Source organism: Macrosteles quadrilineatus, unplaced genomic scaffold (genome assembly GCF_028750875.1).
Source record: "Macrosteles quadrilineatus isolate MER2022 unplaced genomic scaffold, UCM_ALF_1.0 Scaffold_20__1_contigs__length_2534061, whole genome shotgun sequence".
In the NCBI taxonomy this organism is placed as follows: domain Eukaryota; kingdom Metazoa; phylum Arthropoda; class Insecta; order Hemiptera; family Cicadellidae; genus Macrosteles; species Macrosteles quadrilineatus.
The window spans coordinates 1,678,075-1,822,253 of record NW_026542613.1 but is presented as its reverse complement, the minus strand read 5'-3'; the positions used below and the strand labels follow the sequence as shown (position 1 = coordinate 1,822,253).

The following is a 144,179-nucleotide window of genomic DNA, read 5'->3' as shown; positions in this document are numbered from 1 at the left end:
TGTAAATGTTGAAGAGAGGAGGCAGGATAGGAAATCAGTTATTCCCAAGCCCATATGTCAAGCGGCTGCTCAGAATACTAAGCTGTAACTGTAATCCCAACATCAACTTTCTACACTGGACGACCTCAACGACTTCAACTAAACTAATGTCACAATGTCATTAAACTACGGTTAGTCCTTGAGGTGTTGAGGTGTTTTATGTCCACCTTCACATCCCAGGACGCTATAGTCCTCGCCACCCAAAGTTGAGGCAGCCAAAGGCCGCACTAGATATACGCCGTGCGGCCTTTGGCTGCCTCAACTTTGGATGGCGAGGACTATAGCCTCTACCTCGGAACCGATGTACACGTTACTTCAGACTAGTCATAGAGGATTTCGGTAGACTTATCTGTAGGCACAAACAACCGAATGAAAATATCGATTATTCTATTGTTTCATTCGATATATCGATCGATATTTTCATTCGGTTGTTTGTGCCAACAGATACGGAAGTCTACCCGAGGATTTTGGTATTTTCATGTAGCACCATTGGCAGCACAACAACACATTGGTTTCTAGGTTTCTAGGTATACCCTAGGATTGAACTAATAGCCTTTAATTTGATCATTAGCGTTAACCAATCGGCTAACAAATTGAGTAAATATTTCACTCAGTACCAACGTTGATACAACGCAACACTTCTCTACTACAAAGCTTAATAACAATATTTATTTCCTCAGATTGAATACAATTATTCACTACTCAAAGCCACTCTCACACTCACCACACGAAAGCAGTGTAATGCCTAATGTAATGTAATTCTCTTGATTGTTCGAATGTAGTCAGGACCGTTGGGAAATCAACGTTCTCAAGGTTAATTCTTGAGCTTGTTTATAACTTTTATTGAATTAGGTTTATTCAGTACTTCAAATTGTTTTTTTCCTGAAATAGCATTTAAGTTTGCTGTTAGCCGTACGGCGAAAGAACCTGCCTTCAACAGCCTGTTAACCTTCTTCGTCTTTTAAACTAACGTGAAATATGTACATTATGTTTTGTGTGCAAATTATACAGCAAAATTAATACATAATTTTTATTTAAGAATGTAAAGAAAAATTGAAAGCTAATGCTTGATGTGATAAATCATTCTTCAATATATGCCCACACCCCACTGAATTGATAAAGGACAAAGAATGATGAATAAAGGATTCAAAAGAGTAAAGGGCTTTTTAAAACATAATACCTCGGTTTGTAATCTATGCTAAAAATAATTTACGTTTCTAGAGCAATTAGTAAGCCATAAAAGCCAAATTAACCAAAAGAGGTTGATTTTCAGTCCGAGTGGTGTTGGTTGGAATAATATTGTTGTGGCTCATTAAAGCAACCGACTGGTCTTCAAAAACTGAGTCGATTTTGCAACGGATTTGAATGGTGCTCAAACCACTAAATCGGGAAATTATTTTCAATCTGTTATTTTAAAACAATAATAGATATATTCAACTTGTTTATAGCCATTGTCCGATTTGGTAAACTGATTTGAAAGCTTTACATTTATATTTATGAAACAATTTTAAATTACATTTTACATCCAAGTGTTGTAATAATTAATTAGTGTAAAATGTAAAGAAACAATAAAACTGTTAAAGTTCATTTAGGCCAAGTACAAAAGAAGTGGTCATAGTTGTCCCGGATGTACCAATAATATAGATCTTCTCCTCACAAAAAACTAGTGATAACATATAACGAAAGCTTCTTAAACGGGAAATTGGGAAATCAACGTTTGATTGTTTTGAATAGGAAGTTAAAAAATATATAATACGTCTATAACAAAATTAGTTATCAAGTATTTTTGAAAATATTTAAGTGAAGAGATAAATGTTTAATACATAAAACCCCCTTCTAATAGTGGAAAATACTACTCCATAAATGGTAGGAGCATGGGGCACTTAAATTCTATAAAATGTTATATAACAAAATACGAAAACCTTCGTTCAACTACTGCAAAAGAAACATATGACGATAAAATTACACAAAAATATTAGTAAATATACTGCATTTATGAATATAAAAGTGTTGAATGTTTTCTAACAGTATAAATGAGAAATTAAATTAATCGTTGATGTGGAATTGGATGTTTAAAGAAATTTTCAAAAGCTTTTGAATTTTTTTTAAGAATTGTAAAGTAAAACGAGGGGTTATGTATTAACGGTATAAACATTACGCAAAAAACTTAAAAAATAATAATCCCCAACCGTCACTGTAATGCGAAAAGCTCTTTTGGGCGAATTAATTATGGCGAACCTAAATGAATATACCTGTTCAATTGAGCTTAATGGGAATTTCCGAATGGACAGATCCTAACAGCACGCGGTGTGCGAGTCGAAATCATCGTTTTGTTAAACAATTTATTTTCAACTCGACCAATCATGTGAATGTTTACCAAACCGTGTTAGTTGAAATTGTATGTTTATACTTCGATTCATTCTGTACTTAGCTAAATTCATTTATAAAAAAATGGAGTGGTGTACCTGTTTTAGATTTTCGAAATTAAATTTAAGTCGATTTCTAACTACTTGATGCTAGGTTATTTTTTGGTAGAGTTTACCACGCTATTTACCATACTGTACCATAAGAGCGTTTAATAACGAGTTGATAACTCCACTTTAAAGTGCATTTATTGGATTTTAAACCTTGGTGATGGGCTCATATCCATTTATTATACAGAATATACACTCATAACCATACTCATCTGTACTTATATTTATTTAGTAGGATTAAAAATCAATTTGTGCAAAGTATCTTTGAAGTATTTCTCCATATAACGCATAAATTAGCTTAAAACTAATGTTGGCTCTTTTTCATCTTATACCTCTGTTATACCTACTGATTTTGTATGTACAGTATGTCAATGAATTTTCTGTCTAAATTGGTTTTGGAGCGTTCAAAAATACTAAAGTTCTATTTAATATTAAGACAGCCCCTTGCGTTTCAACCCTTTGCCACATCTACTGATTTCGAAACCCAATCAGAGTCAAATCTCTAGAGAGAATACCGGGTAGACTTCCGTATCTGTTGGCACAAACAACCGAATGAAAATATCGATCGATATATCGATTATTCGATATATCGTTTGGTTAGTTAGGTAAGGTTAACCTAACCTAACTAATCCAACGATATATGGATTGAAACAATCGAATAATCGATATTTTCATTCGGTAGTTTGTTCCAACAGATATGGAAGTCTACCCAGACCCTTACTGCACCTCACACGTGTAATTTGATCTTGATTTGATCGTGTTCGTAAGAGATTTTGTAGTAACTAACGTTATTAATCTTTTATACACTGGATTAATAATTTTATATTTTTTTACAATACCTAATGTTGAGTCCGTTGGTAAGTAGCACAACGCATTGTAATACTGAGACAGCGATGTCGTGGGTTCGCTCCCCAGCAATGCCGATAGTATTTATCAATACAGTTCACTCTTGTACTGTACTGAGTTACCCCTTGCTTTGCTACATACGATCTATGTACAGGCCCAAGCAAACGTACAAATTTATTGTATTTTAACGTCTTAAAAGTCCAGCAACCCCTCTACACAATAAAAACTAAAACAAGAATAAATTATGTCACTATCTCCAGTTTAAATGATTGTATATGATAGTAAGTAACAAATATTTATTTTCTTCATCGAATACTTATACTGTCACAACAATTTACCATTAAAAGATTTAAATTGTGACGTAATATAGTACACTTTTGTTTATTCTTTAAGTAAGTCTTTTTTAACTAGACTACCGGACCCCATACTTATTGTACAACATGAGGTTACAGTCGATATTTTTTTAAAAAGCTATCAACACTGAAAAGCCAAAGTACGTTTTATAAGTTCTTGTGATTTTATGTTTTTACATTTTATATAATATACAAATATAGTCTAGTCATTAAAGAAAATAGTTGAGTGTTAGAACAGTAGAGACAAAGCACGATGCAGACAGCAACATAAGTTGACCCTCGAGACTAACTTTGTTCAAGACCTCTTTCTTTCGCTGGAAGAAAGATATATACAGTTCATTTACACGAAAATAATTAAGTGATCTTATAAATATATTTTTCATATTTTTTTTAGTTTATTATTACCACTTAAAACATATTAACTACTAATAAGACTGATATTTTAAATTTGTGTATTCTAAATTTATTATTTAAAGCTAGAACCATTTTAATTTTTAAACAGATTTTTGCGAATAGCGTGGTTGGAAAAATACTCCTAGATGAGAAATAATTTATTGCGCTTATAAATTGACTATACAAAAATTGAAAATGTTTATAATACAACGAATTTCTGGGAACCTTTTATTTATTTGCGTACTATGAAACGGATATTTTTAATGGATATGGATAAAGATAAACAGTAAAACTTCTGTAATATCACCGTACACGATGTTTACAAGTACTCTTAACCTAAAATAGAATATTTGTTCCAGCATTTATTTGCTCTTTTCAAGAGGTGCTTTTAAGCAGGAGAAAACATGTTTATTAAGTTTGGTGAAGTTGATGGGATTATTAGCTTTGCTTTCCCCAATAAAATATTTATAACCATAAATGAATTATTTTTCTAGAAAATTGTGAAGTAAGTTTATTAATATTTCCTATGTAACAATTAACGATTTAGTCTTAATTTATTATTTTTATTATGATTACTTAATGAAATCATAATCGTAATAGTATTATATTTTAATTAAGTAATAAAATCGATATTCTTAAAAAAAAATTTTTTCTAAATTTATTACCTACCTTATGTCAAAATACGTACGTTAAGTATAATACGTAAGTATTAAGCATATTGAATGGCGCGCTTAAACCCTTGTTGTGAGATTGGATATGGAAATAGAACTAAAGAATAATATATTTTTAACCTTTTCAAAGAGTTCCAAATATAACAGGGTCTCGAGCAAAGGTGTTGTGAATAAAAAGAAACGGTGTTTGATTTGTCAAATGTAGGAATAATAATGAAATAACAAGAGAGAACAAAGTAAAACCGCCTTTCACTGCAAACTGTCACTTGAAATAACAAGTCTGGATTTGCCTGAGAGTTTGAGAATCTGCTTCTTTGTAAGTTAGGCTTTGTAATATAACGACCCTGTGGAAGTCCTTTGAACTCATTCTATATCTTGAGATAATTATTGATTGATCACCAAAAGTATTTGATGGCATCAAATGTGGTACAAAGTTATATCTTAAACATATTTTTGTAATTGCAATAGAGATCTAAATTCGTATTCACTAAATTGTACATTGCATAAGGACCAGATGTATAATACATAACAAAATTAAATAGTTTGAAAAAGATTTTAAAATTTGTAAAGAGATAGAGTATAATGATTATTTCTCCAAAAATCAGCCAAATATGTAAAAATAACAACTAAGACAACACTAAACTGGGTACTTTCCTGTTAAAGGGAACATTCATTATTATCGATGATTTTTTTCGATATATCGATATTTTTGTTTCCGATCAGATCTATTACAAATTCACAACAACAACTAACTGATCTTGTTTAGGTTAAAATAGTCTATATGGATTAAGAAATGAAACTGTTCTAAGCTAACCTAACATAACCAACTAAACTTGCTGTACCATTTAAAGCTTCCGTTTGGGTTTGATAATAGAAAAGGCAAGCTAAACACGGAATTTTTAAATGTTACAGCAAGTTTGGTTAGTTATGTTAGGTTATTTTTTTTAGAACAGTTTCATATACTGAACAATATTTATCGTAGTTGTCAGCTGATATGTTTCAATTTGTTAATATCGATATATCGAAAAAAATCATCGATAATAATGAATGTTCCCTTTAACAGGAAAGTACCCTAAACGGTATATGATTTAGAGTGAAAAAGCAAAACTAATTACCATTTTACTTAATTTATTGAATTTACTCTATGCGTCAACACTTTTCCAAAATGTAATTGTATTTTACTTACAGTCTACTATTCAGATTAAACATCCTCGTAATCCGACCATGTAATTGTCCATTAATTCCCATTGCATCCATGTAATTGACCATTGATTGTCAATAAGTCTAAAATCACAGAAATATAGAGTAAAGAATATATATTTCTTGTATGTTTTTACTACTAAAACCAGTGAACGGAGAAGCTATATTTCAGTTCTCCATGACGATTTATTCTGAATCAGTTTCGGGTTTCTTCATAATCGAAAACATTCTTCGCTCGCCAACCTCAAATTCAATATTTTTCCAATTCGAATTTGAGTACTTCCCCATATTTCACTAGAAAAAACTGTCGAAGGGTACATCTGGCATGCCTTAAAATATGCATTTGCCAAATTTTACCACATTAGATTAACAAAGGATGTGCAATGGTTTTCATTATATGTTTTAGTAAAATAAAGAATGCAAAAAAAGAATGGTCCAAGTCTAAGCCATTCTCGTGGCATTTGGTTTTCTTGGTATTTAGATGGAGAAACTTCCTCTCATGGAATCGATCCAGCGACTAATCTCGCTTAAATTTGAAGTCGGACATCATAATTTATTACAAATGAACTAGTATTCGCAAAAAATAAATTAAAAATATTTTTTATATACTTTTTTGTCACATAATAATAGCACAGCATAAACAAGTTTACTTTTATTTTTTTCAACTTATTTTATATTTTCTAGCATGCTTTCTAATAAAATGTATTAAATGGCATATAGTCTCAACTGTAAATTTAAAATAACACAAACTTTACACTCTTTATCTGCAGAAGATAATCAAATATATATATGTCATATTTGATAGTATGGTGTTGAAAACCATGTCAAGTGAATGAGATAATATTATGATTATAATGGTGATATCACTAGCTCTTCAAAGTATCTAACAATGCTATTATTGACGTGTAACAGATGTAAGATATGTATATGAAAACAAACAGTAATTATAAATAATTTCAACAACCAACATTTGGACACTGATAATGACTTTATCACACAAAATGTTAGCTAAAAGATATATTTGCACACATCAAAATGTTAGTTGTATTAAAAATTATACTTGCTATGTAATTTACCTTGGTGTTGAAACCATTTTGAAATGGGTAGTAAAATATTTTGAAACTCTATATGACCTTTTTATATATTTGACTTCTGTAGATTATATTAAGAACATATATTAAATACCAACAAAGGTTGATCTCAGCAACAGCTGATACAAACAGTTTCTCGTGTCATAATGAACAAGGCATGTTTCGTAGTTCACTACCTAGATACAACTTAAACCCGTTTTATATATCTCTCTGCCAAAAACTTGCTCAAAACCTTTGTTTCACCATAAAATATAGTGTTCAGTTTCATTTTAAATTTAATGTAAATACAGTCAAAATCAAGTTAAAAACATGTTAAAACAGGAATTGTGAAATAAATTGTTTCAGTTACTATTTCTACGTTATTTATTAACATGTGATTATCGTAGGATCTAACACATGCAATACATGCACACATACTACGATCAGCTGATAGATTCTTGTTGTTTAACAACATAACTAGCGTCTCAGTTTCCTGGTCAGGAACCGATGAGAACCTCTTCTGCGAAGGAGTGGTGGATTGTGGTAGAACACCTCACGTCGATTTTAGAAAAATCATGAAATTAACTTTATATTTTTTAAATTATAAAATTAACTTTTTAGTCATAAAACTAATTTTATAATTTTTAATTATAAAATTTAACTGGCATAACCTAACCTAACCAACCAAACTTTTTGATAATATAACAAAGATGCAAGTTAAAAATCGAATGAAGGTTTACTAATACAAAAAATATTTCTGTTCATAAAATAAAATTATAAATGATTCAAATTCTAACAAAAGATGTACAGTTAAGAAGTAATCGCATTCTAAGCAAAATCTTTGACAAAATTTTTATGTCACCGGTGGAATTCGTCATTCGATCTGGATACCTCTTGGACATCAATCGGACGCTAACCACTACGCCAAGATCACCGATGGTTTCACCCCGTATTGTTGCGGTAATGGTGTTCCCTCAAGAGAATAGTGACGTCACGCCCCCCACTCCTTCGCTAAAGAGGTTCTCATCGGTTCCTGACTAGGAAAACGAGACGCTATAAACAACGTAGGTATTTAGGTAGTAAGAAGAGCTTATTCTTTTATCTGGTCAAGCTTCTCTTTGATGAAGCTCTTGAGCAGGTCGGCTCCTAGTTTGTTTGTGGTTTCAAAGTCTTTCATGGACGACTCGCAACGTTCAAACCAAGCTTTTGTCAAAGCATGTTCTTCAGAAGGGTTGTATACCTAAACAAGATCAAGTTTCAAGTTTCGTTTTCTGTAACTTTAAAAATTTCTAGTCATAAGTATCGGTTTAGGATACCACTAACTTGAACGTTATTGGATCACAGACAGAAAATAATTTTAAGTAGTGTATATTAATTAACAATTTTTGTGCAATGAAAACAGATAACCAAGCCGGAAAATTGTATACTTTAGACTTTGCTCTGAAGTGGTTTAGGAATTATAAACATGTAAACTATTTCTACTTAATAATTTCTTTTCGTGTATTTTTGGTGGTAAAATATTTTTTGTATTTTGCAAGCCCCTAGATCTTTACAGCTAACTTTTATCTATGGTTAGAAAACGCCTTCGATTGATAGTCAAATTTTATTAGCATCCTTTGGAATTGAACTGGCAGGCTTCAAATTTGGTAAGCTTCAAATTTAAGGGCATCCCATCTAACTCAGCCATCTTGACAGTAAATATACTTAAAATGTTTTGAGGATATTGCATATACTTGTAATAAACAATTTATGTAGGAAACGTGTACTTGTTTAGCTATATTTGTTAATTTAAAAGATTCAGGCAAGACTTAAAGCATGTTTATACAAAACACAGACATGAAAACTTTCATTAACTCTGTTTTACATAATGCTTATTTCAGTTGTATTCTTACCTCTAAAACATCGACCAGTGTGACGTAGCTATAGTCAGCCAATGTAAGATGGTCTCCTGCCATGAAACTTTGACCCACCAGTAGTTTTTCGATATTGTCTTGAGCGTCTTTTACTTTCTGCATCTGTTCCTCGGTTATTTCAGACGCGTTGAAATAAATTAAGGATCTCTGAAAAGGAGTAATTTTATTTGTCACGTGCATATAACAAATAATACTTTCATTCAATATTTGGGAGTAGTTATTGTTACCTTTATCTAGGATTATTACAGAGTTTTAGGGGCCTTTTAAAACAACATAAGTAGATATATTTTATTGATGCTAGTATAGTAAATAGACTATGCGTCTGTTCTTTGAAGAAAATCTTGATAACACGAATCTTTCTCAAATTAACAAAAAATTAGGTTTTTTCTGTAGTATTGGCCGTGTAAATAAAAATAAATAAACTTTAGACCCTTACATAGTGTTAATTACTACTACTATAATAATATAAAACCCTGTCTTTCACAATCTATTTAGCAAAATGTTAAACTAGATATTGGCTTAAGGCAATGGATATTTAAAACATTTATTTCTTGAAGTTGCCTAAAGTTTACATCAAATACCTCTTGTATTTTTTATAATTTTTTAAGCATCATTCATATTAATCAATTGTGTAGACTATGGGGTCATTAGTATCCTAGTACCACAAAATAGTGTCATGTCCAAAGTAAAATAGAAAATAATCAGCCATCCATCCAAAAGTATAAAAACATTGTATTAAAAAAACGCATATTGATCTTTGATGTTTGCCCAAAGACTATTCACGTTTTTCGTGCATGGATTGTTTGGCACCTTTTGTATTAGACAATATTAATCATGTTTAACCATCTTAATATTTTAATAAGAAACTTTTTTAAACTCTTCTTACATTTAGGAAAAATCAAAGAATAGCACTGGATAGGCAATTACCATCGCCAATACCAACATATTATACTGTAGTAAGCCCACAGTTAATTTCAGGGGATTAGATTATGTTAGCTTTAAAATTTTTACTCATCAATATTTCTATATGTATCATTTAAGTCAAGAAACCTATTAACTTTACTCACTGCTATTTCCCTAATAAGATAGAACACATCATTGCTGTAGTGCAGCCTTTGATCAACAATTGCTCTCTTCTGCAGGTCTTTAGGATACAAAGAGTCATCTTCGGCATATTTGGACACTAGGTAGGCCATGATGGCTCGACTGCAAAAATCGCAAATAAGTAAATAGTATATATACTTTTTAATTGTAAACTCCTAGTACTATCAAATGATTATTTTGTATACGTTGGACGACCATTGCTTTTGGACCTTGAGATTCGTTTATAGTAAAATTCTAGGATGTAAATTTTGAACACGCGGATTGCAAAGAGTTCTGCGGTTTTTAGTACAGAAATATTTCTTAGAAATATTTTGAAGCTATTTTAAATCACGTTATGTCAAAACTGAATATTGATATAATGTATAAATATTCCTAATAAAATTGCTTCTAAACTACACCAGCTAAAAGTATTATAATTTAGACCATAAGGAAAAATACACTTGGAAATGTCAAATTAAAATCAATCTAAAATCGACAAAATAATTGAAACGATTTTATCTTTCATATTTGATTTTCCATAGAGAATGAGCAAAACGTTTTAACAAGGTAATCAGCCATGTAATGAGTGTTTGAAATAGAGTAAAAATGTTTATTGTTTTCTACCAGTATTTGTCAGTTTTATTTTGAGTTTGTTTATTTATGGATGATTTGTTTATTATATGGGATTAAACACATGAACAGGTATAGTATTTAAGTGCAGTTTTAGTGAGTGGTTTTGGTTCTGTTTTTATTATTATTTTTTTATATAAATGGGTTAAAATTGGTTCTAATACTGTAGAGAAATTGACTGCATTGCATGTTCCTTGTTCAAGAAAGGTTTTCTGAAACTTTAATTAATAATAACTAATAATATCTGAAGACTATTTGAACTTGTTTTAAGATCTTGTCAAGAATTCTTTTACTTTTACATCAAGAGACCAACTAGCCTTTGTTATCATATATTCACTTTGAAAATGTTTGGATTCGATAACAGATGGTTAAACAGAATATTTAATAAACAATTCTGTAAAGTCTTGTTATTTAAACGTTTTCTTTGTACACTTTGCTCTCTTTATAGATGTTACTACAATTACCTTTACTCGTATCAAATGTGTTCATAAACTTAACATCAGTCAAAAAAAGTTTAAATAATAAATTACCAATTAATGCATTCGACGGAAATGAGTGAAAGTTGATTACTGTTTTAAATACTTATCGCGTGGATTAAAAACCTAAATAACTAAATAACCCTTCCAAACTTGATTAAAACCTTAACTAGGCTAAAGAAGTCTTGATGAGAAATTAATATTTAATCCACCCTTTGAGATATTCTGGTTAATTATTTTATAATCAAAACTTTTACACTACTGTTTATTTACTCCCATCGCTTTTTAAATTTTGAAAATGTAATCTCAATTCGACAATGAATTGTGAAACAGTTGGAAGTAAATTTGATTGTGTTTAATATAAATTTATGATTAGACTATTCTTTGGAACATGTGTTTAAGTAGTCTAGTTAGTTAATTTATTAAAACTACAATAATTACCTTTCCCACAGAATGAAACCATCATCGTCAATGACTGGGACAGTATGTAGTGGATTCAACTGAAACATAAAATAAATATGTTTTTTTTTAGTTGAGCAGATTGAATTAAATACTAGGACGAGTGAACTGCAGCTTTTTAAAAGATGACTACGTACTCGAGCTGTTTTATTAGTTACCCCTTTAATTACTTTACTTAACCATTACATCCTATAGCTCATGTTATTCCTTTATACTTTTTAAACAATAATTGTTTAGATTGCCTCTCACAGTTAGTTAAGCAATTTGTAATAGATTGTCTTTATACACAGTTAGTAGTAGGTATTTGAAAGCGGTTGTCTATCTAGGAGAAAAAGAAGAAGAATAGAGGGGTTTACCTAAAGGAAAATAAGAAAATGTAGGTTTCTTCCACATCTGGAAGTAGCACTGGCACGGCAACTTTACTAGAAAATCGAGACGCTGTAATATGTTGTTATGTTGGTACCAACTAGGAGAATGAGCTCATTGACTCGTGGCTTTATGTTTGTACAATCCCACTATCTCCTATCACCGTACCGGTAGTTCAAATATTCACAGTACAAAGTGCAATGTACTTAATCCCTTAGGACAAAAAAAAATCCCTTAGTACAAATGGCAACCGACATCTCGTAATTCTCTCATTCGTTGCTACCTCCAGCTCAGTGATTTGCTGTTCAAAGAGAAGACAACGAGTTATTTTATCTCTATGTTTACTTAGTTACCTTTAAGAACTCGGGAGTGAACTGTTCCTTTTCCCTCAAGTCGACGTTCTTATACTCAGCAGTCAGCCCTAAAGCGTGTATCACGAGGTCCACGGAGCGAGCTGGTGGACTGGGCGGGATGAAATATAGAGTCAGTGGCATCTTGGAAGGTACTGAAAACTTACAAAATACAAACTAAATATTTGTGCATGTCCCATCATTACATCTTAGGACGTTTGGCTCTAGTACGGAAACCAATTTACTAAGTTAGGCTAGACCTAGAGGGTTGTGATATCACATAGATAAAATCGATTGGTAATTTTTGAGATTTGATTATGGGACTGGAGACTGAAGCTCCGTACTCTACCTCTAGACTAATCTGTGCTGATAAGATCTCCCAAACTGTATTTGAAAGTCAAGTGTGTAGCTAAGAAAGTCTACGATTTATTGAAGCAAATCCATAGCATTGTTTGAATCTATTTTAAATCAACAACAGATTTTGGTTCAACCATATAATAATAATTCAATCTATTTCAAGCCGGACTATTTTACATTGACCACGTGCATTGACTTAAAAACGAAATTACATTTAACGAGATGTAAACTAATACTTCTACCATTGCAACTACATCTACATACAATGCGTTAAAATGTCTTTACTAAGCGTACATTCAAGTATTACCTTAAATATTATTTTGATTTTTGTAATTAATACGCATTATAACTAAGCTGTCAAAACCGACGGTTTCAGATTAAGACGAATTACTTTGAATTAGTTTCCCTCGTTGTGGCTCAGACCTTCTCCTCAAATATTTCTACACATTTTATTATTTGTTTCCATTTCAAAAACCCTTTGAACCTCGATATTCATTGCGATATAGTTTATTATTTTACTACACAACATAGTAGGTTTACACTTTAATTTAATTCTTTTAAGTGCTCTTCTTTGGGGCGCATTTTAAGCTGAACTTCGTTCCATGAAACCTGGCTAAACATAACATTATGAATAAATCATGGATTATTCGGAGAAAATTTTTTTCGAAATTTAACTATACAATAAATTAAATAATTAATAATCAGAATTCCGGTTGAATAACAAAAATCGATAGTAAAATAATAGTAATGCATTATTAATCATGAATACATTTAATTAACCAGACTCTTGTAGCCAAACAAAAAGCAATACTACATAAACTTCCCTTACCAGAACTCCGTTAACAATTGGACCGTTCTCGTTCACTAGTGCAGACTACTCCAGTCAGCTGTTCGTGTGGTGGGAGGGTATCACTTACAGATAGTGTTACAACAATGTAATATTGAGAAGGCCAAGGCTACAGCGACGACTAGCCAGTTGTAACCTGCAATTACACACACGCCATCTTTAAAAATTCATCAGAGGAGTGTGGAAATAATTTACAAGATTCACCACTCGTCAACAAAATTAGCCAATAGAATTGAGGGAATTTGTTATGTGAACTGTTACAGTGTGCAGTAAGACACGCCTACTTGACGTGCGTGAGGGAGATATTAATTTCATATGGGAGAGCAGTAACAGATGTTTATGAATTAAAATTTCACGTTTCTTAACTCGTGGAAGTAAATTAGTTAACCACGTTGTATGAAAAGTAATTGTTTGAATGATAAGTGTAAACTGAAGAATATGTAAAGTGTTGTAGTTTGCTTGTTTATGAACATATTTTGATCAAATTTTGAAAATGCATTTATTTATTACTAAACTATTAACATAAAAAAACACTTTTTTAACCTTGTTGTTGCAGCAAACCTAGGTTCTCCTCAAACTAATTCTATTTAAATAGGGGATAAATGTGATATCTTTAAGGAGACATTTTAGTGTAAATCCAATCAGGCAAATGGAAATTCGCTTAGTCTGCAGGTTTTCTGCAGCGGGGTTATTTAACTATAAAATAATCAATGCATTAATAATTATTGTATTACGATTCCTCGAATAATCCAGAATGGAATATTTTACAAACACATCTTCCTCTTGCAGATGCGTTCTAAGAAATGATTTTGAATAATTCAGTTATGGCTCCATCCCACACGCCTTCCACAGTTTTTCACGCTTATAACATGAAATTCTATTATCAAGTGGTACGATATTCTTCGTATATTTTGATTCGAGTTTTAACATGAATTGATCATACTCAATATATATTCATCCTCGTTATGGGTTCAGCTGATGCCAATTTAGTTTTAGTTCGGTCCGTGATTAATCAGAATCAAATGAGACTGTGGGGTTTATTTACAATGCATGGTTTCGAGAATGTAGCGTGTTCAATGCGTTTGGAATATAAATTAAAAACGACCGCCTCTTCGTAGGACTAAGTTCAGAGGATACCGAGGCCGTTATCGCGTTGGGCAGTGGGCAGACCTGACCGTTGACCCTACACTTCACTACACAATCACTGACACCACACTCCACCTCTCCTCGTCGATCTTCACTTTTTTATATAAATTAGGCCTACAATTACCTCACTTTGCACAACGATTTTTTTTTTTATTTCATTCCAGAACACTGAAAATTCAGTTCCAGGCAAGACAAAATTCTAAAATTTTAGAACGTAGACGAATATTTTTTTCCCCAATAAATTTATTTTTGTCTCCCATTAAAATTAACTTATTGCACCTCGAGTCTACGCACAGGCCCTGTCTATGTAGACTTTTTCCTTTGTTATAGAAGGTATTTTTTTACATTTTTGTTCACTTTATTTCCACAGTATATATTTGTTTATCTAGATATTAATATTTGGTGTATTATTTGAATCATTCGAATCTTTTGAATTATGTATAAGTAAAAAAATACAGTGTACTGATGTATATGATTAATAGGAAATCAAATATTATTTTATTTCATTTCGTTGGATACCCGTTGTTGCTGTTTCGTCAAAACGTTTGCTCTTGGGATTTTAAAATTAAATATTTTAGTTCCGGTTCTTACCAAGATGACAACAGTAACAACTTGTCTCTCAAGCGTGGTAATGAATTATCCAAAAAAAATTCAAATACTTTACAATGCACTTGAACTATTCGATGAAACGTTCATAAACCTAAATCACATTTCCACTCACATCGACAGTAACAATTTCCATTACTTAAGTACCAAGTGTTTAATGTAATCGTGTACCGCTTGTATTACGTTCAATAGAATCGCTGGTAATTAAGTGCACAGTAAATATCAAATAAGCTTGGTGACACAAATGCGACCGAGCGTAAAGGGTTAATATGATTGGATATGAGGCAATAGTGATAATTAGTGTACTCGGGGTGTTTACTGGACAATGTACATATACTTGATTATAATCCTCGGGCATCGGTGTTGGTATACAATTTGTGGCTATTTAACCAAAGCTTTTGTCAGGACTCAAACATTCGGCCGGGTCATAATTGTAGTTACCAAGACATTACTGCAAACATTTTCCAGTCATGACGTTTCGGCAGTGGAGAAATACTTTTTTAGGCCTTACATTCAACATTTTTTTTCCAGGGGGGTCCTCCGAACCCCCCTTTTCTGGGGGTATTTCCATACCCCGGTGGTCAACCCCCCCCCAAAAAAAAACTCTGGGACCGCCAGTCTGCAATCCAAACCCGTCTTCAGGTGAAAGTTTATGTTAAACATCTAACTGCATTAAGTGTGCAATAAAATTAGTGTGGTTTTTATAAAAGTGTAAGTGAAGTATTCTTACTTGCTTACTTACTTGCTTGTAAGAATACTTCACTTACACTTTTATAAAAACATATGAATCATATGATCATATGAATTTATTGAAAATTATTGTGGTTTTTATAAAAGTGTAAGTGAAGTATTCAAAAGCCCTCTGTTTTGTATCAGCCTACTAGGGAGTATAAAGGAGGTATACAGGGTTATATGATAGGGTAGGTTGGATATTTTGACCTGCCCCCCTTAGCCCTTTTTATCTTTCTTTAGCTCTATCCCCCACTCTCTCTCTCTCTTTCTCTCCCTCCTTCCCCCCTCCACCACTCATTAAATCACCCTATTACCAACAAACTCCAAGGTCATCATCACTTCAAGTACTTCAACTATCGACGCGACGAGTCAAGGTTTGTTGTGTTTTAGTCGTCATGACATTCCAGTCCTCTTCAGCCTGGAACTGATTGTGTTGCTACCTGGATTTTGGGTTCAGTGAGTTGAGTTCCCCCTCTACTTTGGTCTAATCCTAATCACTTCATTCCAGTCCGCAACTTCGTACTGTATGTTTGGTCTGCGTTTCACCTGTTGAAACATTCTATTTGAAGGTAAGTCAATGTTCATGTTCACAATACTATTTCCATTAGAACCGTTCACGTATTCATTCTCTCTTACACTTTCATAATATAAATAATTAAATTAACTAAAACATTAAGTGATTGTACTATCAATAGTAATAGTTATTTATTTTTATATTGTAACTTTTTAGCTCCAAAACTATTATTTGGCTACAATCCAGCAGAGTCAAAGACTCTCATTTAAAATTATAAAATAAGACTTGTTATCAAAGTTGACTTCTTATAGAGGTTTGCAATAATAAATAACTTGTGATTAGGGGTAAAATAAATTCATGGAAATTTGAAAATGACACTTGTATTCAAGTGTGACTTACTATCGAGTGTCTTGTTAGGATCTTGTTATCGTGGTTCTTGTTATTGAGGTTTCACTGTATAACCATTCCATTGGTGACTAGACAGATTAGAACCCAGACCCAGCCCACCACCCCTATTGCAGCAGATGAAAAACAGTGTACAAACACCTAATTTATAGTTTATGTATCAAATTTACATAAACTTAACTACAAAAACTCTAAACTCTGGTTGTTTAGAGATTACCAGCATCTCTCAAAATAAAAATAAATAATTTTAAAAAGATAACTAAACATGTTTGATTTGGTGGTGTAAACATGAAGTCATTTAGATACAGAGTTACATTACACCTATCTGCACATAAAAATAGTTATGATCGATGACTTATTTTTGTGTCACTAGTTCACACACAGATAATTAATAAAAATATACATTAAACATCAATTTCACAGGTTTAGTCCAGTGATAATTTATTATGTAAGAAGTCTGCATGATATATTGTATTTGAACGTCAATTTTGTGTTGTTTTTCTTGTGTTCTTTTGGCTTAAAACTATTTAAGCATTAAAACTCAAAACGATGAAAACCATGTAGGCCACATTTCCAATTTATTTTATTACATAAATATACATTTTTGTTCATAGACAATTATTAACATAAAGTACACAATGAACAGAACATAATCTAAATCAATCAGTATGGATACTGAACTTCATCCTAAGACTTTAAATAATCTGACACTTCTAAAATTAAATTAATAATATGGACCCAGCAACCCTAATTATTTAGTTATCCCCTCTACTCTGCCCTGCTAAGCACAGTTGTGGTAACTGACATCTGGGTAAAATTGAGAAAAAGAGGGTAGTATATTTATAACTATGCACTACAGTCAAAAATTGACTTTAAAACATTTTTTTGGTCTCATCTTATGTATTTTTTAACGCTAAATATTTTTCCAAAATTATTTTCAACATTAAAACATTCTAAATACTTAAGAAATTAGATAATGCTTTAGTTCTTATCAATTACAATCAAAAATACTTGGCCATATAGTGGCAACTTAATTTCCCTAAGCCAATATGTTGTATCTCTGCAGATACCACGAACTGGTCTAGCAAAATCATGGTTATTGTTTCAAATGCAACAAAATATAAGGTTCCCAAAATAAACAAAATTTCTGGATTGAAATATTTGATTCTGTTTTGGCAACAAGTTGTTGAATTGTTTTTCTGGAAGTTGGAGAGGATACTGGTATTTAAATATATGAATTATACCATTAGCGATGGTATTATAAATGTTATATGATTAATTAATCTTCCCCCTTAAATTGTTCAACTACCTACTAAAAGTTTTATCAAATAAGTTAGAAAATTAAAATATAAAAAAGTATTTGTATTTATTATTAATTATTATATGTTAAGCAGGTTCTATCATTGTATCTAGTATCGCAACTATCACAACGTTATCGGTAACTTATCACAAAACTCGATAACTTATGCATTATGAACTTACCTATTCAAGTAATTCAATACTGTATTTATAATACAAGCACACGACACTACGTATATGTATGTTAATTCATGTAGGTTCGTACATAACTGGTATTAAACTATAAACAATTGTATTAAATATAAAAAAAAAGCTTTATAAGAAGAATTAATTAACTACCACGCTTTAACTGTACAATAATGATAAACATATTTTTTTATTTTAATACTTTTCCAATTACTTCATTTCATTTCCAAACTAAAGATTTAAAGCATTAAGCTGTTATATAAAGATGAATGATAAAACGTATTTAGCTCGTATATATAATCTAAATTAAATGCAGGCGACTTAAAATATTTCCAAAACAGGGATAAAACCCATTAATGATGTTTAAGATTAAACATCTCATATGTAATCAAACAAATTAAACATTAATTTCAAAATTGTTGAAACTTGTTTTTTAAGAATTACACAAACTATTGACTAATAGTTTTGTAAACAATTTTAAAATTGTAAAATAATGTATTTTTAAATTGTTGAAACTTGTTTTTTAAGAACTAGGCCTACACAAACAACTGTTAAATACCGGTACTTTTGTAAACAATTTAAATATTGTTTGGAAAATTGTTTTAAAATTATTTATGACAAAACTAAGAATAAAACAATTTTAAATTGTTTTAAAATAGTTACAACTCGGTATTAAAACTTATTTTGTATACTGCATAATACTGATTGTTAAACAATTTAAAGATAGTTCCAATCTTATATTAAAATTGTTGTGTAATATGAAGTTTAAATCAAAATGCTTTTTAATGGTTGTAAAACAATTATTGTAATACAGCTTTTGACCATTTTTATGGTCATTGGGGATCAACAATCGATGTTCCGTCAATCTTGTTTTGGAGAACTCATCCTTTCCTCCCGATCAGGTTTTGGTGAGACACCATTTTCCTTAGACATATCTTAAATAATCCTATCATTGGTTTTGTTGTAGCCCAAGGTTGTAAAAAAATATGTTACCAACTTTTTGCGACGTTTTTGTATGAGTAATTTCCATAAGTAGGTACATCTTCATTAAGATCATCAGATTGACCTGTTAAAATCTCAATTTCAATCCTACATTATCTGAATTTAGAAACCCCTTCTCTCAAGTCATAATTTATTTCATCAGATTGGCCTGTAAAAACTTTAACTTACAGCTTCATTTATTAGGCTTACATTATTGGCAGAATAAATTACCTCTTCTAAAGAAAGGCTCATCATTTAATAGGCCTTCAAGAAACTCTGTTAAAATGTTGATGTCAAAAATATACTACAGTATTATCAATATCACCAAGTGGAATGTCAATATAAAGGAAATTAAATTCATTATTTGATAATAATAGGTCACCTCAATTCAAAGAGACAAAAGCTTTGTTTCCAACAACACGGTACTTATAGGAATACTGGGCCAATAATGGGGATGATGCTAAACTAAATTGCCGTAACTGATGGATTGCTAAAGCATTTTGTGGTAACATATCATTCCTAAGAGAAATCGTTGTATCTGTCGTTAGATACAACTTAAATACCCTAGTAAATGTAAGTTACAACAACTGCGCTTAGTAAAACACTCCTAAACTGCAGATACGGCAAAGAAAATAAGCATTTTGTAAATTAATAAAACAACATATAAGGCATTTAAGGCTATTTATATGATCCTAAGTATGTGTAGAATCACATGGTAACCATATCTCATTTTCCCCAAAAATGTCAGTTACCACAACTGTGCTTAGCAGGGCAGTACTGATCCATTGTTTTAGATCTACAACCATGCCACTCATACTCTATGGGTTCGAGTACAGTCCTGCTGTCCGCTCAGTGAACCTGGTCATCCACCAACTCGGTCTGGAGGCTGAGTTCAAGGTCATTGACTTGAGTAAAAGAGAACATCTCTCCCCTGAGTTTTCCAAGGTGAGAACACAAGTATTTATAAGTGCGTTCAAACAGCCGTGGCACCTGAGGTATTGGGAGGCCCCAAGGGTTTCCATGGGGTCTCCTAATCCGTCAGATGCCACGGCTGTTTGAACGGAGTATAGTTGTGTTAGTCTCGATACTCCTTTTATCTATGGTCTCGGTCAGTAAGCTATAGATAAGCCCCACACCAATTTATCATTCATTTTGCTTGAAATGTTCAAGATCATTGTGTACTATCTCCAATTGAAAGAGCATATGAAACCCAAAGTTTCAAAGCTTTTTACAAAATACTATTAATCAAGACGCTGATAATTAAGTACTGTAGTCTGGTACGTATGTTGAATATTAATTTGGTTATTTTCAGTTAAGTGAAGGAGTGAGAGAATGTGTTCTATCATAAATGCATAAGTGTCATCATTGTCAACAGTGCTTTACACGGTTCCTCCATTCATCCCAGAGCCATTTATATCAGAGGTGATATTTAGCCGCACCAACAAATCTGTGCCATATTCCTACCCTCCTCAAGAACACATGGGGAGTCCTCTGCATATTCCTCCACTGCTCCAATTATTTACATGTCCTCCTTCACTTGCCTCCACCATCTCTGCTTAGGTAATCCTGGGAGTCGCCTTCCATCAGTTTGTCCTTTAATATTTTTTTTCCGACATTCCTCGTCCCTTCTCAGTACATGTCCTGCAAATCTGATATTTTGACACTTAATTTCTCCACTTACATCTGTGAAATCATCTTATCTCTTTATTGTGTCTTCTTCCATAAACTCCTTGTTCGCTTTGATTTATTTTTCGATACACATTTAGTGTAAAAATATTAATTATATAAGCATTCATAAATTAACTGTAATTTTTATTTGACGTTTTTACATTTGTTTTACATTATTGTTGTTTGTTACAGCTTAACCCTTTTCACACAGTTCCAGTTATTGATGACGATGGATTCATTCTATGGGAAAGGTGAGACCTAAATAAGACCAACAATGTAGATACTGTATTGTATTTAGATGGATTTGTTAAATTGTTCATTCTTAGATTGATGGTTTTATTTCAGGGATGTGCGGTTGATATTATACATATTAGTCTTGAGTTGTAATTCTACATAATTTTATCACTATTTTTATCTTGGGGCAATCATGTCCAAAGTATTCTGCAAAACTACTTCCTAATATAATAAAGTAAAGTTTTTAGTTCATAGCCACATTTAGTATGCGAAAATAGCGAAAAATATTTATTTTTACCATGAAAATGTTTTTATAATGTATTTATTTGTTGCTTGATATGCCCTTCTAAAACCGTTGTTTGTTTCAGCAAAGCCATAATGACCTACTTAGCCTCCAAGTATGCCAAAGATGACTCTTTGTATCCCAAAGACCTGCAGAAGAGAGCAATTGTAGATCAGAGGCTTCACTACAGCAATGATGTGTACTACGTAGGCAGAGAAATCTCGGTGAGTTTTGACTGGATTTTAAAGCTAATTCCTTTGCAGTTTTGGTGTTTAAACAAATTTAATTTCTTCTTTTTCTATGGATAGACCTAGATATTCCTTTCCCATGCAGACCCTTTAGTAAATGAGCCTGGTGGGCCCGTCTCAGAACGCAAGAGGTTTTAGGGTTTTTAAGGAAGAGAAAAATCCCTACACAAGGAAGGGGGAGGGCAAGGCCACACTAAAAAAACAGGCCGTAATGCTCATCAAGCATGACGTCACAATAGAAGACGGCTATGACGTATAAGTATTTATTTATTTATTTTCCACTGAAATATTAAAACAAGCAGCTGATCACAAACGGCAAAATTACGTCATTGCCGTCTTCTATCTTGAGGTCATGCTTGACGAGCATTACGGTCTGTTTTTTTAGTGTGGCCTTGGGGAGGGGCACACAATTGTCACTTGGGCCCATAGCGCAACACATGCAAGCCGCAGGTCTGTTACCATAGTTGATGTTAAAGCCAGTTTTAGTTTAGAACTTGGCGAGTCGGGGGCTCCGGTAGTGCCACAGATCCAGGCCCAAGACAGTGATGTCGTACGTTCGGATCCTGGTTCCTGCCTACTTTTTATTCATACAAGACACCCTTGCTTTGCTGGATAGGTGCTACGCACACTCGCACAGATCTGTAGTCTATGTGGACGGGAATATGTAAGATTAAAAGCAGAGGTTGCCAACCACTTAAAAAAAAAAAGTAAATACAATGAACGCAGTTGAATTGGGTCAACAAGAAAGTATACTAATGTAAATTACTGATTTCCGTAAAATTTGCCAAGTTTTTAATTCAACGGAGCAAAACTGAAACGGCAACTATATAGCATCTTTCATTATGTACAAACTATCACAAGTAACAATAAACGAAGGGAGAAATTTGACCGTAACACTTTGTGTAGCATGCTCATTCAACTTCACATGCGTTGTGTTCTTTTTCAATAAAACTTTGTCATCAGCTAGTCTACAATGCCAATAACATTAAATCCCGGAATGTATGGAATATAAAGTGACCATGCGGATGTGGTGGCATAATTTACTGGTAGATGGGTGTATACTTTTGTATTTAAAAGTCAATGTTCTACTCTCTGAAAATTTGAATTTTATTCCAAGCCCAAACAATTTATTAAAGTAAAATAACAGAGGGAGAGTAAAATGACAAATATATAGTGGTGTACATAGCATACAATTTAGCTTGTATCAGTAAATATTTACTAAGCCCAGATAATACAGCAAAAGGAAGAGAACCATATTAAAACCTAGCATTAACGACTTCTTGTAAATTTTTTTGAAGCCATACTTTTTTCTTTTTTATTTGACTATATATTGATTCAAAGAGATGTTTGTCACGGGATTAGAAACCTAGTTACATTTAACTAAGAATTTTTAATTTTATTTTAGAGATCCCTTGTGTTTGGAAATAAATCCGGGATCACAGAGGATGAGCTGAAAAAAGTGCAGCAGACTCAAGACAACATTGAAAAACTATTGGAAGGTCAAAAGTTTATGGCAGGGGACCATCTTACATTGGCTGACTTTGCCTACGTAACAATGGTTGATGTGTCGGAGGTAAGATGTTTGTTTTGCTATCGCAGGTGGTTTTGGGGTTTGCTTATTGTGGCCGTCTTTATTTTATTTGATTTTACGCATTGTTTTCCGTTCTCACAAACAAGATCGCCGAGTATGGCTGTAGCCTTAGTCTTGTCTTTCCGACCAGGAGGTAGTACCGTATTAATCAATCAATTATTGAGAGGGGGAAGCCACCTTGGTGCGTTTTTCAACTCAAATATGAGTGAAGGACTGAGAGAGGGTTCTAAAACTGCCTCTGACATGTCTAGTGTTCATTTTTAGCCACCTTCAATAGAAGACCATGGTGTTGTTGCACTGGCCAGCCTGTTACCATGAGAATAGTAATAACAAATTTGTTACTACAATACTTGGGCAGATGCTCCATAGTGTAACAGCTGCTAGACATTCATAGATTTAGGAGTAAAACCACACCTATGCTGCTATTGCTTAATTTTATCGTTCAGTTCAGTTGACACCAACTTATATGATTTAAAATATTAATTCTGATTTCAGGTAATGAATCCCTCAAAAAATCATCCTTTGACCAAAGCATGGTTCGAGCGTTGCAAGTCAACGATGAAGGATTTTGAAAAAGTGAATAAAGCGGGAGCCGATCAAATAAAAATGGCTGTCAAGCAGAAACTAGGACAGTCATCATAGAGCACAAAACTTTCTTGTGAAAGGCATAAGATAATGGGTATTTTGTAATGAAAAGTAGTCTTTAGTTTGTCACAATGTCTACTACTACATTGACATAAGAAAATATGTCTAACCTAGATAAATCTAAACACTACAAAACTGTTGTCTTTATCAATTTTCCACTCGAATTAAACATAACATTCAAATGAGTTAAGTCTTGGTGAAAAAGTTCTTTCAAATCCTCCTTCATCTTCCTTTTTTTATGAAATGAACCTTAAATACAAAAAGATGCTACAGACACTGCGTATTGTAAATTAGTAAATTTATCTTTCCAAAACGTTGACAAATCTCTTGAATATTTTCTTCTTTTTAAGTGAATCTTTTCTATAAAAAAGTTATATACTGAAGGCGCACATTAAAACTTAGACCCCGGGTCTATTTACTTTTTCATTTTGATGTACCCAGACATCTTCACTATTACTGTAGTTAAAATTTGTACTTAAATAGGGGATAATCCTGAAATGTTTAATAAATAAAATTAACCATGCAGATGCTGTTGGCATTATTTTTCTAAAACCTTGTAAAACTTTTTTAGTACTTAATTTTTACTATTTTTAAGTTTACTATAAAATCCTAAGCTTCAGACAGGAATTGTTTTCTATGAAAATACTGGCGAAGCAATTAAGAGAAAGTTTGGTGGTGAAGTAGCTCTCAACAACTCAAGTGAAGAACTTCAGAATAGAACATTCAGTAACAGTTACAGTAGCAGATATAACAGACAGTTTAATTTGATGTACAGGATTAATATGTTAAATTTGTCTACCGTCAATGTCGCCTTCCAATGGTCCTTTTGACCATTTTGGTTATAGATTTTGAAATAAATTGTTCCTTTTTTTTATGTTAGGACACTGGTGCACACTTAAGTGTTCGTTTTAAGCTTAATAAATAAAGGAAAGATGAGTCTGTGGAGTGAGATGATCTGTGTACTGACCAAAAACAGCCGCTGTTTCTTAACCCGGGGGGGGGGGGGGGGGTATTAAATACAAAAATGATCAGGAACCAGGATCAAGTGTTAAACAATCAAAACGCTATGACTTTTGTCAGGATCGAACCGGAAACCTTGATCCTAGGTGAGAACAATAACAATCCAGCTATTTCAACTTCCCATGAACAAAACCTGCTCAACATATTAACAGTGAAACTTTCATAACAATTAATTAATAGGCATAGAATAACAAGTAGATAATACTTTTAGCCATTATAAATATTTTTCAAATTTAAATAACAAAGGTTGTCCTGAGGTCTTGAGGAAACACAAATTTTGTTTGTATCTCAAGAAATAGACTGAGAAGTTTGCTTAGCCTTGCTTTAAACCAACATCCATGTGTAATCAATGATGTGTACTGTGTACATACATTTTATCTCACTCCTCCCGCCTCCCACTTTCTGTCCCCTGAGAGCAAACTGGCAGCCAAGGTCACACTTCAACTGTGGCCAGTCATGTTTGTGTAATTTGTGTTCATCTTGTTCTTGAGGGCCACAGTCCCCCTCTTTGGTCTCATCATTCCAGTCTTCAACTCGTTGTGTGTTGGTTGTCTCCTTCCAACAAGTATCACTTCAGTTTTTGTAAGGTATGTTATTTAATATTTATCATGCCTTTTCTATAATAACAGTGCACAATCAATGAGAAAGTTTTGTGGCATGAAAGAAATTTTATATTTTGGTTATTAATTTGGTATAAATTAATGTTGACTCAAAAACTAGCTTGTGATTAGAAATATTATAGCCCAAGACACCATCACCTTGGTTAAAAATAGTGAATTACAAACATATCTGGTTTATCTATTTTTATCTCTCAAAAACGTTTTAAAAATTGTAATTATATGGCACAGTAGGACTACATACTTGTTAGGTTTGGTGTTGGTGTGAACATGGAAAGAAAGTAAGTGAATAATTGGTGTGTAAAACACCATACATTTCACCAAACCTTATCCAAAATAAAATTATGAATGAGTTTTATGTCATTATCACTTGGCTGTCTATTTTAAGCCAAATACGTGTAAGGTGAGTCTAGATTGGAGTGATATGATCTATGTATCTTTGTTACTAACTAAGATCAGCTGTTTCTCAGCTTGGGCCATTTAAAAAAACCCAACAATACAAGGACAGCTGGGTTTAGTTAGTTATTTACCTTACTCATTTCCTAATGCTATACTCTGTTTATAAAATTTAGGCGGTTTGAGAGGAAGTTAGCTCGCCCACCACTTTTTTACTTTTTATGTATAGCAGCTGATTGGCATTTTGGCAAGCCTCACCGGTTAAGCTATTATTTTAATCGTAGGATGAGGATAACCAATCGGAGGGGATAGATTTCTTCCTCTAAAACCGCCTAAATTTTAAACAGAGCTATTTACTGATCCTTTGTTTTTAATCACCAGCAACCATGCCTCTGATACACTATGGATATGAGTACAGCCCTGCTGTTAGGACTGTGAACTTGATTATCCACGAACTTGACCTTCAGGCAGAGTTCAAGGTCATTGACCTAACTAAAAGGGAACACCTTTCCCCAGAATTTATAAAGGTAAACAAGTGTTTTTTAGTCTTTAATAATTTTAAACTTATCTAGTACAACAATTTATAACGCCAAGCGTTTACCACAAAGTCAAATCTTGGCTAAAAATAAAATTTGTTTAAATCTTTAACAAGTACCTTTAGCAATCAAGAAGCTAGTGTAAAGCCAGGACTGCCTAAATAAATGGGTCCAGTGGGCCTGGGCGCAGGGGCACAAGAGGTTTTAGGTTTGTTGTGGTAAGGGAGAGAAAAATTTTCCTTCAAGGAAGGAGGAAGGGGGGGGGGGCGCAAATAATTATCTCTCGCGCCCATAGCACGGCACATGTATACTGCAAACTGCCGCGGTCTGATTAAACCCTACTAAAGTGTGGAAAATTATATTTTTAATTTAATTACTTTTAGTTAAATGTGAATATATAGTTAGATTGGCATAAAATTTCAACAATGTCATGTACACTTTTTATCCCATAACAAAATTGTACTAAGGACTATAAACAATTGTGTTTAAACTGTAAACAAAATTATTTAATGAGATGTACAACATCGCCTAAATTATCTCCATACTTGGAACAAAATCCCTTAATTGATCAAAATACAGATCATAGATACATCCTCTTACAACTTACAAGAGATATTAAAATAGTCTATTTTGCATTCAAAAGAATATGTTGTTATGTTACAGATGAATCCCCTTCACACAGTGCCAGTGATTGATGATGATGGATTCATTCTTTGGGAGAGGTAAGACCTAACAAATAAAACTTCCATGAAGATTTGCTGAGGTTTTTTAGCCTCACCTATTAGCTGGGGAGGAGTAATAATCTAAAGACATCACTAAAACCATAGACAAATAGAATAAATATAGACCGTCAGCTGTGCTACGGTTAGCAGAAGTTTTGGCGTCCACCGCTATAGGTTTACTGTGTAGTAACGGCGCACAACGCTGCAGCGTCTGCTGGTCACATACGGCTCCTGCGCTCTCCGCCTTCAGCGGTAACTACACGGCAAACCCTAGCGGTGGGCGCCGGAACCTTCCTTTGATAGTCTATATTTATTCTATTTGTCTATGCTAAAACCTAGTTTAAGCACAATATGGGCTCAGGATTAGTACCTGTGAAATGGAGTGAGATGGTGTGTATAGCCTTGTTACCATAACTATGATCAGCTGTTTTCTTAACCATTATATGACAAAACTCAGCGATCCAGGAGGAGGAGATCCATATCCAGTTTTGGACCATCAAAGCTATTGACATTTCTCTGGATTAAGCCATAGTGACTTCTTTTGTCAGCCAGGACTGTACTCACTCAGCTTCTTTCACTTATATCATGTTCTAAATGCATTCCTTTAAACAATCCCATTTTTCATCACCATAATAATACTTACCTCAACATCTGGAGCGTTACCCCCTGTTGCTGGCTTCCTCCAACGCTGTCTAGTGGATTTATGTTTCCAGTTGTGAATTCTTGTTTTCCTCATGTCCTCCTCATATCAACCTTTATAATCCTGGCCGTTCAGTGCAAATACCTCTCATGCCCCCAGTACACTCCCACCAAGGCAAGGCGAGCGTTGGTGAGTTCGAGAGTGTACTCGGTGCGCTCGTCTTCTCTCGCCTCGCCTCGCCTTGCCTCGTGCACGCCGGCGCTCCGTCTCGAGTCGGTTTTTTGACACAAGTCAAAGGACCCAAGACTGCACGAGTGGTGAGTGCTACTTTCACATCAGTTTGTCTCCATTTCGACTGCTAGACAAAGTGAGAGTGTACACAGTTACCTCGCCCGAATTACTCGGCGAGCGCCTCGGCTGGCGTCTCGGCGAGAGTGTACTGGGGGCATCAGCCCCGTAGCGTGTCTTGTGCAAACCAACACCACTGATAACCATTCAGCTAAGCAAGCAGTTCTAGGTTTATTCAAATTCATTTTTGGCTTAAACAATTTTGAATCAGTATTTTTTTTTTCAGCAAAGCCATAATATGCTACCTGGCCTCCAAGTATGCCAAAGATGACTCTTTGTATCCCAAAGACCTGCAGAAGAGAGCAATCGTAGATCAAAGGCTACACTACAGCAATGATGTATTCTACGTAGCCAGGGACATCTCAGTAAGTGTGGGACTGGGACATAATTTTCTTTTGTTATTTGTGTTTAAATCCTTATCTTTAAGTCAAATCAAAGTCAAATCTTCATTCTTAGGCTTAAGAGGCCGATTTCATCACTAAATTCTTGGTCCTCCATTGAGAGCCAGGTCTAATTGGTATGTACACTATTTAAAGTATTGTGTACATATATTGTAAATACCAATTTTTGGCTCTTGCCGTAAGACAGAGAATTTAGCCATTCTTCCAAAATTTAATAAAGAATCATGATGTAAACAGGGGTGACTAATAGCAATAATAATTAGCCAAAACTTGGTTTATGTCAATTGTTTCCTAGTGAAAAATACAGAGCTATGTACAGTAATAGAAATGATTATAAAGTTGTATTTATTTTTATTATCTTTTATTGTGTTACCTTTCCTCCTTTAGCTAAATATATAAATTTGTAAAAAATGCAAAAACAAAGTACGGTATAAAGTATTTCAGGTTTCTTGAAACTGGGATTAAAAAAATTATAAACACTGTTTAGAAAAGAAATTCTTGTAAGTTAAACATTTCTGCAACTATATTCTAATGAGTATCATAATGAAAAATTTATGTGTACATTAGTGTAAATTGTAAATATTATAAACATATTTTTTCCTCAAATGAGTGAAATATGTGTGTTATAAAAACTAAATATTTTATCTGAACATAATTTATTTTCGTTTTAGAGGGATCTTGTATTTTTTAACAAACCCGGGGTGACAGATGATGACCTGAAAAAAGTGCAACAGGCTCAAGACTATGTTGAAAAACTGTTGGAAGGTCAAAAGTTCATGGCTGGGGAGAACCTTACATTGGCTGACTATAGCTACGTAACCTTGGTCGACGTGTTAGAGGTATGAATATAAACTATACCTGTCTTGTGTTTAAATGTGAAAGGCAAGCTTAGAAAGAGCTGGGTTTGTTAAGATGACCGTTAGGTCTAATCTGGCTGAGTCTAACATGTTGTCTTCCTAGGATACATATTTGCGAGTTTCCATCTCAATTGGGACTGGTGGTAAACTCAAGAGGAGTAGTTCAACTGTCTTAAGCAGAACCTGGTGGGGATGGCCAACCTAGAACATAGATAACTATCTACGTGTAACAGCTATTTAGATGAAAGTTAATGAGTGATGAACAGATGGTCTATGAGTTGTACCTCTATATGTATTTTGCTCATTTTACCACAGAGAATAAAAAGCTTTAAGGTATAAGTAATTGGTATCCTACAGAGTTAACATTCAATTGTAAATACACTTTAGTGATATCGGTGGGTTTGGCAAAGTCCAGTACCGCCTCCTCGTAACGCTCATGGTGGAGGAAGACCCCGATAGGATAGGAATTTCTACACAATACTCGCGCTGCTCGGGCTCTTCCTGATAGAAAGTGCACAGTCCTCCATAAGCTCCCTATAAGCCTCCCTTACTTCTCTGACATTTTACTTATGCTAACTGCATGTGTGTGTCCACTAAAGATAAATAAGGCTGTTTGGGACTTTTTCATGAGAAAAACCTTTAAAACAAAAACACTATGCTGCTGAAAGGGTTCAAATCTGTTGTTTATTAGCATGAATTTGATATAGGCTGAATTTTCTGAATCTGAATTTTGATTTCAGGTGATCAACCCCTCTCACAGTCATCCTTTGACCAAAGCATGGTTCGAGCGTTGCAAGACAACTATGAAGGATTTTGAAAAAGTGAATAAAGCAGGAGCCGATCAAATAACAATGGCTGTCAAGCAGAAACTAGCTCATTAATCCTAAGGGATAACAACTTATAAAAGTTAAAAGATTATGTCTTAAGATAATCTATGCGTAAATACCCAAATTGGGTTGTATAATTTTTTTAATTTTTTTACAATATATTTTACCACTGTAGATCAAATAAATCATTACAAAACTAACTGAAAATATGAGCTTCATAAATGTAACAATTAAAAATTGTAAAATTCAAATGTGTGAGTCTTTGTGAAATGTAATTTCAAATTTCTTATTTTTATCAAATAAATATGGAAAAAAATCATACTCTAGGTAACTGTGTGTGTTATAAAATAAACAAATAACATGATCTTTAATTTTGTGGGCATTTTATTGTCAAAGAATTGTCGAACCAAGGACCAGTTAGTGCTTTTTCTTAAATACCTTAGTTTCAGACAGGAATATTGTTTTCCATGAAAATACTGGCAAAGCAATTAAGAGAAAGTTTGGTGGTGAAGTAGCTCTCAACAACTCAGAATAGAACATTCAGTAACAGTTACAGTAGCAGATACAACAGACAGTTTAATTTGATGTACAGGATTAAATCTTAAACACAAGACTTGACTATCATCTTTTACACAAGTAGCCAGTTAAGTCTTGCATAGTAAAACAAGATTCATTTTCAGAGTAGAAGTGTTAATTGCTTGTAATTTTTTTTTGTCAATTAACTTATTAGCTTACTTAGATTGATGATAAAATATTAATATATTTTAATATATTTTTAAATATATTTTAATATATTTTTAAATATATTTTAATATATTTTTGAAAATGAAATTGAAGGCAATTAGTTATCTGGATCACTTTTAGCTCCAGACACACTTTTATGGTGTTGTGTACATTGTGGGATCGCATATAGGGACGGCATATCTAGTGCGGCCTTTGGCTGCCTCAACTTAGGGTGGCGAGGACTATAGTTAGTGTTGTCACAACACGGAGATGGATGAAAATCCTAGATGTAAATTCTTAGTTAACTTATTTGTAGAATAATATTGTATTGCAGAATTATTTGGAAATAGTTTTTGACTGCTTGTTACAAAATAAAATTTGATTTAGACATGTCTACCCTTCTCCTCTCCGAGGATAACTGCAAGGAGGGAAATCTAGCGTAATACTGTGAATCCTAAATCTACACCCTCACGGAAAGCTGACGCTTGTCAGCAGAACAAATATGGTTACATTCCATGCTACGACCAAAAGTATTGAACGGGATTTAACAATGGATAAATCAAGAACTATAAGCGACAATCAAACAAAAACCCAATTTAATCGCAAGATAATGAAATTGCACTAGTTGCTGCATGTGTTTCCATATTAACCAATTGCTGATATCAGTGACAGAGTGGCATCCTCAATAATTGCCACTATACAGGGTGTCCAAAAAGTCTTGGGTCGGTTAAATATTTTTTGAAATATTAAAATTGAGCTACAAAACTAACTTTGCATAAAGTTACTTGACATAAAATTCCATTCTATCACATATTCACAGTGATCCACAATTTCCCAAGGGGGAGGGCCTGCTAGGAGTAAGAAAAAAATCTTAACCCTTCCCGGACGGGTGACAGCCGCTAAGTCTTTGGCAATGAAGGACGGGTGGCAGATATATCCGCTTATGGTTTTTGATGTTCCGGACCTAATCCGGGAAGCCGATATACCCGCCTTCTCTTCAGACAGACTGGCAGGTGCTTGAGCAGTAACCAGATGTTTAGCGGTACCAAGGCGCCTCCTTCCTGCTCTCCCCATGGCTACGCTCACTCCCGCACTCCCCCCTCTCTACTGCGCCTACCCCTCTCCCTCGCCACCCCCTCTCCTGCGCCACCCCTTCTCCCGCGCACCCCCAATCTCTCCTACGCTCCCCCCTCGACGTTTCGCGCTCAACCCTATACGTTGTCTTTATTTATTGTTTACATACCGTATTGTTCTTTATTTATTGCCTAACGTTGTCATGTCATATCTTCAATGACGGGTGGCGGATATATCCGCTGATTTTCTACTCATCCGCGGACGGGTAGTGGATATATCCGCATAGTTAAAAACGTGTGAAAAATTATTTTGACAGTTTGAAGTGTTCCATTGTGTTTATTTTATGTATACTTGTTTTAAAAAACACAAATACGGAATATTAATTTTTATTTTTTCCTATATATTTTTTCCCATTCTATGTCACGATTTCGTCCGTCCGGAAAATGGTTAAATCTAAGCATGGGATGATACAAACAAATAGAAAGTCTTTCTTTATTAGTAGAATACAATGCCACAACATTTAACGGACTACACCAAGTCAAAAATAGCAGCCGTTCAAAAGATTTTTTGAATCTGCCATTTTGAATCTTGGAGCGACTGCCATATTTACCCTTTATTTTGAGCTAAAATTTGCGGCATTATTCTACTACTGTAATAAAGACCTTTAATTTGATGTGCGTATCTATATAAATAAAATTAGAGTTTTGTCTGTACATTGCTTAGAATAATGAACTTTTTGGTTATTTTTACATTTCATAGGTCAGAGAAACCGAATCAAACCTTATCTCAATTTCTGTCTGTCTGTCTGTCTGTCTGTCTGTCTGTCTATCTGTCATTCTCTTGGTAACGCTAAAATACGCACTTTATTACAACTACTCCTCAATAACTATAGCACTGTCCCGCCTGAAACTTATTTTCCAAATACTATACATATATGAGATGGTTTAGACGTATTTCATCGAATATGAGACAGTTAGATATTTAACAGTAAACCCTTGAAAATCAAGTTTTTGTCGATTTTTGACGTGGAATTTCTGGAAGCCCATGTTAACCTTATGAGAAATGAAATTATTGAATCTTAACAGCTGTTTCAATTAAACAAGTTGGTTCTGTTCTGTGATGTTCAATAGCATTAAAGTTACAAGGATTACCAACAGGGTGCAGCACTAGCACTATTATTTCTTTTACATTTATGACAACAGCTAATTTGCAACCTGGAGGCGAGTGAGCGTAGCGAACGAGCTAACCTGAAGGCAAGTGAGCGTAGCGAACGAGCTAACCTGAAGGAAAGTGAGCGCAGCGAACGAGCTCCAACATACAGGTGAGTGAGCGTAGCGAACGAACTTCAACCAGGACGTGATTGAGCCATGCAAACGAGATCAGATAGTAAAAATAAAAGTAAGCCTACCGTTATAGGATCGACCGGCAGACACAGAGGTAATTTAACCTTTTATTGATTGTCATACCGATCCGGAACAACAAAAAACAACATAAAATGAAGCTATGTATAATAGTTTGGCCAGCATATCTTAAAATATGCAAACCAACTGCTGTTCTTTATATAAGAAGGTTTCAACTGAATATTATAAGATCCCCGTGCGTAGAACGGGTACACAGCTAGTCAAAACTACAGTTATACAGTTTTGATTTTCTTCCGAGTTCTAGCAAGCGCCCCCCTGAGGAAGTAGCGTGCCATAGATAAAACATAAGTTTTATCTATTGTAGTGCCAATGAAGACCGTTATAACATTATAAACCATACAACTTCCTTAAAAGATTAATCATCCTTCTTTAGACTAGCTGAAGGCAATTTTGTATTGTTAGTTCCATCCGGTGCACTGTGAAGGGTCGTGTTTTTGTTTACAATTTGTTTCTTCTTATTTCAGTGTTTAAGTGTTATACAAAACCTCATATTCAACCAAATAAAACGATCTAATCATAAACAATAACTAATCTCCCAGTTATATAACCGAACAGTAAAGATTATGGATGAATTTACCCTGAAAATTATATAGAAACAAAATCTCGTCGACACTAGCACCCAGAGTGTCACCAACATGAATGGTACGTTAAGTTCATGGTTAATGGTAAGTTAGATACACAAGACGTTCGATAGTAACAAGACTAGGGTTTGGACCGTCCTTTTAAAAACGTGAAAATGCGATTGGCGTAGAAAACGCACAAAAAATACATGCATACGGTAAATAAATTGTAGTGCGTGAACCATATTTGCAAACACAATATAACCATTGACTAAGTAGTTAACACTTGTTGATGTTGGCTACACTGCTCGAAATAAAAGTTAAATACAGTACATTAAATCAGCTGATGTTGGGAAGGGAAGTCCAAGTCAGCTGTCAGTTGCGGCAACGTTGACAATGACAACAAATGTGTCAATTTGTCAAGTTAAGTTTTCTCGTGCTAAACTGCTAAATAACTAATTATCAACACAACACAACAAGCTATCACGCCGATGTGATCATAAACATTTTGTACATTCTCATGTAGTAGTGATGGTTACCTCAAGATGTATAACGGCCGTCGGAATAACACAGTTTACCATGCATTTTAAGTGGCGAATTTTGATAAGTGAACTCAGGCGGGTCATTGGGCCTGTTTGTTTCTTTAAATAGTGATCACGTCATAGGAAGAAGAACGTTTATTATTGTTTATGTTTTTATGATGCTACAATTTTGGAAGAAAACAATTAACAAAGAAAAGGTCGATCGAACCTCTAATCAAAATGTAAACGGCGTAGCCTTGCCTGTTGGAGTTTTCCTGCCTTCCTTGTCAGATTCGACTGCAGAAGGCCCTCTTGCAAACTTCCAACACGATGGTTATAGTAAGTACCTATATTAATTTTGAAGTTTTGTTAAATCAACACTAGCAGCGTTTCGGTCGATAAGTTATACTAAGTTAGGCCTAGGTTAGGCCTAAGTTAATGCCCTAAATAATTTAAGATGTAGCCTAATGATTCAAATGATTTTATTGGCCATTCAGTTACATACAAACAATAGGCTACGTCAAACAAATAATAAATAAACATGCCAAACTTCTTCTTGCACTCTTGACTAACAAGATTAAAGGCAGAAATGAGATGTAGCCTACACCACAGAGAAGTAAGATAACTTACAGAGGAAGCATTCAGTGGTACACTTAAGTACCGTAACTTAGTGTCTAGCACCAGTCGCTTGTGTCTATTGCAAATTATTTTGGCGGGCCCCTTCTGCTCACCTTTTCCCCCTCACCATAACGTAATACAGCGCTCACACAGTAGGAAGAGCCTGGGCCTGGGCCTGTAAACAATAGCCGTTCGGACTCTTCCTTGCTCGGTACTAGTATATTTCTATCCCACCATTCCCGAGCTAAAAGCGCACCCGGTTGTTCCAAGAATGTTTCCTCTGTGTCTTAGGCCTACTACTTCTCTGTGCCTACAATGAGCATCACTCTAATAGACCAAAAATTATAAAGATCGCGAGGTTAAGTTAGTAGGGCCTAATTCTTATTAAATTATCACTTTGGCCCACTCAAGATTGGTTGTTTCATAGGCTGGGTTGATAAATTATTTACAAATTGACAGTTAGCGGTCCCATGGGGGGATGGGAGGGATGTACATCCTCCTCCCCAAATATTTTAGGTTGCACTTAAAGGTAACGTCCTACATTTAACTTACCGGTACTGTTACCTATACATTAACTACCAGCTGATTATAAAAATGAAACTGTTCTAAACTAAACCTAACCAAACTGCAGTAGCCTACCGGTACCGGTATGTGAGTAAATGTAGGACGTAAACTAAGTTAAAGTGCAGCCATAAGTTATTTTATATTTTATTAGCTGACATTTAAATATTATTAGCATGAGCATATTTTAGATTTCATATGCGTATAAAAACACGTTTTTAGGCTTTATAAATTTCACATTTGTCCAGCGGGGAACCAAAATATTGTCTTTGCATGGCGCTTGACACCCCAGAGCGTAGGCCTATCATTACCATTGATGCATTGATATGTTTGACACTGGGAAGGTTAATACGTTTTTGTTCCCACACCTAAGTTATGGCGTTGTTTATACACGCACATGTAAAAGTAGGCCTACATTGTTTGTCTAATGTTTCAATACCCTACCTCAGGGGAAAAACCCCTTAGGGTCATCATCATGTTTTAAGATTTCCACAAAGGGTTGTTAAAAATAATTCCCTTGGTTAAAAAAAACTTTTAAAAGTTAGGCCTTTAATGGAAATTCTGTCTTACCAGGAATTCCTTGTACATGTTACATTACTTCTTGTAGACTAAACATTAACAATCCTATGTCTAGGCCAACTATATTAGGCCCTATTGGCTAAAGTTTCTTTTAAAACTATGGACCTTAAAATATTGATAGCCCTCAACATATTACAGTAGATAATTGTAATTTAATCTTCTGAAAGCTAATGTACCTTATTCCATTGTTCTAGCTGACACCCCTCCCCCGCAACGGTCCCGGCTGTCCCCCAACTTGCTAGAGGTGCTGCAGGATCGTGTGGCGTTGTCCTACTTCGCTCACTTTGCTGATCTACGAGGACACGCACCTCTTCTCTCCCTGTTGTTGGACTTGCAAGATCTGAGGACTAGTGATAGTAGTGGTGCAAGTGTTAGTGTTAGTGGGGGACTACGTTGTGGTAGTGATAGTGATTCTCCCATCACCCGTAGAAAGTTTTGCCAGGTAAGTTTGACAAGTTTTCAGCTGGTTATTCATTCCTTTTGCTTGAAGTATTCAAAATAGGCTGCGCCTACGCTTTATTTTACAGTGTTTTCTTCCGGTATTATTAAAGCTTAACCTGAAAACACCATCCATTTTAGGCAGCAGTCCAACATGCCATGAATTGTACTGAAATTTTGTACAGGGGAACTCTCAAATTATCCTATAACTCAAACTACCGTATCCTAATGCTTACAAAAAGAAAAAAAACCTCAATAAATTAAAAAAGAATTGTTGTTAAAGAAGGCAGATTGCACAAAATCCAGCCATGATTGCAGCAAATCATGATGCTCGGAACCTCAGTGACCAAAGTCCCACGCTCTAACCACCAGACCAGCTCGCTCTCAGGTTCAAATGTACTGCCAAATCACCAATAATGTATTTTATCCAAGAGATAGTGTTACAACCAATATGGGTCTAGCCAGAAATAATGTGCAAAACAATCCCAGGGTCATGCCTAGGGTCTTTATTTTATTTTATTTTATTTCAACGGACATGTCTTTATTTCAACGGTCTTGCCGTCTTAGGACAAAAAAAGGGAAATTCGCTAAAAAACCAGATCACAATGCTCGTTGTCTAAGCCTAACTTGTAGCTTCCTAATTTTCGTAAATAAGTACATTGCATATTCTATTTTTTTGTCTATGCTGTACGATCCATGATAAATAATACCATGAATAAATAAATAAAAGTTCAGTCCTATTTAAAAATCCGTAAGTAAGTTCTGCTCAAATTGGGAGATTAGATTCTGATTGCAAGAATCAAAATAGTATAGGCATACAGCAATGCTTTTAATCAACTTGTGTTTCATAGCCTATATTTTTCTATTTCTTGTCATTAACCTTTACAGAGGTACCTGACAGAAGAGCTGACCCAGAGGTTTAGGATCCCAGAGGACATCTCTGCAAGAGTTAGTCAGGATGGTGATGATCAAACTCTTCAACAGCTGTATGACTTTGCGTATCACACTATGAAGCGAGAGTAAGTCAAACTAACCTATGTTTGGATATTCTAACCTAACCTAACTAAGTTAATTGTTAATCACTTGTTTACAAACACCATTAGAAGCCTCCAAAAATCTTTTCTCACTACAGTACACTCTCGATTATCTGAGCCCCAGTTATCCAAGTCCTCTGATTATCCAATCTCTTTTTCGGCCTAAATATACACGGTATTTTAAAATTTTGGCCGGAAAACTACTGTTACTTTAATAACGCCTCATTTCTGAAATAAACTTATAGTCAAAATATCAATATTTGTGATTTTTTTAAATTATTTCTTAAAGTAACGTAAGTTATTTGGTCCTTGTTTTTTAATCAGTGGTGATACTACACTACGGCTGTTTCAGAGATTACTCCAAGGCCATAGCCAGGACAAATTTTTGGTGGGGGGGGGGTATGGTTAGTGACGGTTCTATCAAGGGGGGGATGGAGCACCCTCAAAACGAAGGGGGTCTGTGGGTCCTCCCCCAGGAAAATTTCACACTTTTAAAGCCGTTTGGTGATTTTTAAAAATGTTTTTAACGCCTACAACTTTGTCCAATTCTCCAAAAACACCCTTTTCACCTGTTGTTTGTCATGAGCAAGTAGATATTAAAAAAATTAAACTATGATGATTGCATTCTAGAATTTTATATAATGTAGATTATGGCCATATCCTCCTAAAAAGGGTTCTTGTCTTGGTGACTTTCTAAATCCATGTTTAACGTATAGAACTGTGTCCAAAAACCTCGCATTTCACCTTTTATTTGTAACAAGTAGACATTTTAAAAACTAAACTATAGCCATTGAATTCATAAATTTCTAAACATAGGCCTACTGTGAGCCAAGGCATTAATTTTTACAACTAAATTTTGGGGGGGGGGGGTTTGACCCTGGATACGGCCTTGGATTACTCCATCATTGCGTAGCAGTGCACTAAACTTAAGTCTTGTTTTTATTCTTCACTAAATGACTTCATTTGCAAGGTGTCAGCTGTTAAATAAAAAATTAGACATCCAGGCCCATAAGATGCGTTGGACACATGATTCGTCCTCCATCCTGAATGGAGTGACCAGGATTAAACTGTTGGTCGACAGTTTTTAAACAGTGCACATGTGCTAAATACTAAGTGTTTTTCTATTGTATCATGTAACAATACTATACGAGTGAGATAAACCGAGATACAAACCATTGTTTTGTAGGTTGTGGTGTGATTTCCTGAGAAGTGAGTTCTTCTCCAAGTACCAAGTAGAAGTGTTGACCAGTGGAACAGTGACATTGAGCGACATCATGTATCACAACTCAGCTGTAGCGGCCTTCATTGAGGTAGGCAACTGTCATGTCCAACCTACGACTCTGTTGAGTCTAAGGTTCTTTTTTTAAATTTATCGTTCCACCCCATTCACTGCTTCTCAAGTAGTCTTCTTCAGCCTCCTGGATTTCATAGTCAGACACACTTAATTATTGAACTGTCACTCTCATATGGATAATTATTTTATTTACTTTATTTTAGTCAGGAGGCCCTACCTTTTATAAAAATTACTGGTTAGGCTACATGCATAGATGATAGATTTTTCTTTAGTGGAAATTGAAAAGCTTTTCTATAAATGATCAATTTGTAAATTTGATGGAAACTATTTTCTAAAAAATTAAATATCTTAATAATGATTCCTTGTCATTAGCATTTCTGCGAATTGACACTGTATTTTTATACTAGCCTATAATGAAATTTACTTTCAAAGAACTGACTTATGTCAAGTACTAATGTTTTTGTTCTTTACGTGACTCGTTCAGTATAAAGAGTCGTTTCTAAAACCTGTTCCCACTCCCCGTATTTGCTGATAATAACCATTAATCCTGCCAGATAACATTATCAGTGACACCTGTGAAGGCAATTGGCTGGCATACTTCCTGTGTGCACTGTGCAAACTTTCATTTTCAGTAGGCCTAACTTTTAGTCTCCACTGTTTCTGAAGAATCTTTTCATCATTTTTTGCTTTGTTTTCAGCTTTTTGTGTTTGTTTAGGGACAAAAATTAAGATACAGTGTGTGGTAGAAAATAAGTTTTTACAATAGTGAAACTGAAGGCTCATTCAGGGATGCAAAAACACTGGTAAAATAATCCGGTTCGATGAGGCCAAATAAAATTTTGGGTGAAAAAATAGATCCTAACTAATAGATGTAGGATGAAAATAATCAGTCTTAACTAGGCTACTAAATTTTGAGTAATGACATTTAGTATCTTGTTAAAAAAGTGCTGAAGGGTTTGTGGTTTAGTGGCAGTAGCAAACTATTTTAACTTTTATTCTGTTGATATATGTATATAGTGAAGTCCATGTTTAGAGGTATTACTCTTTGGTCTTTGTGTATTCTCTTTTAAGTGTATTTGATTTCCGATTCAGAATAAAATATGTCGGCTCATTAACTGCAGCCTAAATGTATTTCTGTCGATGTTAATTACATTTTATAATAAATAGTATTGAAACTTCAATTGTGTTTTTATTTAAAACATGAAACATGGTGTCTTATAAGTGGGATACAAATAAATTCAAGTGCGTGAGTAATAAATTAACATAAAAATGTGTTATAACAATGAGTGAGTCGGAAGATGAAAACGTGCTTCAACAAACTGAACAAAGGACTGTGTCTAGAAAAACTGAAAATTTCACAATGGTTCCATGCAATCTTCAGAATTTTAATTTCGAGGGCAATTTAGCCGAAAATTGGAAGCACTGGTATCAGAAATTTGAGATTTATCTCTTGGCTTCTAACCTAAATTCTGAAAATGACGCTAGGAAGGTTGCTCTACTACTACATAATTTGGGTGACAAATGCATAGACATTTTCAATTCGTTCAACCTCTCATCCGAAGATGCAAAAAAGTACGACGTGGTGGTAAGTAAATTTGAAAACCATTTCTCGCCTAAGAAAAACCTCACGGTTCTGAGACATAAATTTCTAAATAGGAAACAGCTGCCATCTGAATCCATCGATAGTTTCTATACAGACTTAGTTAACTTGAGCCTCGCTTGTGAATTTGACTCTGTCCGCGAAAGTCTTGTTTGCGATGTCTTAATATCAGGGCTTAACTCTCAAAACCAGAATGTCAGGGAACGATTATTGAGAGAGCCGGAGATTAACTTGGAGAAGACTTTAGCAATCTGTAAAGCTGCTGAACTGTCTAAACAACACATCAGAGAACTTGAAGCAGAACATAATGTCCATACAGTAAACGTCCATAAGCAACGAGAGAGGGGTTACCAACAACCACAAACGTTCAGACAGAAACAGGTTTATCAGGACCAACGGAACAAATTTCATCCACTGTCACAGCAGAAATCAACTGGGACAGGTAGGCCTAACAAAAGTACAAGTGCTAAGAAGTTTATTTCAAACTGCCGTAATTGTGGGAAAAATCACGGTATTAACAAGTGCTCTGCGTATGGCTTAGTGTGCTATAAGTGCGGTAAAAACAACCACTTTGCCAGTGTATGCAAATCAGCCAAAAAGGTTTGTGAAGTAGGCCTAAGTTTAGATTCTAATTCGAGAGATGTAGCTATAAGGCAAGGTAGGCAAGACAGTTCTTCTAAAAGTACTTGTGCACAAGAATATTTTTCAATTGATACGGTATCGCTCACGTCTGAATCTATATCTAATTACGTGATTGACAAAAACTTTTTATTCAGTAATATATGTTCAGTTAATGATTCTGTTCCTAAAAATTACATGTGTAAATCCAGGGCTAATGAATGGCTAGAGAATTTGAACATTAGGGAACACACAATCTCATTTAAAATAGATACAGGTGCTCAGACAAATATCATCCCAATTGATTTGTTTAATAGGCTAGGCCTATCAAAGGCATTAATACGCACCTCAAATATAAATCTTAGTACACTAACTGGTGAAAAAATACCGGTACTAGGTATTGTAGATTTAGATTGCTCTTTCAACAGGAAAATGTTCTGTATTACTTTTGTAATAGTTGATGTGAAATGTTCGCCAATTTTAGGCTTAAATTCTTGTCGCGTGTTAGGTCTTATAGCAGCCTACAACGGTCAGGTATTGTCTGATGTTAAGAACCAAAGTGTAAATAATATTGCTCTAGGTCAAAATATGCATAGGCCTAATGAAAGTGTACATTCTGTTAGTAGCATTTTGAATGAATATAGCTCACTTTTTGATGGTAGTATTGGTAACATTCCTACAACAGTTCATTTGTCATTAAGTGAAGATGCTAAGCCTATTATTGAACCATGTCGTAGAGTACCATTCGCTTTGTTAAATCCTTTGAAAAATGAACTTGAATTAATGGAAGCTAATGGAATTATTGTAAAAGAAAATGAACCTACAGAATGGGTTCACAGTTTAGTTTTGATAAACAAAAAAAATTCTGGACTAAAGGTAGTATTAGATCCAAGAAACCTGAATAAGTATATACAAAGAACACACTGTCAAATGCCAACTATAGATGAAGTGTCATCAAAGTTTAATAATTGTAAGATATTTTCAACTCTTGATGCAAGCAGTGCATTTTGGATGCTTAAGTTGGATAATATTAGTAGCAAGTTGTGTACGTTTAATACACCTTTTGGTAGATATAGATACCTTCGTTTGCCATATGGTATCTCAAGTGCACCGGATATATTTCATTCTACTGTATCTCAAATATTTGAAGGTATTGATGGTGTAGTCACCTACATAGATGACATTTGCATAGGTGCTCCTGATAAACAAACTCATGATTTAAGATTAAAGGAAGTATTAAAAAGAGCTAAGGATTTTAATATTAAGTTTAACTCTAGGAAATGTAAATTTGCTGAGAGTGAAGTTTTGTTTTTGGGTCATCGGTTTACTGAGTATGGTTTAACTCCGGATCCTTCTAAGCTTAAAGCTGTACAGGAGATGCCAATACCTAAAGATCGTAAAGACTTGGAAAGATTTTTAGGAGTTACCAATTACTTATCAAAGTTTATTCCAAATTATTCGACTGTAACATCTCCTTTGCGAGTTCTTTCACATAAAGATGTTTTATTTCAATGGAATGCCGAACAACAAAATGCATTTTTGACTTTAAAGTCTTTGTTAGTATCTCCTCCTGTTTTATCATATTATGACCCAAGTAAGCCAATAACATTGTCTGTAGATTGTTCCTCAACTGGTTTAGGTGCTGTATTGTTATGTGGTGATAATCCCATTGCGTATGCGTCTAGAGCGCTCACTAAGACTCAGTCAAATTATTGTCAGATAGAACGAGAAATGCTAGCCATAGTTTTTGGTTGCACTAGATTTCACCAATTTATTTTCTCTAGGAAAGTAACTGTTGAAACTGATCACAAACCCTTAGAATGTTTGTTTAGGAAGCCCATTACTGCTGCTCCTTTAAGATTACAGCGAATGATGCTAAAAGTTCAACGCTATGACTTAATTGTTGTATACAAGCCAGGTAAATTGATGTATATAGCTGATACACTGTCACGTGCAGCACTTCCAGTAGAAGGTAAAGAAGATATTGATGTTTTAGATGAGGACATCATTTGTGAGGTAAATATGTTAAAATCTTATCTTCCCGTGTCTGAAAGTAAACTAAACCTGCTAAGAGAAAAAACCAGTTCAGATGAATGTCTAGGTATTTTAAAGATGTATATATCTAAAGGTTGGCCTCAAAAGCCTGAAGTCAGTAATATGGTTTTACCATTTTGGAGTATTAAACATGATCTTCATGTTGTAGATGATCTTGTTTTCAAAAATCAATCTATTGTTGTACCTAGTTCACTTCATAAAATGATGCTTGAAAGTTTGCATTGTGGCCATGTAGGAAAACAAACATGTGAGATTAGGGCACGCAATTTATTGTATTGGCCCACCTTACATAAGGACATTGAAAGTTTTGTAAATAAATGTAGTGTTTGTGCTAAGTTTAAGCCTATGAATGCAAAAGAACCGTTGATGTTTCATGATGTACCAGATTTGCCTTGGTATAAAGTGTCAGGTGACATTTTTGAGTTTGATAACCAATATTTTCTTGTACTAATGGACTATTATTCTAAATATATTGAGTTAGTATCTTTGTCAGACATTACTTCAAAAACTGTAATCGAGAAATGCAAATCAATATTTGCTCGCCATGGAATTCCTGTTACTTTAGTAGTTGATTCAGGAAGTCAATTCACTTCTAACGCTTTTCACGAGTTTTCTGTGTTGTACGATTTTAAGCTAGTGATAGTTAGTCCAAAACACTCTCAATCTAATGGTCAAGCTGAGTCAGGTGTCAAAATAGCGAAAAACTTACTGAAGAAAACAAAAGAATCTAAGTCTGATGTGTATCTTGCATTGTTAAGTTATCGTAACACTAGTAAACAATATCAACCTTCACCAGCAGAGTTAATGTTTAGTAGAAAACTCAATGGCCTATTGCCACTGTCTAAAAGTAGTTTGCAGCCTAAAGTAACAAAACCTAACAAAATTTTGTCAGACAAGAGAAAAGATTGTATTAAAAAGTACTATGATAGAAATAGCAAAGAGTTACCCTCTTTAAATGTAGGAGACAAAGTGTATTTTAAGAAAACTGTTGATTCACCTTGGACATCAGGAAAAGTAGTAGAAAAAAATAGAATCCCCAGATCCTATGTTTTGTCTGATGAGAAAGATAAAATGTTTGTAAGAAATAGGAAGATGATTAGGCCAGATTTGTCTTATGATACAGGTAATGAAACCATAATGCCTGAAACAAGTCCTAAGTCAGATTCACAAATCAGTTTGTCAGGTACTAATGGTAATAGCCTTATTTCTACGCAAAGTAGTCCAGTGTTGTTTCAAAGACCAGTAGGCCTAACTCCTAGAATTTCATCAGAAGAACAAATTGTTAAAAGTTTCGATGGTTGTGTAAGCCGAAATGGTAGATTGATAAGAAATCCAAAGCGGTTGTCTTATGATTAGGTTTTGGTGTATATTTTGTTAGACTTGAAAGGAAAATGTTAAAGTTGTATTTTGGAAAGTTAAAATTTTCAATTTTGTAAAAGAGAGGGGATGTTGATATATGTATATAGTGAAGTCCATGTTTAGAGGTATTACTCTTTGGTCTTTGTGTATTCTCTTTTAAGTGTATTTGATTTCCGATTCAGAATAAAATATGTCGGCTCATTAACTGCAGCCTAAATGTATTTCTGTCGATGTTAATTACATTTTATAATAAATAGTATTGAAACTTCAATTGTGTTTTTATTTAAAACATGAAACAATTCTCAACCAATATAATTTAAATGTTTAAATTTTCCAAATAATACTTTTACGTTTCCATCTTGAACTGTCTACCGGACTCTTTAAAGTTTTGATAAGAAATAATTTAAAGTATAAATTTAAATTTACTTATACACAAATATATTCAGTGATATATTTTCATTTGCTATATACGGTAGGCTACATCATGTAGATTTTGGAGTTACAAGTGTGCTGGATAAGTACCGTGAGATCATTAGCCTAATTGCTGCAATTAAATATTTCAGTTAATAGATTTAGAAGGAGTCAAATTTTAGTTTCATAGTTCGGTAATTTTTAGGTAGGCCCTACACAATATCTTACAAATTCTTTTTGAGGTTAGGGTTGAAATTTTGTTTCAAGATTGCATTCACTTTAGTTATCATATAAATGTAAATAATTAATCGGAATTGTCTAAATTTCCTACTTCTATAAACTTAATTACTGTGTAATATTTTAAGTATGTTAAAAAAAATATTTTTTTAATATCGTGCTTTGAATTTCATCAGTTTGAAGATATTAAAACACCCTAACTGTTTCATTTATTAATAGGGAGTTATTTTTATAATTATTATAATACAGAATTTCAATATATTTCAATCAATATTGTTGGAGTGGATAACCTCTATTATATCATGTTGAGGTGTAGTAATCATTACATCACGTATGACTGAATCTGTGAGAATAATTTCACCCGACTGTTAATTTGAGCCAGTAACGAACTGACACACTACCTTATATACACTCCAGATTGTAACAGGTATTTAATTTTTTAATGTCCTTATTTCATACTTTTGCATTAGGTATTGTATTTTTGGTGTTAGATCTTTTTAAAATGATATTTATGTACAATAATTTTAATGCAAGTTTATTACAATTATACAATGATTTGGACGAGTTCGGTTTGTTAACCCTCCGAGTGTCATGCGTCGCTGCAGCGACGCGTAACGCACTTTGTATAGTGTCGTGCGTCGCTGCAGCGACTCGCGAACACTGTTTACGGCGAAGGCTCTATGACTAACTGAATCGGACTGTACTGGATTGAGTTAGGTATCGTTCTGTCCGTAATATTCTAAGCTTTCTGCAGAGGTCTGTCTCTAAGCACTATTCATTTTAGTTCCGAAAATATTGTAGCAGACAGCTGACTGAGCTGACGTGCGTGTATTTGTAAACAGCTAGGTTACCCTCGGACCGATGACTGATGTGTTTTATTACGTTTATCATTGTTTTAGTGTTAAAAATCAAAAGTAGTGATATACGTGGTGCATTATAAGAAGATTTAAGTGGTTTTGAAGTGCTGGTTGATGATCCTGAAGAAGTAGGTAGTGATATTGATGTAAATTATCAGCCAGATTCCTAGCTATGGTTGGGCTATGCATTCTTAGCTAAACGCTATGTACTGAAATCTGTTTTTTGCCCATAACTTTTTTATTTGCAAATCTACTTCCTTATATTATTATAGATTTGTAATCCTCATAAAATTTAGAACAAAGTGGCTATTTTCAAATATTTATAGGCCTATAATTTATACAATTTCATTGAGCGCAAACTTATTTTTTTTTGAAAATTTTTGAAATTATACATTTTTTTACCTAAAAAAATTTTTTTTTTTTAAATCTTCCTTATGTTTTATATATAATATTGAAGCCCAAGATTTTCCAAACAAAATGGTATATAGAACAGTATAATTAACATTGTTTTTAAGCTTCTCAGATCAGTTTTAATAAAACCTTGCAAATGAGCAAAAAATAGGCTGACATTAAGGCCAAAACACGTGACACTCGGAGGGTTAAGTGACTAAACAAAATTTGTTACGTCTTTTGAGGAATTTTGAAGGTTATTAAACCAGGGATGTATAAGGGATCAATTTATCAACTTAATTTAAAGGTGAGACGTTTCTATTGACGATTTTTCAACTTGTTGTCACTAAATAATAATAGGCCTATAGGTTTTTGTTCTTTTACAATTCAAAATTATTATCTCAGAATACCGTACTGTTAGTTATTTCCTGTTTCAATAAAAAGGTTTAAATTCCTGCTTTAAATTATAAACTATTTAAATTATTAAATTATTTATTTATTTAATTTTGTATTATTTAAATTATTTTTGATATAAATTATTGGTACTTAAAGCTAGAAGAGGGATCTTGTATTCAATTTAACTTGTGATAATTCCAGCATTCTGTAAAATTATTAAGAAAGGTTTAAATCCCTGCTTTCAAGTAATCCATTAAAATTGCAAACATAACTAGTGAACCATTATCAGGTGGTAAGAACATTTGTTTTCTGTATGTAAAGAGTGTCATATTGAAAACATAAAAATAGATATTTGGGATATATAATGGTGACATTCACACATATGCGACACATTTACGGAAATCAGTTATGGTAACAGACTATGTTAATCCAGCGGAGTTTGAGTTCAGACTGCAGTTGGTAAGTGGGTGATTAATTGCACATTCGTTAATACTTGAACGTCTTCCCAAAGGTACTATGAAATTTATATATTGGCAATGTTGAAAACCAATTGCCACAGCAATAAAACGTTACTCATATTTTATTTAGAAACTTTCTAAGCGAAAGATATTCTGTTCAGTTCTTGGAGCAGGAGGGCTGTGGAAGCGTGATAGACTTCTGGCAGACTGCTACTACCTTCCAGAGACAGCTTAGGCCAGACAGTGACCCTACCACGTCCGTCAACCAAGCAATCTCCATATACGACAAGTGAGTATCCTTATCCTACAATCATAAACATCAGATTAGGTAAACTAGGACGGGTGGCGTCGTCCTGTAATCCAGCTACTAGGAGGTCACGAATTGTGGATATTTATAGGCATGCACTGTGGATGCGATACTCCCTGGTGTGGATTAACGTCCACAGGAGTGAGTACTACGGCTATCCGCACTCCGCAGTACTATCCTGATAATTAGACCAATTCGTATATACCAAGGCAAAAATGTGGTTCAGATTCCACTATAAACTGTAGGTCCCTTAGTTTCCATTAGCTGTATGGGCTATTAATTAACTGCTGTGTCTAAGGAATGTCGGCCTTAGTCACTAACAAGAAGACTACACGATCGCGCCACTCATCCTACACTTATCTTCATTCATACTTGGCTTAAAATACCGACTTCGTATGGTCGAGATTTTATAAGAAAGAAAGTAAAGAAAGTATAAGGTCAAGTTAGTTTATGATGGTCAACCAGGCCAATGTTTGATTACTCTTGTGATATCACTACTTGTATTGGAGTTTATTCCCAGCAGTTGCACAGCGATAAGATACCCATCCTAATCCAAATCCTCCCCAATCCAGGCAATATCATTAATTTGAAACTGCACACCACCCTTTTCATTTATTTTGAACTATAGTTAGGGTTAAAATATGTTTAGGGAAACCACACTCCTACAGTGATTCGACATATTTTGCTTGTTTGACGCAGGTACCTGTCACTGCAGGCGACATGTCCGCTAGGGATCGACCACGCCACCAGGTGTGAAGTAGAGTCTCGTATCTGTGTGGAGGGCGCCGCGCCGCTCAGTGACTGTCTGGAGCCTGCGCTGCGCAAGGTGTGGGCGTACTTGCGCTACGTCTGCCTCCCACTCTTCCTGTCATCTCAGGTGATTGTGCTGATAATAATTAGTTTGGAGATTAAATTGTCTGAATTGATTATTTTAGGGATGGACACAATTGTACTTTAGGTTCAGGACTGGATTTTTATTTCCTTCCTGATAATCAGGAGCGGATTTCTCTCCGTTAAACAAGAAACAAAGAGGGGAAAAAAACTTGTAATCTTTACTTTTCTTTGTCATTTTATCATTAATGCGTTATCTGAGTTTCCAAATCTGTCTTACATATTTAACGAGAGTTCAATTTGTCGTCCACAGAGCTACGTACAGCTGATCTCTGAACTAATGAGGGCGACAAGAGCCAACTCCAGTCCTGCGTCGTCTGTAACGGATATCAGCGTGGAGTCGTCCAGGAGTAGGTTCGACCCTGACCTGATCTGGCGACGGAGACACCATGACAGGTGAGGAGAAGAAGGGGGTTCAACGAAGGAAAAGGAGGTGGTTTATTTGTAATTAGAATTGGGTTTTAACATATTGAGTTTTTTTTGTATCGTGAAGTTTTGAATGTTTCCTGATTTTTCCCATATTTTGTTAAATTATTACAGTTTCTCTTCTTATTTCAGAGGTTTAAGCATCGGAAGGATTGACCAGTTAGGGAGGTTCGAGACGGATATCGAACCAGAACCCGACAAAAAGTCAGGTATGTTTCCTTGTAACTTAAAATGATTTTGTTGTATGATTTTTTTTATGTTTATTATGATGACGAGTACAAAGACAAACAAAAAATGTATTCTTTTTTCTATGAAACTTACAGTTAGAGAAAATGTTTTCCATGGTGGCTTTAATTGATTATTTTTAATATAATAATAGGTACGCATGCTTATAACTTATTAGGAGTTTGTTGGTACTGGTTCTTGGAGATATCACTGGTACCCCCAGAACTGGTGTTTAAAAAAATGATCCTGAAACTGACTTTGAAAATGTATCACTGATTCATCACTAATAAATGTTTCAGTGAACATTTTATTAACGCATGTTTTTTACTTTTACAGAATCGAGAATTACTCGAGTAGTTAAAAAACTTGTCAACAAAGATGAACAGAAGGTAAGTTATAACTTATTAATGAATTTGTAGGACTTTGGTTAGTAATGTTATGTTATATAATGTAATATTTTATAGGTATTTAGATTTTTCTTCTTATAAGATAATTGAATAACAAGACTACTGTTTTGTTAACAAGTAGTAGAAAATGAAGTAATGAAATAAAAACAATTTTTCTACTTCATTGGGTTTTTTTGTGTGGAAAATTTTTTCACACAAAGCATAGGTCTGTTTTTTTAAGTTATCTGTTTTATATCAACTACTTCCCTACTCTTAACAATGTAATTGTTCACTTATGTATGGTTACTTGAGTTAGTTGTTTAATTTATTACATACAATTTAATTTAGGTAAATAATATCGTTTGTGATTGTTTGTGCAGTACATAAGGACCCTTTCTAGTGTAAGTATCCGACAAAAAATAGTCAGATCATTGCATGTTTTATTATTAAATGATTTTGCACACATTTCATGCAGATACCCTATGGTTTTAGCTTGGTAATTTAGATTTAGATTTAATTTCAGATAAGTGTTTTTAGCTGTTAGCAAGTAAGTTATGCTAACTAAAGTCTTCGTAAGTACCATCACATACATACAGTTTTATTGTGGATGTTAATTATGTTTAGAATAGAGCGTAGTTTTTGTTTTTATTATATATGCTGGTTAGGTGGTAGAACATTCGTAATCATGATTATTTTGGATTGTTAGTGTTTGCAACACCCTGTATAGAATGACCACCAAGCTCAATTGATATGCTTTTACCACAGCCAAATTTATTTGAATAAGTTTTAATTTGTGCGATGATATTATAGCTGTTAGTAGTTGTTGAATTTGTACCATAGAATGATTGTTGTTGAATTGTTCGAGAGAATGATCACTTTTATACATGTTAGTTATTTAATATATTTGTTATGTACCTTGTACGTTTTTTTCCAGTCTAAAACCATTAAAGGGATTGTACTGAACAAGCCCAAAATTAATGTTTGTTTACTTTGAACAATTTTGTGTTGATGGGTCAGGAAGGAATTGCTATGGGCGTAGAGAGTTGCGGAAATGATTGTCAAAGATGTCACTAATTTGACAATGGGCGGTCACGGAGAAGACGACGACTTGTGACAATCTCTGTGTTTCAGGCGTAAGAGGAGATGGCGTGGAGAGTTGCGGAGATGATTGTCAAAGACGTCACTAATTTGACAATGGGCGGTCACGGAGATGACGACGACTTGTGACAATCTCTGTGTTTCAGGCGCAAGAGGAGATGGCATGGAGAGTTGCGGAGATGATTGTCAAAGACGTCACTAATTTGACAATGGGCGGTCACGGAGATGACGACGACTTGTGACAATCTCGTTCTCTCTAGTTTTAAAGTCAATCTGTTGAAATCTTGTGAAATAACCTCGGTGTAAAAGTCTTCAATGTATTATTTGGATATAATCCTTGTACAGTCAGATTAATATCGCCGACATTCTACAGTAGATTTTCTATTGAATTTTAATGTGTAATACTTTTCTGGACCACATTTCTTCTCCTAGAATCCATGCTTCACTAGATAATTTAACAATTTTTATTTTATTTTATTAAGTTTTGAAGAGGTTTATTGATTTTTGCAATTTGTTACTTTTCACACTGTTTTAGAATATATTCATTACTAGTTTTTAATGCTCCTATTATGCTATGCAAACTAATATTGCCGACCATTTATATTACATAAAAAATGAAACAGCTGCGACTTTATCTTGGATTATTATTTCATTTTGTCTGCTGCTCTAAGTCACCCTCTACCCCTCTTAAGGCACATAGAAACATTATTTATATTCTTTTCACTGAAGCAAGATACAATTTCTTCTGCTATTTGTTCCTCGTCACCTTTATATTCATTCCTAAATTATATTCTCATCTCTAATCTCTTCCCTTTTTCACTCAGCACTTTAAGTAATTTGATTTTTAACAATAAAATCAAAATCCACTACTGAGAAAACACTGATTCCTATCTACTTGTGTTTTAGATCTCACTCTTATTTAATACCAAACCTCAGTTGTTGATACAGTTTAGTTTACAGAGTTTATTTATTGAAGATTTTAAGGGTACAGGTCAGCTAGCTCTTTTGAGAAAAAACCCCAAAAAAGTGGGAATATATAAAAGAGGTCACTTTTATCACTTATTAGTGGTTAGTACAATACTGATATTTCATGATTGTTTAGTACTTCCTGCAAAAAGTAGCTTGACAAAAGAAAATCTGTTTAAAAACCCTCTGGAAAAGTCCTACATTACAGAAATATCAGTGTTATGTTTTGTAACCTTAATTATTGTGTCTATAAGCTGTGGCCTCTTATTTTCCATGGTAAGCTAGCTAAAATCCTTCCTCTAAAAAATACTTAATCAGCCTCACGGCCTTTCCTTATTCTTTGTAGATCTATTGTAGGCCTAATTATTTGTTCCTATAGCACATACTTTATGTAGTTTTATCTTTTATCTACTTAGATAGCCTTTTATGTTTGTCTTGATTATTAATTTTCTGCATTGCATATTTTTGATAGTGTTTATTAATGAATACTGTCAGTTTTAAACTGATGTTTCTTAGCCTAACTATTGTAAATAATTATGGTTTTGTATGTAATAGTTTTGTTGGATACTTGATATTGATATTGTTTACAGATAAAGATGTACTGATGTCATAACTATATGTTTATAGTCCAGGCAAACTAAACAAACTTACATAGGGACCGTTAAAAAATTGCAAGAAAACGTTTTATGGTTTTATTTTGTAGAGTTGGGTTTGCAGAATGACATACTAAAAGTTGCCAAAAATCGGTGCACGAGAAAACCACTAAAATCACAATTTAAAATGGCGGCTTTTTTCAACATTGGACAAATTAAAAAAACATATTTCACATGCATTTGCTATGCACATTTTTCGAGATATTGACTTGGGACCACCGCCTGTATTTATTGAGTGGTTAGTACTTCATTTTGATAGGGAACATGTTTTTGGCCGCCATCTTGGATCCGCCATATTGGACATAGATAATTTTTTTTCAATGTAATGATAGTGTTGTGACACATCATTACCAACTACATTTTTACACTGATTTCAATGCCGAAATCCGTTTTTAAATATCTTTATTCATTTAGAAGATATATACAAAAGAAAACTCTGCACCATACATTTCTTATGGACGTTTCGTAGTTTGATATTTTTTTTTAAATTATTTTTCTTATATCTCCAGTTCTTATTAACGCTTGTAGTTCGTTCTAGGCTTAAAATATTCAGTAATGTAAGGGCTTTCATTTGAGCTCTTGATCATTAAAATCAGACGAGTTAAAGACCTGCTACGAACCTTAGAACAATATTAAATTTAACTTTTTAGAAATATATTTTTATTAAAATATTTATAACTCGGGTTGTTAATACGTCACCAAGTTCTTTCTTGTCTCAAATTACTCAGTGAATGTTTAGCTTTGATTTTATTAATCACTAAACAAAATCTGACAATTTTAAAATGAGCCATGGACCATAATTTAACATTAAAATGTATTTATTTTGAAATTTGTCTTTAGTTAAGGACATATATCCCAAACCCTAATAACTCCTGGAAAGTAATCCATAGCTAAAATAAAAGTCAATATTTTGGCGAATTATTTAAGACTATAAAGAGTTTTGGGAGTTATTTAGAATTAGGAATATACGTCTTTAACTAAAGACAAATTTCAATATAAATACATTCTAATGTTAAATTAAGGTCCATGGCTCATTTTAAAATTGTCAGATTTTGTTTAATGATCAATAAAATTAAAGCCAAACATTTACTGAGTAATTTGAGACCAGAAAGAACTCGGTGACGTATTAACAACCCGAGTTATAAATCTTTTAATAAAAATATATTTCTAAAAAGTTAAATTTAATATTGTTCTGAGGTTCGTAGCAGGTCTTTAACTCGTCTGATTTTAATGATCAAGAGCTCAAATGAAAGCCCTTACATTACTGAATATTTTAAGCCTAGAACGAACTACAAGCGTTAATAAGAACTGGAGATATAAGAAAAATAATTTTAAAAAAAATATCAAACTACGAAACGTCCATAAGAAATGTATGGTGCAGAGTTTTCTTTTGTATATATCTTCTAAATGAATAAAGATATTTAAAAACGGATTTCGGCATTGAAATCAGTGTAAAAATGTAGTTGGTAATGATGTGTCACAACACTATCATTACATTGAAAAAAAATTATCTATGTCCAATATGGCGGATCCAAGATGGCGGCCAAAAACATGTTCCCTATCAAAATGAAGTACTAACCACTCAATAAATACAGGCGGTGGTCCCAAGTCAATATCTCGAAAAATGTGCATAGCAAATGCATGTGAAATATGTTTTTTTAATTTGTCCAATGTTGAAAAAAGCCGCCATTTTAAATTGTGATTTTAGTGGTTTTCTCGTGCACCGATTTTTGGCAACTTTTAGTATGTCATTCTGCAAACCCAACTCTACAAAATAAAACCATAAAACGTTTTCTTGCAATTTTTTTAAGGTCATATCCTATATTTACCCGACTATTAGTGATTCTATGGAGTTTCTAGCTATCTAAGTATCAACATGTAATAGTGACTAACTTAAGTTTCTCAGGAAAAAATTGTAAAATTTCAAAATAATCGTATATGTAAAATCTAAAAGCTCTATATAAATATTAAAAGTGAAATCATGGTTTGGAGTTAACTATTCAGCTTATTTTTTTATTATTTAAGATTAAAATCGTGTTGCTTTTTGTTTTTATTTTTAACTTAAAGATTTAAATATAGCCGAATGGTGATTTACAATTCATTGTCATACTGATGGCATGCTGGCGTTAAGTTTAAACAATTATTTTAATATTCTTTGTACCTCTGATAAAATGTATAAGCATGGTTATGTTTAACAACTATTTACCGGCAGTCACGACAAAATTTATAAAAAAATCATCAAAATTCTGTTCAGTTGAATTTTTATGTAAAATTTACATTAGATGTTCTAATAATTTATATCGTTGATATTCTTCATTTACTACCTATGCCATTTTCTTGAGTAAGTGTGCAATAATTTTTGACATTTACGTGAATTTAAGCATAGAGGGAACAATATGGGTTATTAATTGTAAAAGTGTAAATAAAGATACTGTAAATATTATAAATACTGAGATAAAAATCAAACCTTGTATATTGGTATTTTATTAAAATTCAGAAACATACATTTAAGAGTAGTTACCAAAAATAAATTTTAAAATGGTTTTTTTGGTTTTCAAATATGGGATGTGATTTAGTTGCACGGCTGTAGAATCACAGTTTCACTGGTTTAGGGTTTAAAAAAACTACATTAGCTGTTCTCTAAAAGAGTTTATCTAAAACAATGTTTTCGATACTCTTAACTTAGTCGATAAATCTGAATGTTTGATGAAGTTTCTTAACTCAATAAAGACAAGTTTTCGTACTTTTCTCATATCACCCTAACCTAAAAACCAAGATAAAAATTGTCAAGTGTAAATAAAGGCACAACCACAATGCATTGCATTCTGCTTTTAATCAATTAGAATATTGTCAATAAAATCTTGCAGAGTTTATATGATCCTTACTTCTAATTTATGACTTATTCTAATTTATGAACTAAATGTTTATACATGTCTAATGTCTATAAAATTAATACCTGAGGTGTCATTTTTTAGAGGGATTCAAACTATTTGTATTTCCTAAGTAATGGCATCATTAATTCATAAATTAACTTAAAGTCTCAAAAAGTATCCGACAGGTTTTCAAAACATTAGGTACATTTTACCGTGTATATCACGAATATAACCAACATCTTACAACGAATAACCTAAACGACAATTGGTTTTCTTTGTGATTACAATTATTACATAATCATAATAAACGTGTGATTTACTTTTATAATTCTCTCAAAGGCTGTGATAGAATGCTTGAGAATCAGCTAATTATCTTAGTCACGCTCTTTTGTATTTAATCATAACTTTGTGGATAGGACTATGTTGTATAGATGTAAAAAATAAATATATAAATTATGTTATTAATTGGTTTTTTATTTTTATCTATTCAACCTGTCAACCTCAATGATATAATTAAAATTTATTAATTTGGTTTGGAAACAATGAAACAGTTTTCCTTACTCAAGCTCATCAGGAAAAATATGTATGTTTTTGTTAAAAAGAGAGCATGAGTATAATTTTCTTGCTATTCAAGCTCTTAGATGACAACTGTATGTTATTTAGGTTGTTCTTGCTGTCAATGAATCTAAAGATGTCCTACTCCTACACCCCTTTAATTTTCTGTAACCAAATTAACGTTTTTCAATGTTCAATCAATAATAGATGAAAATCTCCTTATGTATTTGCCAGCAGGTGTCAAAATGGAGCTATTTCATGCTGTACATGTTTTAAGCTTGTTACAGCTGATCTTCAGCAGCATTCATTAATTTTAAATAAGTCTTGAGTATTAACAAAACTTATATACACAAAAATAAACATTACATGTTTTGTTTTGCCGGTATTTGCACATTTTTGCCTACACACGCATGGAATTATTAGAACCGGACAACATTCATAGGCCTACTCAGTCTAATTTGGACACCTTCTGGAAAATGTGGAAGTAGATTTTTATGTATATTTTTTATTAAGGGTGTCAAGGCTGTTCAATTTGAAATTTTGTCAGTGTGTTTACCAACAAACCCATTTATCAAAGATAAACATTTTTATCAAAGATTATGTGTTTTTAGCTTCATGATCAAAAAGTGTGGTGGTATTTAGTATGACTAGTTAATAGTTGTCAATTTGTTGCATTACCATTGTCAAAATGTGATCATTTTAAAAATTTATTAATTTCAAGTCCAACTAGGAGAACACAATGAATACGTTTGTACATGATGGTGGTGGATTTCATTTGAGCCATCAGCTTGAGTAGAAGTGTCTATTGTGTTCTCACCATTATGTTTATCACTAATATATTTTTTAGGTACTTCCCACCTAAAGATGGGATCATATTTCAGATTCCATGTTCTGAAATGTTACTAAAACTTTTGTCGTTATGGAAAACATCTGTATACATCTCTTAAATAACACAAGTATAGTATTAGAAGTACCTAAAGAAGGATAGAGTCTTTTGGGAAGAGGAGTAAAATGTTGAATCCTCTTGCAGAGTCATAATCTAGGTTTCATATCTAGTATTATAGGAGTATGTGTGACTTACTACCCTACTGTGACTTACTTTTTTACATTACAACATAAAACAAAACACTAGTTTAATATGCCAGGTTCAAGCCACAGTCTCCTATTGCGTCCCCAATTGCTACTACTGCAGTTTTGAGTTGTACTTCCCATCAGTTGCTGCTATTGTAGCGGGCGTTTCCTGTCGGTGGTGTTCTCCAAGAATCCTGCCCGTCTCCTGGAACCCTGTAACTGCAATGAGTCACGACTAGCAATAAAACTGCTGTCGATGACGACTAGGAATAAAAGGTCATCACACGTGATGACCTTTTATTCCTAGTCGTCATCCCCGCATTCGTCTAAATGTTCCTAGGTACCTTTGGGAGGCATTTGCCTCCTTTCCATCCCTTCCTTTCTCCCAAGAGATCTCTAAACCGAACCTAACAAGGAGCTGCTAATCCATGGGTATTGGGTGTAAAAGAAAACCAAAATAGACAACTGTTTTAACATTCTTTTTATTCAAATTGACCTGAGATGGGTGAATCTGTTTCAATATGTTTATAGTCCTGGAGGTACAGGAAGAAAGTCCCCACATGTCGGGAATTTGTCCGGAGGACGAGGGAAGGTGTTAGCCTCTCCAACCTGCAGGATACCACTCATTCCAGAATCCAGGTGGTAGGCAAAATGACAGTGGAAGAACCAGTAGCCTGTAATGTATACATTGCTTCATGAAGGTAATTAAATCAACATTTTGCATAATCATCTATACCCTTAGCACTATGGGAGTGCTCCTGAACTTTTCTATTTTACCTCGTATTCATGGGCTTTCCCATATTTCATGGTTATATAGTATTGTCATGATTTTTTTCAGCAATGTATGTAAAATCTAGCAGTGGCATGAACTCTTTACAACGGCTGTCCATAAATTTATTTCTTTAACAATCTCCTGTCACAGTTAAGCGTGCTTAAAATCTGACTCCAAATATGATTTCTTTACTCTATTCACCATTTATTGCCAGCTCCCATCTCAATTCGTTTAATTTACTTTTAGCTAATGATGTAATATGGAAAGTCGACGCTTCTGTCAAGTATGAAAACGATTTTTCCTACCATTGTTATCGGCTACTGCGACTTAAGCGTCACATAGAGATGGGAACTGACTAAAAGTGATGGAGGAAGGAAAGAACCCAGTGCTGGTATAAAATTTGAGCTAGCTTAATGTGTCTTGACAAGAGCTTGTTGGAGAATTAATTATTAACAGACAGAGACAACCGTTGTAAACAATTTATCCATGACATTTGTTTGTCCTAGGTCACTAGGCTCCAAACTGGCATTTTTATCACATTACTTCACACTAGGCCTAGGGGTTGCGGCATTATCCCTTAGGGACTCAAAACCCAAGATCTCGGGGACCGAAGTCTTGCACTCTACCACTTCACCCGTTAGCTTCCCCAACAAAGGTAAACTTGAAATTGGTGTAAATTGCTTACAAAAGGTATATAAAGCTAGGATTGATATCAACCTTTTATTGGACACAATCCAAACCAAAACCAATATTCGCTGATAGTAGACAACTAGATGAAGAGATTTCTAGACACATTTTTAACATATAATAAGAAATAGAAGTTTTGTAATTCATTACAGATTACTGTATTACCAAATTATTTACTATTTAGGAGTGCTCGCATTAGAATAATTTAACATCAAGCTTACTTTATTAAATTAACCATCTGCTTTGTGTTGTAGGAGGTTTAAACTTACATTTCTATCACTATTCACTACACTCTACCTGGGTTATCAGTAACAATCCTAGTGACAGCGTAGCCTCCAGCCGTGAGAGGGTAAGTATCTTTAGTGGCGAGGTCTTGAGGAATACGAGGCCTTCTGTCAGAGTCCAGATACCTTGGCAAACAACATTGTCACTAAGTGTGGTGAACACTAGATGAAAATTGTAATATTTCTTGTATAGAATTTTAAAATTCAGAACCTATCATTGTCACTTATAATTTTATCGTTATCAGAAAGCTCGTAATTTTATTCTCTATTGGAGTTGCTATAGTTTGTTTATAAAATACCACAAAAATATAATTGCTTGACAAAGTTAAATTTGTGATTGTTCCACAGCATCTACAATCTACTTCTAATTTTTTCTCTGAGCTTTTAAATTTGTTAACTTAAGTGTGTTTGTGAATTTAGACTTTGTCTCAAGTGCTACAGTCATTTTAACTTTCAACTTAAATGATGTATATGATTTTACAAATCCTTCTTTCTTGTTTTTAAGATCAATTGCAGCAGTGTGTGCTGTCGTTAGTGTTGAGCAACGTAAATGGTGTCGGTACAAAACATTTTTAAACTACCGGTACATCTTCAAATTTAATTTTAAGTAAATTAGTAAATCAAATTATTTTGTTGAATACAATTCAATTAGAAGTTTTTTTAAGTTTTGCCGCAACTTTTCCTAATTTACTTTAGTTTTTTTAATCATTATGACAAGTTCTTGAGTTTCTTTAACCTACTTTACCTAAAGTCATTGTGTTTCTTTGTTTTTACTCACTGCAGTTTTTTTCAATTTTTACCTGGATTCGCTGTTACTTTATTCTGTGATTAGCTATTTAACGTGCTGCCGTTATGAAACCTAAACCCGTACCTCTTAACACTGCAACCACTTATTAATTAATTCATACTTTTACCTCATCAGCTGCAGGTAGGACTGGTTGAAAGGCACTCCCTGCGGCATGACACCCTGTTCCACCATGTACATGTCGTAGCCGTGGAGGTGGATGGCGTGGGAAATACCAGCCTGATCGTACTTAGCTGTAGAAAACAAAATACTTCTTGAAAAAATATTGCCCCATATCTTCGACTATTGATAGAACTAAATATTCGATCCGTAAAAAGTTGTTGCCGTTTTTTTTTTTTTTTTCAAAATTGATGTTAAATTGAGCCGTTGACTCGCTGATGTTAATTACTGTTTTCCGTAAAAATAAAGTTAAACTGATAAAACGACTTATTGTAAGCTATATCATATTTTATAACACATAAATTATCGAAGTTACAACAAATAATGCGGAAAATAGAGTTTTTGACACTAGCCCACTCTGTGACTGGCTCGCTCGACTATGTTCTTGTGGAATAAGAAATTGGTGACATCTGGTTCATAAACAGAAAGTCTATTTTAGTATTCAAAAGTCAATTCCCTTACCTATATCAATGGCCACTATCTCCACCACACTGTTGGCTGGAACCTTCATCACATGCACACACTCTCTGTGTACGGTGTTCCAGGTGTTGGATCGATAACCTTCCGGAGGGCAGATGATGTTCCGGGGAACGTCCCGCGGCTGCGACAGGATAGGGGAGGGGGGGAACATGTTGACTATCCCATTCACAGTGCTTCCAACTGGGTCGAATGGAGACTCTGAAATACAATTTTTTTATTTACCCAAATTGTGAATCAAAGTTAGGGGTTGTGTCAATTAGGAAAGATTGTATTGTAGAAGGGGTAGACTTGGGATTCCAGCTGGTCTGCTGAAGCTTAGGAGAGAACGATTGCTTGTAAGAAGAATAAGAAACAACACTTAAAGCACCCCATTAGCGGAATCAAAGTAATTCATTTACTTAACAGTAGAGTAGTGTAAAAATGTATGTATTTATTCTTAAATTTTTTTTTAGAATTCTTTTACATTTTTGCATTCCCTTGCAGGGGGGAAATCCCTTGTCTTCTAATATTTTTTACCTTTTGTTGGAAAGCATCATTAATTGACTGCTTAATGTCATGGCTTCTGGGTATGTATTTAAATCAACAAAATCTTCAGATTTATAAGTGATCACTATAAAAATTCAGCTCCCGTACACTTTTTATTCAGGGGGTACTGAAAACTTAATCTTTATCTTTGACTTTTAACTATTTATAATATTGGGTAGTGTAGTCAAGAAGACTAGGGCTTGGACCATTTCCTGAAAAATCTTCCAAAAATGATACAGCCATTCAGTTTTTTATTGTTCAGATAAGATTCCAGTTCCAAGGTGTACGAACAAGAGGTGTCTAACATGCTTTTCATATTTATCGTTAACGCACCATCAGTATTCTACAATTTATTAAAATCACTGTGTAAGTCAAATCCGATTTTATCACAACGTTTTTCAAAACTAAAATGTAACTCACGTAAAAATCTATCATATTTTCTCCCATTGAACAGTTCCTCGTCTGTAAAGAAATAGAATCCGAACGCCCAGACGATTCTCATGTCAGGTCGTCGGGCGAGCACTCGTGAAGGGGCGTTCTTTACACCTCTCAAATCTGCGACACACGGACCTAGTCTTTGCCTGGAGCGAGCCGTGCAGTTGGAATTGATTGGGTTCACTGTCTACGGAAAAACATAAAACTGTTTAGGCTGAAGTAATTAAATTTACATAGTATATATTGTGCAAAAAAGTTGAGGATGAATTTAATCCATCAACAGTTCAATTGACATTATTTCTCATCCTTTTGGAAGTGTAGCTTGGTTTTTGTTAAAAGAATAAGGTAGATTGGAACTGTCAATTTTAATTTTTGTTTACAGTTGGGTAGTTACTGAATTCCTAAGGTGGTGTTAGAAAATTACTTTAAATAGGTTCGATATGTGGAAACTAGAATCACACTTATGAAGGCTATTTGCAAAATACTAACCAACAAAATTGTTTAAAGAAAGATGGCTTATCATGAACTAGGAAGAATATTTTTGCCCAATTGAACTTTATTAACTACTTACGATCCCAACTCTGTTGACGCTAGATTCCAGATGGTTGGGAGGTGCAGTCGATGGTCGTTGTGGTCCTCCTTGGTATCTTAAAACCGCAACCTTGACAAAAAAATTATATCACTGCTTTGTTTAGAAAAAACAACTGGGTTTCAAATTCATTTTCATGTAAGCCTTTAGAATAGACTGGGGATCTAGAGTCTTTCTAGGATGCAAAGGTGGGTCAAAAGAAACAGAATTATAAAGTCCAATTTATTTTATATCTTATAGTTGTTTGTTTCATCTTGTATTTCTCGAACTTATTTATGTGATTTGATAGGATGTTGTTCAAATTTGTAATATCTTCGTCAGTGATAATTTTATAAATTCTACATAGCCAAAACCACTAAACAAATTTTTATTCTTGACTATTCATGTAACTAGATACTACATTCCCATGGCAATGTTGCTGCCAGTTTTTGGATCAGTTGAATTTAGCCACCAACCGAGTGGTGTTTATTACAGATTTATGTCCAATACGCCAACTTTTAACCAACTCAAACTGATAGGACGATTGTAAGCTATAGCATCTGTCATGCTACATAAACTATCTTACACACAAAAAAAAGGCAGAAAATATAATTTTAGACCTTATAGCGTTCCGAAACTGACTCATTCCACTATGTTCTAATGAGTCAGTTTCGGAACGCTATAACAAAATTTCAATAACAAAATTATGATAGCTAGTCTATAGATGGAATGTCTTCTTCATTATCCGAAATTCAATGCTGTTATACATTGGTCCAGCACTGTAGGATTCATCGGGAATCGCAGGATAAGAATGACTCACCTGATTGGCTCTCATGTGTCTGCACAGTCCTACAGTCCTGACTTGCATCCAGTATGCTCCGACTCTTTGGTTAGCATTGATCACTATACTGAACCTCTCCCCTGGTGACAGACACATTGGAACTTCAAACTTTAAATCCACAAGACTGAAAAATTTTAATTTCTCTAGAAATAATCATGTTAAAGATAGATTTCTTTAACCACACGTGTGGTTAACCGCAATGTGGCAGTTCCCGGTTGGGTACGGTGCTCGGCGCCTGTCAGGTGCGTCCGTACCCAATTGAGAACGTTCGGCAATGCGTGTTGTATATTTTTGTTTTTGTTGCTTGTACACTTTAGTCTCGCGTTGTGTGTGACTTGCTTTTTGTTGTGGTGTAGGTTGGTAGTAAATTTCCCGTAAAATCCTCGTCTGGCAAGCTTAGAAAACAACATGTTGACCCGTCTTTCTCCCTCCAATTGGCAATACAATGGGACCGACTACGTTCCATGCAGTGCTGCTATCTGTGGGTATTTTAGCCAACTACGTCACTCTCGTCGTAACACAGTACATCACCACACATTATTTGCTATTTGTCAGACCAAAATTTGAAAGCCAATCACCCGGCGATCTGGTTCGTTTGACGCGGTGCGGCACTGGGGCTTCGCCTGCCATTGATGGGCCGCAGCGAACGTGTTAAAATTTAATGCTTCCTGACCTATTTAATCTTATGATAGCATATAGAAACATAAGAATATGTACCAGTACATTATGTATGCTAAGTTATTAAATTCCTTCCAAGCTTTCTACATTATAGATTCATTGTACTCGCTTATATAGACATTAGACATTATTTATTTGCACATAACATTCTTTTAGATGTGATAACATATAGAACAGATGCATTGTCAAAATTGAGCCTAGACTAGAAAAATACAAAGTACAAAGTTTGTATATCGATGTATCAGCGAAAGACAACTTTATGCTTAGTTCCGACTGGTTTATGGAGAGTGTTTTGTCATTTACTTCTTTGTTTTTTTTTTATTTAAAAACTGTTGTCCTCTGATATAATCCATAAAGTAGTGTACAAATCCTAAATTTAACCCTAAAATAAGGGAGAGCAGTGTGCACTTAACATCTTCCAATATGGAACATACATCAAAACAAGCTTCGGTTTGTACATTACAAAGAAGAGTCTACTTGGGGTGTGCAAAATCAAGTTATCATTTATCTTAGAGGAAAGCCATGTGGCTGATTAGGATTTTATTTTAAGGGCATAGAGTTCAGCTAGCTTACCTGGCAAAATAAAAGTAAAGAGGGGGAATGGATATTCGAGTGTTGTAGTTTTTGTCATTTTGTCTGTATTTTTACACTTGGACACTAATATCCGTTGGAAAGCTAGCTAAAACTCCATTCCTTTTCAGAAACGGAAACTGTTAAGTTATTTCAGGTAATCCTTTCTACATAAACATATCTTACCAGGGGACATAGTCAGGCTGTTGACCCTGTAGGGCTTGGTTGGTTGAGCGTCTCCCCCGACGATGACCATATCGTGGTTCTGTACGGTGAACACGTATTGACATTCGAAGCAGGTTCCCGCGATGATATGGAACTTGTAACGGCTGCCTCGGGTCACGTTGAACTCGGCAATGGGAGTGTTGGCCAGCCTGGTGCCGTCCGCCTGACAAACAAATAAGTTGGATAAGTTAGGAAGAAGGAAAGAAGTGTTGTAGATTCTACTACAGCAGAAACTAACTAGTACATGTGATTCTGAATGTTGAAAACTTCACCATACCACTGTATTCAAGGAAACAACCATCATCTTTCTGTCCAAAAAAAAAAAAAACAAAAAAAGTTTGGATAGGCTATGGTTGTTTTGCAGTATTTTTATTTGAATTAGTTTTCACTTCCAAACTTGTTAGAATTATAAAAAACAGTTTTTCATCAAGTGTTTACATAAGATTACTGACCATGATGTACTGTCCTTTGCCTTGTATTAGGTAGCTAGCAGCCATCTGTTCCGTATCCCTGTATCTAAGACCCGGGAACATCCCGTCAGCCACCATGTGATACCTGGATAAAGAGGAACATTGAATAAAAGCTCATAATCTAAGTAAGTTAAGACCGATTTATGTATATAAGTATGTAGCTAAGTGGATTTAGTGCTTGCATGGTAATCAGAATTTTGCCGGTTCGATACTTTTAAAATAAAATAAAAATTTTTAATGGTTCCAAACTGGACACAGCTGTCCTTAAGTATTATTTGGCTAATCAATGTTATGACTTAAAAACCATCTGATCATAGTCAGTAACAAATCTGTCGAATTTAACACTCATCGGTCACTCATCTTTGTCTTAAAGTACCCTGGTGTGATGGTAGTATAAATTATCTAATGAATTACCCTAGACAATGGATGCTAAGGTAAAGGATTAGTAAAGGATGAATATAGTAATAATTATCTTGTAACAAGTGTTTGTGTTGCATATTTGGATCATCTGTTTATTTAGCTAGACTCATTGTATCACACAGTTATCTTTAGCGCTTGACTTAGGAATAATACATTAAAGGAGAAGGATTGGATATACAACTAACTTAGCCAAGAAAAGAGTTCCAGAGAGTAAAAAAAAAAACAAAAACATAGTACTGTAAATATTTTGTGTGCTATCTCTGCCTGGAACTCTATTCTTGGTTAAGTTGTGTATCCATTTTTTCTTTCCTATTACCTATTCATTCTAGTAAAACTAAATTACTATATATTTTCCAGGGTCAATTGCACGCTGGTTATGTAAAGCTGAGAGGATGGATACGTACCAATCCTGTACCACAATCACGTGAGAAGGTAGGTCTAAGTCGTACTCCCTGTCGTTGGGATCTTCTGTCCTTGGTTGACGAACAAGAAGACTTCCTACAATGCCGTCAACTTTCTGTAGACCTGATAGCCATTAGATACATCAGTGAAAATACCCACAATATATAATATCGCTTCACATTGTAACTGTACAATAATTTTAGTTTTTATAAGCACTACACAATGATTTTAATGAAAATTGGGCATTTATTATTTAAGGGTAAAAACAAAAACTCGTAAAAACCATTTTTTTTTACTTAAAAACCTAGACCACCTTGTTCTTATGAGCTTTTAAGCTTTACCGCCAAATACGCAATAAAAATCAAACCAAAATTACTCGAGTATATATAAAGATTTTTTTTACCTCTGGAGACATCAAAATAGAAAAGGGTCTAGGTCTTGCCAGCTACGGTAACGGTAATATCACTTACTTTAGAGTAGTTTCATCCAGAGGAATTTGGTAAAATCAGTTTTTTCTCTTCTCCATTGTCCTTGATGATGTGTAAAGCTAATAGAATTAAACTATATTGATGAAAACGTTAAATAAATATTTCCTGCAATGAATTACATTTATGAGGTACCTGTTGGATGAAATTATCCCAACATTCCTCTAGTAACAGACTTTGTAGAGCAGTCTGAACGAAGGGCATTCTGTTAAAAACCATTTATTACTAATTGTATGTTATGTATTAAATTTATTTTCATGTTAGAAATGACACTATTGCATGTATTTAATGCTGAAGGACAATAAATTATTCTGATTCTTTTTAATAGGTATGAGGGATGAAAAGTAACTGCATAGTGTGGAAAAACAGGAGTGAGAAAGAAAGAGGTGGGGGAAGAGAAACGGTGGAAGGTTTGGTGAAGATGAAGAAGCCTTATCAACACTAAAATCCAATAATAACTGGTTGGTAAGATGTAATTTGTACATACTTGTGTGACTATCGAGTTTTTAAAGTAGAATACAATGTTGCCAACCTCAAAAAATTATACTTACCATCATGAGAGTGGTAGAAATGCAGTCCGGGATCTTCTGCGCGGAAAGTGTAACGGAAAATCTGCGACTCCTCTATAGGACACTGTGTGACCATCGGAACTCCGTCCATGAACTTACTGTTCCGTTGACGTACTCCGTGCCAATGTACTGCAGTGCTGCGACCTGGCATGTGGTTCTTTACATCCACTACGATCAGATCTCCCTCACACACCTAAAACAAATCAAAGTGTACAAATGTAAATTTCTGAAAAAAATCTACTCGCAGCTAAAGTGAAAAACATAATAACAGGGAAGAAGCTATGGTTTCATCATTGTTTTGATGAAAATATAAATTTCTGTTGTGAAATAAAGTCGATTGCTGATATATTACACTCTTTAAAGTTTTAAGGCCACTACACAAGTTCATTTTAGCTTGTCAAATGGATTTGACCAAGCCTAATCGACTGTATTTATGCAAAAGTTGGTTCAAACGATGATATTTCAAGACAGATTGTCGATTGTGTGTGTATAGGAGCATCAGTTTAGTACTCCAAATAAGCTGTTCTGATAATTATGTCTGGCCGAATTAGGTGTATTTAGCAGGATTTTAGATTACTGAACAGGATTTTCGAGGAGATAGACTGAACAGCTTCACTGTTTCTTCTACTTATCTAGATAACTGAAAATATTCTGATGTTTTACTAAAGCAGCTGCTTAGAAAAAAAAAATTTTACAAAATCTCTGGCCGTCCAAAAGATCTTGAATCATCAATTTCAAGTTTATTTCAAATGCTTTATGCGTCATCAGACAACATTTTTGAAGTGGTTGGATCTGTTAAAGAAACTTTCCTTGATTTCTTTTGGTGGTGGATAATTTGTTGTGGTAAATTTCTTTTCTTGAATTGTGTTCTACCAAGAGGTTCTCAAATAAGTTTTCTTTAAAAGATTTGTTCTATTAGATTAATTACCTTTGTTGTTGTTGCCTGGGAAGATGTTTTTACCCTATGCATTTCAAAGGCATGGGTGGCATCTTCAGGGTTAAATCAAATCAATCTTTATCTTCACAAAACGTTTGTACAAAGGATTCTTCTTAAGTTATCTTCCTATCACCAACACTATATACTTACGAAAATATTTATACTCAGAGGCGGTCACTAGTATCGGGGTCAGGTCGATTGAACAAAGCGACAACAAACAGGTGGAGTCACGGCAGGAAGTCTTTCTTCCTTTGTTTAATTTCTTGGACTATGGATGTTAACATTTAGGCTGTAAGTGTTAGATGCATTAGGGTAGTTTGGCCGTTCCTGGTTTATGGTCAGTGCTTTGATCTCTGTTGTGTTGCCGGTTTGTCGCTGTATTTCCAGTTTTTTAGTTTCAATGTTGTATATTAATTTGAAAATTTTAGAGCCAGTGTAATCTTATTTTTGCTTAGGGGGTGTTCAATCCATTTATATTTACATTTTTGTATACCCTAAACAAAAAATCTAATCTTAAAACTATTAGAATAAAATAATATTTGGGGTTACCTGAATGGAGGGTCCAGGCATTCGTCTGTTTATGGTTAGCACTGCTTTCTCAAATCCATCAGCTGTCACACATCCTCTGGCAAAGCAATCAGTGATGTTGGTGAGGCAGTCGTTACAAGCTCTGCACAAACAACATGTAGGTGAAGAGTGAAGACATAGTAAATCGTTGTGACATGGAATTAAAATGTGTTCCTCGGTCCTGGTTTTCTTTTGAAACTAAAGGTCGGGTCTTCTTACTGTCAGTAAACTAAATGGAGAATTTTATTTTACATGTTACTAAAATGTTAATTTTATGTTCTGAGTGAGACAAGGGATATCAGGAAAGCTAAGTATTTTGAGAACTTTTTGTGTGCACTTGAAAATCTTTTCTTAGGTGAGTTAGCCATCTATGTATACCTTCAATGTTCTTCTGAATGAAACAAGGTGTAAGGAAAACATAAGATTTTTGAGAACTTTTTGTTTGCACTTGTAACTTTTCTTATGTGAGTTAGCCATCTATGTACTACTTCTTCTTTATTTTGTCCTAGTAAGTATTCTGAGGTTTTTAAAATTTTACTCACTTGCCCAGCACTGAGTACGGCTCAAAGACGAAGCGATAGTAGCACACCTTAGGGTCATTTTTTTTGCAAGGGCGAGTGCAGCTGTTCCCCGGGAGGTTGGCCGGGTTGTCGTAGAGACCGGAGTCTACATCATCTATCTGTAGGAAGTCGAGGAGTCTTCCTCTTGTACTTGCTGTGGAAAAGTAACAGTAGTATACCTGTTTCATCACATTAACCACCCTGTTGTGTTGTGAAAGAGGTAATCTATTGTAATTGAAAATAAGGGACACAGACTTTTGAGAAAAGCATGATCTGCACACATACAAACTGCATACTTGAATGAAAGGAGTTGATGAGAAAATTTCTCAGATTATAAGCGGGTTTATCAAAATCTAACACTATTCCCAAGCACCAACCTCAACTAAAGGGTTGTATCTAATCACATTTAAAAATATTGAATACAGGTTAGCTAACACATTATACTGTTTGGCAGAGTTAAACTTTGATTCTCATCAAGATTTTCTGTGTTTGCAATCAAGTTATTAGTTTTGATTCTGACATATTATGGTGTTTTTTTTTCACTAAATATTTCAGATTTTGACTTTATGTTGGGTAATAAGTGTGTGTAACAATGTTGTTGTCTGTAGGTCTCAAAAGTTTGGACTTAGTTGTTTGTGTAGATAAGTAGTTAGAGTGCAAGCCTTCAAATCTAAAGGTTGCTGGTCGGATTCCAAGCAAGATCGTTTTGGACCCGGATGCAATTTTTTATTGGGCTATCAATTAATGATCCTAAACAAAAGGTTGTTGTTAGTAAAAAACACCAGGGCTTACGACTGTCCCCTTTTAAAAACATGTTACAAAAGTTCCAGTGTTGTATGTAGAAGCACACACAAAAAAACAATCATTTAAGATGCCATCAGTATACTCACTGTCTGCCGGCCGTCCGTTGTTGACGTTCTCGTAGTTGTTTGCGCTCGGAGGCGGCTGCTGCGAGTTCTGTATCCTCTGCGCCTCAGTTTGCGCTACTCTGTCACGGTAGTTGTCAAACGCTCTGTACTGCGACGGATCTTCCCCATTCCTCCAGTTCTGTGGATTGTTGTTGTGGTATTGGTTGCTGTCTGACCCTTGTGACTCGCCATCTAAAAAGATGTTACAAAGTCATGCTCATATTAAGCCAGAACCTATAGTGTCTTACAGTAAATATATTTGGTCAATCAGCTTAATAGCATTACAGATAATTTTTAAATCAATGTATATTTTACAAACAAATCTATATGTTTTATTATATCTTATATCAGTTTTGACATAGATAAGATTATTTTAGTGATTAACTTTTAGAAAATAATTTTAGTGTAAGAGAGGAAAAAAATTTGTATGTAAGAATTTCAATTATTTTTATTACAGCCTTCTTGTGTTTCTTATCTCATGTGCGTAAACTTTGTCTTTCAAAAATAAGATAACTTTTGATTTTAATAATACCTTAGTCTTTTTTAATTTAGGAAAAACACTTGAAATATGGCATGTGGTACTAAACACTGGTTCTGGGTTATATTAGTATTAATAAACATTTTTGCTGTCATATACTGTATGAAAAAATTTGTACTAAGAAAATCAGCCACCGTTTAAGTTTAAAACATAATTTAAAAGACTTGGTTTATTATACCTTGAACTAAGATCAGAAAAAGTAGAAACAAAAATATTCCCATTTTGGAAAAAATTCAACAAAACTACAGACAGCCGACCTGTCGATCGGACAGCTGGGCACTACCAGACGGCAACATTGCAAATATTGTTCGTTAGGTGTTGATTAGGTCGCGATTGTTTAGAACAATTGGTAGATCAACAAATCAAACGTTAGCTCAGTTGTGTCATAAACGTTCAATGCTAAATCAACAAGTTAATCAAGAGCCTTGTATAAATATTGACTATTGTTTAATAAAGTCCGAGTTTGGCTTTTGCTAAAAACAATAAAGGAAATTACAGCCAACTTTTGTAATGCCATCTGCCCATAACCAGCATAATTTGGTCTATTTTGTATTAGCTAATACACTACAGCTAGCTACTGGGTTATGAGCTTAACGCATAAATGCTAAAACATGCTTACCTTATATTTTACAATCTTAAATACCAGTATCTCTTTCATCAACTTATCGTTCCCAAGGTCAAATATCAGTTTCAAGCAGAGTGATGTCCTCTATCCTCCAACGGCTGAAGACTAAGATGCCTATTGGAGCTGACAACGAGTCTGAACATGCCGGAGTGGTGGGGGTGGAAGGCCGCTGCCACCACGACGTACAGTCCCGGCCATAACCAACACCTTCGCTGGACCTCTGGGCTGTTGACGTATACACCGGACTGTACCTCGGGTGAGACGCAGAGGAAATATTCTGGCTCCAACCTTTCATGCATGGACTCTGTCTGGAAAAAATTTAAAATATGTGTTTGGAAATTTAAACTGAAATAGTACTCTGTGGAGACCTCTTCCATTATATTTTGGTTCTAATCTAATCCAACCTACACAATATAACCATCCTATAGCCCCAAACAGGATTTGTAGACAAACATATCATTTCAACCTAAGAAAAACATATTGGTATAACAGAAAAGGTCCCCCGCCATATGGGAGTCAATTTTGAAAAAAAATAAAATAAAGCATTATTGTTAAAATTAGTGTAGTCAACATATAGGCAAAAAGTTGTAAATTTTATTTTAATCGGGTACTCACCTTATAGACAAAGAAGGCGATATGTAGAGGCCGTTTGGTTTCGGTTTGCGAGAGAGATATAAACACTGGTATACGAAATCTCTTCACATTTAAACTGTATTCCTCTGTAATATCGCTGGGAGAACCTGAAAAGCTTTTACGTTTAGATTACTCAGAAATAGAAGAGTGATGGTATGGTTACATTTTTTATTACCTACCGGTACATTTAGTGGAATAACTCAAAGACCATCAAATGACAAAGCAAATTCAACTATTAACTAGAATAAATAGATTTAAATTAAATTCCAAATTTCCATAACAATTTCCAACGAACATACCATACATAGTGCTATGACAGATGAGGCACAACTTTGGAATATTTTAACCCAAGTATGTAACTTACTGTGAGATGTGTTTTCTAGTCTTCTCACTGACTATGAAACTAGCTGGTTCATAAACCAGGACATTTTAAAATCCCAATGATCAAGCACAACTGACCTGTTGTATTGTAAATGCGAAGTCTTTGCATTGATTATCTTGTTTGAGGTACTTATATTTTGAACAGAAATCAATTAATCATTTTTACTCCCTGATTTGGCATAGGGATTGGCAATCCAATCCCCCGGTATGGAATGTCCGCAAACAGAATCCTTGTCTCCCTACTCTTCATCTGAGCAAGGACTGCCATATTAAACCACGTTTCTTCAGCTTCCTAACACATGGATTGCATTCACCTATCAATATCCAACTCTTCACTCACTTTTCTGTGGCCTTTTCTTGAGTTCGGTTTCATACCAACCCAAGGTGTCATGTAGACTGTGTCAAGGGGTGGAGGGCACCTTACAAAGCGAGGATTATACTAAACTTTGCTTGCCTCGTATGGTTGGTGTGTCCGGGAGAGAGTAAGCAGAAGATCTTTGGCCCACTATCAGTAAGAACTGAGGGTTGTGAGCGAACATCTCAATATTGTTGCGAGAGCCTCCAGCTGACAAACCTCTTTTCCACTCCCCTTCTACATGAACAGTCTGTGAACAAGGTTAGAGTTATATGGTGATGCTACAAAATGTGTTAGAGAACTTTACAAATGGAAAAGAATTTTCTAACAAAAAAGATTAAAACCAAAATAAAACTATACTTGCGAAAAAGATATGAAATTAGCTAACAGACAGACATGAGAACCTTTAAAAATATGAAGGAAAATTCTATAATTAGATGAGAAGGTGTGGTAAACAAAGAGAAGAAAAGAGACTGAAAAATCAGAGGAGCGAAACTAAACATACATGAGGGAATGACTTATAACAAAAACACAGAGAAAAATTGATACAGTTACAAAACAAAACAAACCAGAATATCTCAGAAAAAATTGTTTAAAATTCAACAAGCGAGGAACCCAAAGAAATATTTTCTTTCCCTCTGACGAATTGGGAATTTTGTGATACATAGAAAGAAGAAACCCAAATCTAAATTATTTGAGGAAATAACCCCACAGATTACAGTATTATCTATTACGTTGGATGAGAATCGTAACTGCAGATACATTTACATAACAGACGCTGCAGATATATTTTGTAACGTGTAGCTACATCCAAAGTCAATGTTAATACTCACATATCGGTAATCAAGTTCATCTTGAGGCGCACTCCTGGTGGAAGAAGATTTTGGAAGTGTTTTACATGTGTCAACCTCTTCAACCTAAATATCAAACTATCGGTAAATAAAATGTTATGAACCTCTTTATAACTTGTTATAACTAAGGTTAACAATTACTTTTTATTAATTATCTTTTGTTTTATAAGTATAAATTTTTACCTGTATCCTATGGAGAATGTGAAGCTTTAGTTTTAAAAGCAAGTAAAACCTATTAATAATTTTGTTATGAGATCATGTTTGGGTGGAAATACACGCTTTGGGTCCCCATGAAAACAAAAAAATTGTTTTTGAAGTGATGTCTGTGTGAACAAGCGTGCGTGTGTGTCTGGATATGTGTGTGGATTTGTACAGAGACTTGAACCTGTGACCTAATTTTAATGAAATTTGGTATGTAGGTACTGTACCTTATCTCCAGGTGTTTTTTTTTTTTTTATAAATGTAGATTTTAAATGGAAAATTTTCTATAAAACCCATAAATTAACAGGAAAATGGGCTTTTCTCAAAAACGGTTTTAATAAAAATTTAGTTTGTTATGGTCCTTTTAACTGTAAACAAAATTGTACAACCCCCAACGCTGTAAAGATCACAGTTTAATATATTTTGCAATCTTGTGATGTATCCCTAAAATATCATTGGTATTCACGCTTATCAACTTGTATAGGGTTGTTCGTTGTTTGTTGACAAGCTAGTTGTCAGTTTGCAGATACTGTAAGTTTATCACTAACAATTTTGCTACTTGCCATACCTATCTTAAAACAAACCTGTAGAATTCAATTGACCCTCAACTGACACTCACAGTTTTATAGTTGAATTAAGGGAATTCAAGAAACTTGACGGTTACCTACCTGGAGTATCCTAGTTTCTCTAGGGTGTCTCTGAGCAACACCCCAGATATGAGTGATACCACTGAGATCGCTAGGGGTGGATACACTGGCTGCACACCCCATGGCTTACTTGATCACTAATTTGTCACTTGATTGTTCAGGAAGATCTTCACATTGTCACTAAATAGTAAATTTATCAGCTGATCACCTGCAACATGGAAAAAGTTTGAAAATATTTGAAGGTTGATTAGAAATTACAACAATATCGTGTTTATTTAATGGATGTCGATTTATTTCATTACCATCATTATAGTTAAACACAGTGGAAGTATTTAATTTAGTCATCAGTTTGCCACAACTTTTTTAAACTGTCAGGGTTGATTTTTTATTGATTTTCATGTATTTTAGAAATTTTGGCAATTTCTCTGATTATTTTAGTATATCTAAAAGTAAAAAAAAAGTAGAAAGACACTCTGAAAAGTAGGGTGTAAGTAAGACAAGAATTAATCTTTGAAAGTTTGTGTCGGTTTTATCAAAGTTGTTTTCTAGTTTTGAATGTATATGAGCAAGTAATATTTTGAATGAAGATAAAAATTATTCAGATATTGAAATACCTTACCTTAACAATTATCTTCTGTAACTTATTAATTGCAGTAGGCCTACTGTAAATGTTTGGCGCATAATAAATGCATCAGATTGTGTGTCACATATCCAGAGGCGGCCCTACATAAAGGCAAACAAGGCTGTGCGGGGCCCCACGTTTTTCAGGGGCCCCGCACAGCCATATTTCAGGTGAGAGCCCCCCCCCCCCCCCCCCGCTATAAACTTTGCCTTGGGCCCCTCAATCTCTAGGGCCGCCACTGCATAAGTCACAAGTTTTTGTACTTAATCTTAATATATTTTAAATGCAATGCGAACTCTCAACCTTATACCTACTCCACCATGCATTTCCAGTGACTGTTTACAAATACCTATGGTATTTTAAAGTTTTATTTTAGAACGTATTGACTGCATGAATGCAATTTTAAAACCATTTGCCTAGAATATAATCATGATCAATTACAACTCCAATACAAAGTTAAATTCAAACTACCACAATAACTACTGTAGATTATTGAGGAATCTAAAATAAGGGAGGTTAGGAATAGCTCAGATCTGTCGGGTTTATTGAAAGGGTTGAATTCTGATTGGCTCCTACTCACCCTCAGTGAAGCAGTTAAGTTTGAGGTTGCAGTAACCACAACTAAACTGACCATGAGGATCACGTGATTCCCCTTAATATCCCCCCCCCAATATTCCCCCCCCCAATATTCCCCCACAACGCCCCCCCTTAGCGTGGTGAAAGGGGCGGCAGACAACCCCCCCCCCATGTATTGGCTGCAAGCTAACAATAATTAATGCATGAATTAGCCCTTTGAATGACGTGTGAATTGACCCTTGCTTGTCTCCGTTGATATAGGCCAATTCTATTGGTATTTAGTTAACAGGCTATTCAATTTATTTCTTTTTCAACGAAGGAAAAATTGCTCAAGCGAAGTTGTATGTTGCAACCAAAATTAAAAGTATTAAAAAGTTGTGTTTACTTTCCTATCGTCAGCGATTGTATATTTAAAAATGTAAAAAAATGCTCCTTATATATATTGATGAAATCATACAATATTAGAACTATGGTTGTTTCTAAGTTTATAAAGTTACAAATTAATTTGTTTCCAAGACATAAACGGTTTCTCGGCTATTATTATAGTTACAATAATTTTGTTAAGTACCGGTACTCGGTACTACGTACTACTAAACATTTTTTTAGGGTTTTCAAATATATATGAACGTAAATTAGTATATGGAGTACTTAGCTTTATAAGTAGTAGGCCTAGCTGTTGTAGTTTTCTGTTGTTTAGTAAGAGAATTAAAAAGGTCCGTGACCCCTACTTACATTTTCGTTCTATTAACTAATAAACGATTACCTGAATGCATTAATCCTGTCATAATTATTTCGTATCTAAAATTAAATAAAATGACAGTAATTTCTCCAAAATCAAGCCCCAATAAACCATAAACACAGTTCATTCAAACTTGTAAGTTCGTTACATGATAACTTTTTTTAAATATGAAATTTGGTTCAAAATTTGAAACTTATGAACATAATAGAAGAGTACCCATTACCTTTGTACAAAGTTGGCGTATAAGTATAACATTCTTAGAGCAGGTTATACTCGTGCTCTGCGTTTGCAATGGGAGAAGACACGATTTCAGAAAATATGGTTCTTTATTTAATTAAAGGTATACCCATAGATTAAACATACTGTATACCATAGTATAGCACATCTGCCATAGCTATAATGTTCTACCACTGCACCTAAACAATAGAAAAAAGTAGGGTTCTCATTGGGTGCTTTTCGTTGCTCTTGGTTCAAATTAGCTGCTGTCATAATGAAAAATTATATTTTAATCGGGAATGTAAGCTATCATCATACCAAATTTCAACCGAATCCGACCAGTAGTTAATACGTGATTGATCTTCAAACAAACACACAAACTTTCACAATTATAATGTTAGTATGATATTTGTATACCTTATACAAATCAGCTTAATCCGGCCTAAGCAATGATTTAGTGAGAATCTTTGTAAAAAATTAATGATTTATAATTTAATATACATTTCAACAAAATAAAAACATCCAATATCACAATATTCAGGAAACGTGATTTTGTAGAAAAATTTGAGATTTAAATATCAAACTTCATCGAACACTGCGAAGTAGCAGTTGTAAAGTTTTGAACGACGAAACTCTTGGTAATATTTTTATTTTTCCCCCAGAAAACGTCAGAACCCAAGACATGTTAAATTACCCACGACTTGACATCAAAGAACTCTTGCGTGCTTTGCCGACGCAAGAATATAAACAGCTGACAAGTTAGCGTGCAACGATAGGGTCTTCATAAATGTATGATTTAATTAATATCTCTAATTCTAAATTAAAGCTGTCACGTCGCGTTCTTCCACTTGATATAATTTCTAATGACCTTACCGATTTGCCAAAGACAATTCTAAGGCATGTTTTGGTCAGAAGTACTTTTTGATGTTCACCCTTTTTGATCGTTATTTCACTAACGTTTAAGTTTAACCTATTGGCTATAGAGTGTAGATAACATTCATTCCTGCTGAAGTCGTCGCCAATTTCAGAAAACCGAACCACGACAGAGTGCGCTAATTTCAATTACTGTTTTATATGAGGAATACGCAATTTTCAAACTAATGATCTACTGTAAGCTAAGGATTCGTTTCTGAGCTACTTTTCCAAGGATGAATAACTAAGATAGGTAATAGAATTTTTGACGGTGGAGTGACTGAGTCACTTTGAGTGGTTTGTTCAACTTTTTAAATTAAAAAAATAAGGTACGGTATGTCGTAACGTGGTAAAAAGTTGCACCATTTTGAGCGTCTGGTTTTGGTCGGGGGGGGGGATGAATGATTTTTTAACTCTTGTAGTTTACTTTCAAGGCTAAGAAGAGGACGATTCTTGTTCAAAATTTGTAGTTTCTCTTCGTAAAACACATATTACGATAAACTAATCCGCTTTCAAAATACTTCATGAAAAAAATTAACAATTTTTAACCCAAATATTGGTAACAAGTACCAATATTGTGTTTGCGAAGTAGTCCTACTTAATTCATATAGATTGGTAGCAGGTGTTTATTATAATAGTAAAATTATATCGATAAGTAAAAGTTGGAAGCTTCTTGGGAGATAATTCACAAAGGTAAACTACTAAATTAATGTTTTGTTACCGGTAATTAATTAGTGTAACGAAAGTTAAAGTAAACGGGAATATGTCCATTTTGACTTGTTCATTTTACAACATCGGTTGTCAAACCAGAGCTCGCGTCGAAAAGAGTCACTAGAGATGAAAAATACACTACTGAAACGTTAGGATTCCAAGTAAATTAGGATAGACTTCCATATCTGTTGGCACTAACTACCGAATGAAAATATCGATTATCGATTGTTTCATTCGATATATCGTTTGGTTAGTTAGGTTAGGTTAACCTTACCTAACTAACCAAACGATATAACGAACACTCGATATATCGATCGATATTTTCATTCAGTTTTGTCAACAGATACGGAAGTCCACCTGTAAATTAAAATAAACTTTCCGCAAATATTTTTAATCGTAAAATAACAACGCGGGTCCGACACGTGTACATCGTGACCGTTACCAAGGTCAAGTTAAAACAGGGTGAGAGTAAATTGTAAACGAAGGGGATGAAACGGAAGAGAACGGAAGTGAGAGGGAAGAGAGGGTTTGAGAGGGAGAGTTTTCGTCGATACACCCCCGGAAGTTGGGCCAGGTCGGAAACAGGTCAGGATCCAAGGTTATTGAGTACTCCAACACGTGGCGTTAATTTACATTGTTTACTAATCCTTACATTACGAGCGAAGAGGGTTGTGATCCGCTAACATCAGACCTACCGGGCTTGTAGTAGAAAATGTTTGTTTTATCCCTTTTTGGAAAGTGAAATACCCTCTATGGATCGTAGCAAAATTTAAATTCAAATAGTTGAAACCCACTCAAAGTGTGCTAAAGTCGAAATTCTATTTCCTCAAAATTCAATCTTATTGTTTAATAATAATATAACTTATGTGCGTAGAAATTGCTTGTTTAAAGGCTGTTTTTTTTCCAAACTTGGCTTGACAATAGTGGAATAGAAATCAGATATTTATATAAACGCTCTCTGTCAGTTCGTTCGTTCCAAACTGGCTTCCACTTCAACAAAGGGATGTAGCCTTTCGACTCTTTCATTCTGTCAATCAATTGCCAAAACTGAAACTCGTGAATTAATAAACGGCTGTTGTGTAACTTCGTGAATTGCCTCTTGATGACTGGATTATTCGGAAATAGTTTAATTAGGCTGTTGCGCTGTACATGTCCTGAATACGAGTGAAGAGTGTAGAATGAAGTTAGATGCCTTGTGTAGCTTTGTTATTGACTATAAGCATTTAAGCCCCCTTAATCAGGACCTTTTTATTAAATGCTCAATGAATAATTTTGTGTGTCCTTGGACGCTAGGCACGAGTCCGGAATTGTTTTCCACATTACTTAAGGCTAGACCAAGGGGTTGCGGCATTATCACTTAGATAAAATCCATTGACTTGGCGGGATTTGAACTCGGGATCTCAGGGACTGAAATCCCCCGCCCTAACCACTAGACCAGCTCGCTCCCCCACACAATGAATAATAGAAGCTACAGTATCATTAAAATAATCCCTACTCCATTCTGGGTGAATCTACTTTGCCAAACTCTTTTCATGATACCCTCTCATTTCTAATTGAGATAGGATAGGGACCACACTCCCCTTATGAACGTTGAATGGTGTGTGATGCTATGTTTTCACCAATGTAATCTCTCCATTTTAGGCTGTATGTAGTCAATCTAGAGCCTAGGTCGATACCGGAAGTAATCCGATGTTGCAATCAATTGATTGTCTGTAGTGCTGTTACAATCAAGGTAGTTTTTGTTTGATGAAAAATTCTACTATCGATGTTTAAGTAACGGAAGGAGTATAATCAGCATATGTAGTTTTAAATGTTATAAACTGACAGAGCGGTGAAAAGTTTGAGGTTTAATACTCTGAAAACAGGTATAAATAAAGTCCTAAAAAACGTTTCGGTATGGAATATGATTTTATCAAAAAGAATTGTGGGATTTACAATTTTAGGAACCCCTGTAAATGTATATTTTCGTCAATTCCGTAAATACCTTTAGCAATATATTTTTGTTGTTATACAACATCTACAATTTTACGAGTTACAAAGTCTTATTTACCCTTACGTTTGCCCGTCTACAAAAGTCTCAAACTATGCGTAAAAGGTAAAACGTATCCACCAAAGTAAGGGTGAGCCAGTGGCGTATTTATATATTTGTTACGGTGTATTTAAATCGCCGTCGGTATTATGTCTTAATGATTTCACGATAGACTATAACCCAATCAGTTTATTCGTTGAACGACAGGATTTCCGACTATTTTGACGGTATAGCCTCAAATTACCAGCCAATTTTAATTGAGAGTATTGTTCTTATAATTGAAATGTTCTAATTTATAAATTAAAAGAATAAGCTGTACGAATCAATTAAGTAATTATCTGTAACAGCTTTGTTGGAAAAGGAATTGGTAAAAAAAAAAAATAACACCCCGAATGTATCACAATCCACCATTAACCAGCTACTAAAAATAATTGATTCTTAGGACACTAAAGAACCGAAACGAGAAAATACTTAGTAAACGAACTAACTGTTAGTATGCACTAATTTAATAAGTGAAATTTTCTATTTCAAGGATTTGTAGATAAAAAATAAGCTGAATAAACTCACCCCTACGTACTGTGGTTCGCTTCCGACTGTGGCTAAGGGACTGGGGCCATTCCTTGCGTGTTCTGGTTATTTTAATATTCATACACCGCCTCGGCCAAACCACCAACCAATACACTATAACCTTCACTCCTTCATCACTTATGACTGAAACAAACTGTGTACACTCTTGAACTGCACTTGTTTAATATTTAAGCGGTTTTCAGTTAGTTGAAGTTTCATTTTAATGCTACACACAATATATTAATGTTACCACTACAAAGCCTTGACTATAAAGTTTTGTTTTGTGAAGCCCGGTTTCTGTACTAACCTTCTTACGTTATTCGGTTGTAGATTCCTTCCCAAATAAAAACAGGGTTGAAGTTCAGATCTCGAAAAATTGTGAATTGTAAAATTGTGACTTTCTAATCAGTAATTGAAATATTTGTAGTTTAAACATACACAGAACGTAAAATATTAACATAAAATCTGAACGTACAAAGTTTAAGGAGTATGTTGTATTATTTACGTTTATTTTGAAGGATTATTTTAATATCCATCTATAGTGTTTTAAAAATTATTGGCATCTTAGAATTGACTATTGTTCTGTATTTCCACAAATAAGTTATACAAATTATAATGTACCGTATCCAAATATTTTTTACAAGTTTTTCAGAGTATTTCTCCGTATTTTAGTTTGACTACTTATGTAAAAATTCACTATGGAAAATTAAATATTTTGAAGATGAGTAAATATTTCATACTGTAAATTAAAACAGCTAAATCTTCCACCTCCCCCGTTGCAAAAGCAAAGCACGGATAACACCAACTGCGTATGCATAACGGGTACTTTGCTAGTAGGGAAATCAGACCAATTGAAATTTGCTTCAGCAGGGTAGCTTTGATGGGGGTATTTTTTCATATTTTTATTTGATTTTATTTGTTAAAATCTGTTAAAACATCAAAATTTCGATGAATTTATCTTGTGTTTATGTGAGCAGTGTACTGTAACCAAAAAACACTAGTTCACAGTTTATTAAATTTCACACTGCACTAGATTCAAAGACATTTTTTAAAATCGTGTACACATTGCACCTCTAAGAGGCACATTATAATATTATACATAGTGGTGCAGCTAGCGTTGCGTTTTAATTATAACTGTGAAATGCTCTGCGGCAATGCATTGCGCCTGACGTGACCTTCCATTGCAATTGTGTAATAGCTATTTACATTACAAGTGTAGTAAGAGCGTTTTTACATCACGCAGGTGAATGTTGTGCAACGAGCGAAGGCGAGTTGCATAATTCACCGAAGTGATGTAAACACGCTCTTGCGTAACGTGTAACGTACAAGATTTTACCTGACCCGACGATATTCAGGAGGTTACGAGCAATATGCTTCATTATCAATTTCACTCATCTTCTAACAGTAACGTTCATTTACAAACAAAAGCTAGGTTAGGAAAATTCTTCAAAGCATAACAATAAAATTCAAACACACAGCTGATTTCTAGCGTTGAACGTAGTTGGCTCCATAGAGGTATATTTTTTAAGTTATCCACTCTTTGTTATTTAAATGGGTTTCATTACATCACCGAGTGAGTTTTTTTCAACTTTACATCATTCGAGAAGTAAGGAAGTTGTATACATCACGCTTGGGATAGGGAAGTTCAACATGGCGGGTTAGGTAAAATCCTAAATCAAACTGCGTGGTTTTTACTTCAAAGTGACAACGTATCATTTTTATTTTATTCTAAAAATAGAGGATGAGTAAAACAAAAATGAAGATATATAGTTATAAACACATTATAAGCACATTACAAGCATATTATAAGCACATTGAGATCAGAAGATACGTTTGGAAACAAGAGTTAGTTCATCTGGTATGGTATTGTACTATTTAAAGTATCGTCTCGAGGACAAGTAAATAAATTTGAAAAGTTTTAAAATCCATTTTTAGATTGTGGAAAATTGACTGGACCGGTATTTTAAAGCTTTTATTTATTACTGTGAGATCGTATTAAACTATTTTGAATCTGATTAAATAATACAACACATTAATTAAGTACTAATTTGTACCCCTATGATGTATGGATTTCCTAAAAACTGTTATCTTTCGGCGAAATTAGATTTTCTTGGCTAGATCCAAGACATTTCATCTAATATGAGGTTGATAGTTCTAGTTCTTTAACTTGATACATGGGTATTTTGTACACTATAACCGACACCACTTTCAAGGAACCAAGTGTGTATGTCATGATGGACAATTTACATATGTTCACAAGACGGCTCTGTTCAGTTATCAATCAATTACGACGTTAGGACAAGACAAGGAAGAGAAGAGGGGGGGAGAGTTAGGGGGGTGGGTTTAGAGGGTAGCTAGGTAGTTCTCGAGGTGGCCACCAGGAGCGGTAGCGGCGGGGTACAATCGATTTTGGGTTTTTGGTCCAGTGTGAAGTCGACATAGTAGGGATGGGCACAACTGCCAAAATCACACAACCGTTGTGCACACAACCGTTGCGGAGCGACAACCGTTTAATTAAACGGTTGTCGACAACTGTTGACCTTGGCACTGGCGTTGCGTTGTGGCTGTGCACTGTTTACGTTTACTTCGATAACGCTTAGTAGCTCAACGGTTGTGAATAGACGGTTGCGTTGTCGTCGACTATTGTGAATGTCTATTTTGCATTTTGCTTTAGTTATAGAAAGTAAATGCTTGTAGAAATTAAATTGACCTTAGCCTAGTAGCATGTTGCTATGCATGACTTACATGTGACACTTAGAGATAATTTAATATGTATTATATAGTTTATAAATATAAAATAATTTTAAGTTTCTATTAAGCATGGATGTCCTCTGTGAACAAAACCGGTTTTGATTTAAAAAATTAAATTTACAGTAACTTGTTTAATTGACATAACTTGGAGTAAATCTAAACTGAACATGAATAAACGACAAACTTAGGATATAATTGCATCTTGGTAACGATAAGAAAGAAATCAGTTTTTCAGGTAACATCGGTCTTATACAAACAACGACAACGACTTCGCCGCGAAACAATTGAATACAACTGCCTCAGCCTGTTTTACACAACCGTTTAGTTGGATAACGCCCGCCACTGGCCAGCCCACAACCACAACCGAACCAAACAGTTGTTCTACAGCGTTGCGTTTAGCAGTCGCGCAGCTGTGGACAACGACAACGACAACTCCCTGAAAACGTTGTCGATAACTGCCAGCTCTACACAACCGTTTAGTTGTGCAACGTCTGCCGCGCCACAACCGTTGTCAAACAACCGTTGCGTTGTTTTCGCCCCACCTCTACGACATAGGGTAGGTCGCCCTTTAGAGTCATCTGGTAAGTTTGTTTCTCTATTTTCTGTGCCATCTTGTTTACACCTTGAGTGTTTAGCTGTTGTGTCTTTTTATTATGTGCGTAACAAGTTAGTTTGTTTATAAACATTTTAAATGGGTCATAAACATGTGTTTATCACGCCGGAGTGTGTTTATTTATAAATAGTAGAAAGATCCGTCATGTTTTTTTTATAATTTTAATGACTGTGAATTTAGTTCAGTGTTCATTCTATAAATTGACTCAAGATTGTGACAATTCATGATATGCACGTCTCGTTTAGTGAATTAAGGAACATTTACAAACATTATAAATTTATGTTCTTGCAATTTAATTGTAATATAATCAAACCTTTAACTGTGTTTTAGTTTGGTTGACAAAATGGCGTATACACAATAACACAGTTAAATAAGTTCCATTTCGTTTAGTATATTTTGAAGAAAAAAAGAAAAAAAACACAGTGGAGATAGAAAAATAACACGTAATACTACTAGTAAAAAAATAAATGAGTGAATTGATATTCTTAATACTCTAATGCAAGTACGAGAAGCATACTATTGTTTCACAGCTTGAAGATGTGTTTAATATCATTCAATGGCCATTCTGTTGGGGAAGGTCGGATTTTCAAAAATCGTCCTCCCCTAACACGAGGGTGCCAAACACCTTATCTTATCGATTACATAAACTGTTTGGTTTGTTGAAGCACACTTAATTTATATGGAAGATATTAGTAATTGACTATATTATAGTCATTGATATTAGTAATGGTTTACAGGTTTGTTATGTGTTTTTCATGAAGATACACATTCATTGTGTTTATACGCATCATTGGGAGATGTTTTTGTTGTGTCATGTCCTAATATTATGAAATATGAAATGTTTTGTCTATAGAGAATATTGTTATACTCTGTATTTGGATAATCTGAAATTTCTAAATAGTATCATTTGTACACAAATTTTCCAGTTTATATAATTTGGAATATTAGCTGGATAGAAATACGCCTGGGTATATTTGACAAGTAGGTCTACGGTGTACTATATCAATATTGATAATAAATATAAGAATTTTTATTTTTACTATCCGAAATCTGTAAACTTGCAAGTTTTCAATTGTTGAGAGTTGATACTATTTGAAGTACTACATCGAATAGTTTTGTGACAAGATAGATACATGCGCAGATATATTCTTATCTCCATTCATACTTGGCTTAAAATACCTACATTCGTATGGTCGCCAATTCAGATTAAATCTATATATATAAAGCTCAAATACCACTGACTCATTCATTCATTCATTCACTCACTCATCACAAAATCTCAGAAACCATAAGACCTAGGAACCTGAAACTTGGCAGGCATCTTCCTTTTGGGTAGTAGACGCTCACTAAGAAAGGATTTTACCCATGGGCTCCGCCCCATTGGCTCTGGAGTTTCCCATGTTAACCTTATGAGTACTATTTAAATGGAGACGTGATTGAGCCATGCGAACGAGATCATCTTGAAAATTAAGAAGTTAAACGGGGCAAATCCTGCGGGTTACAGCTAGTTATTAATATATTTAAATTGTACACGTGTATCAACATTGATACTGTATAACGTGTAGTTAGACCAAAGCGGTAGACAGATTATCTTTGCCAATATTGTTGTAGGGCAAATCTGATTATTGTTTGTCCAGCTCACTCAAGCTGTCCCAATATACCCTTTGAAGTATTGTTTGACAGTTGATTAATGACCTTCTTGTTAGAATTTCCCTCAAGTTTCGTCTTTACCTGAAGTCATGGATTGGGGAAAGACGAACTTGTTGACACGTCTAAGTAGCTTGAGAGACAGATTTATAATGTCATTTTAAATTGAATGTTTCCTTTTGTAATTCTAACTAACTTGTAATTGTACCCATTTTCATACAGGTTTGTAATACTGGATCATGGTCATTACAGTATAGAGGTTTATATTATGGGTTTATAGGGGGTTTTCTTGTATTCAACATAATTTTCAGATAACGTCTCAGAAACGTCTGCAGAAATTTAATACGATTAATTATGCTTATTTTGAACCGTTTTTGTATTAACTAATTGAAATCAGAATGAAAATTAGATCATTCTTACACGACGAACATACATGAAAAATCTCTCAATACATTTGTCTTTTCCCGCTAAAACTAGGAGACAGATAATTTATTTGCGAACAAAAAATCCTTAAAACAAAATGTTAAGTGTGAAAACGATCGGCGAACTCAAAACCATGTTTTGCCAATGAGAATAATAAAGAAATATATTTCATTTGTTTTCCTACAGTTGCCTAACAATGTACATGTTCTCTCACTGATTTGAGAAAGCAAAGTGGCAAATTCGCTCATCAGTGAGACAATGTTAATATTGTCTCACTCTAATTACTTTGTCTCACTCCAGATTTGCAACGTGAAGGCACGTTTCTTTACCAATTTATTTGTTTTTGTTTTATGGTAACTTTAGGAAAAATATAATGTGCAACTCAAGTGCAAAGTGCAATTGCCTCACTCGAGTAACCATTCCTCACTCGCCTACGGCTCGTGAGTAAGGATTTCTCTAGAGTGAGGCAATTGCTCACTTTGCTCACTAGTTGCACAAATAACTATTTTCATCATTAAAGTTCAGTCATGGAGAATGTTTTACCGGAGTACAGAGTATGTAATTGTCGTTATGTCTACCTTATCAACATGACATGAAAGCACATGACAACCTCGTATGAAATAATGAGGCTTCCGTCTTGTTCGTCTTCCTACTTATCCACCTTTCTTCTCCTTGTCATTTCTTCTCCTCCTGCGTCTTTAAATTCCTCTTCTATTTCCCTCTCCTTCTTGTTCTCGTTTGTTTTCTTTCTCGAATTCTTATTTTTCATAATCTTCTCATCGCTTGCAATAGGTATACTGATAAACTGAAGAAAGACGATACGAACGCTCCGGAGAGTCAATTCAGAAATGATACTTTGTGGAAAATTTAATGTTCTGAAAACGAATAACACTTCTGCGCAAGAATAACAATCTACCGATTGTATTTTAAAAGCTATCTAACTCTTTCCATTTGTTGCTCTGCTCGTTTGAGGTCCCGTTTTATATGCCTGAGATAAGCTACAAAACACCACAGTATTTAAAAAGACCGTAGTGTTTTTTGTCAAAATATAAAACTCATAAAGAAGTAAAAATTTCGAATTGGCCAAGTAATCAAACTCAACAGAACCCTCTTAATGAATATTTTTGTTCCGACCGACATAAAGGATCTACTTTAAAATTTACGTTGTCGACTTCAATGTTCTTTAATTTTCTGGATCTTATGTCCCAAGTGGTGAAATATATTTGTGACTTTAGAGTTAACAATATTTACTTATCACTAAATATAGCTTGATAATTTTAAAGATATCAATGGATGTCCAAATAGAACATTTTTACGAAAGACCAATAAGCAAGCGCTAACTCTTTATCTGGGTTCTTTTTATGACTTTTAATATGAATTGGTGTCCAATTATACATATTGATGCCAACAAAAATTTCCAATGTTGCTGTAAAGACCTTGCAGTGTTGGGGAAGCTACTTTTAAAATGTAGCTAGCTACAACTACTGCTACATTTCCAAAAAAGTAGCTTAGCTACAGCTACAGCTACAGTTCCGAAAAAGTAGCTAACTACAACTACAGCTACGATGAAATGTAGCTACAGCTACAATTTTAGCTACTTTCCCAAAGACGTTACTTTTTATTCCATGCACATTAGGTAAATGTAAAATTAATTGCAACAACATTTTTATTGAACAAACATTTAAACAAGAAATGTCAGTATTGTATCTAACATTACTTGGAAACAAATTATTCCTGGATTTTATTTAATTTGTTGGCATTATAAACCTAACATTACAACAACAGAATCAAATAGTTGGGTGTCCCATCATATTTAGCACTTAATTTTAAATATTGCATTATTTTTAAGCATCTTAGCCTATATGTAAATTTCATTAAGTTCAAAGGACATTCAACCAAACTATATTTTAAAAGCTCATTTTATTTCTATAGATTCATTTATAGATGTCTTATATCAATAATTAAGACCACTTAAACTGTAAAACGATTATTTAAAAATACTTTTTTGTGTTACAGAGCCTAGCCTATTGAAATAGGAGTTTATTGCCTTTCTTTACTTTTAATGTTAACAACGACATTGCTATAACTTTTAACCATGATAAGTTACTTGTTCTATGAATAACACTTTTCAATGTCAAGAAATCGTCCTTTATTGTCATTATGCATAGGGCAAATTGTGCTTCAACCTAGTTGGTACAGAAAACAGTATTCAGCAACTTATCCTGAAATCGGCTTTTAATTTAAACATGTTGAAATTTGTAATGTAAAAATAACTTGTAGGCCTACTTGGCTATGTAACAAGTTGGCTATAGTAGCTTTGTTCTTGCAAGGACTAAACATATATATTCCTAATAATTGAACTTGGTATTCGTCTTAAACCATAGCATAGCCTAGGAATAGTCCAATACAAGAGCTGTTAGCAGGAGCAAACTATGCTATTTTTTAAATCTAAGTTTCATGTTATATGGAGATTTTTTCGTTACAATTATCATGTAGTCTAGGCATATCTTAAATCTCATCAGGTAATTTCCTCTTTGTTTATTTAGTAAACCTTTGAAAAATCTTTGTAATCTAACCAAGGAAGGGCTTGTGATGATGAACCACAATCAACAGCTGAAGCAAAGGTTGATGACCAGCTTTCTCATTATTTTAAGGTTTAGTGTTGGTTTCCATTAAAACCCTGGTTAAAACACTATCAATATAACAAAGAAACTAAATTGATTACTAATTTTCCTGTCAATCACTTGCAAGCATTCAATAGCTTGTCTTGTCACTGGTACCGGTAACGTTTAAACGTCGTCTGCATCTAGCGATTTTATTTTATCTGACAGTAATCATAGAGTAGTAAATTAAGGAAATGAGAGCTAAAAATGTGGATAACACTCATTTAATGGCCTCCATGTCCACACAACGTTGCAATAGGGAATGAAACGGCTGCAACCAGCTGTATGAAGCCAAGAAAGTAGGCCTAATTGTTTTGAAAATCTCAGTTTGAAAGATGTTGTTTCACGTAAGGTTGAGGTTATGGTAAAAATCACTATCTCAAACAATGTTAATGTAGCGAGAAAAGTAGCTAAAATTCCGCTACAACTACTTTAAAAATGTAGCTAGCTACAGCGAAAGCTACAAAATCTTAAAAGTAGCGACGCTACAGCTAACGCTACAAAAAAAGTAGCGCGCTACTGTAGCGTCGCTACTTGTAGCGCGCTACTTCCCAACACTGAGACCTTGTTATCATAAACATCTTTAATAACTCAACAGAAAGGTTATTCTTGGTATCTCCAATTCCGTTTGTGGAGATAATATTAGTGGTTTCCCTTTGGGTTTTGGCGTATTGACGATTTATTGAGGTGGATTTTCCTAGAAAATGTAATGACGCAATTAACTTTGCCATAAGGAAGCTTCTAGTCGATTTAATCTTGTTAGATCCACTTTGAGAGTTTTGCAATTCCACTTAGGTTTGTGTACAGGTTGAGAAGGTAAGGTTTAGTTGGAAGTTCTCTTATTCTGTGGAACTTTTTTGTAGTTTTCTGAGACGTCAAAGAAAGCTAGAAGTTCTTTAAACATGATAGACTTCTATCTAATGTAATGAGTTTGCGTTTGATTCGTAAACCTATTCTCATTTCAAACATTTATGTACCAACAACTCTTTAAATCCTATTATGATACTAAAAGTTTTCATTTATTAGCGAATTTCCTGATGAGGATGAAGCTATAGCTATAGCTATAGCTGTAGGTGAATGTGGCCACTCTTTCATTTTGATGTTCCAGAGATCTTTTGACCTCTTGAACGAACAAAATAGTGTTTTCATTATTCGTAAAATTGTTAATGCATATATTTATCATATGTATCCGTAAACAAGATAACTAGAGTGGTTTTGGTCTGATTTTTTAATAAATTTGGCATCAATGTGTTTGAATACACCTAAAGAGTTCGCGAACCAACAAAAATTGGGTCCACAGGGGTGTTTTAACTCTTAAACACATAAAAATGTCCAATTTCATTAGTCATCATGCAAAACTTACAAAACAACAATATTTTATGTTGAAGCTTAGTAGGACTAAATATTGCGGACAAAATTCCAAAAACACATTTAATTCCCATGTTAATTTTTCCCATTTTATTTCGAAAATAGACTTCAGACATGATCACACTAACTACTGATCAATATCCAAAGAGTAAGGAATGTATTTTCTCTATAAAATGTTGAATGTTAGTGAATACTCTTCTACCTTTGTACTTTCAAAGAACCTCCCAATAAATCACTTCCGGATAATGTATTTTCAGTATCCACAAAGTCCACATGCTTCATTGATTTCTACTTTTCGTGTTTGGTTGATATTTTATGTTCATGTCAGATTCCGAGCATGTCTTGTGATCGACAAGCATAATGCAGAATACTATTTTGGGTTTTCCTCATTGGATTTTGACATTGAAGTAAAAAAATAAAAGGATTTTGTCGATATTCAATGCTTAGACTAAAATTCTAAAGCGTGAAGCTATGTTTAATCAAATTTTGTAAACATCGGAAACACCAACATGTCATGTTGGTCAGGGTAACATGAGAAACACATTAACTTATGCCCCAGAGATATATTTTTTTTTTTTTGTCCTAAGACGCTAGGCACGAACCTGGGATTGTTTTTCACATTACTTCAGGCTAGACCTAGGGGTTGCGGCATTATCACTTGGATAAAATCCATTGGTGACTTGGCGGGGATCGAACCCGGGACCTCAGGGACTGAAGTCCCGCGCTCTAACCACTACGCCAGCTCGCTCCCCGCCCCAGAGATATTAGAAACCACAACTGTAATATATTGCAATTAATACAGTTCACTGTATTTGTCAGCAAAATATATTTGGAATTTACAGTTGGTTCGAGTATACTGGGATGTTAGAACTCGTACACTAGGCCTAACCTATCTCTTATTCGGACATTATCTTGAGATTTAAAGCCTAACCGAATAATGAATGAATCGGATAAAAAAATGTCCTTTAAAACCTTTTACTTTTATTATAAATGGTGGACGTTTAAACATAACGTAAAACTCTATAAAGACCAAAAGGGGACAAAATACTAACTTTAATGTTTTATCAGTGGTCCTGTGTGCGAGGGATATAGCCAACTTCTGAAGTTTTAGTTCTAGAGTTTAGTTTAAAGTTTAATAATGTCCAGGTGCGTGGTTTGTAGGTAGAGGGATAAGAGGGAAGGTAATTTTTAAGTTAGTTTTATACAGGTTTTTGGAGTTTTTTCAAAGTATTTATACTTAAGGGAACTAATCTAACCTTCCTAAACTAACCTAACTGCTTAAAGTACATTACCTTAATTTGCAAATTTAAATAGCGCATGCTTCAGAGACCCTGAAACAGTAGTAAACCTATTTGTATCGATAAAGCCTTGGACTATTTATATTCATGCCAAGTACGCTAGAGGTTACTAATGACGTCATCGTTGTAGGCCGTAGACGTGACGTAGGAGCACGTAGAGGGGGAGGGGGGGGGAGCTTTAAGTCGCCCCATATACATGTTGGCACGTACCGCTTCTATATTAATTCTGATACTGTGGGTTACAGATTGTATGTTGTTTAGTATGACGTCATTAGGGGCCCAAGGCACGATTTAGCCGTTGGTTTTATTTTATTTTACCTAACCCGCCATGTTAAACTTCCCTATCCCAAGCGTGATGTATACAACTTCCTTACTTCTCGAGTGATGTAAAGTTGAAAAAAAACTCACTTGGTGGTGCAATGAAACCCATTTAAATAACATTGAGTGGATAACTTAAAAAATATACCTCTATGGAGCCAACTACGTTCAACGCTAGTAATCAGCTGTGTGTTTGAATTTTATTGTTATGCTTTGAAGAATTTTCCTAACCTAGCTTTTGTTTGTAAATGAACTTACTGTTAGAAGATGAGTAAAATTGATAATGAAGCATTTTGCTCGTAACCTCCTGAATATTGTCGGGTCAGGTAAAATCTTGTACGTTACACGTTACGCAAGAGCGTGTTTACATCACTTCGGTGAATTATGCAACTCGCCTTCGCTCGTTGCACAACATTCACCTGCGTGATGTAAAAACGCTCTTACTACACTTGTAATGTAAATAGCTATTAATTTATATTGCTTAAGGAACGTTGAACTATGCTTTAAAATGTGTGCAAGGTTGTTCTATGTAAATTTTACATCCAGTTTTTTCTCTAAAGGACTTGTCCTACAGTTGGAGTTTCGACTTTCCCTTCAATACTATGATTGTTGTTGTTGTTGATCAGCTGATACAACTGTTGGTAGCACTGAATCAGTAAATTGCGGGACATTGGCCGCCATTTGTACTATGGGATAAAGTACACGGTGTTACGTGTATACTCAATGACGGTACTTAGTACAATATTTTACACCAGGGGATTGTGAAAATATACATACATAATGTTGTCACATGGGAAGCGGAAGAGTGACTTTTTATAGTAGAAAATCAATTATGAATATCTTAGATTGCAGGCAATTTTTGTGATACAGCAGCTTAATTAAACATATCTAATAGGCAGACAAATTTATATTACACTGATAATAAAATTAAGTTTTATTTTTCTATTCATAGTTTTTATAAACCTAACTTGTTCATAGTATAGCACTTGCCAAAGCTAATTCTTGTATTTTTATAATGTGAAGCGTTTGAGTTATTAAAATGCTAAAACTGTCATACTGACAGAATAAGTTAATCAGCCATAAACATATATATATTTCAAACTAGCTTTTGCTCACAAAGAGGATGTTACCAGTATATTTAGTCAATGAAGTTTAAAAGAGTTTTACCACTAAGCAGTATTATTCTCACAACGGACGAGCTCATGATGTATTCAAATAGTTAATCTCATGCAAGGGCTATCATGTTAAATGAGATGGGTAGAATTGGATGGATCAACAAAATCAATTTCCTCCCCCCCTCCCCCCTGAAGTGTCAGTAGCATATTTTAACATCTGAAGTTGACATATTATCATGTAACATGAGCTGTTATTAATATTGCTAGATAAATAAAAGTGACAATATTTTTCTTGCAAAAAACGTTTTTTTTTTGTTAAAGTGCGTGTTTTAAAATTGTTTGTCATTTTTTTAAGATTCTAGAAAACATAACTGAAAAAGTGGTAGTAGTTGGAACTTGGGCATTTGTGTATTGCTTGAGTGAGTTCTCTTTATTTAAGAAGTAAAAAAAATAACGTCCAAATAGACCGATCTATTTTTTTTTATCTACTGCTTGTCCTACATATTAAAACCTACGAGTAAATTGTATTCTGTAAAATTTACTCTAAAATGAGAGTTAGATATAATAAAAAAATGTATCAATAATCCTTAAGTTAAAAATGAATTACATACCAAAACTAATACTGAACTCTGCATTAGGATGAGTTAATCGTCCACAACCAGTATCCAGTATCCAACCAAAATCAATGCTAACTAATAGGATATGGAATGTATACTACAGTACTCCACCAATATAGAGTAATAGCCATCATGTTTTGTGTTTGTTTTTTATTTCTTCATCTTAAAGGTGTTCTATTCGGTTCCAGTAGTACACTCTCAACATGGCTCGAACGCCTCTGTTCTATTCCACAAATCCCAACTACCTATCTGTTCCTAAGTCCCAACCATAGTATACCAATACAGCTCTCTTACTTCTATGTTCTATTCTATAAGTATGGTACACTCCCAACTACCAACACGCTCTCTTACTCCTCCTATTCTGTCCCAGAATTACACTCCAACTACCAACACAGCTCCTTTACCTTCTGGTCTCTTCTAGAAGTAAATTTCAATGTTCACTTTTCTGTTGTAGAAGTACACTCTCAACTACCAACACGGCTCCCCCACATCTCTCGCCGTCATGTCAGAGAAGATGTACTACTGGGGTCAGGAGAAAGACGTCGACCCCGAACAGACTTTTATTGAGTTCTCCGCCAAACAGGTATATTTAAAAACATTCCTTTCCTTTTGTGAATTTCTGTAAAACATTTTCAAAACAGACATATTGTCATCCTGCCAAAGTGTAATACACTTTATTCCTTTTCATCCCAAATCTGGCGTATATAGTATAAGGCAGAGAACTAACAAAACGTTCATTTGGGTTTTTTTTAGAGTTGAACCACTGGTGAGTGGGTACAAACATGACGAGTACCTTACCCCACTAACCATAAAGTCAAAAGTTATTGCAATTGTGATTTTCTCTATATTTCATAAATATGTACCTATACATACAGCTAAAGACTACACCTGTAACATGATTTATATTAAATTCAGTATGTATTTTTGGGAAATTTGATCAAGATAAGATACAATAATTTATGTAAAATTTTTTTTGGATATAAGAATCAGACAGGATGATTTCAATATCACTTTACTAGAGAAAAGTATTGGTCAGTTTGCTGATACTGTTTATTTGTCAATACCTAACATACAATACTATTGCAGGGCCCTTCAGACGGAGTCACCCCCCAAGTGATACCTCCTCAGCCAGAAGAAGAGGAAAGGGGAGGATGGGGCAACAAACTGGACTTTCTGTTCTCCTGCATCAGTGTGAGCGTAGGACTAGGCAACGTGTGGAGGTTCCCCTACCTCTGCTACAAAAACGGAGGAGGTACGTTGGGTTTTTATACTCCCTTCAAAAAATGTAGGCAGTCTTAGAGCAAGAAATCTCTTCCATCCACTCGATCCTACTTTTAAAACAATAGCTCAAAAGGTTTGTTACATCTGCAAAAAAGTAGTGGTAGAAATTACTTAAAATGCATAAATTTTTTGAAGGACTAAGTTATAGAAGGTAGGTCACGGCTAAACATTCGTCAATTTATATATGAATTCCAAATTATTTTAATGTTGTAGTTTCTATATACGTATCAAAAGTGGATTTTTTTCACTCAAAAGGTTGAGGAAGATAAATGGCATATGGTAGTTCCATGTATAAGAAATCGAGCTCTATGTAACTTAAAGATCCAGGAAAACCCTCTTGGTCTATGTGAACAATACCTTTTGTACACTACAAAGTAAACAGGGGGTTTCTGTACTTTTTGTAGACCAAACAGTAATTTTTTTACAGTAGAAATCGATTAAATCAGACAAAGACGTCGGCTACACTTAAAAAATGGTTTAGTGTGGGTTTCTTTAGCAGTCGCTCAACGAAACTACTCAGTGATTGTTTTTCAGGTTTGGACATCACAATAATTTTTGTAAATTATTAAAAACGTTACCAAACAAAATTTCAATCTATCAGTGTTGTGTTCAATTAATGCATATTTAACAGTGTTGTGATAACATAAATACGGGTTGTGTTTTACTTGTTTATATTCATTGCTGGTAGTGTGGCATATGACTCGCCAATGAAGGTGTTATTGCTGGTACTAGCATGAAATTCTGGGAAATATCCCCTGCTCGTAGTAACAATAATTGTGCTCGTAAAAACAATTGTGTCGAGTAAAATAATCTTAAAACATTAAAGTTTTAGAAGAATGAGAAGTTTTGACTTGAGTCTTGTCAACATCACTTCAATTGAAATCAAAATTTACTTTGACACTCACTCATTTAGAAAGTTTAAAACCTATCCAGTATTGCATATCATTATAATTTATCCCCCGTTCTAGGAGCCTTCTTGGTGACCTACGGCATAGCCATGGTGTTCTGTGGAATTCCCATTTTCTTCCAAGAAGTGGCTGTGGGGCAATACCTAGGAGCTGGTGGCATGACCTTGGTGGGACAACTTTGTCCTTTACTGCAGGGTAAGTGAAATGCAAAAGATTTATTTGCTTTGAAGGGAAAAATCTGAGTAGAGCACATAGCTTCAGTCTTCGAGGTCCCAGGTTCAAATCTTGTCAACCACCAATGTATTTAATCTGTGAAGCCATGACCGCCAGCCTAGCGTGAAGTAATGTGTAAAATTGTTCTGGTGTTCAGTCTGACATCTAGGGTGATAAATTGTGATGGTGAGACATAAAATGCAGATGAATGGGTGATCCCGAGGGAGGGTACATGGTAGTACATGGGTGGTACCGGTACAGTAATCAGTAGTCAACTAAGCAAAATTTTAAATTAATTCTCACAACACCTTGACCCTTCTGTAATCTTGAGGGTTTACGTTTACGCATCAAAATATTCTTAGATATTTTAAAAAGAGGTCTATGTCAAAAGAACTAACCAAGGCTCTAATTAAAAAAAATCCATTAGCTGAATTAAGATTTAAAAAATTTAGAGTTATACAAAAACAAAACAAAAATTATAACTTGAATGAAACTCAAAGCATTAAGTTTCACCCATATAGGGCAAAAAGAGTAAAACTATTTCCATTTGTTTCCAATATTAAATTTCCTTTTCCAAACTTCCAATGTTTAAGACAAGCACGCCTTTTACCCTAATTTTTGCCAGATTTTGAAGGGAGTATCAAAAGAATACAGTAAAATTACTAAACCAAGTACTTATATAGACCTACTACAGTTTCATAACTTGACTAAGGTTTACATTGTGTTTGTAGGAGTTGGGTACGCCACAATGACAATAGTATTCTTCCTAGACATCTATTACTGCATTATAATCTCTTGGACTTTGTTCTACCTGATCGCTTCGTTCACATCTCTACCTGGACTTCCTTGGGAGCATTGCGGTGAGTTATACCATTGACTATTGGATACTGAAGGTCAAAGGTTTTACTTCTATCCTTGACTAAAAATACAACAGAGTCCACTTCAGTATCCAATAATCAATGCCTCTATTGAGTCTCACCTTAGATGAAACCTATATCCCATTAAAGCTGCCGCCAGTTTCTAATATTAAAATAGACACAGATGAATTGAGCGTTAACAGTGTGAAGTGATTTGATTACAGATTTTTACCTAATATGCCAATTAACTACAGGCTAGCTACAGTTGTTCCATTTAGAGGCTATGTCTACTTCGCTATCCAAAAGTTAATGGTTTTAATTTACAACATCAAGGTAGCAGATCACCATAGTACAAGGAATCCTTGGATCTTGCTTAAAAAAACAAAAATTACCTTAGGGATGCAGGATTCTAGAATTTGTGATTATGATCCTCGATGTTTCAGCACTTTTGTGGCATCATCAGGAGCTCAGTTCATATATTTACATTATTGTTCTCAAATTACATTATTTGTTTACATTCAGTGGACAGTGTAGATGCTGGTGTAGGAGCCGGCCGGCAGCGTATGCAAGAACCAGAAAGGTTTTTGCCTCTGTAACTCTCTGGTTGTTGTTGTTAAATTGGTATGGTAAACAGTAATAGTAGCATAATTGAGCGGAGCGAAGCGAAGCTCTTTAGAATCAACTTCAATGCAATCTTTATAACACTTAATCTCAGTTATATTAATGTATCTGTAATCCTAAAATGCTATGGGAAGGGAGGGAAACAGGTCCAAGACGTAGGAGGTAGTGTACGTAGGATGGAGTAAAGGTGAACAGTCCGGGGTGTGGGAACCGTTTGTAGCAGTTACATTATATGCAACACTAAAATGCTATGGGAAGGGAGGGAAACAGGTCAACGATGTAGGATGTGGTGAAGGAAGTAGTAAAGGCCAGCAGTGCGGTGTGTGGGAACCGTCTGTGGCAGATAGATTAATGTATCTGCAATCTTAAAATGCTCAAGGAAGAAAGGAAAACAGGTCCACAACGTAGGAAGTGGTGAAGGAAGTAGTAAAGGCTAGCAGTGCAGTGTGTGGAAACATTGGTATTTTGTATTATATCTATATACACATTTTTTTCATTTATTGCTTTAAAACCCATGAAACATGATTTCTCCGCTCAACTGGCTTTCATTGCTATGAAAGCAATCCTAGTATATAGTAATATATGAGCTTCTGATGATGCTACACAACAACACAACACAAGTGGTGAAATTTACATAGAGTTTAGTAATCGCACAAATTTCAAGAACCTGTCAACTTCAAGGTAAATTTTCATACTCATAATTAATTGTTCTTGAAACTGGGAATCCTACTAGGTAAGCCAGGTTACAAGCCACCAGCAAGTATATAACTTGCCCTGCTCCACTGGGTTTTTACCCTAAGCTCCACTGTATTCTAACCTTGGGAGTTATTGCAACATCAGGCACATCTATGTGTGAATAATAGTCAATTTCCACCTTGGTTAACATAGCTCCTACCTACATATATCCTACCAACTTGTAACTGTGATTTGTATGGTAAAACTCTGTCGCTTAGTCATGTAACCAAGGTAGGAATTTAATAATCCTAGTCATTGACATAGAAATCGTACGTTGTCAAAAATCTCAATTATTTGTTATAGATAATTGGTGGAATACGGAGACTTGCTTTGCGCCTGGTATGAACGCAACGTTGATCCACAACCGTACCAACCACACAACTACGCCCGTGGAAGAGTATTGGGAGTAAGTAGCATACAGCATCACTTAGAATGTGTTTTGATATCATGGCTCCAGGGTTGACTGTAGATTCAGTGCCTATATATACCCTCAAAGTTGTACCACTGATTTACAAATCTCTGTGTTGTTTGTTTAGTTTTTAACATGTTTCAATTGCATAACAGTACATTGACAGAAACATAACCTCTAGCATAATCTGCCATTAGTTGTCCAATAAGCGAGTTTCCTTTGTATACCTTACCCTGTGCAATAAGTTTTCTTGGCAAACGAAACATCTGATCTTAGTCATCAGCAAGCTACTCTTTGCTTCTCACACCATTTTACACTGAATCATTATTCACTATTCAGCCTTTTCAACTACAAAACTTTTGAGCCGTAAAACATTAATATGATAGATTTTTTAAAATTTGTTTTTCTAGATAATTGCCAAGATTTTACATGGTAGTGTCATGTTGCAGCAAGCGGGTGCTACAAATCTCCCCCGGGATAGACCAGCTGGGAGGAATGCAGTGGGAGTTACTAGGGAGTCTGCTGCTAGGCTGGGTCTTGATCTACCTCATCATCTGCCGAGGCCTGCATCAGAGTGGAAAGGTAAAAGGTTGATGGTTTTAAAAAATTTAACAAATTCAACATTTTCAGGGTGTTCTGGTTTTCTATTGAAAATATGACCCACAACGAGAGAACGTACCGTTAGGGACATAAATTTATTTCACTTTTAAGATGTATGCACATGTGGGCAAAATTTTATTACTGTAACGAATTGATATAAATAAACATTACAAACTAACCAAACAAAAGAGTGTTTACACATTATTTAGACCACAAGTGATTTATAACCTGTGTTTCTAAGTATAAAATGTTTTAAAGACTCTGTAGCTCTTCTTGGTTGAAATTATACTTATGATCTTCAATTTTGTGGAAAATTGCCTTAGTTAGCTTTTACAGTTAGTATTTTAAATACTTAGTTAATAGATGTTATTACAATAGTATACTTCACTACTAGTCATGAAAGTGACCCATTTTGGGGCGAGATAGTGTTTTTACATGAGAGTCGAAGACCAGAAATGGGGCTTTCTTGACGAGTATTGAATGATACTTTTTATCACGATGAAAAGCTACTTCATCACTCCTTTTGAGCTAACCAGGAACTTCAGTTGTAACTTTGTTGATGTCAGGCAAAGTATTGTTTGTGTAGCAAAAGTAATGTTTATGCCAGGAAAAGAGTCAGCTGATCACTATTTGTTTTTGGTTTAGTGAAATTGAAGATTTTCGAAGATCTCAGCTGTATGGAAATGGGCTATTTTTAAATTCAGAGTGATGAAAAATATTTTGTTGTTCTCTGGTTATCTTTATAACTTAACATCCAGAATCATACACTTTTTTATTTCCTTCTTCACTCCACAGCATCTTTAAAGTATCTCCCAATCAAAAGGAGTTCAAATTTTTCACTCAAACCACTAATCAATGTATTGTTGTGACAGATCATCTGGTTCACGGCCCTCTTCCCATACGTAGTTCTCCTAGTGCTCCTAGTGAGAGGGGTGACTTTGCCTGGTGCCGGGGATGGACTACTTTACTACATAACACCTCGCTGGGAGGAACTACTCGGTCCTGGGCCTTGGATTGACGGAGCCACTCAGATATTCTTCGCCTACAGCATCGGCACTGGCGCTCTCCCCGCCCTCGGCTCTTACAACAAGTTCCATCATAATTGCTACAAGTTTGTATATTTTCACAGTAATTCAAAGTAGAAATGTACGTAAAATAAACCGTACATGAACAGTAGGGTATTTTTGTTTCCTAGCTTAGTTTGCTAAAATAATAATGCAATATGACAAAAAATATACTTCATCACACGGGCAAAAAGTGACCTTTCTACCCTCGCTTATTTTCCGAACTCGTCTTCGCCTCGATCGTAAAACTTGAGCTCGGGTAAAAAAGAGTCACTTTTAACTTTTACTCCCGTGTATAGCCCGATTATAGTAGCACTATTATAGTAGTTCATCACTTTATTAATGATATGCTATTATTAGACACATGCATTTACATATTTATAAAATGGTCTTCTGTTATTTCTGTCCTAATGTAGTAAATATGATAAATTATAATAGAGGTTTAAACCTGGGTTATTTTCAGATTGATTTGTTGCTGGCTGATTGTCACTACAGCTGTTTTCACAACGCAAAAGTTGATTACGGTACTTATCCCAGGTTAAGACGTCACGCTTGAAAATCTCTATTGCAGAGTTTAATAGAAGTTTTAAATAAAAAATAAAAAATCAAATAAAAAAAACTTGATAAAGCAACAGAGTGGCTATATTACCAAATACTTACTTAACATTTAAAATAAAAGGATTGTAAGGTCTGTTTTTATAGGATTAAGATAAATAGGATTAAGATAAATAGGATTAAGATGTTGTATATGTTTTTAAACTAACATAACACTTATGTTGTTTCAGGGATGCCATTATAACCTGCATTGTTAACACGTTGACCTGTTTATTGGCCGGATGTGTCACTTTCTCCATTCTGGGCAACATTGCTCTGGAACAAGGCACTCACGTATCTGAGGTAAGCAATTGATTAACAGACCCTTCAGCAAGAAATTGTTTTGAGAGTGAAAAGTATTTTTGAATAGTGTTTACACGTGTTACAATCAATATCTCAGTTTGCTTTCAACTATTATTTGATATACTTTTGCCTAATCACTTTGGGTCCCACAAAATTCCTAGTGTTATCTTTTGTTTTTTGTTACCTAAATGTCGGTGTTTTATGTCCGTGAGTGTGCGTGTCTTATTTACAGTGGAACTTTGATACCAAAACCCTTGATAACAAATGTTATTTTCAAATACCCTTGAATTTATTTGACCCTTCATCGCATGTTATTGCAAACCTTGATAAGAAGTCTCATTTAATAATCCCCATGAGATACTTTTTATCAAGGATCTACTTATTGATTACCAACCTTCAAATAAAGCACAAAGACATCTCAGTACAAGCCTGAGGATGACTAGCATATGAGATAAAACTAGTTGCCATATCACAATGCATCAGATGACATGGATGCAGGTATATTTTTGGGGAACTTGTAGTATTTAAATCCGGGGAAAAAATTCAATGTAATGTTTTTTAAATATTTCTCTGACTAAGTTTTAATTCTCCTGCCCCCTTGACTGAGTTTTAATTCCCATATTCCCCTGCAGGTGGTAAAAAGTGGTCCTGGTCTGGTGTTCCTCACATACCCAGAAGTGGTGCTTAAGTTGCCTGGAGCGCCAGCATGGGCTGCCATATTCTTCTCAATGCTGGTGGTGAGTATACGTTAATAGTTTGATTTGGTAACTGAGTAAGACCTTACCTAAAAAGCTACATTTTTCACTAGATAACCGATGGTCTTAAAATTAAAATTTTCTACAACATTTTGTGAACTCTCTCTTTACACTTTGACATATTGTGTCTTTTGTTTTTTGACTTCTGTCTGATCTATGTCCTACCTGTATTTTTTCAGGTACCAGTAAGCTATCTGCTACGGGGCTTTATTCAACAATTCAAAATCCTGGCCTAGAGAAAATTCTTGAACAAAATTTGCTGCAGTTTTCCCACGTAGATATGATGTCTACTTTGGCATCCAAAATATTAGTCCTAAAACTCACAATTAAAGTGTTCTAAATTAACTCATATATTAACCTTGATGTATTGCAGATCTTGGGTATAGACAGCGAGTTCTGTATCGTAGAGTCTTTCATCACGGGCATGGTTGACAACTGGCCAGAAACTCTCCGGCCACATCGGGCCAAGTTCACTATGGCCGTATGTGTGCTGCTGTGTCTGCTGGGCATACCTATGGTCACTCAGGTATTTGGCCAGGTGTAGATACTTCACATCAGTGCTACCTCCTGTAATGTGTAGCTGTTGCTCCATGATGAAATTTAAAAATATTGATTTAAAATTAGTAATTACATTTTAAGATTGTTGTTGAAGGTTGTACAAGATTTTGTTTCCAATATTGTCCTTTAAAGTCTAGAGTAAAAACAAACAACTAGAGAGCCATATTTGAGCAAATTGTAGTCAAACACCTCTGATCCAGTAAATTAAGTAATCAAACTACCCCATATCGGACTGAGAAGATTTTTTTACCCAAAATAAGCTGTTGGGCAATTTTGGCTGTCATTCTTGGCATTCAGCTATAACTAATCTTACTCAGAGAATAGCCTCTCGGTGGCTCAGTCGGTAGTATACTTCGTGTGAAAGGCAGTGTCGTTGGTTCGGATCCTTATACCTGCCACTATACTTTTTATCAGTACACTTCAACCTTGTATATTACCCCCCCCCCCCCCCCCCCGCCTTGTTTGCTGGATACATTCCATGCATGCATATTGCATATAGGATCTATAGTCTGTAAGATTTTAAATTACAAATATTCCCAAATCAAGCTCCTATTAATTTACCTTAAGGGATCAAGCTGATAGTGGTAGAGGACTTCGGTACCTGTGTTCCGAGGTTCAAATCCTGCCAAATCGCCAATGAATTTCACCCAAGCAATGACTCAATTCTTAGGCAGAGTAATATGAAAAAATCCCTTGCTATAGGGCCTAGCATTTAGGACAGAAAAAATGTTACGCTCCTAAGTGATTTTGATTAACTTTTCTGTACACCTACTTTTTTATCCAAACTACTGTGCTGTATGGTTCTTATTTCTGCAGGGCGGAGCATACATATTCCAGCTGATGGATTACTACTCCGCTTCCGGGATGTGTCTCCTGTGGGTTTGTTTCTTCCAGACCATCGCAATTTCCTGGATATTTGGAGCTGGCAAGTTCATAGACTGTGTTCACCAAATGATGGGTGTGAGGCCCAACAGGTTCTGGTACTTCTGCTGGGTCTTCTTCGCTCCAGCCACGATGGTGGTGAGTGTGACTATTGACTTGCCATTTTTTTATTAAAGAAGAACATGGTTCTGTGAGCCAGTCACAGAATGTGCTAAGTGTATACAATTCTATATTCTACCATATATTTTGTTACTGGGATAGTTAAAGGGAGATAAAATATGCTATTACAATAAGCTGTCCTATGGATTTGACTTCTTTACAAAGTCTGTAGTTTGACAGAAATCAGTAATTAAAAACTAGCAACAATTTTAAGATGGGGATGGAATGTCTAGTTCAATTTAATAGTCAAAGATGTTACTCACAAAATGCTATCTTACTACTATGTTACTGTTATAGGTAACATAAAAGATTATATAGCCTACGATAGTTCTCCTTTCAATTTGGCTTGGTTGTGAAGTTAGCATATTCGACTAAATCTGCTGGCCACTCAATTCATATCTACGTTCATTTTTGTTCTAAAACCGGCTACTTTAATATGAGAATGGAATGTTCATTTGTACGCACTGTCAAAGTTATGACTTATTAAATAGAATTATTGGTAGATTGGGGAGCGAGCTGGTGTAGTGGTAAGAGCACGGGACTTCGGTCCCTGAGGTCCCGGGTTCGATCCCCGCCAAGTCACCAATGGATTTTATCTAAGTGATAATGCCGTAACCCTTAGGTCTAGCCTGAAGTAATGTGAAAAACAATCCCAGGCTCGTGCCTAGCGTCCTAAGACAAAAAAAAAAAAATATATTGGTAGATTAGATGTATTAATGAATAAATATTCCCATGTTGATGTCCTCCCAGAGCTACGGCCTGTTAATTTAGTGTGGCCTTGATCAAACCCACTCTTATTTTCAATTTATGTTTGATTTCTATGTTAACACGTTCGCTGCGGCACGTCAAATAGCGGGCGTATCCCCAGTGCGGCGCAGCCCTCAGCGTCGAGTAAACCCGATTGCCGCGTGTGATTGGCCTTTTCAATTTTGGTCTGACGAATAGCAAATAACGTGAGGGGATGTCCTGCTTTACAACGAGAGTCGATGTAGTTCGCTAAACACCCACAGATAGCAGCACTGCTTGGAACGTAGCCGGTCCCATTGGAATTGTATTGCCAAATGGAGGGAAAAAGACGGGACAAAAAGAAGACTTTTGAGATTGCCAGACGGGAATTTTACGGGGAAATTTACTACCAACCTACACCACAACAAAATGCAAGTCACATACTACACGCTAACGTCGTATAGGTCCGCTTTCGGCCGACGCTAGAGCAAAAACGAAGATATACAAAAGGCATTACCGAGCGTTCCCGATGGGGTACGGACGCACCGTACGGGGGCCAAGCGCCGTACCCGATCGGGAACGGCCGCACTCTACGTGTTAACCTTTTATTCACTTGTCTCATACTCTAATCTTTCATTCATAAAAATAAAATAATTTACGCCCATGAACAGCTGAATAACAGAATTTTGTATCCATAAATGGAAGATGGATTAGCAAATATGAATATGCTAACCTATCTTTTTCACACTTATTAGCCACTATTAGCCGTTAAATTTTAAAGTACTCTGATATGAAGTAACAGGGGATATCTTATGTGATTATTATTATGTAAATCCAGTAATGCTGCTTACTAATTGTGTCTGTAAAATAATCTGATATTAAACTCCGAACATGTTGCAGTCTATCTTCATATTCTACATAGTGATGTACGTACCTGCCAAGTACGGTCCATACGTTTACCCGGACTGGGCAGAATTGATTGGCATTGGCCTCAGTCTGTCATCCATGCTGTGGATTCCAGGATACGCCATCTACTATCTTATCACAACTCCGGGAACTTTCAAGGAGGTGGGTTGAAACTGATACTTGTAATACTTACCCTTTAAGATTTGATATATCGTTCCGCTGTATAATAGCCGCTCGGAGTATAAAAGTAAATTCATTTTGTGATTACAGAACTTAGTTCTCGGTCTCACTCCCAACTTCAAGTCTCGAGCCAGGGTTTCAGCGAGCGCCAAGTCCTCAGCGCTTCAGATGTCTGAATCAAGCGCTGGTTTGCTCTCCAAGAACAGCTCCTTCTTGAACCCATAGCAGGCAAAGACAGGAGCGAGCGGGTCACAGCCGAAGAACAGGAAAAAAGCTCCGGCAGCGCCCCTCGCCTCCTCAGAGAGCAGTGCTCGTCTTTTATCCAAGAACAGCTCTTTCGTCAACCAGTAAGAACCATCAGGAACGCAGCTCAAGGTTTATGATTACAAACATTCCGTTAAGTCTATATAGTTTTGAGTCAAACTCAAAATGGCTGATTATCGCTGAAAAAATTAGTATTGATTACGCTTTTATTCCGTTAGTGATATAGTTTTACCGTTTCCACCTAGTGGAGCCTGAATTGTGAATTCAGCTTGGTTTAGAGTTTTCATAGTTTGTATTACAAATATTTTTAAAGGTTATAGTGATGGGTGACTCTCAAAGAGACTACTGATAGTTATAGGTTTTATAGATCTGTGCCTACCACTCGAGGTATTTTAGGACATGTTAGGTAAAGTGTTATATTTTATAGATGAATATTTCCTTCAGAAGGATATGTATCGTGTTGTCAGTGCCAAACGGTAAAGAGTTGAAGAGATATGTTGATTGTTAACAAATTCCAATTTTTATTTTTAACTTTTGTCTTTGCAGTTATTTTACAAACTGGTTCACTAACTTGTCTTGAGTTTTTCAGCTAAGATTTTAATATTTGATTGGTGTTCCTCAACATGTATCAATTCTCCCATTTCATTTGGTTTGAAATTTTAGTTTTACTGTACCATTTCTCAACCAAAACAAATTATTTAATTAAACTTTACAGTAATTTTAGTTTGTCTGGATTTGATAAGAGGAAAGACAAGATTATTTGTTGGACTGGGAAGTCAGCGCCAAAATGCTACCTGAAGCATATTCTTAGGCTATTTTTTACTTGTAGTAAATGTTGTAGATTATATGTCACACAAAGTATACAATAAGTAACACACTTTTGTTAGTACCCTTAACAGTGTTTTCGTATATGTGTTCAGTTGATTAAATTTGAGTTTGTAAAAATTTTAAAATGCTTGGTTAAAAACTAAATGAATAATTTGTCTAGATCCGTTTTATTGAACACAGCTCAGTGGGTCTTGTCTTGATAAATCACACAGAATTTTTTTATTTTTTTCTAAGGGAGAGGAGGGAAAATGCTTTTACGCACACAGGTAGCCAGCCTGTAGTGTGAGACTCCTGAAATCATCCGACTACTCACTAAAAAACCCCCTCTACTATGTTGGACATAGACCTGGAATTGTTTGTCACATTACTTCAAGCCAGGCCAACATGTGACCTAAGCCCTCAGGGCTCACACCGTTTCTGGCATTTAGATTCTTTATGACCTACACAGCATCCCGGTCAAGGTCGAGCTTCTTGGCACGGAGAATACCCTGAATGTAATGTGGCACACAGGTCCAATTGTCCTCACCCTCCGTCATCATCGGTATGACCGTGTCCACTGACAGCAGTCCTACTAACTGTTGAGCCTTCAGGCGGGGCCTTTCCCAACGCTGGCAGTGGAAAAAGGTATGTTCCACGTCATCGGGAATCTCTAGGCAGTATATGCAATCGGGTGACATGGCTTTGCCCATCCTGAACAGGTACGACTGGAAAAAGCCGTGACCCGTCAGAAATTGGGTGAGGTAGAAGTCCACCTCTCCGCACCGCCGATTAACCCAAGGTTGGACTTGCTGTATCAGTCGCCTGGTCCAGCGTCCCCGAGTCTCCTGTTCCCAGCTCTCCTGCCACAGCTGGTAGGTGCGGGTGCGTTCCTCTGTTCGTGCCTGGTCCTCCCCACGGCGCTGATAAATTGCCTTTCTCTCCGCCAGCAAAAGTTTGACGGGGATGACTCCAGCAACCACCAGGACAGCGGGTTCGGACACTGTTTGGTAGGCAGATGCCTCTTTCTTAATGCTGCCTGAATCTGCACTCGAGGTTAGCCGCATCCTATATACCTCCTTATTGAGAGCGTCTGCCCACACCTCAGTATCGTACAAGAGTACAGACTGGGGCTGAACCGAGGACCTCTGACATTGGCCATTTACTGGCTAAGATGGGAGACAACCCTAGCGGCCTTGTCTGCCGCACGGAAAATCTGATCCCGCCAGCTAAGCTTGTTGTCCACCATAACCCCAAGGTTCTTGGCAGACCGAACGGTCTGAACTACGACGGTCCCTACCCTCAACGATGGTACGATGGTGTCTATCCGTTTTTTTTTGTTAATATCACGATCTCAGTTTTGCTCAAAGCAAGCGAGAGACCGTGGTCTGTCATCCTTGCGTTTATGGTACGCATAACTCGGTTCAGCTTTAGCTGAGCCAGCTCAACGCTACGTGCAGCTATCAAAACTGCAACGTCGTCTGCGTACCCAACCAAAACAGTTTCCTCAGGCATTTCAGACCTCAGGAGGCTGTCATAAGTGACATTCCAGAGGTCTGGGCCGAGTATGGAACCTTGGGCAGCACCGGAAGTGACACTCATCCTCCGTGGGCCCTCTGTAGTTTCATACATGAGGAGGGGGAACCGGAGATAATCCTCTATGATACGCATGAGGTATGCCGGATCGTGGAAGGTGTTCTCCAGAGCATCCAGCATATCGCACCACCTCGCGGAATTAAATCACACAGAATTGAAACTAGCCAGGTTAAATTTAATGCAATTTTCTCTAATTACTTTTAGCCAAAATTTAGGGGCTTATTTGAATTTAGTTATTAGTTAGAAGAAGCAACACAATATTTTCCTGCCAATTGATCCAGAAGCATTTTTTAATAATCTCATTTTAATGATTTATAAAAGTGTGTTACATGTTTGCTGTGACTATTTTGATGATGTAAATAGATGTAGATAAATGTGTAGAGAGTAGAAATTGTGTACATAAGTTGTATAAGTGTACATGAACCTGTTTTTGACGTTGCAATAATTTTAATGTTCTCTCCTTTTCTTACCTTATTAGATTATTATTGAAACTAAAAATCAATATCTTTGTTGTTTTATGTTGAATACCTAGAGGGGATGTGAAAAACCCATTCAAATTCTTAGTTTGCAAAAAAACAAATGATAAAAGTATTCACAAATGTTATTAATTCGGTTAATCTTTAGATTAACGTTTGAACACAATTATGTTTTTTTTTTACTTAACACACGGATTGGCATTGATTTTACATTTTGAGAATAAGTTGTTTGAGAAATTAAATATTTCGTAAAGAATTTAGTTTTAAAAATATGTTCAAACATAGAAAAGTAGGTTACAGAGGAAACATTCAATGGTGCTTTTAAGTGGTGTCTATGACTAATCGCTGGTGTCTAGAGCAAAGAGCATCACAGTTCCCCTCATGTACTACGAGACTCTCACTGTAGGAAGACCCTGTGTCCTGTGCGATAGGAATTGCGCACAAGACTTGCCACTTAGGCTCTTCTTTGCTCGTCACAATTAAGTATATTTCCCGCACAACATACTATAGTCCTCGCCACCCTAAGTTGAGGCAGCCAAAGGCCGCACTAGATATACGCCGTGCGGCCTTGGGCTGCCTCAACTTAGGGTGGCGAGGACTATAGAGCTAAAAGCGCACAGTCCCTACTTGTACCTTTACAAGTAAATAAGTAAGTTTCCTCTGTACCTTACCTTTTCTGGGGTTTAGCCCTTAAGTTACTTTTAAGTTGGTTTTAAATCAAAGTTGGCACCTTTTTTAGAGATTCTGCTTCCTTATCGTGCCAACTTATATCTCAAAGTGTTTTAAGATGTTAAAAATTTAATTTCCTTACATGTTTTCTTCGCTACAAAATATTTTTATCCACTTTGGTGCTAATATGTGTGTAGTCTTCCGGTCTAATCTGTGCCACACAGAACATATTTTATGAAGCCTCTATATCTTTACTGATCCTGGAATGTAGTCGGATAAATTTTAGGAGATTTATCTTTGGATAAAACATGGTATAATGTGAGAGTGTAAATTAAATTTATATGGGTTTTTTTTACCGCCTCAACCTTCTGAATAGAATATATATTTATTTATTTAAATTTTGTGCACCTCAAAGATTTACAATAAAATTGGATAAAGTAATTAAATTACGATTAGAGATTTACAAAATATTAAAATTATATAATTTTAATTTACCTTGATTGCAATGCAAGGAGCCCTAAAACCTACTTAGAAAAGTGCTCTCTTCAAATTTATAGTTTATATAATTATAAACAGATCTTTATTCATCCAATAGATTCTCAATTAATCTGTATTGTTGACGTTTCACTGTGTTTTACTAAATGGCGCAAAATAAAACTGCACAAATAAAATATTACATTAAGAAGGTAAGATTTAAATATATTTCTTAGATATTTGAACAGCTTGATGTAATTTAACAGACCAAAGATTTTTGTGATAGTATTTTAAGTTTTAAAATTTTTGTTTTATTTTTATAATAAGCAATACTTATTTTGTAAATAATTTGTGGATGATAGTGTACAGCCAACTTAAAAACAACTAATTTGTTCAATTATTTTTATAATCAACATTATTTTGAGATGTGTTATGTAAAATATATTTGTATCAGACAGAATGAGACATTTGTGGTAACACTATTTTGCAGATTAGTTTAACAATCACAAACCCAACTTTGTCTTTTTTATGCTCACATTTTTCTTAATCTCTTGCTGAAAAAAAAACTTGACCTTAATGATGAATTATACTGTACTTCTCTGTAACATTCTGTACTGGGAGTTTTTTAAATACTTTTGGTAGATAAATGGATGGTTAGTGGCTAATAATGTTATAAAACTACAACTATTTACACTTTACCATTCAAAATATTTTTTTTTACTGATTCATCCCTTAAGTCTTATGACCTTTCTCAAGGTTAATACAAAAGCATTTTGTAGTTATTAAACCTCAGAGTATTTTTGTCACTTCAATCGCTTCAATGCATGTTATAAATATAATATATATAAACATTGTCATTACAAAATAGCTTATTCCCTATATGGGAAATTCACTAAAACAAACTTCAATCAAGGTAATACCACTGCCAAGAACCTTTAATAAAATCTGAGAAACTTCTATAGTCTGAAAATGATTTAAGAGATAACGTAGTTTTGAAACACTTTGATACAGTTTTTGAATATTAGAGCAATTTAGAATTAAATTTAACCATGAAATCATGTAGTATAATTTTATTTTAAGTTATCGGCACTTAATTTGTTTCTAGAAAGTTTTTCAAACATTTTCAGAGGCTATAACACGGTTCTCTGCAATAGTGAGTTGTTGAGTTTACGATGTATTTGATTTTTGATAGTTTACCAAATATGAAAAACTTCTTATAAAACACAACGTGTGTATCAGAAGTGGTAAATAATTATGTGTAGATCTAGTTTTATGAGACACAATAATTAAATTTATCCTTACCTCAATCATATTTTATTTCAGCTGAGGTTTTATTTTCACGGTACAAAAAATCCACAAAGGTGCTATAATTTTTTTTATTGAACTTACTCGCTTAAGTCTAACACGTTTTAGTAAATATATACTTTATATATATATTTTTACGAATTTTAAGCTCCACTAAGAGTTTTTTGAAACTGCCAAGAGAGTTCAAATTATGTTTTGAGATCTGGTGAATCAGAAAAACTGGTGTATTATTTACCTCAAACTTAACCAAATCTTCATATTTTTTGTAAACGTATCCCTCAAATTTAGGTTAAGCTACTAAAGTATTATTAGATAATAATGTACAGGTGTTCCAAACAATGAGACTTTATGTATTATATTTAGTGTAAAAGATGTATCAAATGCAAATCCTAGAAAGAGATTATTATCATTAACAGAATGTTATTTATTACCTTTTCCATCAGACTTATTAGGCTAGTAAGTTTATTTTGTCTTTAACTTTGTGGATTATGTAACTATGCCTTTTTCCTTGCGGTTTCCAGCAGCACACACTATTGAGCATTACGAGTGCCCTTCTTCTGCAGAGGGGTTGATTTGGTGCCTCGAACTGCAGATAGGACTCCTTAAAGGGACCAAACTCCTCAGGCCAACTAAAAACTAGTCAGACAGTGCGGCAAGGGTGCAGAGGTCGAGCTCTGAACTGCAGAGGGGACCTCGTGTGTCAGGATTTCTGGTACTGTAGACAAATGGAGGCTGGTCCTCCAAGAACTGGGGTAGAGGTTATGTCCCGGAGAACTGGATCCTGGTTATTCCAGCCCGTCCATTGCCGTACAAGGCACTGGCAAACATTTTTAAGGATACTCTAACTTCAAGAAGCATGGAGGGCTTGCTTGGCAAGCAGTCAGAAGTGGTGGCGGAGGTTTCAGTGTTGAACACCCTCCGAACACAGAAAGCTGTACACCTCGAAAATGGCATGGCCAAACTCGAGGATGACCTCAGTATTGTTTTTACCTGCTGGCTGATGAGTAATTGGGCTATGGAGGAAACTGCGAGAAGGTGATGTCCCTATCCGACGACAGGGTGCACCTTCTAAGAAATGCAGGAGATCGTGTTGGAAAACCCTCCAAAAAGGGTCATCCAGAACACAAAGCCAAAAGCTGAGGCAATTTCAACTTTTCAAAATTTTTTATGGAGAATAAGTAAACAATATTATTTTGATTAAACTTGGAAAATTTATTTATTTTATACTATGTTTTTAATATTTTACTAAAACACGTTTTATTACCCTTCCTGTAGCAGCAAACCTAGGTACTTATTAAACCTTAAGTTGTTTAAATAGATTTATGTACTTAAGTTTAGGCTTAATATGTACGAAATATAAATATAAAATAAAAGTATTGAGAGTCTATTATGTACCTTTATTGCTCACTAAGATGTGCTCTTTCTTTAGGCAGGATTAGTTATTCAAAGTCCAATAAAAAAATACATCTGCCATAAAAGAACCACAGCGACCTAATGCTAGAAACACTATAATGACTCTTTTAGAACATAAAGTTATCATAAACAATCCACATGAATAATCCACACACGTGGAGTGTGCTGGAAGGGGAAAGAAACAAATCCACTGTCACAACAGTGGAGTAAAGTTGGTAATTCTACAATATGAGATCATCACTCGCCCGTCCTCTTAATGTCCACAACGATCACATTGTGTACAATACAAACTCGCTCATACAATACAGCCCCACTCTCACAATACACAATACAACTCTTTTTAGTATTGTTTGTTGCCGTCGCTCTGACGTATTTTCTATCCTTTAATTCCTCAAACAGTGTACACGCTTTGTCGTTAGGTTCCAAACATTGTGAGTGCTATCATTTAAAAAAAATAATAATAGTTGGAAGATCTATTTCAAAAATAGTAGATTAACTGAAGTGTAAGAATATGTTGTGTCAAATTATTGTAATGTTGGAGTTTATTTTGTATTTATTTTATTATCAAATCACATCCGCGGTTTCAATAGTTAAAAAAAGCATTATTCAACAGTTTACCTTAATAAACAATGCCGTAATTATGCAAATGTGTGTGTGTGTGTGTGTGTGTGGGTGGGTGTGTGTGTGTGTGTGTGTGCCGTAATAATATGCTTCAACCATTAACATTGCTGTTATGGGCAAAAAACCCAAGATGGCCAGGGGTCCTGCCGATTCTTAACACAATCCTTGAATGTTAAGACAGCGAACACAGAATATACATGATAAAAAACGCAATTGGAGAACAAAACAAAACAATTAGTTCTTCACAAGATGTGAACAATAGATAGATTTTATTTCTCTGACAATACGGTGTAATTATTTTAACAACCAGTTTCTCGCAAACGGAATCCAGTATCTTATGTCCGCCGCATCTGGAATTGGGATTCGTTTCTTCGTGATGTAGAACGGGAACAGGACCTCGTGTGTCTTTGCTTCGTCCACGTACAACTTGATGACCCTAGTGTTCGAGCGCCAGTTAGTTTCCGTTTTCGTCAGGTCTATATTTTTTACTCGGGCGTATTCTATGATATACTCGTTCAGCTGTCTTTGATGAACCGCCATGTCTCCGTTGATAGTAAACCTGTAAGAACGTTGGGTTTGATTAATTACGTTTTAAACAACTCACTTGGAGTAGCCGCTTATAAATACTTGGCACGAAATTGGCACAATATTAGTCAATTGCTTCTTATATGCTACACTTATACAAACAGTACTTCATCGAAGCATCCAAATATGAAACCACACAAGCTAAGACCAAAAAGGCTGAATATAAAGTACAAAATTGAATTACCCACAGTTGAAACAAAAAATAAATAAATTTTTAAATACCATCGCAGCAAACCTGAAGCGTATTCCCATTTTCCTAATTGGATGAATAAAGGCAATTTTATTTATTTATTTATCTCCATTGTAATAATCCCTTCAAAATGTTAGATGTTTTACCCATTTAGATAACAATAGGTTAGGTGAGTTTAGGTTGGCTGCCACAAAGAATTTTGTAATTGTGTAAGTGTTCCGATCTTGCTACCCTGAGTGCTGCCTGATGCCGCACCTATACAAAAATACAAACCTATTGAGCGCGTCTGTCCACACTTCCGCGCCGTACAGGTGTACGGACTGGACCGAAGACCTCTAACATTGTCCATACCGGCTAAGGAAAAAACCTTAGCGTCCTTATCCGCTTACGGAAATCTGGTTCTCCAAGCTATAAGCTTACTGACAACCATGATAGAACATTACTTGTTGGCACGAATGGTCTGGACTTCGACAACCTCCATTCAAAGAGGGACAAAATATTGCTAATCCACCTTTTGGTGACAATCACGATCTTGGTTTTGCTCAGAGCGGTTGGGTACGTTGATGGTTCGTAATTTTGTTCAGTTTCAGCTAGGCAGTACGCTATGTGCAGCTATCTAAGCTACAAGGTCATCTGCGTTCACAGGCATTTCACACGGCAAGATGCTGTCACAGGTGATGTCATAGATGGTCCTAACCGATTATGGATCCTTGTGTGTTAACACAAGCGACATCATCTTCCCTAGTGTCATTGATCAGAAGGAAGCCCTCTAAAATAACATGTGATCAGCGGTGGCATCAAAAGCAAGAGTATTTAATAGTGAAGATTTTAAAGGTGGCTTGTATTGAGACCTGCATTATCAAATTTTAACTGTAGCAAGTAGAAATGTTAAACAAAAAACAACCAACCTCCAGCCATTGTTGACCCAATAGAAGGTGGCTCCAAAAGCCTTGACTGCGTGAACAGAGCCGAAGAGCTGTAGGAGGACCACGGTGAGTATTTTGTAGACGATGTATCGCGTCATTCGGTTCTGGATCAGCCTCCTCTGGTTGTACAACGCGCGGTTGTAAGCGATCAGCTGTTTGTCGGGTACGTTAGTGAGGTCGGTCGGAATGTAGATCGGTTTGAGAGGCTCTCTTGCCTTCTTGGACAGGCCAAGTCTGTGAGCAAAATGTGACTATGGTTATACTTGATTTCAAATTCGGTACTAATCTTTATGAATAACTTAAGTCACATTAATAGGTACTAAAACTAAAACCACAGTAAAACTTACTAGATCTAATGTAGAATTAGTAATTTTCAATTGATAACGGGAAGAGTTGATCCACCTCTAGAAACGTTGTGCAGTTTGAAACACAGACACGTTCCAATTTAGTAGTAACATTTCAGAACTAAAGTCATTATGAATTTTAAAAACTCTGTTGGCCTAAGACACCCGGTAACTCGACAGTCAAAAAACCTGACAGGGCGCACGTTTAGGCTTTGTCTTGAGTGCGTTTGACTTTTCAAGCCAAATTTTAATGGTAATTAGTTTTAATTATTGTTGAATATTCGACATTTCTTTGCAGATTGTTTACTCAATATTTAAACATGTTAGAAATAAATGTATATGTAAAATTATTGTGTATTATTTTATATACAAAACCCATTTTCAAACTTAAATGTTCTGGACAACTCGTGTCTGGGTCCACAAATTGTCGAGTTAACAAGATTTCACTGTAGACTTTCACACATTAAGGGGTGCTAATATTACTGACTAGTGAATATTACAAAGATCAAACACTCGGAGTAGTTTTAACTGTGCAACCGTGATATTCGCCTGCAAGAAAACAACTAATTTCTTATTTGTTCCAATAAAGGGAACATCGTTTTCAATATTCACTATACAATGAATGACTCACAGTCCCATGATATTTTCTAAGTTCATTTATTTGGTATGTTAAAATCAACTGTAAAGCACGGGTCACACTAGGCTGTTCGCCAGCCGCTGGTGATCAGCGTCTGGCACCAGCATCACCGGCTCACCAATCCAGGCTGAGTCAGCTCAGTGTCAGCTGCGAATTTTGTGGACACATTAAGCTGACAGTCGCGGCTTCTTTCAATTCGCCGCTGATGCCAGCCTAGTGTGACCCGTGCTTAAGAAACGTTCGCTGACGTTTTCGATCTTGAAATTCACCCCAATGTTGCGGGAACTTATGAATATGTTTTCAGTAAACAATGAGTAAAACTAACAAAACTAGTGTTTGCCCAACCACACCTGAAATGACTTTGTACTTTGTCGTTCTATGCACACCACGTGTAACTGAAAACTTAAAGAATCTCCTTTTAAGTTAGAGCCTTGTTACCAACCCTACAACCAAACGGTTTTTTTTTCTATTAAATAATCTTAGTCAGATTCAAGTGCTTACTTATCCATAGCAGTAATCATCATTTCATTTGGAGGCCCATAATCCGGCATGAGTTGTTCAGCGTTGACACCCGACATGGTCTTGGTAAGAGCGCCAGTTGTATCAGTAGAGGCAGCTGTTTTGTCAGTAGAATCAGCTGTTTTGTCAGTAGTGTCAGCTGGTTTACTGGCAGATGCAGCATTCTCAGTTCCACCAGCTTGCACCACAGCAATGACTACCGCGACTATAAAAACTTTATGGAAGAGGTTCTGCAATAAAATAAATTTTAAGTGAATTCAAACGTAACATCAATCAAAACAAAACCCTAAGAAAAAAAAACAACTAAGATCACTGTTCAAAATATGATCTACTCAATGTTTATTTCAAAATAAGTAGTGTTAGTGGTTTAAATACCTTATTCTTGCATTTCGATTGTTGTCTTCACGACCAAAATAAGGTTATACCACAGAGAAGTAATTTACAGATGAGTTAAAAAGGCAATGGGAAGGCTGTTGCGCGGGTCCCCTAGTTTACATATGTCCCGCAGTGTATTAATGTATATTCTCTGTTATACCATCAAAATGGAAGGTATTAAAATGGTAAATTTTGGACATTGCAAAAAATAAAAGACACTTTTCTTGTGTTGTTTTTGCCTATAAAACAACGCAATGGTCTTTGTAAGCCGTAAAGAATGTACTTATGTAGTTTTCAAATGTTCCAACAAACCTTGCAATGCTGTGCATAGTTTATTTGTGGTTGATAATTTATTTATTTATTTATTTTTGGTTTATTTATTTGGTAATTGTTGTGATATACAGGTTAAATTTCAGCTAAGGTTCTCTGTGTTTTAAAAAGGTGTATTTATCTGGTGTAAATTTTAGCTTAGATGTATTTGATATGTATTATGAGCTTAGATACATATTTATCTTTAGTCTTTTAATCATCTAGATATTTGCTTGTATAGATATTGAACATACATTTTTCTATATTAATAATTGATTTTTGGCTTCGAATTTCAAACTTAAACAGGTCAAAATAGAATTTGCACTACATAATCATGATATTCTAGCTTTTAACTAACTTAAAATCCACCTTTTTATCCTACAACGATAATAAAACTAAAAGTACTTACCAAAGCCATGATAGAGTTAGCTCCAGCGTATAGGTTTTATGGAACAGATCGTCAAAATGACGGTTAATTGGTGTATCAAACATCTGTTATGGTAATTTAGTTGTCAAAACGAAGTGACTTATATGATTTTCATACGTCGCAACATCATATCCATACTAGCTGAAATGTGTAGCATTATGGTAAAAGTATCGTTCTATTAACATATGTGTAATACTCATTGTATGAATTTGGTCGAAATATCTCCCCTACTAACATATACACAATACTAGTATATTGGTTGGGAATCACACCTGTAAGTTACTGGACTAAAGGAGATGGTCGATATTTGAAAACTATTATTCGGGTAATGATTTAGATTTACTACTTCACAAATGATTATAAATTGGATATGGTAGGTAAATATTGAGACTTATGATGATTATATAGTTGATTTGTGTTCAAAACTATTATGAAAAAAATATGTCGTAGCTATTTAGTCGTATAATGTTATGTTTTTCCCAATTAAAAACAGTGGTTACTTTTGTTACCACGTGTCTCTAACATATGGTTAGATGTGATCTTACTATAAAGACGATTTTATAACTAACATGGGAATACACTATGAACAAATCCATAAACAAATTTAAAATGTATTTATATTTATTTAGTTAAAAGTGGGTTAATAACGTAGGCCTCATAGTAACAAAACATGAGTTCTATTTAGGCACTTTTAGGTTTAAATACTAAATGTGTTTTATGATCACATAGAACTAAGTATAAACTCATTAAAATACTTAAATAAATTTTAATTTTTTATCGATCTGTTCATAATGTTTATAATATGGTACTTTAGATTATTTAATTTTTTTTATAAATATAAAGTGGATACCTAGTTTTATTTATGTTTTAGAGATTAAGTGTAGTCCCATCTTCGCCTCTCAAATAAAGACATTTTTCATTTCATTAACTACTCAACTAAAAATACATTTAAGATTTGTACCGTCGGGGTACTTTAGTACTTTATTCAGAAATGGTAACAATATGTTGGTATGGATACAAAATTAACCTGTACCTTAGACCAAACAACAAAAGTAGACTTTTCATGCCATTGTAAATTTTGAGGCTGGTTTTTCTTGTCCCGTTCATGTTGGTCAAACTAATTGTTGGTTCATGTTGGTGTTAACTAATCGCTAGGGTCGACGAAATTTTGTTTCTATGATTTTAAACATAATTTCTTGATTTGTGCGTTAACGTTTGGTTATATAACTAGGGAACGAGTTAGTTGTTGTTTATGCTTAAGATCGTTTTATTTGGTTAAACAAGGTTTCAAATGACAAAAAACGAATTGTAAACAAAACATGACCTCTGCAGTGCACCGGACGGAACTGACAGTAAAATTGTCTTTAGCTGTTCCATAAGGATGAGAAATCTACTGAATGTTTTATCTATCCATGTTCTCCCCTCGCTAGGTATATCTTTGTTGGTTTAACTCTCAATGTAAGTAGTCCTTAAGACATGAAACCACATGATTACTTTATTCTTTTACAATTCATAACATTATCGCTCTGTCCTCCAATAACAAACGAGGACCAATATTAATCTAGTTGCACAACTTGAGCATCCATTTCCAATCGCATTTGTCAATCCATTTGCTAGATGAGGGACCGGATTAGAGCGAGTCGTTCTGCATACGGAGTAGACTCGTCCGTAAACGCGTCACGTAGCCTTCTCACTCTACCAACTCGCTCTAGTTCAGTCCAGTCCGTGACTGGTGGGCCCCACGTGGGTTGTGTGTTGTCATATTGTTGTGACAGGTTGTAAAGTTTTGGGAGTGTAATTAAACGTCTCAAACAGCGAATACAGGGTCAAGCAAAGTTTAAAGTCTTGGAATAGTGGACAGTACTGTTTGTTTGAGTTGAATGCGGTAGTAAGGTGTTTTTAAGTAATTAATTTGAGTGTTTAAAAACAAAGCGTGCGATTTATATAAGATTGTGGATGTGTTATGCGGTAAGTGTTTCGTCAATTTTTCTTACAATATGGATAAACTAATAGATTTACTTACCTTTGAATTAGATGTGACCCACTATTTATTCTACTAACAATACAGAACAGATGCAACATTTCGAACATGAAAATCATATAACTAAGGAGGTACTTACGGTTATTTATAGTGGAAAAACGAAAAACGTATGTGAATTTAAACGGATGTTGTTTATAGCCTCTGGGGACCTCAAAACGAACAAGTAAATCGGTCCCGGGCCCAGGTCTTACCATATGAGATCTACGGTAATAGCATTCCCTATATGGAAAATTCGCTATAACTGACCATGTCTACCAAAGATAGTTTACTATGTATTATGAACTTTAAAAACACTATAGTTTACTTATAAAGTGTAATTTTCCCCCACCAATCATTTTTAGTGATCTGGTTATAGAGTCTACAACCAAAGGTGGGATCGAAAACAATGGATAAAGAGATTATCAAATATATATGTAAAAGACACTGGAGATTTTCGGGATTTGAATCGTAGATCTCGGATCGTTTTCATTTTAGATGTAAACGTCCCTTAGGTGTGTGTTTTAACCCAAATTTGAGTGAAGTATGAGTTTATAGAATGGAGTGAGATGATCTGTGTACATTTGTTTCTGACTAATACCTCATAGCTAAGTCTTCACTGGTAGAAATTTGTTTTTAATTTTCTACTCGTCTACACTATAACCACTTAACTCAGCCTGTTCATAAACCCAGAAAATATACAATTAAGCATAACAATTATTCCAAAAACAAACTAGTTTTACGTGAACAACCCCGAACCCCCTCACATTCAATCCAATCCACATTTCTAAATTATTTCCTAAAAGCGTACATTTTGAATTAAATGATTAAAGGATAGAAAATACGTCAGAGCGACGGCAACAAACAATACTAAAAAGAGTTGTATTGTGTATTGTGAGAGTGTGGCTGTATTGTATGGGGCGAGTTTGTATTGTACACAATGTGATCGTTGTGGACATTAAGAGGACGGGCGAGTGATGATCTCATATTGTAGAATGACCAACTTTACTCTACTGTTGTGGCAGTGGATTTGTTTCTTTTCCCTTCCACTCCACGTGTGGATTTTGTTTATGATAACTTTAATTTCCAAAAGAGTCATTATAGTGTTTCCAGCATTAGGTCGCTGTAGATTTTTTATGGCTAGAAACTGGATGCAGATGTATTTTTTCATTGAACTTTGAATAACTAATCCTGCTTAAAGAAAGAGACTCTCAATACTTCTATTTTATATTTATATTTCGTTCATATTCGACTCCAGCACCCCTTGCCCAGACTTGAATGCTGGCACCGGTGGGGTAGACAGTCACCCCCTTCCCATGTGAATACATCGACAACATTTTTTGCGTTGTCCGAGGGGGTAACCTAGAGACACAACTTTTCCACTGAAACACTGCAACTTCTGACTGCTTGCTAAGCAAGCCCTCCATATGCTTTCTGAAGTTAGAGTATCCATAAAAATGTTTGCCAGTGCCTTGTACGACAATGGACGGGCTGGAATAACCAGGATCCAGCCACAGGTCTGTGATCCAGCCCTCCGGGACATGACCTCTACCCGAGTTCTTGGAGGACCAGCCTCCATTTTGTCTATAGTACCAGAAATCCTCTCACACGAGGGGTATATGAGGGGTTCCCTTTGCAGTGCAGAGCCCGACCTCTGCACCCTTGCACTTTCTGACTAGGGCCTGAGGGGTCTGGTGCAAGGAAAAGGTATAAAGTTACATAATCCACAAAGTTAAGGACAAAATTAAACTTACTATCCTTATAAGATATCGGATGGAAATGGTAATAAATGACATTCTGTTTACGATAATAATCTTTGTAGGATTTGCATTTGATACATCTTTTACACTGAATATAATACACAAAGTCTCATTGTTTTGAACACTTGTACTATATTATCTAGTAATACTTTAGTAGATTAACCTACATTTTAGTGATACGTTTACAAAAAATATGAAGAATGGGTTAAGTTTGAGGTAAATAATACACCAGTGTTTCTGATTCACCAGATCTCAAAACATAATTTTTACTCTCTTGGCAGTTTCAAAAACCCCTTGGTGGGGCTGAAAATGCGTAAAAAATATATAAAATATATATATTTACTAGACACTGTTAAACTGAAGCAAGTAAGTTCAATAAATAAAATTATAGCACCTTGTGGATTTTTTGTAACGTGAAAACTCAGCTGAAATAAAATATAATTGGGTAAGGATAAATTGAATTATTGTGTCTCATAAAACTAAATTTACACCTCATTATTTACCACTTCTGATACCCACATTGTGTTTTATAAGAAGGTGTTCATATTTAACCTATCAAAAATCAAATACATTGTAAACACAACAACTCACTTTTTGCAGAGGTAAAAACAACATCCGTTTGAATTTACATTTATATTTTTTTACCGTAAGTGTACCCCCTTAGTTACATGATTTGCATGTTCAAAATGTTGTATTTGTATTGTTAGTAGAATAAGTGAGTCATATCCAATTCAAAGGTAAGTAAATCTATTAGTTTATCCATATTGTTCGTAATAATAGAACGCGATCTATCTGCATAACACATCGATGTAACAGTCCAGTTTTGTATTTAAACACTTAAATTAGTTGATTAACTTAAAAACCCCTCACCGCATTTCCCAACAAACACAATTTCAAGGCTTTGAACTTTAAACTTCACTTCACCTGTCTTTGAAAACAATTTAAAACAATGTTTAATTACGCTCCTAAAAATTTACAACCTGTCACAATAATATGACAACACACAACCCACGTGGGGTTGGACTGGACTGGACCCTGTCGTGGACTGGACTGAACTAGAGCGAGTTGGTAGAGTGAGAAGGCTACGTGACGCGTTTACGGACGAGTCTACTCCGTATGCAGAACGACTCGCTCTAATCCGGTCCCTCATCTAGCAAGGATTGACAAATGCGATTGGAAATGGATGTTCGAGTTATGCAACTAGATTAATATTGGTCCTCGTTTGTCATTGGAGGACAGAGCGATAATGTTATGAAATGTAAAGAACAAAGTAATCATGTGGTTTCGTGTCTTAAGGACTACTTAAATACATAAAGAGTTAAATCAACAAAGATATACTCTGCGAGGGGGAGTACCATGGTGGAAGTAAATATTTACTTCCACCATGGGGAGTACAGTCATAGATAAAACATTCTCTCAGTACAGTAGTTTTCTCATTCTTAGCTGAAGACAATTTTATTGTTAGTTCCATCCGGTAGAGGTCGTGTTTTGTTTACAATCTGTTTCTTGTAAAATAATAGTGATTGTTCCAGTTTAGTTGGTTTCAGCTTTTCAATTATTTAAAGTTTAAATAAAATCATTATCCAAGTCTAAGGTTTCCCAATCCATCCCTTCTTTTGTAGAGTGTAACACCACCAACATGAACTAGACACAAAAACCAGCCTCAATGGTATGACAAGTCCACTTGTGTTGGCTGGTCTATGACACAGGTTAACGACCTATCTATAACATAACCCGTTGGTGCAAAGATTTATGTTTTCAATTTGTTAGTTTTCGTTAGTCAATTTGTAGAGTAGTTCATTAATTTAGACTGAGTTCTATGGCCATAAAAATAAAATTAGTAATACAAACTAAGAGTTCACATAATAACAATCATGTTTTGGTACTATGAGGCCAATGAGTGCTTAATTGCCTTTAACTTTTTGTTGTGGTTATTTTGGTGAGTCGGTGGCTCAGTTGGTAGCGTCACGGACTTCGGGCCCGAGGCAGAAGTGTCGTGGGTTCGGATCCTGGTCACTGCCACAAACTTTTATCAGTACAGTTTACCTTTGTACTGTACCGGCTCACCCCCTTGCTTTGCTGGATACGTTCCACGCACAGATCTGTAGTCTATGTGGACGGGCAAGGGCAAGGTTAAAAGAGGCCGCCAACCTCATAAAAAAAAATATATATATATAAAACTTGTTCCAATTTTTATATATTTGTTGATATATACATACATATTACATATCAGTTATACGGTCGTCTTTATCACAAAATTAACAACTAACTGCTTCCAATTTGGCAAAAACATAACATTCGACTACTAAATAGCTTTAAGACATATTTTAGTTCATAATAGCATAGATAAAACATACTCCCTTGTGTTGCTTAGTCTATGATAATAGTTAAGAACACGAATCAATATTACAGTATATTATAATTATAATTATAATAATTATCATTAGTCTCAAGATTTATCGACTATATACAGTTTATAATTATTTGTGAAGATGTAATAATCTAAATCATTACCCGAAAAATAGTTTTAAAATATCGACCACTTCTTAGTACAGTAACTTACTGGGGTGATTCCTAACCAATATACTAGTATTATGTATAAGTTAGTAGCAAGATACTTTTACCATATTTAATGCTACACATTTCAGCTAGTATGGATATGATGTTGCGACGTATGAAAACATATAAGTCACTTCGTTTTGACAACTAAATTACCATAACAGATGTTTGAAACACCAATTAACCGTCATTTTGACGATCTGTTCCATAAAACCTATACGCTGGAGCTAACTCTATCATGGCTTTGGTAAGTACTTTTATTATTGTCTTAAGATAACAGGTGGATATTAAGTTAGGTTAATGCTAAAATATGAAGAATATTATGATTATGTAGTGCAAATTCTATTTCGACCTGTTTAAGTTTGAAATTCTAAGCTAAATAATCAATTATTAAGGGAGAAAAAAAGTTATGTACGTTTTAAAGTGTTATCAATGCAATTTTGGACTTTGGCCTTTAAGTTTTTTCCCAAAAAGGTTTTTGTCTGACACCGCTTGACTATTTCCATTACCATACCCATTTATGTACGATTTCTATACAAACCTAGATATTGCCTAGAAATGATTAAAAGACTAAAGATAAATATGTATAACTAAGCTCATAATACATAAAACACATCTAATCTACAATTTACACCAGAATAAATACCTTTTTAATACACAGAGTATCTTAACTGCAATTTAACCTGTATATCAATCAACCATAAATTACCTTTGCGCAGCATTGCGATGTATATTGGAAAATTAAACAACTACATAAGTGTATTCTTTACTGCTTGTTTTATCCATGAAAAGAGTTTTCTATTTTTTCAATGTCCAACCAAAGGTTATTACAACTTTAATACCTTCCATATTGATGGTATACCAACAGAGAATTAACATAAAATACACTGCGGGATATATGTAAACTAGGGGACCCGCGCAACAGCCTTCTCATTGCTTTTTTAACTCAGTTTATATTACTTCTCTACGGTATAACCTTATTTTGGAATAAACATTGAGTATATCAGATTTTGAACAGTGATCTTAGTTGTTTTTGTGTCATAGGTTTTTGTTTTGGTTGATGTTACGTTTAAATTCACTTAAAATGTATTTTATTGCAGAACCTCTTCCATAAAGTTTTTATAGTCGCGGTAGTAATTGCTGTGGTGCAAGCTGAAGGACCTAATGATGGATCTGCCAGTAAACCAGCTGACACTACTGACAAAACAGCTGATTCTACTGACAAAACAGCTGCCTCTACTGATAAAACTGGCGCTCTTACCAAGACCGAGTCGGGGGTCAACGCTGACCATCTCATGCCGGATTTTGGGCCTCCACCAGATATGATGATTACTGCTATGGATAAGTAAGCACTTGAATCCGACTAAGATTATTCAATAACACACACAGTTTTTTGGTTGTAGTATTGGTAACAAGGCTTTAGGTTAAAAGGTGATTATTTAAGTTTTAAGTTACGCATTGTATGCATAGAACGACAAAGTACGAAGTCATTTCAGGTGTGGTTGGAGAAACACTAGTTTTGTTAGTTTTACTCATTGTTTACTGAAAACATATTTATAAGTTCCCACAACATCGGGGTGACTTTCAAGATTGAAAACGTCAGCAAACGTTTCTCAGAGTTGATATTTACATACCAAAACAATGAACTTAGAAAAAATAACTTAGAACAACAAAGAATAACAAAAGAATAACAAAGAACTTAGAAAAATATCATGGGACTGTGAGCCATTCATTGTATGGTGAATATTGAAAACGATATTCCCATTAGTGGAACAATAAAGACAGAAATCAATTTTTTTCTTGCGGGTGAATATCACGGTTACACAGTTAAACCTATTGCGAGTGTTTGGTCTTTGTAGTAATATTCACTAGTCAGTAATATTCGAACCCGGAATGTGTGCAAACCTACAGTGAAATCTCACTAACTCGACAATTGGTGGACCCAGACGTTGTGGAGTTAGGGAGTTGTTGAGTTAGGGAGTTGTTAAGTTAGGAAGTTGTTGAGTTAGGGAGTTGTTAAGTTAGGGAGTTGTTGAGTTAGCCAGAACATTGGAATTTTTAATGGGGTTTAATATAAATGAATACACAATAATTGTTACATATACATTTATTAGCCGGGTGTCTTGGAACGACAGAGTTTTTAACGTTAGATCTGAAATGTTACTACTAAATTTGACTCAACGTGTCGTGTGTTTAAAACGTTTCTGGGAGTGGATTATCTCTTCCCGTTAACAAGTGAAAATTACTAATCCTACATTAGATCTACCGAGTTTTTACTACCTATTAATGCCACTTTCAGTTCATAAAGATTGGTACCGAATTTGAAATCAAGTATAACCATAATCACATTTTGCTCACAGACTTGGACTTTCCAAGAGGGCGAGAGAGCCTCTCAAACCGATCTACATTCCGACCGACCTCACTGACGTACCCGACAAACAGCTGATCGCTTACAACCGCGCGTTGCACAACCAGAGGAGGCTGATCCAGAACCGGATGACGCGATACGTCGTCTACAACGTACTCACTATGATCCTCCTACAGCTCTTCGGCTCGTCTTCCGGAATGAAGGCATTTGGAGCTACCTTCTATTGGGTGAACAGTAGCTGGAGGTAGGTTGTTTTTTGTTTAACATTTCTACTAGCTACAGTCAAACTTTGATAATGCAGCTCACAATAACAAGTCACCCTTAAAACGTCACTGTTAATTACTCTTGCTTTTGTACCACCATACATGCTATCTTAGAGGGCTACCCCCTGAACAGTGACACTACGGAAGGCCCGCGGAAGATGTTGTCACTTGTTATGTCACAGGGTAGATAATCGGTTCGGAACATCTATGACATCACCTATCACGTCATCTGTGGCAGCCTCTTGCCATGTGAAATGCCTGTGAACGCAGATGACCTTGTAGCTTCGATAGCTGCACATAGCGTACTGCCTAGCTCAAACTGAACAAAATTACGAACCATCAACGTACCAACCGCTCTGAGCAAAACCAATATCGTGATTCTCACCAAAAGGTGGGCTGGCAATATTTTGTCCCTCTGAGAAAGGAGGTTGTCGAAGTCCAGACCATTCGTGCCAACAAGTACTTCGTACTTCTGTGTCATCATTGTCAGTGAGCTTAGCTTGCGGAACCACAACTTTCGTAAGCGGTCAAGGCTGCTACGGTTTTTTCCTTAGCCGGATAATGTCGGAGGTCCTCAGTCCAGTTGCAGAAAAATCTTCATGTCTGCAGTCCAGTCCGTACTCATGTACGGTGCGGAAATGTGGACAGCGACGTGCTCAATAAGGGTTTGTACAGGTGCGGCGGTCAGGCAGCACTCAGGATTACATGATAGGAACATTTACACAATTACAACATTCCTTGTGGCAGCCAACCTAAGTACTCACCAAACCTAATGTTATCTAAATTGGTAATAAATCTAACATGAAGGGATTATTACAGTGGAGATCTTATCAGGAAAATGGGAATTTGCTCAGTTTGCAGGATTGCTGTTGCGATGGTATTTAAAAGTTATATATATATTTTTTAACTGTGAGGTAATTTATATTCACCATTCTTGGTGTTAACTTGTGAGGTTTCATATTTCAATGCTTCGATAAAGTACGATATATATATATCTGCATAAGTGTAGCATATAAAAAGCAATTGACTAATATTGTGCCAATTTCGTGCCAAGTATTCACAAGCGGCTACTCCAAGTGGCATGTTGAAACATAGGATTTTGTATGTTTTTAAAACGTAATTAATCAAACCCAACGTTCTTACAGGCTTACTATCAACGGAGACATGGCGGTTCATCAAAGACAGCTGAACGAGTATATCGTGGAATATGCCCGAGTAAAAAATATAGACCTGACGAAACAGGAAACTAACTGGCGCTCGAACACTAAGGTCATCAAGTTGTACGTGGACGAAAAACAGAAACACGGAGTCCTGTTCCCGTTCTACATCACGAAGAAACGAAGCCCTATTCCAGATGGGGCGGACATAAAACACTGGATTCCGTTTGCGAGAAACTGGTTGTTAAAATAATTACACCGTATTGTCAGAGAAATAAAATCTATTGTTCACATCTTGTGAACGAATAAATGTTTTGTTTTGTTCTCTTAGTTCGTTTTTTAAATTGCATCTGTGTTCTCTGTCTTAACATTCAAGCATTGTGTTAAGACTGCCCAAAGAATTTAGGACCAACGTGAGTTGTGCAGTATGCAGGTTTTCTGTGGGATTTACTTTAAAGTTGTACAACAGTTGTGTTTCAAAAATTATTGTAAGAACATTCCTTGCACATATGGTTGATGGATTTGGAAAACGTTCATTGAGTTTCCAACAGTCCCAGTTTACCGTTAGGTCTTATAAATATAAGAATTGTAAAAAGTTGTTGAATATACCATCTGGTTGGTTATAGTGCTCGCCCTGGCGGATTTTCTCGGTATCCCTTTTTCGATTAGATTCCAAGCGAGACCATTTACAGACCCATGTGTCATCAACGTTGTACGTCAACAAAAAACTTGAAGACCGTTCACTGACAAAAAATGTAAAAAAAATAAAATAACAAAATAAACTCCGACATTACAATAACCACAACATATTCTTAACACTTCAATTAATCTGCTATTTTTGAAATATATCTTCTAATTATTATAATGAAAAACAAATTAAAGCACACACAATGTTTGGAACGTATTAATATCGTCTAACGTGAAACATTGCTAAAAAAAGACTTATTTGAGGATGTGTCCTATGAAATTTTGTGTTTATCTCGTGTGTTTTGTAGCTGTAAAGCCACAAGTTTGGTTATTTCACCACAGAAGGCAAGTTGGCTAATTACAATTACATCACTACAGCTGGTCCGCCTCTGCACAACTCTTTGCACACCGAGTGTAAAATGGATTCACAAATGACCGATGTATTTTAGCTTTACCATGGTGAGTAAGGTGGAATTCAAACTTGCTTTACATTTACTTATGTTGAGACTAAACTTGACTGTATAAGAAATTGCCAATTTCATTGAACTGAAAACCTGTGGAATTTGCTGTATATTGTTGTGTATGTGCAAAGGTTTTCATTTATGAAATTAAATTCATCAAAACAAGTAAAATCTAGTTAATTAATTTAGTAGTTGAAATAACCAGCAGATGAATGAAAACATATAAAACGATATGGTACGTTTATTGAAGCCACATGAGTAAATATATGTTACAATGTTACAAAAATAATAATTAAGAATACAATGATATAACATTGATACAGATTAAAAAATTGTTATTTGAAAATTTAGTAGTAGCCTTATTGTTCAAGGAATTTCTCTAATGTGTTACTGGTAAATAAACAGAACATCTTTTTGCGAGCTACTAAAAATATAGAATTTATTACATTCACAATGCTCTTCATACAGAGTGTTCCGTGATAAGGCCTACTGTATTTAACCCGCCACCTAATATGAGTGGTAAATTTACTTGAAAATGTACAGCATAGCCTATACTATACAGGGTGTTTCACGGGAACCCTGACAAACTTCGGGAAATGGTTCCTGGGGTCAAAACTGGGAAAAAAATGTTCTATAAGCATATGTCCTAAGCTCACTCGTTTTCAACTTGTACGTAAAAATAGGTTTTTTTAGGTTTTTAGTGTATCTGTTGAACATTTTGACCTAGATTGAAAAATTGACAACATATTTAGATAAAACATGCACTAATAGATGGAATAGTATTTCAAAGAGATTTAATTTCTATCTTGGGCAAACATATTGGGTATGACTGATAAACACAAGTTTAGAAATATAATATTTTCCAAAAAATCTAGATTAAAAACTATTTTTCGTTTTTGACAGCTATTCATGTAGTAACCATTCGAGCTTTTGGCTTGCAACTTTACCAAAACCAGTAGAATTTAACGGAGAACAAGGAAATATGGATTTATGTATACCTTTTATTGGGATTACTTTTGTCAAAATCTAAAATATCACAAATTAATTAAATTAAGCGAAATAAACAAAATTGTATATTTAGCTTATTTTTAAACACATCCAACTACAATTTGGTATATGGGTTCTCCTAGTTGAGAAGTATTGCATAATGGCCTAAAATTTCCTTCTCTTTCATTTTTAATTATAGTCAACAAGCACTCACTTTCCTATTTTAACCTTATGAAGAAAAAATAAAATACGATAGCTCGCATATTTCTGAACATTTACAATTAAAACTTGGTACATCACTTCTTTTAGTTGAGGAATACAGGATTATGACGTAAAAATGACGTAAACATTTTCACATTTATAATCCTGTAGTAAGATAAACGTGATTCTAAAACAAACACAGGTTTCAGGTACAGTAATTTTCTTAATTCTCTTGAGCCCATCCCTGGGGGACCCTGTCACTAGGAGCTTAAGCTTTGACAAGCATAAAGTCAGCGAGTACGTGAGCCAACAAAGTACAATAGTCCACAGAGAAATAAACAATTCCGGAGCGCTGAAGAAACTGTTCTCTGTAAGATTTGAGGATATTCCTACGTCACTGAGAGGGGAAGCAGACATCAATGTTGAGTATTACGCGTACACTTTGGTCAAGGAAAGGAGGCACATTCAGAGGCTGATGCTGATACACATGTCTCACTGCACAGTCGCGGCTCTTGGCGCGTACTTGGTTGACAAATCTTTCTTGTTCCCTTTTGTCAAGTCTATCGTCTTGGACGACGAAGGGAGGAGGCAAAGTTTAGAGGAGACGTGGACCAAACATCAGCAGAGAGTTAGCGACTTTGTCCACGCTTATCTGGAGGTGGGTTGTAAACTTGTAAATTACTTACATACTCAATGGTTGTTGAAAGTAGTTTGAGAAAATAGCATATTTTAAGCTGCAAATAAATGCAAGTTTTGAGTAGGATAGAGTAAGCTATGTGTAGCTTGGTTACATAGTAAAAAATTTGATTTACTTCGGTCCATTTACTCGAAGTTTAATGATGAAGGGTGGCTAGGTCAAGCTAAGTTTTATAAAATGCTATCAAAGTTTTTCAGGATCAAATTTTTTTTCATTAAGTTAGAGCTTTGAACTAACTTAGCTGCTACATTTACTTATGAGTTAAAACTATACAGAGTGTTTGTGAACTCTCTCGAAAAACTTTTCAGGATTGTTGCTTTGGATAATACAAAGATATTTTACATTATAAACATGGGTTGCCAGAGTCTCGTTTTCCGGCTCTCCGTATGTAGCTAACATCTAAATGTACGTGATATAACTAACGTAATTGAATACAAGTTAATAGATCCAAATTCACCTTTTAAGTTTTCACCACTGCAATAGAGTGAAATAAGATTGATAGTACAATAAGAAAAAATTTCAAACAAAGTTCTAATTATCAGATGATTAAACCCAGTCTAAAATGAAAGAATCGGTGGAATTAAACCTTTTTTAAAGTAACATAAACAAAGAATTTACAAATTCTTTCCAGTCAGGTTCAAATAGCGCGATTGTACATGCAATGGACTGATTTATACAATGTTAAATAAACACACGTTTTATAAAGTTTTATCAATCCTACAATCACTTCATTCTAAATCCCACGAAATTACATATGCCCCAGAACTAAATTAGAGAATAAGTAGTTTTTGTTCAGACAATTGTATTAAACTATATGATAGATATTAAGCACAATAACTCTTTTACCATCACACACCAAAACCTAAATAAACACGTCTGACAGCAAAAATAGCACAGAGTTTTACCAGTAAAACTTTACTATTACATCCTAATATTACTATACAAACTAAGAGGTTCTAATTGTATTTATGGCACAACATCTTTAGAATTTTATAGAGAGAATAAATAAATACAAACCCACAACTCTTACCAGAAAAACCCCCTTCCATCTTTCTTACAATTCAAAATGTGTCCATATTTTACAGTATAAGAATATCCCGTACTCATCATTGCTGCGCAACCACGTTGGTGTCAAATACGTGGAAATCGAGGTGAAACCAGACCATATAGAGCTGTTACCCGTGTACGTGGAGAAAAAAGGGGATCCTCTTCCTCCATACACCAGCGATATAACCTCGTCTGCCTCCAGAATCCTCCAGAACTGGTGGGCAGGAGACGACGATCTTCCGAACTAATAAAATATGTGATTTGTGAAATAAAAGTGTGAAAAATACGTGCATATTATTTCTATTAGTCAAGGTACTTTTCAATCTTTCTGGTTGACCTAGATGATAATAATGTAACGTTGTTGGACTTCAAAGTTAAGTTTTATAGGTTGACAGTTTGATTTTGAGAAAATGCAGTACCTTTTTGTTTAAATCGTAGACATATTGATGATATTTTAGCTAAAGAATGTCTTGGTAAATTATAAAATGCATATTCGTCCACACTCACCATTTACTCGTAATTGGTTTTTGATATACAGGGTGTTTGTAAACTCTCTCGAAAAAATTCACAGGATTATTCCTTGGGTTAATACATAACTATTTTACATTATAAACATGGGTCGCCGGAGCCTCGTTTTCCGTCTGTCTGTCTGTATGTGTTTTTATAAATAACCTTATTACTCGAGTTTGAATCGAGGTACAAACTTTAAATTTGACATACTTGTGTATTTTAACATGGTACACAAACATGCAAAATTTAATTTCATTGACTATAGCCATTTCAAAATGGCGGCCATCTAAAATCATTGACCTAAAATTACATGAAAACCACTAGAGTTTACAAAAAAACACAAGAATAACAAAATGTAGGAAATTTTATTCCAAATCAAATGACACATAGATCTTAAAGATCGGACAACAAACAGCTGAGTTATTAATTTTTTTAATAATTAATAATTTCTTTACTGGCTTCTAATTGTTATTATTTGGAATAAAATTTCCTACATTTTGTTATTCTTGTGTTTGTTTTGTAACTCTAGTGGTTTTCATGTAATTTTAGGTCAATGATTTTAGATTGCCGCCATTTTGAAACGGCTATAGTCAATGAAATGAAATTTTGCATGTTTGTGTACCACGTTAAAATACACAAGTATGTCAAATTTAAAGTTTGTACCTCGATTCAAACTCGAGTAATAAGGTTATTTATAAAAAACACATACAGACAGACAGACGGAAAACGAGGCTCCGGCGACCCTTGTTTATAATGTAACATATTTATGTATTAACCCAAGGAATAATCCTGTGATTTTTTTCGAGAGAGTTCACAAACACCCTGTATATTATTGCAAGTTATGCCTTTAATTGGCATCATCATTGTTACCAGTTGAGGGGAGACGCTACATAGGTGCGTATTTTAACCCAAATATGGGTAAAGGATGAGTGTAGAATGAGGTGAAATTCTTTGAGTAGCTTCGTTACTGACTAGACCAGCTGATTAGCCAGGACCATTCAATTGTTGCTTTGATTTAGTCAAGTCTAATGATTATATACAGCTACTAACTTTCCTAAACATCGAACTGGTGTGTTTTGACATAGACGAAAAGAATTAAATATAGGATGTCAGGCGTGCTGTGGTTACCATGGCTACCATAGGTTCTGGCGCACAACGCTGGGAGTGCCATGTAGTTACGTAGCGCGTACACCGTAACTACATGGCGCTCCCAGCGGTTTGCGCCAGAACCTATGGTAACCTTACCACAGCTGACGTTTAATTATTTTTGTCTTTGGTTTTGATTACCAAGCAAGCACTATAACCACTCAACTACCTAGAAAATTGGACAGGAAAATGGTATCAGTATTTCGTGATTCCAAGGGTAAAAGACATAAACACCAATATTTTATACTGTTGTTACGGCCTTGTGTTATTCTATAGGCCTTCTGTGAATATAATTACAGTAAATGATAACTATGTGGAATATCAGAAGTTATTTAAACATATTAGCACACACTCGTATATACGATCGTGATGTTATTTTGTCACAGTGTGATTTCACTCCTTTGTCCTCAATCCAAACGATTTTTGTATGGTAAGAACAGAAAGCCTGGTATCATTACCACCTGTCGATGTTTTGAAAGCACAATAAATTGATAGACTGGGAACGACAGCCATCAGAACTAAGCCTACTAAAAATATTGATAATGAACAGCAAGTGGGTTATGGATAGTTTTCAAACAATAACAAAACTATTTATCATCATCATTATTGATTTTTCCCTCAAAGAGTTCATCAAAAAAATACATTTTCCAAATACAATTGCACGAAAAAATTATGGAATGTCACAAGAATTTCTTAGGATAAGTAAAATATATCTAACATACATGGCAAAGATTTCCCACCGGTATCAATTATATTAAACGGTATCTATTATGTAGTGCAATATGTAAAAAATTAATAATTTATCGTTTGTATTTTCGTGGTCGGAAATAATCAAAAACTAAGAAATAAGGAGTACAACGCCTAAGATACTAAGATCTTCGTTCTTGATAGGAAAAGGCTAAATTCTTAAAGGTATACTAAACTCCGGGTCATAAGTGAATGGCATTAACGAATGACATTGGTTGTGCTGCTCGTAACACTCGATGTGATAAATACATTTAATCCCTCAAGTTGGTGCGATATGTTTGAACGCTCTGGAGAACACCTTCCTCATACGCATCATAGAGATTACCTCCCGGTTCCACCACCTCTATGATTACGGAAGTCTCGTCGACGATGAGTGCCACTTCTGGTGCCACCCAAGGTTCCATACTCGGTCCGGACCTCTGGAACACATACGACAGCCATCTGAGGTCTAAGGTGCCTCAGGAAACAGTTTTCGTTCGGTACAAATATGACTTTGCGGTTTTGATTGCCGTCCTTAGCTTTGAATTGATCCAGCTGAAACTGAACAGTCGTGCACACCATCAACGCATGAATCACAGTCTCTAGCTCACTTTGAGCAAAACCAAGATCGTGATTCTGACCACAAAGTGGATATATCATCGTGCCATTGAAGGGGGTGCTGAAGTTCATAACGTCCGTGCTACCATCCTCGTTGTACCTGTTGTCAGTGGATACAGTCATCCCGATGATAAGTGTAATATAAGGACAATTGGACCTGTGTGTCACAGATCCAGGTTATTTACCACTCCGCGCTATTTACTACTAATAACTTCTCCGTGCAAATTAGCTCGCCTTTGAATGCGATGACGTCTACGTCATAAAGAACTGAATGTCAGAAACAATTGGAACCTTAGGGCCAGGTTCAGATGTTGACCAGACTTTTTAGCGAATTTCCCATATAGGGAATAAGCTATTACCGTAGGTCTCATGGCAAGACCTAGACCCGGGGCCAATTTACTTTTTCGTTTTGAGGTCCCCAGAGGCAAAAAAACACCATCCGCGATAACTCGAGCAAAAATGGTCCGATTTTGATGAAATTTGGTACTAACGTGTAAACCTACAATTATTTGAACGAGTTTGCGAACCAGCATAATCGAACCATGGGGAACAGGGGTTTATGGTGGATTTTATGGGTGTAATATAATGGAAATTGTTGTAGTTTACTTGTTTAAGGATATATGTTGATCAAATTTATTTACACGTATTATTATTTATTATTATTATGCATTATTTATGTACCGTATATGAAATTTTTTCCATCCTATCTATATCTATACTATATTGACGTATGGCCAAAAAACACTTCTAGCTTCCCCGTATCAGCAAACCTAAGCACTCGTTAATTCTAATGTTATTTAAATTGAGAATAAATATGTCTCATTTATGGAAATATTTTAGTAAAAATGTTATCAGACAAGTTGACATTTGCTTAGTCTGTAGGTTTGCTGCGGCGGGGGTATTAAGTAATGAGATGAACCCTCTCAGGTTCAACAGAGTAGTGGGGGTTAAAATGTAGTGAGTAGTTTGATTAATCCAAGATTCTCACACTACAGGCTGGCAACGTGTGTGATTAACGCATTTTTACCGCCTCTCCTTAAACAAAATGTAAACGAATTATGAACATAATTGTTTTAATTAATTAAAGTACCCTGTTTGATACCTTAGACATAGTTATACAAATGTACATTTAAAGGTAAATGAAGTTACCAAACAAAAAATAAAGAACAAGCATCGAATTTTTAAAATATATAGCAAAATCTATTGCATTATTTTAAGGCTAATGAAAGCTAGAGTGGTATTGTACGCTGGCATTCGAATTGATAACACAATAAGCAGGTATTGTGGAATGGCTGTGGATTATAATTACTTTTGTCGTAATTATTGTTCTGTTCTCATAACTGTTGAAGCGTTTCGCAATCGAACCGCAGGCCAGTAGAATTCAGCAAAATGCGCTTGGTAAGTACTTGTTAAATATGAAATTTCTAAATTCACAAAATTTGTGCAGTATTTCAGAATAATATATTAAAATATAAAATAAATTAAGTAAGTTAGAGTTAATTTTAAGATTTGTATTGCAATTTAGGAATAGCGGAATGTTCAGCCTTACGACTGGTACTTTTGGTTGATTTATGTAGTGTGAAGTTTAGTTTCTGTTTAATACTTGATTATTAATATTACAACTAATACAAATAATACTATTTATTTATAGGCTATTGTATTTTAGCCCTTAAAGCTCCAATAACCAAATCATATAAAAAAGGTTAAAGTACCTTATGTCGCCTTGTGGTCTATGTTTTGGACCACATTTGATATCAGGTAACTTAAGCCTTTTTATGTGTTAAATATTTGGTCTGGAAACACCACTAAAACAAAAATGGTAACCAAATCAGTTGTGGCTGTGTGAAATTTAAGGTATTACAGCAATAACACATCAAGGAACCACATAACACATAAAGAACCGTATATGAAAATTATTTACAAAACACGTCAATGCCAATGACGTATGGAGGATAGGGCCGTTCTATTTTAGCATTTAAAGTGCCAATAGCTAACAAAATCAGTGAAATCTCCTTCTAAAATTTGTTGCAACATATGAGCCAAGCACTACACTTAGGATTTATATCAGGGACCACGGAATTAAAATTTGTATTCTATAGTCGCTGCTTTTGACCAGTGTGTGAGGTCGCTTATTATGAAGTAAGGAATCGAGGCATAATTTTGTCTACTCAGCCAGGAGACTGTGTGGTAAATCAGGAGTTGGAATAAAGCTTTGGTCATTTTTGCCATGCAATTCATGAGCGTTTTATAGGGAATTTATAGGGCAATACGCTAAGAGTAAAACCATTGTATGATATGGTTCAAAATAAATTGTTTTAACTAAACTACACAAATAAATTCTACTACAGCTTTATTATTGAAGATAGCAGCACCATTTAAATTTGATTGGCGAGGAGTTTGATTCTGTTTTGACATTTTTGTTTTATAATGGATTTTTATTTTTTTTATTTTCTTGGTTATTCTATGGTCACAAAATTCTACACAACAACAGTAAAACAGTGAAACATAAATACCGAAAAAGAAACACTACTGTTGATTTGTAGTGTAAGTAGTTTATATTTTCTTCGTCAAACTTTCATATTTGACATTTTCATAGTTTTCATTCTCAGTAATCTAACAATCAATACAAATCACTATCTTAAAAACAATACAGTACATGTGACGTCAATACCAGTACCTATTGTCATCAATCAGTTTTAAGTCCTAGTCTGAACCAGTTATCATTCTTTTGATCTTGGTTTCTAATGATGTTGATGTTCTTTGACTTGTTTGATTATTGAATCTACCAGCGTCCATAATTAGTATGCTCTTAAGCTGTAATACCAATCATTGTGGCTTATTAGACTTTTAAGCTGTACGTGATACCAATCAATCCATTACAAATAATAGTTTTAAAGTTAAAATTCCGATGATATTTTATAAAGTTAATAAAAGAAACGTATCTTATATTGTGATTTGTTTACAGATACTTATACTAGGATGCCTTGTGCTAGTGATGGTCATAGCACCATCTGAAGGCTACAAATGGCCATGGGCGACAGGAACGGCCGAGGCAAAGTCAGAATCAGAGGAAGAGGTTCAAACAGGTCTCGTGACAGTGAAGAAACCTCAAGGTAAACCAAAGTCCGATCAAAGTAAGGATAAGTCAGAAGGCAAACCTGCGGATCCGAATCCCGCAAAACCTCAAGATAAAGTGAAGCCAGATTCAAATGATAAGGAAAAGTCAGAATATAAACACGCAGTTCCGGAAGAAACCAAGCCCGCAGATCCGAATCCCGCAAAACCCCAAGATAAAGTGAAGCCAGATTCAATTGATAAGGAAAATAAGAAGTCAGAATATAAACACGCAGTTCCGAAAGAAACCAAGCCCGCAGATCCGAAGTCAGAAACTAAGCCCGCAGATCCCAAGCCGGCAACGCCTCCGACGAAAGATGTTGACTCTAAAATCTCGAAAGACACCGAAAAAATAGCAACTGCATCGGCGTTAGCTCTGGCAGCAATGGCGGCTGCAGAGAAGAACTCGTATGGAGGACTCTACCAAGGCAAGAAACCTGAATCTGTGGCGAAAGTTCAAACAAGTCTTGTGAAACAGCAACCATCTCAAGACAAGCCGAAAACTGATTCCAAAGATAAAAAGCCAGAACCTAAGCCTACAGATACAAATATGATAACTCCGGTGCTAAAGGTCGACCCTAAAGTCCCTACAGACCCTAAAACAGTGGCAGTCGCGTCAGCGGCAACCCTAGCAGCGGCGGCTACACAGAAGAAACCATCCAGAGGATTCTTCTGGAGCAAGAAACCCAAGGATTCATCAGAGTCCGATGAGGAGATTCCAACAGGCCTTGTCAAACAAAAACCAAAGACTGCTTCAAATGGTAAACCCACAGAACAGACGACAACCCCTCCAGCTATAAAAGTAGACCCTAAAATCTTGAAAGACCCGAAAGCCTTGGCCGCTGTAGCAGCAGGAACCACAGCAGTGGCCGCCGCACAGAAGAAGATAGACGAAAACAACAAGAAAATGAGTCAAATGAAAAAGAAAATCAAGCTTGAAGACGAACTGAATATCAAAGACCGAGATGCATCTCTTTCCGACCTCAATTTGGACGTTATAAGGAAAGCTAGGCCTAAAATCAGGTGGACTCTGGCCGCATATGCTTTTGTCAACTTGATATTGTTCGTGGCTCAGTACGCGGGAAGTATAATAACGCCCCCGATTGGCCGAGTCATTTACGGGCTGGATTTCGCGATGAAAAAGCTCGCAAGAGCGCCTGTGAACAACTTCTACGCCAAGTACGTAACAGAAAATGCTGACTACGGCCTTAGATACCTGGAGAAGCACGAAGACGTCAGGGGCAGTCTTAAAGTCGGGAAGGTTCTTCGCATAACGTCTCACGATGGTCACATGACCCCGGTCAAAATACTGCGAATGAGCAAAGAAGATCAGATTGACCCGAAACTATTGAACTTTGTTGACAAATCGGTGTGGGAGCAACTTCAAGAAGTGTATGGTAAAATATAAAAACCTCATGAAGTAAACGAGTGATTGAAAACACTTGAGTTCTTGATTCCCTCATTTTAATAGATCCGGTCAAAGAACCGGATTTATACTTGAAAAGTCAAGTATTCTTGATCCGAATAAATAAAAATTTCGTCTAATATACGACAAATTGCGTACAAATTTAAATGTCGAATCACTGTCTGGCAATTTATTACACAAAAACTTTTTGCTTGAGTGTACTGATTTTATAAATGGGAACTAAGGATTACATGTATGTCATGAGTGACGCAATGATAAAGTTTGGTGAGGCGTATAATATAAACTGCTAGCTGATGTCTATAGATGAAAAGACATTAAAAAGGTAACATTACTGAAGTCCTTGGACATTTCTCTCGAATATTTTAAAGTTCGGTTCATAGGTGTAGAACAACTTAGCAAACACAACATAATTTCAAACAAACAAATGAACAATCGGAATGACATGCACCCAATATGTTAAAGCTATCAAGATATATACAGTTTTTCAATATTTATCCCATAAATACCCGGGGTTGAATTTAAACTAATTTGGCCTAGATGCTATATTTGGTATATATTTATCAAACTTGAGGACAAAGAAAAAAGACATGATAACCATCCAGGATATGAGTTTTGTACCCTATAATGTGTTAACTTTGATGGTTAACATTTCATTATATCTGTTCCTTTTGGACATCCTCTGAATTAAACACGATTAATTCTATTAATTGTTTAAAAGCCAATTACGGTTATGCTATATTTTCGTGAAACTGTAACTAAATATTATGAGCAAATTATTTGAAAGAAAAAAATTACAATAATCAAGAATTTTTATTTTAAACTTGTCATGAAACAACAGTTGGTTACAAGGAAGGGTGTAAATTTTCGTGCAAACAAGGACAAATTTTGATAGTATATTTAATAACTTTGGATAAAAATGTCTCTTTTCAACGCAAGCTAAAAAAGTAAGCGAATTTTTGAAAGATAGGCTACTGTTAACCCAAGTGATGAAACTAATTTTAGTCATCCAATGCATTCACAAAAGGGAATGTAGTACCATAGATAAAAGGAACTTCTTATAATCTATGGTAGTATTTACTAAGCGCATTGGTTGCTTTCATTTTGTTTTGCTGTTATTAACAAATGTTATTTGTTTATGCAGGACGTGTTACTCCGCCAAATAACAAATGCAAATTTAAGCTATACAAATTTTACATTACATTTACAATACTTTATATGAAACGGTATATTGATAAAGGGTTATTTTTTTGTAAAATAACTTTTAAACGGTTATTAAGTTAAATGTGATCAAATACTCAATAGAACGTGCATTTTGTATTTGAACTACTGTCTAATTAATGACAAAATCAGCAGACGAATAGTTAAAGCCCTCTTGATTCTAGCTGATTCGTTTTTACCTAAAAAATATATGTTAATCTTTTACACTAGTTCTATTTATAGAGAACTAACAGAGTACCCGTCCTTCATACGGGGTTAGCGTATAAGAATAAAATGCTTATTGCAGTTAAACTCGTGCTTTGTGTTTGCAATGGGAGAGGACATGGTTTGAGAAAATTTTGTTATTTTAATTTATGGTATGCTATAGTATAACACATCTACCATAGCCATAATGATCTACCACTACACCTAAACAATATAAAAAGTAAATTATCAAATATTCGCACAATATCACAAATTATTTAATAATTAAAAAACAAGCATAACTGTAAACAATCCTACTTTCACCATTCCCATCAAAATCAAATTAGCTGTTGTCATAAAATAATAGTGCTTCGCTCTATTGATAAACCCTATAATCTTTTAATGCCATTGAATATCATAGAACCGACTTGTGTAGTTGAAACAGCTGGCAAAAGTCTATAAATTAATTCATCAATTAATTTTAATTGATTCGAATTAATTTTAATTCGTCATTATTAAAAGTCTACCTATATAAATCTCTAGAGCCACCGGGGCGGAGCCCAAAAGGGTCTTTGAGATAAGAGAATGTCTATATGTAAATCGGAAACTTAGGCTATCATCATTCCAAATTTCAGCCCAATCCGACCGGTAGTTAAAGCGTGATTGAGCTTCAAACAAACAAACAAACATACAAACTAACTACAAACACACAAACTTTCACATTTATAATGTTAGAATGAATACTTTAGCCGCGTACGAGCGGAAATTTAAAACAGTTTTTTTCTTGAGTATGATAAAATATATAAACAGACGATTTAATTAACGGAAACACACGAGTAGGATGTCCTAAAACTCCTCTCATCCTCTCATCCTAAAACTTATTCAAACAATCCAATCAAAGGTAACATAGTCACATGAAGTCAACAAATTGTACCATACCAATCGATACAAAACGTTCAGTATTAATAAAACCCTTATAATTTACATCAACACTAGTTTTAAGCTTCCTTAATTAGAGTCCCAGTTATGAACTTTTAACTATTAAAACGGTAAATATCAGTTCCGCGACTGCATCAAAGCTTTTGATGTTTAAAATGCGCAATTCTTTGCGTAATGTTTTACGTTCATATAATAATAATAATAATTATAGTTTACCTAATAATTTGACTGGACAACGAATCAAATATACAATTTGAAAACGTGTATCACGTATTTTGTTACCTAAAAGTACTGAATAGTCTGATTAATTTTGTATAGATTTTGAATCTCGTTTGAAATATGTTAGATACAAAGAACAAATCTCCTAAGGGTGCAGTGCTGAAATGATTATGAGAATGTTATAGTAACTGAACCGATAAATTATTGAAAGTGTTGGACCATAGGAGGCTAGGTAAGATGGCTTTTCCTGCAACAGTTCGTCACGTTGTTGGACAAAAGTTTTGTTGTTGCGTAGCAACCAAATACTAAATTCCAGTTTATGTCATGGCTGCTTCAAGGACCATTCTGTGCTTTCGGGCGGTTTCCTTCTCAGCAAGGCTCGGTCAAGGAAAATGCAAACACCCCAAATGCGGTTGTAGGGAAATTGAAAAGAAAAGCAATGAAGACTCAAAGAAAAGAGCTACTTTGTCGGATAAAAGACTGAAGGAAGAAGACTTTAAGTTGGATGGCAATGATAGTCTATACGACACATCAGGGTTCGAATTTCCTCTTCACAAACCACCTAAGTCAAAATATACTTAGGTACTATTTGTTTAATAAAAAAGGGGAATAAACAAGTATTCATTATGATTACTGCAAATAGCCTTGTAACTAATAGCATTGAGTATTGGATACTGTTAATTTACACTACACACCTACCTTTTCTTCAAGTGATGAAACTAAAGTTAAAATTAGAAAAAAAAAAACTAGACTCTATTCCACATTTTTATTTTCAAAACTCATATTACACTATGACAACAATCAACAACCGTGTGATGGATAAATAAGTCAACAGTAAATATTCATAATATTAACGGACTAGGGTAGGATATACAAATATGTATAACAGAAACTCCAAGCTAATAGTAAAATACGAAATAGTATATTTCATAACGAGAGTAGAAAGTAAGTCGCTACATATTTGAGGCCATGTTAAATGGTGGGTCTTTTTTTAGAACCACTTCACTCTTGTTTCGAACGTTACTTTTCGCTAAACTACAAAGACTAATTATTTTCTCAATTAAAAATAGATATTGGATATTTATTTATTACATTTACAAAACTTATAGCACTTTTTAGTTTACGCCTTCAATTTAAAGTTAATACTAACTTTGGTGGTAGAGTTGAAAATTGAAACAGTTGACAAAACAATATCAAATCTTTGTTTACGCCAACAAAATAAAAAAAAATTAGTAAACATTACTTTTGTATAGTAAACATTCTTTTTCCATAGTAAACAATTTAATGATGAATTTTCGCAGGTGATAAAATTGTTGCAAAACAGATCATTTTCATTAGTGTAGCAAACATTGTTTTAGCAACTAATCTTCAATAACCAAAACTCTACAATCAAAGTTAATAATAGCTTTAAATTGAAGACAACCTAAAAAAGGCTGTGAGTTTTGTATTGTAATGCTGATAACTGTAAAAAAGAAATATCCAATGTCTGTTTTAATTAGGAAAATTATTAGTTTTTTTAGTGTAGTGAAATAGTATATTTCGTACCTAGGGCCGAAAATAAGGTTTTGCTGGCTCGAGACAGTTTTTAAGTTCGAGACGAAGTCGAGAACTTAAATCGATCGAGAGCTGCAAAACCATTTCGGTCCGTGGTACGAACGCTATTTTTCACCACACTATACCCTATTACCACTATTCACCACTATAATAATGCACACTGATAGTCAACACAATACAACTTAAGGTTATGTGAAGAAATCATTGAGGAATCAGCAAAAATAAAATAAATAGTTGCTACGCAACGGTGACCAAAACACAATTCTATTGCAATTCTATGGATTTTGATTGTGTATTTAAAATGCATGTTTTAAGTAAGTAAGCGGACAGCTGATTTTGCGGCCCCGGCCTGTAAAATCCTGCTCGGTCCCCAAATTACGATGACAGCTGGCATGGCCAGCAAAACGTAACTTTCAACCACCAATTAACGTATGTAATACTGTGGTAATACAGCCAAAAACATCATAGTGTGGTAAAAAGTAACGTTCAAAACACGAGTGAAAGTGGGTCATTACACATTCTCGACCATTTATAGTGCTCGATAAATCTCGCACTTCAAACATAGTCTCAAATATTTAATGCGCCACTTTCTGTTCTTGTTATGAGAAATACTATTACGTGTATGAAATCTGGTTACCTTTGTACGTGCTGATTTCGAAAAAATTACATTAGTTTTTGCAATAAACAAGGACAATAACAGTATTTCCGAGTTATCTTTTTTCTGGTTAACACAAAAATCAAAACAGCTGTGAAAATAAAACCATATTCTTTCGATACACCAGCTCTATTAATTGAAACTAATGCCTAAATAATTTTGGAAAATTCCACGTAAGTCAAATAAGGTGCAAAAGGAACTACACATTTTGATCGAACAAAAGCTGTGGTACAGTAATAAAGCTAATAGAACATTCCATTGATTAAAAGTTAGTGATTGGGTTTCTAATTACAAAAGCTTATGATTAGAACGGATGTCAATTATGAGGTTTCCATGGATACAGATCGTTTTATCAGCATTGAATGTATACGAGTATATTAGTTGACTTTACATGGCTATAAACTTTCTTTTCAATCGTAAATTTATTATAAACTGTTTAGGTTACCTTGCTTCGTCGAGTGATTCCTTTTAGTAGTATACTACTATAGTTTCGGACTTCTGGAGGGCTTCGACAAAAACACCAGGTTATTTATCCGATTTGGCTAGATCCGTTGTTGACATTGTAGTACACACATGACACAGACACGACAAACATACGAAATACTAATATTATACTGTAAAACTGGCCAGAGGTATCACGGGAAACAGGTGCAGTGACGCCGGAACATGAGTAATGGGACTTGTTTTAAAAGTTAAAAATTAAAGACCTTTTGTGTGTTTTTAATGGATATGCTGGATAAATAAGATTTATTTTGAGTGACTCCCATGTAGTATAAAAAGTGGAATAAACCACACACACTAACCAGCTACACTTTCTACTGTATCAGCACTTACAGTATAACTGACATAGACACTTAGCACTTAAATTATATCTCACACAAGTATTGGACACTTAGCACTTAAAGTATGCAATACTTGACCTTAGTGCCGAGTGCACTTAAGAACGTTTTATGGCTATGGAAATTTACGAGGGGAGTAAAAATGACGGCAACTTAACTAAACGTCAACCACTGTATTTACGATTGTTGCTAGGGTGAAATTATCATCTAAATATATTGCAACAAACGTGAACACGCCAATGCTAGCAAATTTCGATTCAATTAATAATGTTGTAATATTTTCTATATTTAAAATC

At 34.9% G+C, this 144,179-nt stretch overlaps 10 protein-coding genes across 13 annotated transcripts; 6 read left to right on the top strand and 4 right to left on the bottom strand.

Annotated features, from left to right (window-relative positions):
* Window positions 1-8,136: 8,136 nt before the first annotated feature.
* On the bottom strand, window positions 8,137-13,535 carry LOC129005388 (glutathione S-transferase 1-like). The gene is made up of 6 exons (XM_054434258.1): window positions 13,510-13,535; window positions 12,327-12,485; window positions 11,590-11,648; window positions 10,027-10,165; window positions 8,939-9,106; window positions 8,137-8,286 (listed from the first exon to the last, which is right to left on the bottom strand). Exons 2-6 carry the CDS (start codon window positions 12,465-12,467, stop codon window positions 8,137-8,139), a joined length of 657 nt encoding a protein of 218 aa, XP_054290233.1. The 5' UTR covers window positions 12,468-12,485; window positions 13,510-13,535.
* Window positions 13,536-16,363: 2,828 nt separating this feature from the next.
* On the top strand, window positions 16,364-30,680 carry LOC129005387 (uncharacterized). The gene is made up of 11 exons (XM_054434256.1): window positions 16,364-16,580; window positions 20,191-20,341; window positions 21,257-21,315; window positions 21,667-21,805; window positions 23,235-23,402; window positions 23,916-24,060; window positions 26,480-26,625; window positions 27,298-27,356; window positions 28,571-28,709; window positions 29,417-29,584; window positions 30,343-30,680. Exons 2-11 carry the CDS (start codon window positions 20,201-20,203, stop codon window positions 30,481-30,483), a joined length of 1,305 nt encoding a protein of 434 aa, XP_054290231.1. The 5' UTR covers window positions 16,364-16,580; window positions 20,191-20,200; the 3' UTR covers window positions 30,484-30,680.
* Window positions 30,681-34,610: 3,930 nt separating this feature from the next.
* On the top strand, window positions 34,611-52,402 carry LOC129005352 (A-kinase anchor protein 10, mitochondrial-like). 4 transcript variants are annotated; one of them, XM_054434211.1, is made up of 11 exons: window positions 34,611-35,067; window positions 36,681-36,928; window positions 37,813-37,943; window positions 39,145-39,268; window positions 47,795-47,922; window positions 48,640-48,817; window positions 49,085-49,227; window positions 49,390-49,466; window positions 49,819-49,871; window positions 50,249-50,269; window positions 51,113-52,402. In XM_054434211.1, the coding sequence occupies exons 1-11, from the start codon at window positions 34,905-34,907 to the stop codon at window positions 51,206-51,208; spliced, it is 1,362 nt and encodes a 453-aa protein (XP_054290186.1). In that variant the 5' UTR covers window positions 34,611-34,904; the 3' UTR covers window positions 51,209-52,402. The 4 variants fall into 4 exon arrangements, with proteins under 4 accessions (XP_054290186.1, XP_054290188.1, XP_054290187.1 ...); XM_054434213.1 differs by having other exon boundaries at window positions 51,000-51,227; XM_054434212.1 differs by lacking the exon at window positions 50,249-50,269.
* A 5,145-nt stretch (window positions 52,403-57,547) lies between these two features.
* LOC129005360 (uncharacterized) lies at window positions 57,548-70,265 on the bottom strand. The gene is made up of 15 exons (XM_054434225.1): window positions 70,148-70,265; window positions 69,414-69,623; window positions 68,506-68,677; window positions 67,946-68,066; window positions 66,442-66,652; window positions 65,408-65,528; window positions 64,566-64,668; window positions 64,075-64,276; window positions 62,620-62,720; window positions 61,803-61,892; window positions 61,217-61,418; window positions 60,254-60,469; window positions 59,742-59,865; window positions 58,841-58,953; window positions 57,548-57,758 (listed from the first exon to the last, which is right to left on the bottom strand). Exons 1-15 carry the CDS (start codon window positions 70,188-70,190, stop codon window positions 57,610-57,612), a joined length of 2,178 nt encoding a protein of 725 aa, XP_054290200.1. The 5' UTR covers window positions 70,191-70,265; the 3' UTR covers window positions 57,548-57,609.
* A 350-nt stretch (window positions 70,266-70,615) lies between these two features.
* Window positions 70,616-73,785, bottom strand: LOC129005386 (calpain-11-like). Its single transcript, XM_054434255.1, has 4 exons — window positions 73,684-73,785; window positions 72,063-72,213; window positions 71,210-71,334; window positions 70,616-70,902 (listed from the first exon to the last, which is right to left on the bottom strand). Exons 1-4 carry the CDS (start codon window positions 73,783-73,785, stop codon window positions 70,660-70,662), a joined length of 621 nt encoding a protein of 206 aa, XP_054290230.1. The 3' UTR covers window positions 70,616-70,659.
* A 19,522-nt stretch (window positions 73,786-93,307) lies between these two features.
* On the top strand, window positions 93,308-105,468 carry LOC129005363 (sodium- and chloride-dependent GABA transporter 1-like). Its single transcript, XM_054434228.1, has 13 exons — window positions 93,308-93,430; window positions 93,934-94,099; window positions 95,097-95,231; window positions 95,981-96,109; window positions 97,766-97,868; window positions 98,321-98,453; window positions 99,344-99,582; window positions 100,321-100,432; window positions 101,065-101,169; window positions 101,561-101,713; window positions 102,562-102,765; window positions 104,413-104,580; window positions 104,689-105,468. The coding sequence occupies exons 1-13, from the start codon at window positions 93,350-93,352 to the stop codon at window positions 104,821-104,823; spliced, it is 1,863 nt and encodes a 620-aa protein (XP_054290203.1). The 5' UTR covers window positions 93,308-93,349; the 3' UTR covers window positions 104,824-105,468.
* A 6,974-nt stretch (window positions 105,469-112,442) lies between these two features.
* LOC129005377 (uncharacterized) lies at window positions 112,443-116,607 on the bottom strand. The gene is made up of 4 exons (XM_054434244.1): window positions 116,515-116,607; window positions 115,404-115,651; window positions 113,904-114,155; window positions 112,443-112,779 (listed from the first exon to the last, which is right to left on the bottom strand). Exons 1-4 carry the CDS (start codon window positions 116,521-116,523, stop codon window positions 112,515-112,517), a joined length of 774 nt encoding a protein of 257 aa, XP_054290219.1. The 5' UTR covers window positions 116,524-116,607; the 3' UTR covers window positions 112,443-112,514.
* A 6,435-nt stretch (window positions 116,608-123,042) lies between these two features.
* Window positions 123,043-126,986, top strand: LOC129005374 (uncharacterized). Its single transcript, XM_054434241.1, has 4 exons — window positions 123,043-123,115; window positions 123,969-124,213; window positions 125,229-125,480; window positions 126,645-126,986. The coding sequence occupies exons 1-4, from the start codon at window positions 123,107-123,109 to the stop codon at window positions 126,907-126,909; spliced, it is 771 nt and encodes a 256-aa protein (XP_054290216.1). The 5' UTR covers window positions 123,043-123,106; the 3' UTR covers window positions 126,910-126,986.
* A 719-nt stretch (window positions 126,987-127,705) lies between these two features.
* LOC129005375 (uncharacterized) lies at window positions 127,706-131,022 on the top strand. Its single transcript, XM_054434242.1, has 3 exons — window positions 127,706-127,802; window positions 129,195-129,650; window positions 130,775-131,022. Exons 1-3 carry the CDS (start codon window positions 127,782-127,784, stop codon window positions 130,982-130,984), a joined length of 687 nt encoding a protein of 228 aa, XP_054290217.1. The 5' UTR covers window positions 127,706-127,781; the 3' UTR covers window positions 130,985-131,022.
* Window positions 131,023-135,066: 4,044 nt separating this feature from the next.
* LOC129005361 (uncharacterized) lies at window positions 135,067-138,289 on the top strand. The gene is made up of 2 exons (XM_054434226.1): window positions 135,067-135,134; window positions 136,702-138,289. Exons 1-2 carry the CDS (start codon window positions 135,126-135,128, stop codon window positions 138,256-138,258), a joined length of 1,566 nt encoding a protein of 521 aa, XP_054290201.1. The 5' UTR covers window positions 135,067-135,125; the 3' UTR covers window positions 138,259-138,289.
* The last annotated feature ends 5,890 nt before the right edge of the window (window positions 138,290-144,179 follow it).

Coding starts and splice junctions, on each gene's coding strand:
- LOC129005388 (XM_054434258.1), bottom strand. CDS start 12,467: ATGCCACTGACTCTATATTTCATCCCGCCCAGTCCACCAGCTCGCTCC. Junction 11,649..12,326: donor TCACTCCCGAGTTCTTAAAG/GTAACTAAGTAA, acceptor TTTATGTTTCAG/TTGAATCCACTACATACTGT. Junction 8,287..8,938: donor CACTGGTCGATGTTTTAGAG/GTAAGAATACAA, acceptor GATCTTGTTTAG/GTATACAACCCTTCTGAAGA.
- LOC129005387 (XM_054434256.1), top strand. CDS start 20,201: ATGCCACTCATACTCTATGGGTTCGAGTACAGTCCTGCTGTCCGCTCA. Junction 28,710..29,416: donor ACGTAGCCAGGGACATCTCA/GTAAGTGTGGGA, acceptor TTTTCGTTTTAG/AGGGATCTTGTATTTTTTAA. Junction 29,585..30,342: donor CCTTGGTCGACGTGTTAGAG/GTATGAATATAA, acceptor TTTTGATTTCAG/GTGATCAACCCCTCTCACAG.
- LOC129005352 (XM_054434211.1), top strand. CDS start 34,905: ATGATGCTACAATTTTGGAAGAAAACAATTAACAAAGAAAAGGTCGAT. Junction 49,228..49,389: donor CGACGGAGACACCATGACAG/GTGAGGAGAAGA, acceptor TTCTTATTTCAG/AGGTTTAAGCATCGGAAGGA. Junction 49,467..49,818: donor AGAACCCGACAAAAAGTCAG/GTATGTTTCCTT, acceptor TTACTTTTACAG/AATCGAGAATTACTCGAGTA.
- LOC129005360 (XM_054434225.1), bottom strand. CDS start 70,190: ATGGGAATATTTTTGTTTCTACTTTTTCTGATCTTAGTTCAAG. Junction 68,678..69,413: donor CAACGGACGGCCGGCAGACA/GTGAGTATACTG, acceptor ACTTTTCCACAG/CAAGTACAAGAGGAAGACTC. Junction 58,954..59,741: donor TCCTACCTGCAGCTGATGAG/GTAAAAGTATGA, acceptor TTGTTTGCCAAG/GTATCTGGACTCTGACAGAA.
- LOC129005386 (XM_054434255.1), bottom strand. CDS start 73,785: ATGGGGTGTGCAGCCAGTGTATCCACCCCTAGCGATCTCAGTGGTATC. Junction 72,214..73,683: donor GAGAAACTAGGATACTCCAG/GTAGGTAACCGT, acceptor CCTTGTTCACAG/ACTGTTCATGTAGAAGGGGA. Junction 70,903..71,209: donor TCGCCTTCTTTGTCTATAAG/GTGAGTACCCGA, acceptor AATTTTTTCCAG/ACAGAGTCCATGCATGAAAG.
- LOC129005363 (XM_054434228.1), top strand. CDS start 93,350: ATGTCAGAGAAGATGTACTACTGGGGTCAGGAGAAAGACGTCGACCCC. Junction 94,100..95,096: donor CTGCTACAAAAACGGAGGAG/GTACGTTGGGTT, acceptor CCCCCGTTCTAG/GAGCCTTCTTGGTGACCTAC. Junction 96,110..97,765: donor ACTTCCTTGGGAGCATTGCG/GTGAGTTATACC, acceptor TATTTGTTATAG/ATAATTGGTGGAATACGGAG.
- LOC129005377 (XM_054434244.1), bottom strand. Junction 114,156..115,403: donor ATGATTACTGCTATGGATAA/GTAAGCACTTGA, acceptor TTTTGCTCACAG/ACTTGGCCTGTCCAAGAAGG. Junction 112,780..113,903: donor TGGGTCAACAATGGCTGGAG/GTTGGTTGTTTT, acceptor ACGTTCTTACAG/GTTTACTATCAACGGAGACA.
- LOC129005374 (XM_054434241.1), top strand. Junction 124,214..125,228: donor ATGATTACTGCTATGGATAA/GTAAGCACTTGA, acceptor TTTTGCTCACAG/ACTTGGACTTTCCAAGAGGG. Junction 125,481..126,644: donor TGGGTGAACAGTAGCTGGAG/GTAGGTTGTTTT, acceptor ACGTTCTTACAG/GCTTACTATCAACGGAGACA.
- LOC129005375 (XM_054434242.1), top strand. CDS start 127,782: ATGTATTTTAGCTTTACCATG. Junction 127,803..129,194: donor TGTATTTTAGCTTTACCATG/GTGAGTAAGGTG, acceptor AAACAAACACAG/GTTTCAGGTACAGTAATTTT. Junction 129,651..130,774: donor TTGTCCACGCTTATCTGGAG/GTGGGTTGTAAA, acceptor CATATTTTACAG/TATAAGAATATCCCGTACTC.